This window comes from Falco peregrinus, chromosome 3, assembly GCF_023634155.1.
Source record: "Falco peregrinus isolate bFalPer1 chromosome 3, bFalPer1.pri, whole genome shotgun sequence".
In the NCBI taxonomy this organism is placed as follows: Eukaryota; Metazoa; Chordata; class Aves; order Falconiformes; family Falconidae; genus Falco; species Falco peregrinus.
In genome coordinates this window covers 119994719-120134987 of record NC_073723.1, presented here as the reverse complement: position 1 = coordinate 120134987, position 140269 = coordinate 119994719, and the positions used below count along the sequence as shown (strand labels likewise).

Sequence of the window (140269 nt, the reverse complement as noted above, 5' to 3'; positions counted from 1 at the left end):
AGTGCAGCAAGTTCTGCCTTCCGTGTGTGGAACAGTCCATGAAGGATGCAACAGCCACAGTCCTGTCCCCGTGCTGCTGGGGCAAACTGCAGGAAAGCAAAGAGGAACCAAGGCTGTTGGGTCCAAGGTCCAGAGTTACCTGCCAGGAAGCTGCAGCCCAAAGCTGAGATGAGGTGTCTAGGATGGGAAGAAAAAGTCTTTGCTGTAAAAATTGTTCAAGCATGAGCAAGCAGCCGCAGGCCCCAGAGACAGGGATGTTCTACAGGGATAGATCCCTTAAAAACACATCTAAACTGGGTGGTCAGGAAACCTGCTATAGCTCTGTTACGTTCTTTACTTGTTTCTTTGCACAATGCAAACGGATCCTCAGGCAGACCCCCTACCTTTCTCGGGCTTCTCAGCCCACACTTCTCCACAGAATTGCTGTCCTCTGCCTTCCCAGCGCAGGCTGCTGTCAGATCCCCTGGGTGCCTGCAGTGCCTGCCCTTGAGGAGCAATTGGCAGGATAATGAACCCTTGGCTGTCCCTTAGCCTGGGGCAAGAGCTGGAGCAGTGGCTGGGAGCTGGCAGCTCTGGCTGCAGCGGGAAAAGGCACAGACCTGCCAGGAGAGAGAAGGGGGAGTGCTGCATTTTGTTTTTAAAACAGGAAATCAGTGGTTTAATTTAAAAACAGCAGAACCTTTGCGGTGCCTCAAAAGATGGGTGCTTAGCAAGGTGTTTTTTATGAGAGATGGGCTATTTGCAGTGGAGTAGGGGACAAAGGTTTTGGTGGTAAAATCTTGAGAGAATTAATAGCAAATGACCATGCTTCTCTAGTGACCTTGAGTTTTCTTGTCACTGTTGTGAAAGAACATATCGTCCTTGCCATAAACTTCAGCAGGAGGGAGCCTGCTGCTCTGTAGTCAGATCTGTAGCTCAGCGGAATTATCTTTAGGAACTTGGCTGAAACATCTGGGGGACTACTGTGTGTCTGTGAGCGGCCTCTTCTGCCAGGGACTCGTTTCCCAAGCTTTCAAAGAGTTGTTGAGGATTTAAGTTTGGGGTTTGTTTTTTCTTTTGCCTTTCCCTAGGGTTGTGCATATGTGCCAAAATCTGACCAAACTGAGAAGAACCTCTTTTCGCACATTGAAGTTTTGACTTAGATATCATCACTGTAGGCATAGATCTTGGGTGTGTTAATGGACCCCACTTCTCAGCATACCTGGAAAAAAGGAGAGGTTTGAAATTGTTAGGTCCAACCGTCTGCAGAACTATGAAATTTCACTGAAATCTCTGAAGATTTTCTGCTGTACGTTTCAACAGGAACGTTGGCTTTCCGGTGTGAAGGTGGACACAGAAAGTGCTTAGTCCATGCCAGAGAAAATGCTGGGGGTTTGCTTCCTGATGTTTTCAAATTGAACATGTGAATGTAAAGGAAAAGTGGGGGAAAAACCGCATTCAAATGCAGTCAGCAAGTGGCTTGCTTGGTGTTGGTGCACAGTAAATGGATATTTTTTTTGGTGTGTGGGGGCTGTTGTTTGGTTTCGCTTTTGTTTTGGTTTTTTAACCAGAGTATGAACTCACAAAGACTAAGTATGCTGATCTATGAATATGTGACCAGCAATTAAGTATATCTACAGCAGGCTTGCGTTGATATGTGCAGCTGTGGGAAAGAAAGATTCTAACACGGTCGCATGTACAGAACTTCTCAGGTGAGCCTCCTGCTCTACCTCTTGCCTGCCCTACCTCTTCCTCCTGTGCCTGGGAAAGAAAAGCCCACAGCTTGTGCTCCTGTTCCAACTACTGACTTGTGCATTCCCATTTTCTTTTCTTTTCATTGCAAGCTCTGTTTGTAGTTATATAGTCAGGTCTCCACAGAGTAATTTACTGGCAGAATCTCTCCCAGAATCCAGCTTGAAACCAAGCTGTAAAAACAGCTGAGAGTGTAAATAATTCATGCAGACAATATGACTTTTTTATGTAAATTCGGTGCATTAACCCTCTATTATAATGATGGACGACAGATATGGGCGACGTTGCCTTGGTAAGAGCTAATGGATGGCCGCCATAAATTCACTGCACATTTTATTGTGTTGCTGGAAATTGTGCCTTCAGGCAATGCTGTTTACTTTTATGTAAAACTCAGGGTTCCCTAAATATTACAAATATTTTACATCCGACTCCTCAGCATTTGGGCACAGCACACAAATCAAGCTTTCTTCATCTGAGTTGTAATTAAAGGTTTGGGTTTTTTCAGGGACAATTATCTAAAACTATAAAGAGAAATATTTTTCCCCCTTTAGATGTTCAGTTGTTGATGTATTAGCAAAACCTTTGAAGAAAGATATTAAATAACTGCAACATATAACTTTGCATTAGGCTATATGTTGTATGCATACATAACAAATTTGGAAATAGTTTCTTGTTGCTGGTTTTTATTTTTGACCATTTCTTGTGCTTAGTTACACATAAAATATTCTTTTTTCCCCGCGCATATGCTTCTCTCTATAATTCAAATCTATTTTATCAGGGTAATTCTCTGAACCGTGTCCTTGAGGAATTCTGTCTCTCAGTAAACACGGAAACTTCAGTTCATTTCAGGGAATTTTAAATAAAGAATTTTTGGTCACTTTTTGGTTTCTTGTTACTGTTTCACACAGACCTTAAGTAAATTGGGACGACACAGGTGATTTTTCTCACACAAAATGGTTTCAGTGAAACAGACATACCGAAGTATATCTATTCTCTATAGGGTTTTTCATATATAATTATCATAAGAAGTATACAATTAATTCACCTTAATCAAACCTTCAATTCAATCTCGTAGTACACTGCAGCTTTGGAAAAAGAAAACAAGAAAAGAGCAGTCATACGTAGAAAAGGATACTACTGCTTCCAACAGTGTGAGCTGAAGCCCATTTGTAACAAAGGTAGTTAACGCTGGGGACAATGGCACATTGGTCCCTTTGCATGTTTGCCAAACACCAGTTGGCCAGAGGACCCTAATGACTAAAACAGTCTCTGGGGAAGCACCTGTGTGGGAATTTATTGAAAGCTCTATTGGAATTTCCGAGGGAAATCTTGTAAATTAGTTGTGATAAAGACATGTTCTCTCAGTCTCCTTCTCTCAGTGGAATACGCCACTTCTTGGCAGTTTTGGTTTGATATCTGTATGAAAAAATGCGGCAAAAAGTTGACTATGAGTGATTTCAACTGAGCTAGCTCAAGTAGAATTGCATTACACCTTCGAAAAGACTCTAATTTCCTGAGGACTGAATAGAAGGCACATGGTAAGAGAGGTAAAAACTGCTGAATAAAAGAGGAATGCAACAACTAGGGGTGGGGGAGGGAGGAAAGCTAATGAAATCAGTCTTGTGAATCACATGTAGTATTAAGCAAAGACTAACAGTTTAATTGCACATAAACCTATTTAATAATTGGATTTATTTTGTGTGCTGGATCTGCATGCTGCTTTCAACTGTATTAGGAATGTCACAAGATAAAAGTGCATAAGCTATAACCAAGGGCATTGACTTATTTTTTTGGTCTTTAATATTGACTGAGATTCCTAAATTTGGACTTTCAGATTTTGCACCTTATTCTTCTGACGTGCTTTACTGCCCTGAAGCCACTTTGCAAAATTCATAGCGGCTTTCACATGCTCTGATGCTTCTTGGGACCAATTCAATCTTGAACAATAGATGTGTGTGCAGTAGAGCCAGGAAATGTTACACAGGAGATCATGGGCTTATTCCCCAATAACATTTTGATTTGTAAAGTATTCCACTACACAAAACACACACAGGAGACAACATTAAAAAACATTAGAGACCATAGCCAGCAAGACAGAAAGGTGGCTTAAAATACAGATTGACAGCATGGCCTGGGATGTAGGCAGGACACACTAAATAATCAGTGGAAATGTTACAGAAAGTGTTTTCAATATTTTACACTATTCAGCCATTTAACAAATCTCTCCTGGGACACCATTTTTCCTTTAAAAAAAAAAAAATCACCAGTATCCAGACTTTTTTTTTTTTCCTATTGTTTAAAATAAATGTATTTTCTATAATTCACATATTCAGAGAAGGCCAGTTTTCAATCTTGTTCCTTGACCAGTATGTTTCTATGTGGAGCAGACACAGGTGTGGAACACTGGGAGGGGATACAGGGCAGGTTTGCTTTTTCTGCCCCACCAGTCTGATATGATTGAAAGAGGTATTGTCTATAATCCAGGACGTATAAATGTTCAACAGGATCCTGTTCCTCTGTTCCTTATGTAGAGATGAGTATTCCTGGATGATCATGGGTCAGTACCATGCTCTGGTTAATGACATGCAGAGCACAAGGCATCATTCTGTCCAGGTATGCAATTTAAAGGTCAAATGTTCTGAACTCTTGAATATTAATATATGGCTGTCACCCTGTCTTGGAGAATTTGCTTTTATGTAATTCATTACAAGCATTAGAAGACTTTGGCTGCACTGAGGAAAACAGCACTTTCCTCCCGGTGTAGCAGCAGTGACAGTGTGTATCCCAGAGGTGATAAAAGGGAAGGAGGATAGATTCCGAGGTGGAAGGAAGGCTTGAAAGCAGACAGGCTGCTTTGTAGGATCGTGAAGGGAACAATTCTTTCCCCGGTGATGAACACCTCCCTGGATCAGTCCAAATACAACCCGCAGTTATAGATTAATATGAGAAAAGTCCAGATAGGACTCATCTATGGAAATCAAAGATCTTTTCTTAATAATTTGCTCCAGAATAATAATGTTCTTAGATTCTTCACTGGACGTTTATAGGATCATAGAATGGTTTGGGTTGGAAGGGGCCTTTGCAGATCATGTAGTCAAACTCCACTGCCATGGGCAGGAACATCTTTCACTAGACCAGGTTTCTCAAAACCCCATCCAACCTCGCCCTGAACACTTCCAGTGATGCAACATCCACAACTTCTCTGGGCACCCTATTCTAGTGTCTCACCACCCTTACCATAAAAAATATATTGCTTGTGTCCAATCTAAACCTACCCTCTTTCAGCTTAAAAGCATTGTCCCTTGTCCTGTCACTACGGGTAAAAAGTCTCTCTCCATCTTTCTTATAAGTCCTTTTTATAAATTGAAAGGCTGAAATAAGGTCTCCCCGGAGCCTTCTCTTCTCCAGGCTGAACTACCCTAGCTCTCTCAGACTCTCTTCATGGGAGAGTCCTCCAACCCCCTCACTGTTTTCACGTCCCTCCTCTGGGCCCACTGTAACAGCCTGTGTCTGTCCAGTACTGGGGACCCCAGAGCTGGGTGCAGCACTGCAGGTGGGGGCCCACCAGAGCGCAGGCGGAGAATCACGTCCCTTAGCCTGCTGGCCACGCTGCTTTTGATGCAGCCCAGGATATGGTTGGCTTTCTGGGCTGTGAGCACACATTGCCAGCTCATGTCTGGTTTTTCATCTACCAGTATCCCAAGGCCTCCTCTGCAGCACTGCTTTCAATCCGTTCATCCTCCAGTCTGTATGGACACTGTAGATTGCCCCAGCCCAGGTCCAGGAGCTTGCGCTGAAAGCAAGGAACAGAGCTTTAGAGCTACAGCTGCTGTTACAGCAACCATCAGTGGGAACACAAATCTGTGTGGTGAGAAGGTGAGACAGAAAGCTGCAGCAGCGCACCCGAGAGCTCTCAACAGGGCTGTGGGGTCTTCTGAGCTGGGGTGACAGTGGGGCAAGGAATAAGTTCTTGAATGATGCTTTTGTAGTGTTAGTTATACCCATCCTGCAAGAAGTGGCAGAGAACTGATGAACTGGGCCTTCAGCATCAAGCCTCCACCTTCACTGTGAAATCAAAGAAACCTTATGAACCAGGGTGCTGCCTTGCAGATGGCAAGAGTTGTTCCTAATTTTTTAGTTGGGGAGGGACTTGTGTCTGGGCTGTCTAGAGCAAAGCAAGAATTCTGCCCTCCCATTTCCAGTGCAAGCCAGTGGGCACAGTCCCCTCAGGTGCCACTTGCTGCCACACGGGACAGTTGATATCTGGTCGAGGAGTGCAGCCTGTGTCTTTAGGTCACCTGTAGAGCCCCCCTCCTTGCTTGTCTTGCACAGATTTCACTGCTAGTTTGAGGTTGCTTAGTGATCTGATATCAACTGTGAGGAATCTTCAGGTTTTTTGCCTTGTCAGAAAAAGATACAGAATCCATCCCACCCTTTTCCAGTATACAGTCGTCTGGCAAACCTGGAAGGTCTGTCTGACTGCAGATCTAGCTGAGCTCTGTGTCTCCCTTCTTTACATGCATGTGACAGAAGTGAGGACCTTGTGGAATGGTGCTGGGAGAACAGGATGGCCCTACATAACATGTGGAGGGGTTTCACTTTGGTAAATTTAGGGGTCACGAGAAGAATGACACCCAGGCTGGTCCACCCATCTCTCATCTCTAAACGCAGCATTGTCAGTATGGAGTAAAGGGCTTTGCTCACCCTCCTCTCTTTAATACGTTTAAGTACTGCACTCTGCATATGAAGAGTAGTGATGTTATCAGAAAGCATTCAAAAACATATGTTTTAATGAAATGTGTTGACAACTGCTGAAGTAAAGTTTTTGTTAAGTCTCAAGAGTTTAGCCATGACAAGCAGTATTAATGAATTGAATTAATTAAAAAGCATTTCAAGATGAAACAGGGCCTGTTCTATGTAAAATGCTCTATACATTAGACAAGCATTATGGAAATCACTGCTTTGTACTACACTGTAATGCAGCCATTTATAAAAGCTTCTCAAGATCCATGGATAGCAGTAATTTGGGTTTAGCGTGTCTTTGAAATTCATTGAATACAGCATGTGCTATTTAAAAGCATGAAATCTGGATGGTTCCACTGCCATCAAAGTTCGTATGGCTTGGAGAAGGAAGTGGGAGCCTAACATTACTGGAATGAGCAATGGGCATGGGAACAGGGTGACCCGAAGGAGCACCTGGCTGATGTCCTCAGGGAGCAAGCTGTCTGACTAGCAATAACTCAGGTCCCAAAGTAGTCTGAAATGTGACTTATCTTACTAAAAGTAATTTCTTTTGTCTCTGCTGTTCCTCTGCTTGTCTGTCATGAACTCCCCTCCTTCAAGGACAAGGCTTGTTCCTCAGCGTATCTTCTCTTTGTTAGGTTGTTTTTGTGCCCTCTCTGAGAGTAATACCATCTAATCAGTGGCTTTACAAAAAATCTGTATTCCACATCAGATATGCCTGCAATGGGCAGAACAGTCATACAAGTGTGTGCCTGTGTGGGACCTTTCTCTCAGTGCACGATGCTGTCGGTGTGAGCATCTGGCCATGGGCATAAGAAACGAAGCATGGGAAAGGATAGTGCAGGACAGCAGGTCCGAAGAGACAGGCGTCCACTGGCAGCCCAGAGGAAAGGGCAATTCTGCCTCACCTGGCCAAAATCAATCAAAAATGAGAGTTCTTCGGAGGAAGCTTCTCTCAGTGGAAAATGTCTGTCTGTTTGCACGCAGGGAGAAAAGTTACTTGGGTTGAGTTAGGATTGTGACTTGGATTTGGATGGGCAGGGTAACAGCATCAATGCATAACACATTAAAAGAATATATCTTTAAAATATCAATTATCTCACATCTTTATAATAAAAAATATGAAGAACATCATAATAAAATGTTCTTCCTAATAAAAGTATGAAGGGTAAAAGATGAGAAACTGGAAAACAATATGATTCCATACACATTTAGGGAAGGTTGTTTCATTTTATGTGTTTTAGGATTTGGCTGGTAGCAGGTTATTTCAAATGGATGCACCTTTATCTCTCTGTTTTGTAATTTGTCTGGGTCTTAATAAAGGAAAGTACATCCTTCAAGGAGAACTAAGCACAAAACTGTTGGTAGATTTCAAATGTTGTAATACATTCAGAGTGACCATTCGGTCAAGAATATGATTGCTCAGTAGAAAAGAAGAAAAAAAATCCTAAATGCAGTATTACAAGAGTCAGGTTCCTCAAGCAGCATAGACAAGCACTTAAAGGATGTTAATGTTTGCTAAATAGCTGCTGCACATGCTTCTCAAAATTCATTTGAGGTATTGCTTGGAATATCGGTAAATCTGAGAGGCAGCTTAGCTGGTTAGCACAAGGGATAATTCATTTGGCCCTTAGTGTGTCAGAAAAAGTGCTGCCAACGTTGCATCCCAAAATGCTTAGAAAGTTTCATCCCATAAGCAGCTATGATTCTGCTCTGTAGGAAAAAAGTGAGAGCTTGTTCTGCTGCTTCGCTAAAACATGAGCAATATGTTTGCACTTGTCACAGTTAACATTTGCATTTAGTATCTGCGTGGTGAGAACTTCCAAGCTTGCTTATACCGGCTAAACAGGCACAGGTAGCGTTTGTGTCTGACCAAAAGAAGTCTCTCCCCCCTGGCTAGGTGCTCTACTACATGTAGAGCAGTATCTGCCAAAACAAGGTCTAGCACTTTCTATTTCCTTTCAGACTCTCCTCGCTAACAAGACTCTAGAAAGGACCCAAAAGCTTTTTCTGTGCAATCATGCTATTTTTAAGGGCTGAAGCAGCCTGGCCTTGATTAACTGACTAATTACTGCTGAGTCATCCTGGCAGGTGGTACTTGCAAGAGGAAAACAGCTTATAAAGGCAATGGCACCTTTCTCCTAATGTATGATGACTGGGGGGAGGGGGGGGGGGGGGGGGGAGATAGGGGAGTGAACTAGTGCCGAGGGTTTGTGCGGCTGCAGCAGCAGGTTTAGGGTGACTTTGAGACCTTAGCTCTGATTTTTTACTAAGAATTTTTTATTTAGTAGTGCAGGTGGTTTCTATGCAGGGCAAGGTGTGTTATGCTGTGCAAGGCTTCTCTTTTGGTGTAGTAAACAAGAAATGCAGCCATTAGCAGCTGCCATGGCAGGAATAACTGAGTACAGCAGTGGCTGGGAACAACCACCAAGCATCCAAGGTGCTTAGCTTGTCTCTTACTACTGTGCCCTGCATCCCTAAGATGCTCTGTAGGGCCTGGGAAAGCTTCTGCTCAAAACCTAAGTTGTTGTTACAGAGTAGTTACCAAAATAAAATCTCAGTCGTTGCTCCATGTTGTGAAGGCCTGAAGAGCTGGTAAAATACGTGGTCGTGTTGTTGCTCCAACTGAGTATGAAGGAGGGAAACGACCCAGCTGACTGCCTCTGCTCCTGAGATATATCAGTATTTCTTGATGTCAGTTGTCACAAAAGCAGGGTGTTCTGGGGTCACCCTGTCACCAGCCAGGGTGACCAGAGGGAGACAGCAAGTGTGCAGCACGGCGAGGGTGACGGAAATAAAACCTCTAGGCTGCTGGGCCAATGCTTGTTCCGCTGGCTGGTGGTTAGCGTTGAGGTGTCCTGTCGTGGTGCTGGTTTCGGAATAGCTGTACCTTGTACAACTCTATCCGTGGGGGACCTATGGCCCAACTGAACCTGGGCTCCCAGGAGAGATTAATGTTTTAACCAGCTGCTTACACAGCCAAATGGTCATCTCTAGGGTTGCTTCACCCGCTGATCCTAGAAATTACTTGAAGATACAAAGCTTAAGACAAATGCTGACTGATTCTATTACCAGTAATATTTGCTAATTTTTAAATGATTAGTCTGTCTGCATACAGGTGTATGTTTCTTCATTTTTGCTTTTCCACTTTGCAGTCAGAACAGATTAGTTGCTGTCTGGCTCAGTTCTGTGCTCTTGGACCAGCATGTTTAAGTCAAACTATCTAGTTGTTTCCTAATCAAATTGTTACAGCATTTTAAAATCCAAATTGTAACTTATTCTGTGCACAAGTGGGAAAGTAAATAAAATGGGAGAGGCAGATATCTGTGGGAGAAACGGCAGTAAGAAGGGCAGAAATACATGGTGACAGTAAAATAAGAAATACCACTTGTACCATTTCATTGTGGAGAACAACAAACATCTTTAACCCAGCCAAGATCGGCTGTAATCAGAAAGAAGGGAAGAAAATTGGTGTTCAGTGCTTTTCTTCTTGCCAATACTCAAGGTGGAATTGCAGCATCCCTGAGACAGTTGGTCAGACACAATGCCCTGATTTGTCATTTACTTTTAAAGTAGCACAAGGAGCCTTGTCAATGGAGAATTATTTTCTCTGACTCTTGGGAAAGATGGCTAGCTTTGAAACAGTTTCTGAAGCACAAATTGGGGAGCAGTTTTGTAATGCACTTTATTTTTTTTTTCACTTGGTCACAGGTCAGAATACCATCTGTAGTAGTTAAATGAACATGAGCATTAATCACTTCAAATGATGTAACATACCCAGACTATTGAATTATATTTTTCATGGAGTGATACAGTTGCAGTGCATCCTGAAATCCTGGCTGAAATCTGTATCTAATCCCAAATGAAGTAATTTTGTATTCTCAGTTCAGCATACAGTAGAACAGCAATCAGAATTATGATAGTATCACAGAACTGCTTATAAGAAAGTGGAATTTAATGACCATTTAAAAAAAAAAAAATCCTTCTAGTCTTCTCCAAGGAGAAATTGCTGTATACGGTAAGGCAGAAGGTAACACTTAAAGACCTAGGGCACCAGCCAACCTTGCGTGTTTGAGAGAGGGTACGTGGGCTCTAAACAGGCACAGACTCTCTCATACACATGCAATGTACTGCCCGTGAGAAGAGGGAAGCCTGAGCCCTTGCTGAAATAATGACAGGGAAGGTCATTTTGAGTGCTTTTCTGATCTTTAACCTCATGATGATGCTGGATGTTTCTTCAAAAGAGCAAATGAGCAGCCTTGTCCCACCACTTGAAGGTAAAGCACAGTGGAGTTACCAGCTCTAAATAGTTTGCAACTTCACAATAATACAATAGAAGTCTAGTCAACAGCCCCCAAACCCAGGGTGAAGATATTCATCAAATCTGATGAGGTTCCTATTAATTAGGGTTGTTAAGTGGTAGTTACACTTTTGTTAGTATTACCATTTGGAAATTTAACAAACAAACCTAATGGGGCTACTCCTGCAAGATGTTAATTAGATATGGCAATTCCATTTACCCATGCAGCCTCGGCACACAACCATCACACATCAATATTTCATTTAATTACTGATGTTGTGGTGCAAGTCACATCTGATTTAAGAGATAAATATGCTTAATTAATAATGAGATAAAACACATACAGTATGTCACCTTTTGTCATTTGAGCTTTATTAAGTACAGTAATAAAAGACAAAAGTGAACAGTGGAGAGGCCGTGACATGGCGCTCTGCATCTCTGCGTGATCCTTGTCCTTCGAGTTACCTGAGCTCACACTGGATTATAAATAAGACAATCAGAGCTGTAAGTGTGCAGGGCACCATTCTACATAAAGATACACTTGTGTGTTGAGTAATTCATCATTTGCTTCATTGTTTTGCACAATTATAAAAGTGAACATCTTGGATATGTAGCTTCTATAGAAATTCATTTTACCAAGTTTGATCATAATATTCTAATTTGTGTTGATGTGGGCTGGTGCAGAGGCCAGGTGTGCAAGAAACCCTTCTGCAGCAGCATGCTTTGGAAGCTGGCCTTCTTTCCATTGGCACTGGACATTCTCTATTCGAAGCTTCCCACAAGAGGCTGTTAAAAACAGTGTATGTGATTATCATGCCACAATGTAGAGTTCTGGAAAGGTGCATGCGAAAAGATTGCTTCCCACTTTGTAAAGTATGGGGGGGAAAAAGGACAGACAGCTAGGCCTTGAGGCTAATTATGATGATTAACTGTATTTAAAGCAGCCTCCAGCCAGGACTGGATCCCTATTTCATAAGGAGCTTTATAACCTGGAGTGCTGGTCTTAGCCCCAAAGACTTACAGTTAAATACAAAACAAATGAATAAACAGGTACCATACAACCCGTGCACCAGATCTGGTGAAATTAAGGAAACTTCTCATGTTCCTTTTTTTATGGAGAATCAAAGCCTGAGACGGTCCCTCTCTATGCGCAGTGTCCTTTGTAAGCCTGTGCTTCCAGGGGTTCACAAGCTAGTACTAGAAGTTTGTGTGGGTTGAAACTTGCTATGCAAGATCTTCGCCTGGGGGCCATTTGGTTTGATGTGTTTGACAAAATTTTAAGAGCTCCTGAGTTAACTGTGCCAAACAAATAGTTTCCTAGAGGCTGAGAAGGTTTTTGGAACTTCCTTGGGGGAAAATTCCCAATTGGCAGAAAATCTATGAAAGCAAAAGCAACTCATGACATTGTAACCTAGTGAAACGTATACTGTTCTCAGATCCATCTGTAATTGTTTTTTGTATATTGTATATAACACTTCTAGTAGTAACATTGAGATTAACAAGTATAATGGAAACCTGTTGGGCCAAGAAGAATGGTTAGTGGAGACCATTTCGGTATGGCCTGAGAGCTCCTTTCAGAAACAAAAAAAGCCAGCTAACAAATCAAGACTGGGAAAGCCTCCAGCTGTCCAAGCCTGGTTTAATACCCACTCATCCAAAAGAAAACACATGGGAGAATAAGTGGGGGGACACTAATGCACAAAGCATAAGTGGAGCAATAGGCTAGGAATAATGTGCCAGTGCTTTCAGTGAGGAATATTCTTCTTCAAGGATAATAAAATAAAACTATTTTTTCAACTCTGTGACACAGTGTTGTAGGTGGTCACCATGGCTGGCACTGTGATCTGTTGGTATGATGGATATGTTGCAGTTTCCAAAGGGTGTGACTGAGGTATGGAATTCAGCAGTGCTGAGCTCACACCTTCTGTCAGCTGCCAAAAGTGGGAGAGGCATCCTGGGACCTGTTCCCTCTAATTACACTCCCTGGTCTTGACAAGTAAATGCATTCAAAATCAGAGAATGGGGGATGGAGGAACCAGTGGAACCTATAGCTCCACTAGCCAAACCTAACATCGAGGAGTGGTGTATTGGGAACGCTTTCCCTGTGAGACCAGCAGCCTGGCTGACTAGCCAAGAAATGCATGGGAGACAGGAACTAATCCTCTTTGAGAAGAACCTGTAATTTTTCCTCAGGAGAGAAATAGTGCTACAGCTGGAAGGACAGGGTAAAAGCAGCACTGCCTCCAGCTCTGTCTGAACATACTGCAAATCTACAGCTTGCATGGGAACACCGAGGCTGAACATCACCATAATGTACATGACAGTGTGTTCTCATCTGAAGAGAGAGTGGAGGAGGTAATAGTATAGCTCACAGTGATTTGGCTTTGAGACAATATGCAAGTTATACCAATACCATGGGTATGCCCTGGGCAGAGACAGACGATGGTAATTGTACCAGGATCAGTAGCTAAAATAGAGGTGTAGCATAAAACTAAGCACTTGTAATGAAGTTGCACAGGTTGGTGGAGGCTTTGTCCTACTGTGTGGTTAGCAGTTGCATTGATATGTGACACACAAGGGAGTCCCATTCTATCTGCCTCACAGCGCTGCTTTGGCAAACATTTGCCTCCTCCCTTTTATTTCTGAGAGCTTGCAGTCTAATCCTGAGGTAGTCCTCAATGCTCCAGTTTTATATTGTCATGGGGAGAGTTTATAAGTTCTTCTGTGGGTTGTGTGTGCCACAAGGTACACCCGTGAGCTGACGGAGAGTATTTGTAAAACTGGTTGATCCTTCATGAGCCAAAGGCATGCAGTAAAGTGTTAATATTCTTTCTCTCTTCTTTCCTCTTCTTCCTTCCAAATTCCTACCTGTCCTCACTGGGGAAAAGCTGAGCACAGGCTGGCCCAGCCTGATGATTCCAGCGAGCACATGTAATGCCACTAGCACCTACATGTGTGAAATCCCCCTCCTCTTGCTACAGAACTCTTGCAGAAGAGGGCCTGGGGCTGTCCCTCATGGCTCAGGCAGCAGCAGCCACTTAGCACAGGCACTTGTAGCACTTCTCACCTGCCCAGCCTGCCTGACTTTTCCAGGCTTGCTAGTGCCCGTGGGAGATGAACTTGATCCTCCAGCTCTCCTTGCCGTTCACCTGCTTCCTAGAGACTTGCTTTTGTATTAAAGTGCCTGAATCTGGTCTCAGGATTCAGGAAGGCATCATGCCACTAATTATTGCTGATAGCAATTACTGCCAATTAGAGTATACACCCAGATGACATCCAGCAATATGGGCTGAAGCAGGTTAAAGATTAAACAGTCATTTGACAAGGGATTAATAGTCACCCTATCCTTTCAGTAGAGAACCGTTTCTGGCCTCTGCAGTTTAGAGTACCTGCCCGATATTCTCCCTGTTCTGTTCATGTACACTTGGACATGTTTCTGAGAAGACCCCTTTCCCGTGAATGAGTAGTTTAAAATTGTTTCTTCCAACGTTCATTAGTTTGCACTTGTCTATACTAGTAGCTAATGGAGTTGTGTTGCAGAAGACTCACAGCTGGATATGACAGTCAGAACCAGATGTTCACACCCTAGGCCAGACACAGCTGTTTTCTGTAGCTGGCAAGGGATGCAGAACAAGTAAATGCAGAGACAGCAAACCTGAAAAAAATCTAAGGTAATCAGGCTGAATATGCCTGGAGATTTAGGCCATCTGGAAGATTGCCAGAGGGCTATTTATTTTGATGTCTACACCTGCTGAATGGGAATGCTTTGTGTGAACTCAAAGCTTTAAGCGATACTGTCTCTCTCCCTTTTTCAGCACTCCACTCCCTCTAGGCAGTGTTGCTTGCTTGATAAATTGTGCTCTACAACTTAGGTTTGTTTTTAAAAAAAATTAAAAAAAAACCCAAAAACACAAAACTAAAACTTATTTCCTGGCTATTGATGATGGTAGAAAGAAAGTGCTGCAGCAGTGGAGAACAGGAGAACAGTGTCACAGACTGCCCCTTGGAGAGCTGAAGTCATTAGGCAGTGTAATCTCCTAGATGTGCTGTGAGCCACTGGAAAAATTTTCTTTGCCCCATTTATAGTGAATTGGGAGAGAAATTCCCACAAGCTTTTTACCTACTGTTCTGTGCACACTCCACCTTCATGTGCTTAGTGTAACGATTTATCCCACAATGCCCCATCTGCCTCAGCCCTGCTGGCATGCAGTCCCCTCTTTACAGACAGCATGTCCCTGCCTTGCCATCATCTTGAAAGCTCTGGGATTTTTATTTTACAAAAAGTTCTGGTATTGATAGTGGTGATAAGCATGCTCCTACAGTGACGAACACTTGATTAGGATGATTTTTCATTGCCAAGGCAGTTTCTTGGACAAATCAAGAGCATCGGAGATAGAAGGACCACTATCTTAAAGTTGCTTACAGTGTAGCGATCTCTCAGGAAGGTGCTGGTTTCCCCAAGTCCCTGTGCTGCTCCAAGGAAATGAGAACATCTCACAGGTGAGAGAGCAGTTACCTTAAGGAGCAATGTCCACTGCTACAATAGTAATCTCTAACCTAAACACACAAAAATCTGCCTCCTCTTATATTTGATTTTTACCGATACTTCCCTGGTCACTGTTCTGATGCTTTCAGTGCAATTCTCTGAGCAATCTTCTACTCTCACACTCTCCACAGCCGTTAGCAACATAGATTTTGCCATCTCCCCAGCATGTGCTGAGCAGTAACCCTGTTGTAGTTGACATGTAGCATATGCAGCTGCACTGATGGTAATTGTGCCTGCTGCTGTCAGTACCATTCCTGGTTCTCAGATGTGTAGCAAACAGGCATTTCTTTTTTACTCATGCACATGACAGTTCTTCAGATGCTGTTACTGTTCCATACTGGGTTTGGTGGGGATAGAGTTAATTTTCTTCACAGTAGCTCATATGGCGCTGCCTTTGGCATTTGTGATTAAAATAGTGTTGATAACACACTGATGTTTTACTTATTGCCAAACAGTGCTTGAACAGCAAGGCCTTTTTTGCCTCTCACACTGCTCCCCCACCCAGCGAGTAGGCTGGGGGTGGGCGAGAAGCTGGGAGGGGATACAGCTGGGACAGCTGACCCCAACTGATCAAAGAAATACTCCATACCACATGACATCATGCTCGGCAATAAAAGCTGTGGGGAAGGAGGAGGAAGTTGGGGCTGTTCAGAGTTACAGTGTTTTCCCAAGTTTTTCCCAAGTAACCACTATGCATAAGGGAGGCCTGCTTTCCTGGAAATAGTTAAACATCTGCCTGCCAATGGGAAGTAGTGAATGAATTCCTTATTTTGCCTTACTTGCACACGCAGCTTTTTCTTTACATCTTAAACTTCCTTTATCTCAACTCTTGAGTTTTCACACTTTTACTTTTCTGATTCTCTCCCCCATCACACTGGGGGGGAGTGAGCAAGCAGCTGCGTAGTGCAGAGCTGCCTGCCGAGGTTAAATCACGACATGTCCCAAAGGCAATAGTCAATTCAGTGGATTATCTGAAAATGCACCATAATTCTCCTTCAATTTCCCTACCTTTGCCAAAGGATACAGTGGATTTCCTAACCTTGTTCTTATGGAGTATCTGTTTCTTAACCTGACCCAGATAGTGGAAAACATGATGTATTATGCTTTGCCAGAGGAAGAAGATACAGTTTTTCTTTGATTATTTGTTTGGCTTCCATTATCAGATAGGTGAATGACAGAGAGTACTCAAGCTGGCACCTTTGAAGGACACAAGATTTTAAAACAAATAAAAGGAGATCTACTGTGTGTTATAAGCAATAATCAATAATTAAAAGCCTTGTTAAAGCATTGCTGAAGAGTACTTCAGAAGAAAAGTAGTTATACTGCATTTCATGGTTAATTCAATGTCAATTAGCTGATTGTTAACTTCCCTCCAGCTAAATCTTGTTCAGCACAGAGAAGTGAAATCAAAAGCATTCTAGCTTTAACAAGCCTAGTGTTTCAATCATTCATCTCTGCCTGCAGGCTCAAAATCAATGTCAACAGACGTTTCATTGCAATTTTATCAGCCATTTCTGCATGTCACTGTTTTCTTGGCTGCCCTGATTGTCCCTGAAAACCGTCTGTGGGAATCAGGATTCATCTTGAGCAGAAAGCCGAACAGCCTGCGCTGACACTTACCTCACCCGCGGCTGGGCTCCCTGTCACCCAGGTGCCAGTGGCTGCGGGTGTCCCCTTCTGCTGACGGCTCGGTGAGGCTCTCTCCCGCGGCGGCCCGGCGGGAAGGGGTCGGACCGGAGCCGGCGCGGCCCCCGGCCCGGCAGCGTTCAGCACCGCGGACAGCGCCCGCCGGAGCGCTCAGCACCGCGGACAGCGCCCGCCGGAGCGCTCAGCACCGCAGACAGCGCCGCGCCCCGCGCCGCCCTCCTCTCCTCGGGCGCCCTGCAAGGCCGCGGGTCTCTTCAAGCATGAAGAAGTTGAGGGGCACCCAGGCACAAAAAATTTCGACCCGTTTCCTTCGTTGCCTGCAGAAAGTTGTGTCGAAGAGTAACAGGTTACCACACAAAGTTTGTAAGCCCTCACAGACGTTCCCATTTGCTTCACATTGCTTTTTTTTGGTGATGTGACATCGCTAATTGTGAGAGCCACTTCTGTGAAAAGTAGCAGAAACAAGAGCCGGGCTGAAGCCTGGAGTCAGATGTTAGCGATGCTTGGGTCTCCTCTAGCAGTTACAGAACTTGAGCTTGTAACAGGCTGCTTTCTACCTGAAATTAGAGACTCTGCCTGCTGCACTCATAATGCAAACAATGTAGTATGGCATCAGTGCAATGTAGTATGGCATGTCACGCTCAGGAGTGATACGGGAATGGTATTTCATACTTACTGGTTCCAGACCTGGTCTGTGGTGCTTCAGTATCATTCCTGTCTTACAGCAGTGTGAACAATAGATCCACAATAATGTTTTTCATCTTTGACTGATATGGAGATTACCTCATCAAAGAAACCATTGTCTTGGGCTTAGAAATCCATGCCATTTTCATCTTTCAGCTGTACAGTAACAGTGTTCTACATCTGGCATAAAGCAACTAGACTTCTGGAAACTTAAAAAATAATATTGCAGCCTGGGCTACTACAAACACTACATCATTGTCTTCTTTATACTGGTTTTCCATGCTATTAAGGAATGTTGTGCCACAGCCAAGCCCTCAGTCCTACCTTTTAAGTTATTCTACCTAATCTGCAACTCTGGGTTGAGGATGTCTGTTGTCTGCTCTTCAGATCAAACGAAAGCATCCATCACAAGACAGCCACTGTCTTCAGAAAAGATTTTAAGGTTTGGCTCACACTTTTGGACGTTGCTTTCCAGGAGGTACAAACAGATAGCATTTGACTAGGAACTAACTGCACCGTTGTGTCTCCTGTGTTTAGTCTGTGTGGCAGAATACTTTCTGGAGCATTGCATTATGGTTTTGCTCATTTAAATTCTGTCTGAAAAAAACCTGCTGTTGTGACAGCCACAGTATGATGTTCAGTAGGACTGCCTGTTCTCTTGATTAAAAAATGTAATTGACAAAGCCAGTTTGTATCTGTATGAGTCACCTACGTGTCTAGTTGCTATAACTCTTCTGTTCTGTCATTCATGCACTCTGTCATGGCTAATGGTTAGACAGGGTGTTTGTGGATATGTGGATCTCTATGATATGCATGGCACACTGTGCATCAGTTTATTCTAAAAGAAGATCTGTTTGGATTACCAGAACTGGATCTGTATGCGTCTCTTCCCTGTTTTGGGAGGGGGTTGGCTGGAGTTGTGTTTTTGCTGGTTTGTTGTGGGTTTCTTTCTTGAGTGGAGGAGGGGGTGTTCATTTTTTTTTTAAAAAGTAACCTTTCAACTCAGCCATTTTGCCTCTCTTTTTTTCCCTTCCAAAAATAGGATCATGGACAATACCACGGGTATCAGCTTTACTTGTGTGATGTGTTTGAAAAATAAGTTCTAGCAACATTATTATAGATGCTTAAATATGTGAGGCTATGGAATTACTACCCTTGAAATTACCTCTGATTTATGTTCTGGTACAGGTCTGATTCAGTGCTGATTCAGATAATGTTTTAGACTTTAGATTTGTTTCTAACTCACAATGACCCAAAATTAATGTTTAGTTCCAGTTACTCTTGCCCTTGTCGTTATTTTTGTTCACAGGAACCAGCAGTTGGCCATGAAAAAAGGCTATGCTGTACTAGCATTAATACAGTGAATTAATGTGGATTTATAAGAAAGAGAAGCCTTTGTTTTCCCAGCTGACATGTCTTTCTTCCCCATCATTTTATGATTCATTCTGTTCCCCTGCCCCCATGTTCAGTTTGAAACTGTTGTCATCAAACATCTACAAGGCAACCTAGCAAAAGCAGACCAAAGATAGGACTGACCTACTCGTTGCTCAGTTCAGAAATAACTTGGCCATAAAAATCTGTATCAGAAGGTGAGACAGACTTAACCTGAAAAAATAAATTATTGGCCCTCTAGGGTAGACTTTACATACTGTCAGTGTGTATTATACTTACACTTTTGAAAGTACTGCTTCACTTTTGGCGTCTGTGGCTTTCTGCCTCCTTGCTTCAGGAACAGGGTGTGCCAGCCCAGCGCCTGGAGTGGAGTCACCATCACCACCCTTAATATGTGAATTGGTTCTTCAGCTGTTATCCTCATTCACCTTGGACAAAATGACTTAGTGAAACAATGTGATCTAATCTGGTCACCAAGATTAAGAGAAAATTGGCATCTCTCCAGGCAGCATTTGGTCACTGTTGCTACCAAGGTAAAAGGGGGCCAAGCCAACAAAAATGAGGTTATTTCCTCAGCTTAGAGATTTTTGCTAACGCTGACACTGCCTGTGAATCAGAAGTTTTTAAAGCTCGTTCATTTTGATAACAGGCAGGAGGCCCACTCTGTTGCTCCAGTTTGTGTCATGTTGTTGAGGAGGCATAGACAAAGAGGCAAAATAAAGCACAGGTCAAAAGAAGCCCACGCTGTTATACCACTTGTGTCTGAAGAACTGAATTCTATGGTCGATCTTCTAACAGTTTCAAACACATTTGCCTTAATGGCTAGCATTGAATTTCTGATTCTGTTTTTCCAATTTTGCTGCAAGTTTAGTGATCGCTTTTGTGACACATCTGTTTCAGTGGGGCCCCTGATAACAGTGATGGGGGGGAAAAGTCCAGTTCAGGTACCTGCTACTCAGAAGGTTTTTCATAACGGAACTAGTTTTCTGTACTTCTTCCTTTTCTTTTTTTTAAGAGAATAGGTGCTTTCAATCCTGTCACAGTAAGGTAGTAATAAATCTTTGCTTTTGTGCTACTGTTCCATGCTGCCTTTCCTTTGGACATTTTGCTTGACCCCCTTTCAGATGCCCTTGTCTTTTCTTCCCATGTTAGAATCAGAGGTGAGCATGTATCATGAGAATTCCAGAGCAAGGAGGCTGTATGGCTTCATAATGCATAATAGTTAAATTCACACACCAGTGTTTGACTGTTCCAGGGTTGAATGGGAGTTCAGAATGGGAAATACAAGAGAGAGGCTTCTGATTGCTTTGGTTCAAGAAAATCCTTTGATTAGAGCTAAAGCAAAGATTCTGGCTCTTCCCAAGGACCTGCTCTGTTGGATAGCATATTTCTTTTGGGCTACAAAAAGTCAAGTTCATGGGTGGTACTGGGTCTCCAATCACACAATGCATATGAACTAGGCTACTGTCTTTACAATGGCAGGGAGGCGGGGTGGCAAGGAGGATGGCACAGGGTGGCGGTGAATCAGAGGTTGCAATTTCTTCCTTAGATTGAAAGGAAATGCATTACATGGCCCTCTCTCTCTGAAAACATGAATGGACATTGTCAAGGTTGTAGCGGCAACGGTAATGGGACAGGGCTGCAGGGAGGGAGCAGACATGGACTTGACCAAATGCAATTCTTGGGTTTTCTCTTCACAAAACACTGCTACTCACTAGGTCATTTTACAAACGTTCCTTCACTGGGACGGTGTTGCACCTTAGCTCAACCCTGTGAGCTGTGATACTTCCTCTGGGTTTTCTCATATTTGTTTTCCAGTGCAGCATCTCGGTTCAAACTCTGGCTGCGTGTTCTTTGTCAGGAGATGCTCCTAGCGTTTATAGAGCTATGCAGAGCCTAGCAGGTGGGAACCAGATGGCTGGGGCCTACAAGTGCCACCAGAATACCAGCAATACCAGTGAAGGTACCCACGTTTCACTGTCAGAGTTCCGTTTCTCCTTGATTCTGTCTCAGAAACAGCTAAAATCAAAGCTTCTTTCAAGAGCTTATGCTAAGTAAAAGCTGAAAGTGCAAAAAAATTAACACCAAAAGATTCCAAAATTCAAAAATGTTTTTCCTTAGGAAGGTACCTATCTTGCTGGCATTGGTGAAACCACCACTTTGCCCTGAACTTGGTACTGCATCAGCCTCTCTGTGGGCACACATCTATATCTTCGTTGAGATACATCAAAATGAGTATTAGTTTTTCTAGCATAAACTTTTAAAAAGAAAGAACGAGTCCCTTGTGGAAAGACGTTTCATGTGAGCTGACAAGAGCCATCCTCTCTTTTCAGGTTCTAAGAAGTGGTGTGTTCGGTGCAGGAAGGCAATTCTTGTCTCCTAGGATCTCTTTCTCTCGGGGCTGCAGAAACAACAGCCAACTTCTTTTTAGCCTAAATTAGCTGAGAATGAAGAAAGTGAAACACTCTGGGAAAAATTCTGAGGGAAACAGAAAGGATGGAAGAAAAAATTTTCATCTGAAAAAAACCTGAAACTTTTTAGAATAAAATAATGTTCTCCTATTTAGATTTTCCAATTTCTGGGACTTTTAGGCTTAAAAAAAGTGCCTTTTCCTATTAAGAAAATTGGTTTCACTTTCCTGCAATGAACAGAGTTCTGTTTATAATGATGGAAGAAGTTGAGTATAGCTGCTGAGTAGCTGGAGTGGGGATCCGACTATCAATGCGTCACTAGCTAAATGTGATTTGAGATGCAGTTTGCTTTTCTATATCTCAGATCTCGGGGCTAAACCACAAACTGTACATGACACAACTAAATTAATATTTAAAAATAATTACTTGCTGCCTGAAGGTAAACAGAAAAAGGGTAAATAATTGATAGCACTGGGACTGCCACACTGTAAGTCTGCTGAGCGTTTATGATGTGCTGTGAAGGTTCAAAGGGATTGCTCATCTGCTGCCTCTGAAGGAGGGCTTTTGCTAATCATTCCAGGGCTTGTTTTGTCAGCCAGCAATGTTTTCAGAGTTTGAAGCACCAGAATAGAATGCCAGCTTAATTTAGGCGAATCTCTAACTTAATTTACTAACTTTCCTTCCAAGATTTGCATTGTAAATGATAAGGTGATTTTCATATATATAATTTATTATTTTTTTTTAATCCCATCAACATCTGAAGGGAAATTTCATGTGGTCTGCTGCCAAGAATGTAGAGTAACTTGCATTTAAGGAGTGGTTACATAACGTGCCACCCTGTGACAATACCTGTCTGCAGAGCCTGGTGGTGCCTCAATGCCTTGGCAGCTATACACTTCTCACTGGTAAATATCCCTCCTCTTATAGCCCAACATCACAATAACCAGCATTCAAAGTGGCCGATGACCATAAAGGAAGGTCTGTGATTTCAAATTGATTCATTTTCTCCCACAGTCAGAAAACTTCTTGCACTGATTATTGCACTGACAGTTTAAAAAAAAAAAAAAAAAAAAAAAAAAAAAGGAAAAGAAAGAAAAAAGCTTCCTCCACACAGGACTTCACAGTTTTCTGGTGTTAAAGCAAAGGGATAAAAAAATATACTGGGAATATATGTCAATAGCTGTGGGTCTACAGTGTATTTAAATAAGACACCATACACCCCTATAGGGCAGTGATTGTTAGATAAAACTTTTTAAAAGAGAAAACGCCACCTGGGCCACGTGATGATTCCCAAGTGTTATTTGGAATACATATTTTACTCACTGCTAGGGATGGGAACAGAGTTCTGGTCTTTGTGCCCTGTCAGACCTTCAGTAGTGGCAGCTCCCTTACCAGCCAGCACTGCATCACACTTCACTGTCATTGCTTGAAAATGCAATCTAAACTCCTGTTTGGATTTTGCAAAAAAAACAATCGAATATCGTACTAAGGTGTACCAGCATGAGTGTCATTTGAAGACAGGAATTCTTGCACTCCGTTGAGCAGCAGTAAGGACTTAAGTGGAATCTGTGAGACTTTTTCCAGCTGATGTGCATCTGGAAGTGAACAGTAAGAACGACTAAATAGAAAACATGATGCTCAAAGAGTGACTGACAAAAGTATGTTTTGTTCAGTCCAGAGAAGACAAATGGGAAACAGAGAAGCTATCATATACGTAAAATGTTGCCACAAAGAGGAGGGAGCACTCCGTCTCCCCATATGTTTCTTATAATGGCTTCAACTGGGCTCTAGAGGGGGGAAAAAAGGAAATGCTTCTGATGGTAGAGATAGGTCGCTTAGAGCAGATTGCTGGGGGGCTGTGGGATCTCTGTCACTGGAGATCAACAACACATCAAGCGAATATTGTCTGTAAGAGATTATTTTAAGAGTACCTCAGTCCTGTCTCTCTTCCAGCCCTGGCAGTCCAGGGCTAAGTAATTGAGACACAAAGAAGCTGAGCACTGAGTCTCAAGCAGGACATATGGGTCTGCCTATATCGGGCTCAATGTTGATGTGAAACATGTTAGGGAGCGTGAGGTTGCCAGCTTAATATTTTATAACTGCTACTGCAGCATTTGGATATTCCTGTACGTCCCAGCTCTGCAGGCCTGTCCTTACCTGATAATCCCCATTCTCATTGATAAAAATAATAATATTTCTAGTCCTCCTGGTGCCAGAGGAAGGCATAAAAGTGTGGCTGTAGCCAAGAGGCTCAGAAAGAAAGCAGAAGGTGGCCCATCTCTGATACACTTTCAATATTGCTGGTGAGGCAGGGAACTCCAGCTTTTTTGTGCTTGGGGTTCCCAACGCAAGAAAAGGCAAAACAAAAAAAAACCACACACACACACAAAAAAAAAAGAAAGTCTGCTCTGAACTCCATTCCAACATTCAGGTCACCACCCTTCTCCTTTTTTCCCCACACCCAAGACCACACACTTGCACTTGCACCTCCAGGCATGCATGTCTGCCTGCCAACACAGAGGAGGTTACCGATCTCATCGCAGCTCTGGTTATCTTTCAAAGAAGAATGTCCTAAAAGAAACCCCAAGAGCTCAGTGGTGCAACCCCACCCCCTGCCATGGAGCACAGCCACACGGAGCTGCACACGGGCTGGGGAGAGAAGTGCTTTTTTCTTGTTGGGAAAGCGGCCAACAGGTTTTATAGGAAGAAGCAGCTAGAGGCAAGCCATGGTTGTTAAAGTGTTTGCTCCTTTAAGGGAATGTGAAGCACTGGAGCAGACTGGGGCATCTCTGGGCAGTGCAGGAATCATAGGGGGAATTACATTTTTTTTTTCTTTCTCTGACAAATTCTGTTATTTGCAGGAGTGTTTTATGAGACCCAGCCCTTTGTTACATGACCAGCTTGAGGGGTAGGAAAATGGGGATTCTTTCTCACGCACTGCTGTAAGCACAGGACAGACCACAATCAAATCACAGGATCTGCCACAGCCAGATGTCCTCTCAGGTGCCATAGCCCTTCTCTCTGTGAGAGCTTGCTGCTCTGAGTGGGATGTCAAGTTTTTAGCTTATTCACCTTTTCTGTTTGATGTCTTTAGAAGAAAGTAACTAATAGGTCTTCAGAACTGCTACTGAGTCAAACCAGAGGTTCAGTCCACTTTCCCAACAACTGGCCCAGCAAGGTCTGTCTGTGTTTCAAACACCGGTAACACAGACGATGGATGAGGTTTGGCAGGTACTGAACAAGCCAAAGCTTCCCAGGTGCCAGGATACCATTTATATTTATTTCCTAATACGTTTTACCTCCCACATGGGCAGTACCCCCCAGTAAGAGCCACCCCACTGCAGCTGTGTCTTGTAAGTATAGATAGATTCCCTTGAAATGGGGCAAGCAGTTATGGTCTAGATGGGGATGTTTTCTCCTTCTGCTTAGTAGCAATGAGGAATGATTTTCTCAACTGGGCACTTAGTACTTACTGGACAAGACTGATCCTTCCTCAGCAAGTTCCCATCTGATCAGCCTGCACAGATGGTGAAGGAAGAGCCTGGAAGGATCCTGTTATTGTAAGTAGGTCTTGGATACTTTTTATCCAAGTTTCCAAGTCCCTATTTATAAAAAGGGACACTTTTTAACATTTCCATCAACTACTGAAACAATTTCTGCAAAGGATTTCAATCTGACATAGTAAGGTGACATTCTTTTTCTTCTCCAGCTCATAAATATAGATATTTAAAATTCAGCCTTTTCTAAGAACCCACTCCCAACACTTTATTGACGAAGGCCTTTTTTAAAGGACGTGCTCACTCATGGTAAATATTACAGACACAGAGGAAATTATGCTTTTTAAAAATAAACCTATGGGAAATCTGAAGAAAGCATTAGGCTTTAAAAAATGGTCCATTTTGAAGGACTGATAACATTATTTCAGTCAAAAATAAAATCTCTGGGAATTGCTACTGGGCTGAACACTGCATTGGTTTGTCTTTAACTGGGAATAAATCGGCATTTCTACAAACGGTGAATGGTATTGCTAATGCAAATTTTGTTCGACTAGGAGATTTCTGCCAGGGTGATAATTTGGTGTATTATGAAGCTTGTCCTGTAGAAAGAACAATAGTGAAAATAGCTGCTGAGCGTTGATTGAATAAAAAACTAAAAGCTATCACCTTGAAGAGAACTTGCCTTGAAAACACTGAGGCTCTCAGAGGTGTATGCCAGCAGCTGTGAAGCCAGCCATCCCAGTTCAGCTTCCCAAAGACTGCAGTAATACATGCAATAGAGAGATTTTCCTAGTGAAATACCCACTTGTGAACTGTTCATGGGTATAAGAAAAATGGATCTGAGGTCTTGCCACCTGAATTCCCTTCCTCTCCCTCAGTAGGTTATCAGCATGAAAACAGGAAATGAATTGGACACCATTAATAAAACATTAAGCCTTCGTGTTCAGGCTCTGTGCTCTGTTGTTCAAGTGTAGAAGACACTGTGTGAGAGGGAAACAGAGGAGTCAAATCCACAAGTTCATTTACTTTTTTTAACTACACAGCAAACTTTGGCTCAGACTTGGAACTAAACCTTTCTTTTCTTCCCCTGAACTTATTGAAAAGCTCTTAAACCCTCATAAAGAAATCCTGAAGGATTGTTACTGAACTGTGAGTAGTCTTTCAGGTCATAAAAGGTTTTCCTAATAGATTTCACCAATAATTAGATATTGCCAATACTGTTTTTCACTCAAAAGCATCTTTCATTGTGATATAAATTTTTCGACCTTGTTTTTGTGCATTTGCTTTTGGAGCTGTTTACCTGGTGCAGATTTCTTTCACTGTGATAAACACCCTTTTTTTGCCAGTTGCTTATTTTTGTGATTTTAGGAATGTCCCAAGATGCAGAACTTTCTCTCTTTTGGGGGCTCATTTTGCTAGAGGGGAATATGCAATTCACCTATCTCATAAAAATGTTTTCCACCAAAGAACAAAAGATGAGCCTCAAAGAACAGAGGTCTACAAGTAGACTGAAAGACCCCACCACCACCAGCACCGCCACTTTTCCTGTCTGTATTTTAAAACCATCCCATGAAAGCTCATGGTCACAGCAGTATGCAACCCAAGGATGAGAACGCACAAACCTGTTATGAAAAAGTCATGGGAACAAAAGTAGAAGACCCGGTTCAGCCAGACAGAGAGGCCTTCTGCAGCTATAATAAAGGCTTGTTTTGCTCTATGGGGGAGTTTAATTGCAAAATACTTAGCATAGGTGAATCATAAGGAGCCTAACCATAGGAAGAGGTTAACCACAGTTACAGGAAAGATTCATCCGAGGCTACAATAAACAAGTTCTTGGTGGGAAGAAAGCCGAAAGCTCTCCTCAGCTGTGGACAGGCCCACTCCTGAAACTCAAAGGTCGAGTTGCGAATCCAAAGCAGGAATTCTTCTCCTGACCTTAGACAGTTCTTTTAGGAAATAGCCAAGTACAAGGTCAGGTGGAAAGATAAGGTGTTTATCATTAGTGGGAACTTTTGTTAGGCTGCTGTGGCTGAAACCACCAGTTCATCTCCCATGGGAGACAGTGTTTAATACTAAGTTCTAACACAACTGTAAGTGTAACCTGGGGATTATTATGACTTCCATATTTTTGAACAAACTGATACATTCTCACTGTTAAATACATGTGGAAGCACTGCTTCCCTGATCCTGTCAGGGGCAAGAGGCTCCAGCCTCACAGAGATCTTAGGCCAGGTCCAAATTCCTTTAACTGTTTTTGCTTGGTTTCCTTCAAAAGAACCTGTTTGCTAGACGTGCCTGTTGCTTAATTCCTGATATGCAGAAGTAAAACCTCAAACTAAGTCAGAAACCTGGACAGTGAGACAATCCACATTCTGCAAATGTACAAATTCACTGTTATAGTTCAACTCAATTAAACATAATTTTCTTGGCTGCCATCTACAAGTTTGATGATAGGAAATTGGATTTGACTCATTACAATACAGAGGGGCAGTTTGGTAAATGCAACTTTTCAGCCAAAATCATTAGTCAACTAACAGAGTAGAATTATATTTTCATTGAAGCTTACGTTACCATTTGGTTTACTTGTTTTTGCTGTCTGGCTCCATCCATAACAAGTGCAGCCAAGCTCTAATTCTCAACTGTTTGAAGTTATTCAGTCTCATGAGAGATATGCCAGACAAATCATTGGACAATATTCAAAGTATTAGCGAGGTTAATTCTAATTGCATAGAAGGATCTGTATTAACATTTCTATTTCAACACATTTCTTGTTATTTGGGTTTTAGGTCATATAAATTGGTTTTCTACATGATTGCATTTCTGTTGTCAGAATGTCTAAATATGAAACACTAAAATTACTGTACAATCCATTCATACGCCAAAGAACTGATATTCCTTTGGTTGTGTCAGTATATTTTTGGAAAAATTCCGAGCCCTCAGAATGATAATCTGAAAAAGAAACATTGCAACCATTCTTTTCCCTCAGAAGGCTCTGCATGAATACGCCCATTTCCAGCGTTCCCACCTAGCGCCAGCCAGTACTTAGACCGTGGGCCATGGTGGCACTTGAAGAGAACCGAGATGTTCAGGATAGTGCCTGGGGGTGCTGCACACAGCTGGGGTGCTGGAAGCCGTGCAGCAATCCTGCTCCAGCGCTGGGGGTCTGCACAGCCCAAAGGCATCGGGGTTGGGTGAGGGATCTGCAGCAAGGGGGGATCCCCCTGGAAGGGCTCGGGCAGAGCCAAGGGGCCAGGCAGGATCTTCAGAGAAGACCCGGTGAACGGGCCTGTTCTCCCTGCTGGTCCGTGCATGGACCGTCACCATCCCTCGCGTGGCTTCCCCCCGAGCAAAGCCTGGCGCTCGGGGCAGACGCGGCACCTTGCACATGAAGGAAACTGATGAAAAGAGAAATGCTGGAGGCAGAGAAGCGCTGCTCTGGAAAACGTCTTTTGGACAAGTCCTTCCTATCCAGGAACCACCTTCTGTTTGCAGTGAAGGGGTTTGGGAATAGAAACTGGAAAATTCTGTGAACAGTGAAGAACAATGCAGCTGAAGCCTTGCTGTTTGGGATCGGCTGAGTGGAAGTCTGAGGGAACGTGATCAGTTGAGTGCAAGTCTAACGGGATGTGTTCATGGAGAGGTGCTTTAATATGATTGAGGGGATGTGGGATTGAGCATGATTTATTGAGAGTAATTGCATATTCAGTACCGGAGTAGGAACAGGAGTCACTTAACTTATATTAAAATACAACAGCACCTGGTGCTTGCTGCAAATACATTTTTCCTGGAAAAGAGATAGTTAGAAATAGCCTTCATTACCCCTTTAGAGTGTTTTCTAAATAACACATCTCTGTTCTTTTTGAAATATTAGTATGTTAAATGTCCAAATGGTTCGTGCTGAAAATGATGCCTCTGTTAAATTACTGATGTCCACTCATTTTCCAGGCAGAAGTACTAGGTACCAGGGCCATTTGGGAACCACTAGCAGAAGACTGACCGGCAGGCGAGGCTGGGAAAGGCCACTCAGTCCTGCCAAAGGGTCCGAGCCAGGCTCCTTTGCTGCAGTCATTCGGTGCAACTTCCTGCTAACACCACATCTCATTGCTTTGTATTTCCTGCAACTAAGTTTTTAGCCTCTCCTTGTAGAAGTCTGGTTTATGCCAGTCATTTTTTGGAGTTTTGGGGGTTTGGAGGTTTGGGGTTTTTTTTGCATCTAGCCTAAACTTTTCCTTCCCTAACTGAGGTCAGTGCTTCTCATGCTGGTGTCTCCTGTCTCTCCCTCTCCTCGTCCTGCTGCTAATTCACATTAACTGCAAGATAATTAGAGACTCATCCTGTCCACTGAGTCCTTATTTCTCCAGACTATGCCTTAAATCCTAGCGTCCTGCAGCAAACCCCACTGAGATCCTCAGGTCTGGTCCTTTTGGGGCTGCTTTTGCTGTTGTATCTAGCTCTGAGCACAAAATTCTTTGATATTATAATGTTGTAATGGCAGGAGACCCTGGTTAAGCAAAAACAGAACCGCCCCCCCCCCTCCCTCCCTCGGAGGGTTGCGAGTTATTACCAGAGCTTTGCTCAGCTGAGCAACATGGAACCGTCAGGTCTCTGCCCACATTCCTGTCTTGCAGCTTCAAAATTCTCATACCATTTTAAAAAACAGGAACCAGGCAGCTTGCACAGCCCCAGCAGATCCTCATCCTGGCATGGCTGCAGATCTTTTGAAGTCAGAGCTCACAGAACCCTGCTGTCCATCGCTGTTCCCCAAAAGAAACAGGTCTGGAAACTAGATCCTCTGTGGAGTCAGCCTGCACCCCACTCCTGGCGTGGCAGAGGCAGCTCCGAGGGGCAGGCACCCCCTTGATGCCCATGCCCATCAGGGGATCCTTGCTGCAAGCCCAGAGCCCTGCCTGCTTGCCAGCCTCCACCCCTGCTCTGCCCTATGGAGACTTTTCTGCTTTTTTGCTTTTAAAGACCTGTTTTCTTTAAAAGTTCATTATGCAGCATTAAATCAAGTGCTTTATTGGAATGGCAATGGATTCTATTGTCTGCAAAATCAGTGTCTTGAGTGAAGAATTCTTTTGGACTTCCTTGGCACAACCTACTCTTAATAAGCCCCTGCTACACAGCAGTTGTCAGACCTTATTTCCAAGTGTTTCACACTGTTTACTCCACTGTGTTGTGTGGAGCTGACACCAGGTTGAATGGTTTGTCGTTTCTTCTCCCTTTCCTGGTCATCCTGACAAGCAGCAAAGTTGCTTCATGTGCTCACTGCAAACCTTCCAAAACTCATGCTGGACTGTTCCCAGTGCTGGGAATCCTGCCAGAGCTTTGTTGCCATCCTATGCTCTCCTTTTTGGTATGTGGGCTGCTCTGTATGCCCCACCAACAGAAGGCACCAGAACTGTAACACTTCTCAGCCCTGTAGCAGGCACTGGCAGCAGCATCAGAGCCAGGCAAGGAGTCTGGTGCTTTAAAACCAAGTCTTGTTGGTTTGGGATCTTTCCATTTGAAGGCCTCTGGCACATTTAGAGCCCCCCCCCGAGTTTTTCATCCTCTTTCAAGCTGCTGTAATAAACCTCTTTTTCGGTTGGCTCGGCCAGCAGTCTGTGGTGGGTCTCTTGCTTGTGCACATGCGTGCCCTGAGACCTGGACTGAGCATCACCAGACTCATCTTGCGCACACGCTGCAGGGAAGCTGCTGCCCCACGGTGTGCTGCGGAGCTGAGTGGAGCTGGCAACAGCATCTGAATGACTGAAAGTTTCTTATCACGTAAGCAACCTGCCATGCGCCCTGCTCTGCTGGAATTATGGCTCTGCGCAGCACCTAGCATTTGTCTCCAGTACAGCAGGCTGTGCAGTAAGGCTCAGGAGTGCATTTTACATCACGCACAACATAGACTGGGTGCAGTCCAAGACTTCCATATCTGCAGCTGTAGCGTAACCAAGGGAGGAAATCCAGGAGGCTGCATCTCCCTGAACAACAGCACCACTTACAGCCTGGTCTCAGATGCCATCCTGGGGCCGGAGCCACGGAGCAGCAGTCTGCCAGCACCAGGGAGGAGGCTGGTGTCTGCTTTTTCTGTGTGCCTCAGGATTAGTCCACCACAGCTGAGCATGTCCAGATCCCACTCAGCAGCATCCATGGCCTGCACCAGTCTGTGGTCTCTGCTGAGCGGCTCTTCTCGCCTGGGGGGGGGGGCTCAGCTCAGCAGGGTGCCTGTGCCCTGGACAGTCTGAAGAGTGGAGCATAGATCCGAGCTGCTGCTTAGAACCACCTCCTTGGAAAGCTGCTACCTGCTGCAACAAAGAAGAGAACCAGCTGGAGGAAACACCACGGCTCATGACGTGGTTTGCCATAGTCTAGGACAGTGGCCTGCCAGGCAGCTACCTGGGCATAGTTTCTGGCGTGAACTTGAGATAGCTGGAACTGAGGGTCAGACTTCAACCTCTTCCAGACAATCCCAGCAGCAGAAAGTATCTGAAGAATCCCACAGACTCACACCCAATTTTCAAGGCCAGCATTTCTCCCAGCATACACAACCCTGCCCAGGAGGCTAGCAGGGTTACATTATCTGGAGTTTGAATCTGGACATGAGGAGGCAGGTGCTGGAGAAAACAGGCAGGCACATGAGCAGTCAAAGGCAAGAGCAAGCGTTTCAGGTCTGCACACTCAGCACATTGCATCCCATCCAAGCAGAGCTGGGGATGTTGGAGAAGTGAGACAGGGAACAACTGGGGATGTGGTGCAGGCCTTCTGCCAGACCAAGCACCAGGAGTAAGTCAGCATCTGCTCGGTGAGACGGGGGAAGGGAACTGCTTAGAGTGAGATTCAAGGATAGACAGGAAAATTATAATGGAAAAAAAGAAAGCATATTGGGCTGCAGTTCCTGAGGGCTGTGATGAGAGACCCTCTGTTTGCCCCATTGCTGGGGACACAAAAGTCTCAGCAGACTGGTGTGAGGGGGGACAGTGGTACCTGGAGCAGATATCCGTGGGCGGCACTTCTGGGAAGGTTAGGCAGGCAGGGCAGTCCCTCAGCGGGGTTGTTTTTGTGATTGTTGTTGCTCTAATTCATCTGCTTTACGGGAATGCGTAGGGCAAAGCATGAAGACGGAGGCCCACGGTGCCAGCATGCTGATACCAAGAGCTGCCTTGGCTCCCCTCCCCCAGAGCGGTTTAGCATGCCCGGCAGGGGCTGGGGGGAGAGGTGCCCACCCCTCCTGCGGGTCAGTGCCTGCTGGAAAATGCTCCTCACAGGCCCTGGCATCCTTGGGGGGGTCACAGCCACCTGCCAGCCCAGCCACACAGCCGACCCACCACCCTGCCCAGGAAAGAAAAAGCTAAACCCAGACGCGAAGCGACAGAGGAGTGTGCCACTGGGGAGGCAGCAGGGGCTGCAGCCGGCACCGGGGGGCACGCAAGGAGGGGCACCCCACACCGGACTGGGGGTCCCTGTGGGGTCCCCAGCCGCAGCCGGTGCCTGGAGACCTGACACCAGGGTTGGCACTTTTGCTTGTGTAGGAGCGTTAATCCTCCTGATGGAATTTCAGCAAAGAGAAAGTTGATACAACTGAAGTGGAGGGTGTAAGGGCTGCTCTGCCCTGGGAAGGGGCTCAGGCCGTGGCTGCACAAATGTCAGGTGAGCGGCGGTGGCGGCAGCGCGCCAGCACTGGGAAGCGCTGCCAAAGCAAATCTCTTAATAGTCTTTCTGCGAGGCTTTAAAATCAATCAGAGGATTAACTACGTAAAGCTGGTTTTATGAAACATGATCCAGCTTTGCGCACTTGGATCTAACTTTGCTTAGGCCCTTCTTGCTCACGTGTCGCCAGCGGCCCCGGGGCCTGAGGGGAGTGGGGGGGACCCCCCGGGTGGCCTGGAGGAGCCACGGGTCCCACCACCACAGCCGTAACCCATGTCAGGAGAGACACCAGCGAGCAGCACTGCTCATGCAAGCCAGGCGCTTCCCTCCCACTGGTGCCTTAATTCGGTGTTGTTCCTTGCAGGAGCTCTCTGCCAGTGAGCCGCTGACCCCGTCTCACCAGCCACCAGCGACACGTGGCTTCTGTGACACCTTCTTCCAAGGAACAGCTATATGTTGCACTTCCCCTTTGCTCAAAGAGCAGTGGCTCCTGGAGTGGGTCTTTAGGGCTAAGCTGAAGCCCAGGAGCACATGCACCCTTCTCCTGCTAAGCCTCATCCTTAGAAGACCACTTTTGAGACGGCTCCAGCAAGGGAATGACGAGTCTCCCTTAAACACGCACTCAGGCTCCTGGCAGATCAATACTTCAGCTCCTCTGATGACAATTGGAGCAACCCGCCCAGCTGCCACCGGGCAGCATCTCTGTTTCAAGCTGGGTGTAGGAGTGTTTGTTCAGCTTTTGCCAAAGTGGTTTTGCTTTCTCTCAGGCTGAAGTTACACCTAGTGACAACACGCGCGTGGGAGCTCTGACGGAAGCCTGAATCCCCCCAAACACGCTGGGGCTGCACTGCACAGTCACATCTGGAGGTTCCCCCTGTACCTGCTAAGCAGTCATAGTGCCAAAGTGATGTGAGGAATAATGACATATCCCCTCCGGAGCTGAGCGGTCTCGCTTTTCTGGCAAAATTCTCCCCTGCCCCCTGTTTCCAGCCTCACTGCCGCAGTCTGTGGCCAGGCTGGTCCGGTCCAGCAGCGCAGGGGTGGTGATGGCGATGCAACATAACCCAAAGTGATACCTGGCTGCTGAATCCCACTGCTCACCAGTACCAGTGCTGGCTCACGAGCCTCCCAGCTCCAGGCCTGTCAGCCACCAGGAGTCCATCTATGCAAATTCTCTACAAGAAAATGAGGTCTATAAATAATAGATACCTTGGGCCTGCACATCGGTACAAGGTAATCCATTGTCTTGCTTGAAACTTATCCCATTATATTTCATGCTTGTGTGAAAGTTACAGGGAAAGAAAAGTACCCAGGACAAAATCCAACCTTTACTCACGTTCCAACCTAGAAAAAGCATGGAGGGAAAATGTTTCTGAAGTGGCCTGCCAGGAAGCCAGCCCTTAGCCTTCACCTGTGCTGAGGGGTGCTGTGAGAAACACCCCTGCTTCTGCCGCCTTTGCAGTGGTTGCCCCCTGTAGAGGAATGAAGGCAGGTTAATTAACATTGATAACATACAGCTGTGGGCTGGCTTCAGGGTCGGGGCTTGGCTGATGTGGATGAGGTGCAGCTGTGGCTGGTTCTGCTGAGTAGTTAAATAGCTGAGGGGGGAGATGGAAGAGGTGCATGGGAGGAAGAGACCTGAAAGAAGCAGAAGAGAGAGTGCTCTGGATGTTGGAGAGACAAGGAGAAGGATGCAGCAGAGGCAAGAAGCAGGGTGGACTGGCCTGAAGAGGATGAGGAAACAGCACGGGCAGTAAATGAACTGTTGAAACCTCGTGGGGGATTGGTGGCCGTGCCGGGGCAAGGTGTGGGAACTGCTGTTGGAGTTAACCTGGGGTGGGATGGTAAAAGCCTTGTAGCAGCCAGCAAGTTTTGCTGGTGCTGCGACAGCCCCCCTCCCCTCTGTTGTGGGTGTTTTGTTGGTTTCTTTTATTTTCCTCAGAAGAAATGTGAGAAAGCTTATTTACACCATTTGCCCAGTAAAAGGCTACTTTAGATGTCAACAACAGCCAAACTGTTCCAAAGCTGTGCTGCTTTTAAATCTTTCTAAACTGAACACATTCACCTCACAGCAGTCTTGGCTCCTGGGAGGCGCCTCTCTCCTAACAGATGCTTTGGGTGGCCCAGTATTCTCAGGAACACAGGCCATAGAAATCAGGTGAAATTATTTTGTTCTCTTTGCATTCTAGTTGTCAAAGCATCTATACACCTGGAAAATATTCAGAAGTGTGCAACGAGGCTGATCAAGGGTATCAAACAGCCTCCATAGGAGGCACAGCTCCACAGACTGATTCCTCAGCATGGAAAGAGGTGACTGCAGGACAAAATGATAGCAGTCACTGAAATCGTGAGGAGCATGAAGAAGTCACCCAGAGGTGACTTGCTCACTGGCTCTGGTTCTTCAAACAGAAGAAGGTGGTTCTTTGCACAATGTGTCACTAATCTGCAGAAATCTTTGCTGAAGAATGTTGTGGATGCTGAAGGTTTACATAAATTTAAAAAAATAAACTGGACAAAATCATGGAAGGAAACAAAAAACCAACCCTAACAGCTATTGAATATCAAACCTCACTTCTGTCATGGGAAATCTCTGCAAACTGTCAGACTCTGGGACAATATTCTGGAGAGGCATTGCTGCAAGCCTTGTGCTGTTCTGACAGTCTGCCCTACGCCTATGTTGCTGGACAGGGTATCTTTGCTCTGACCTCCTATAAGCATTTGATGTTAACGTTCCTATGCTTCTCCTCCCCCATGATTTCCACTCCCATCACCTTTTTCTAAAACTCACAGATTTAATGTAACAATGAAGTTCTGCACTGAATATATTTTTGCTTTGAGAAGCGTCCAAACAATTCTTTGTGAAAGCACCTTCTGGCTGCCTGTACAGCGTTCTGAAAAGGACAAGCCTTTAGATAGGCTGGCAAGTCATATAAATAGTAAATACATGGTTCGGAGAATTGAAGTTTCCATGGGAAGCTTGAATCTCTAATTCTGTAACAGCTTGGTTATCAAACAGATGATTTAAATCTTATTAGGTATTTCCATCTGTTGATAGAAAAATGCTCTATTACATAATGTTTCCTTTGCTCCTGATTCAGCTCTTGCCATTGCCAGAAGTGGCGTTTGGCCCCCAGACCAGCCTGTTCAAATCTCAGTTGCTTCTTTTCAGTGTATGTAAGTTTGTTTGCTTTTGGTCGAGCTTGTCCGCAGGACAGCACCAGCCTTCGTTGCAGCTGCAGGGAGCTCTGCAGCACACGTGTGGGCAGAGGTTGGCAGATGTTCAGACTTGCAGCCAGTGGAGGGAACGGGCAGTGCATGCAGCCCTGCGTGCCCCTCTGTGCTGCCCTGCTCTGGCGTCCACTCCACTTGGCCGCTCTCCAGGTGGACTGCTGCACTCCTGGGGCTGAATGGAAGAACCAGCAGTGCCAACGGTAATGGTAGTTTGTTGAAACAGATTCGCATCTCTAAGGAACCCCAAGAACTTTAATTACTCCAAAGTATACCAGGATGCCTTGTTCTGTAGCAGGCACTGGGAATGTATTATCTTTACTCGTCAAAGAACCTGGAAACAGTATACAACAGGCAAGCAAAACTGGGAGTATGTTAATCAGCAAAACAAGGGGAGTGTTGAGATGAGTGAAGAGAGGAGGGAAATACTGGGCTCAATGCCTGATTCCTAATCCCTAAACTGTCTTACTGTAGTATTATGAAAGCCAGGAGGAATAAACCTAATACAACAGCTTCTTGCCATCGAGAAACTATGTATTAATACAGTACTGCTAAGGTAATTAACCAAATCAGACTTAGTCCAGTGCTGAAAAGGATTTCTTCCCCCAGGGATAAGCAGATGTCTCAATCTAATTATACAAGTTATTTAATCAGAGCCAGAGGTTGGGTATCTAATGAAAATACTACCTAATGTGGCAGAGAGAGGTGGTAGCTCTGAAGCAGGGCAAGCAGAGGAGGATGCAAGCTTCCAAACTGGTGCAATTTCTAATGCTCTTCTGCCTTGCTTCTATATGGCTTTAGGTAAGGTCCCAGGATAGGAATTTTTGGGAAAAAAAATCACATGTGAAAAGAACACAGTCTAGTAAAAGTTTGTTTCACTGCCTGGTCCTACAAATGTCATCAATGCTTCACCCACCCACAGTGCTGACATAGGAGCAAACAGCTGTGTTTTGTCTGAGGCAGCTGATAGCTCTAAGTGTTACCATTTTGTTAGCCTTGCTTCACTGAGGTAAAAACTGGAACAGATGCCTAAAACCTGCCAGTTGTTCTGTGCGTGTAGCTGGCAGTGGGCGTGCAGCTGTTAACAACTGGAAAGCACGCGTTCTGCAGGCTTGCAGGAAGGGTGCTCAGGGTGCTCTCTGGGACAGGCAGAGACGCTGAACCCACGATTCTTGTGATACACAAGTGTCTGAAAAGCAAGTGGAGAGTCACTCCCGCTGGGCAGGCTGCGTTGCTGGCACCAGGAGCCAGTGCATGAGGTTAAACAGCCAAAGGACGGGGGGGGATGACACATGCCTCAGCCTTGAGAAGCAGAGGAGCTGATTCCTTTAACTGAAAGCAGATACTCCTAACAGTCGTCATAATTTTGCTTGCAGGATCCTTATACAATCAAGGGTATAGAAGAGCATCCATAAGGGTCCTTAATAAGGACCTTTCCCGTGTGCTTGGCTCTTGTTAGGAGCCGTGCAGTCTCCAGGGAGGGGTACAAGGCTTCAGGCAGGATCACCCCTCCCTGTGCTGGCAGTGCTCACTCCAGGCTCCTGCCCATCCCTCTCAGTTTAGTACGTTCCATAGATGAGGCTCTCCTCTCTTGATTCCTTCCCAACAGCTCAGCGCTCTCTCCTTTCCACTGCTGCGGCCCAGCCCCTGGTGCAGCCGCGGCGTGCAGCCCCCCTTGCTGGCTGGCCAGTCCTCTGCGGTGGGGCCAGACTGGCCAGCAGTGCCACGTTGCCTAGTGATGCATTTCTGGCTGTCCCATCTCATTAAGCTGTTCGAGCCGCACGCACCCATGGGGGAGTCGGGAGGGAACGCCGGCCCTGGTGCTTTAATTGGCTCCTTGCATGTGCGCACACATGCGTTGCAGATAGTGCCAAGCCTTCCCGAGTGATCACCGATGGACAAGGAGGTAAAATGTGCGGCTGTGTGGCCACCCGCAAAGCTTGAAAGCTTTGTAACTGGGGGAGCGTGGGCAGCACCCCAAAATTAGGATTCTGCCCTTTTTTTACCTCCAGAACTCTTTCCCCCGCATTCCTTTCCCATCAGTTTGGGCAGACTTGGTCCCACTAACATACAGGTGGGAGGTGGGCACAAGGAGGCTCCTGCCCCCTATCCCAGCCACAGGCTCTTCTCTGGCAGGCAAGAGCCTGGCCGCTCTCCCTCACTGGGGTCCCCCTGGCACCGCGCTCAACCAGAGCCCCTCAGCCTTTGCAGGACTTTCAGGGTGACGCAGACGCCCAGCAATGCCCACAGACATTTGCACTGTGACATAGCCCAGCCTCACCGCACCAAGCTGGGTGGGTGTGAGTCCCCCCGAGTGAGAACAGGGGAGCCTGGGCAGCACCAGCCTGGGAACTCAAGGCAGGAGCTGCCCCCTCCCACAGAGAAAGGGAGAAAACCACCCGCAGTACAGCTGCATATTTTACTTTCAATTAAGTGAAAGTCCAGAACAATCCAAAAGGCATTGGGTTTGCTGACCATCTGTAAGCTTGTCAGGTTGCTGTTGCTTTTATGTTGCCACCTAAAAAATAGTCTTTCTGCCTTTCTGATGCATTAAGAGTTTAAAATAATAGCTTATGATCACATTGGTTAAATGAGGACAGAGGGAAAATGCTGTTCAGCATTCAGATTTCCTTCACTTCTATAAATTTTCATGTATTTTTCTTGATTACTTTCAATGAATCTCAACCTTGTATTTTGCCCAGCTTAAATAAGTTTGTGTTTTCTCTGCTGTGTATACATATGAAGTGACACAGACATCTAGAAAAAACAGACAAACTTCACGCACATTCTTCATTCTGAAGCACAGAGCAGCTGTTTCTAAGCACTGAACTGAAGAAACAGCATTTCTGAACGGGCAGTTGTAGACAAAGGGGTGTGATAGGCTGTGACACTGAATGAAAGAGGGGAGGAAGAAAAGTGCCTAGGCCACTTGAGGTTACACAGGTATCAATTCCATTTTTTTAAGAATGTGCTCCCCAGAGACATGTTTGCAAAGTGCCATTTCTCTTTGTTCACATAGAAATCTGCACACAAAAATGCCTGTGCAAGGACGGTCTCTGTTCTGCTAGCACCTACAAATGGCAAAAGCACAAACTGAGCACAGACCAGGAGCAGCAGGCGGTGCAGCTTAAAATTTTTTCTGTGGGCTTATAGCTGTGCAGAAACAGCTGAAGCTGAGGTGAGGCACTGCAGCCGTTGAAAATTGGACCCTGGATATTAAACCACCCCCCTGTGACATAGTGTTCATCTAGGGGATTTAAACAATTCTGAATTGCCAAACCACAGCGCCCTGAAAGAGAATTTACTACACAATAGAAAAGAGATTGACAGAAAAAGAAATGAAGGTGAAGTGTGATGTCTGATGAACCTATTTTTTCTTCACTTCCATACTCTGCTAGGTATTCTAGCTTCTTTACCCAACCTCTTACCAAGAACTCTTCTCTATTTTTGTCTCCACCTTGAAGGATTGAAGCAGTGCCCGCCGGAGGCTCGCAGGCTCTCCCCCTCGACTGCCCTTTCCTCGGGAAGGAGGGATGCACGCATCAGCGGACAGACCTGCATCCGAGCATTTCCCTGACATGACCACCCCTGCGGACCACCAGAGCATTACTACCTCTGTGGACCACAGCAAAGAGTAAAGTCAGTCCCCTGCGCTGCTGCTAAGAATTGTGTTGATGAGGTTCTAGGAAATGTTGACTGAAATCAGTGAGACCAGGAAGAGAACTGCTCAAAAGAGTAGTATGAGCAAAGAAGTGACACATCATTGCACCGTGACTCCAGAGAAAGACTGGATCCCAAGGGCCTATTGACTGCAGTGGGAGTTTATTGGCCCACAGTGCAGCTGAACAAAATACAAGAAATACAAGCTGTGGCCCAGATCGGAGCTCAGGTGAGACAGTCCTGTAACCAGTCTGAGAAGTGCTGGGCCCTCGCCAGTGAGCTACTTGCAACACAAAAGGAACAAAGAGAAGTCTGACTTTGAATTATGCTGTCCCATATCCAGAAGACCAGTTGCATTTTCATATGCTGTATAAATAATACACTTCTTTTATCACCTTGTACCTATTCTGCACCAAATACCTAAGCAATCTGCCCATGAATAAAAAACCAGCTGCCTATACACTGAAGGCTCTGTGGCACGATGGCATCAGACCCCATGCAAAGACATGTTTGTGGTGTCGCACCAGGTGATGACATTTAACCTGTTCTTGTAGCAATGCTGGGTCCACTCCTGCCTTATCAACTGTGCAGTCCAGTATGACACAGACAACCTGCATTCAGTCCTCTGACTTCTCTGAAACACAAATAGTTTATGAAAAGGAGATTGAGGAACGATTTGCTACGATTTGCTCGCTTAAAACCAGCCTTCTGGAGCTGTGACTTAGTCCCTGCTTGTGAAGATTTCTAGAAGCAAAACTGCAAGTGTTGGGAATGATCTGGAGTCTGTCGTTTCAGATGTGATGGTCACTCTTTGAAAAGCCAATTAATTAAAGTCTGTTCAGCTTGGAAGGTGAAAGGCTCAGGGTTTTTCTTTATAGGGAGCACCAGAATGAATGTTTAAGATACGGGAGCAAGGTTTTGATGGTGACTACAATGTACGGCCAGTGGGAGGGTGGCCACTTGGTCAGACTGGCAGGAATCACTCTCTGCAGACAACAAGCAGGTGCTGACGGGGACGAGGGACTGCGTTTGGAGGCACAGCCGTCCTGGCAGTGGCACTGAGTGTGGCCATGCTCCAGGCTGAAAGCAGACATGGAATTAATGCCTCCTCCCATCCAAGTCTGTGGAGAGCTTTTTACTGGCGTCAGTGGCAACAGGATCAGAGTAGAGTCTTAAGGCTCTTTCCCTGGAGCTTAGAGGAGTTTAATGGAATAAAGTCTAAGTTGTAATTAATTGGCTTCTGCTTCTCCTGCAGGAAAGAGTTAATGAAGGCAAAGCTTGTCTGGCCAAGGGGCTGGTACGGCTCCAGCAGAGCTATGACTCACAGATTGAACATCCTGCCAAAGCACGGAACAGGCTCCTCATCCTCGGCTCCTCCTATCCCAACAGTAACAGTGCAAACTGGTCCAGCAGCGGGGCTGGAAAGGTTTGTCCCTTACAGCACCTGCTCTTCCCGCTCAGTTCAATGCTATTTGTTTGCACAAGAAACTGTTGCCTGCCAGATAAGACCTTACACACCAAGCTGCGTTATGTTGTTTCTATGGTGTGGATGTCCCGGTAATCTCATAAGGGCTCTCCACAGGGCTGAAGGAAGTAGAGGTTAATAGAATAATTTAAATGAGTAAGGAAACAGCCAAAGGGAGGACAGAAAGAGAGAGACTGATGGGAAGAAACACACAAGAAGTCACTGGATGAGTTGGTCAAAGAGAAGTCTTGGAACTGACCAGATGTGATATTTTCATCATTGTGCTTGGCTCAAAAAGAGGAGTGGAGAAATGAAATGTGTTAGTAGCATCATCCTTACGAAACAGCCCACACTTAGTGACACGATGTCCCAGGCATGACCCTCTACTCCAGGGGCTCAGCGCTTCACTCTCTCCAGAGAGACTGAGACCAGTGAAGAGCCACCCGCAGCATCACCTCTTTCTGCTGCTGTCTCAGCCCATGCTGCCAGGTCCCTGGTCCCACCACCAGCCCAGTGGGCAGGGGGCTCGGTGGGTCAGGGGGCAGGCAGGGAGGAGCAGGCATGAGTAGTCTGAAGGCTGATGCCTGACTGCTGCTCTCCAGAAGCAGGTGTTCACCTAATAAGTTAATTTCATTAGAAAGGGATGTTTTCCTTCCTTCTGAACTCTTGTCCTCTGCCTCAGTTAAAACAACAGAGCCGATGACGAGTCACAAAAAGTGAAAACACCTATGACAGAGTGGCAGTGCAGGCAGAAGATAGGGAGGATTCTTGGTCTTGACAATGAGCTGGACTATATCGCTTCAAATCCAGGCTAGCAAAGCATGAATATATGGATTAGCACCAGTATAACAGATCAAAGCCTGAGGTGGAAAGTTTAAACAAGGCATAATTTGTAGTAACAACAAAATTACAGGGATTCATCCCTTCATCTCCCAACCCTCACACTTCGACCTTGCCACAAAGAAAACGTCTGCCTCCCCATTCTTCTACATCTGCACATTTTTCAAAACATCCCATTTTTGGGTAGCCAACCTGGGAAGTGTGACTTGTGAATACTGAAAGACCAGCTCTGGAACAGTGCATCGTTAGAGTAATCAATGTGGAGTGGGGAGAGTGAAAGAACACACATGTCCTACACCAAATCCATTCGGAACTGAAAAAATGAACCATAACTCTGCGCGATTCCCCTTCCTCCGCAATCAGACTTCACAGGTTGCTGTGCTGACTGTAATCACCGCTGGCTGGCTTTGGGGGACAAGCACATGAGAGCTCCTGCATTTGATCAGCTCCAGGTGTGATGATTCCTGAGAGCCTGTTACTGCGCTCCGGAAAAGTAACGGCTGCTTCTCCTCCATGTTCGAGTTGATATTAGATTGACAAGATCAAGTGACAGCACAACCGTAGACACCTTTATCTGCTGTATGCATAATCTTTCTTGCTGAACCCCTGCCAAACTCATCCTCAGGTCTTATCTTTTCCAAAATGAGTATTTATTCATGTGGTTGTTTTATGTAAACTGCAAAGAGCCTCATTAAATGGAAACCTTAACTCAAAAGCTTCATTATTACGTGGAACAGAGCTCGGAACGCACAGAGCAAAATTACCGCTCTCTTGTGTTATTTTGGGAAGAAACGCGCGGTGCCTCAGGCACCCAGTGCAGTCCGCTGCTAAGCCCTTCTGTTGCCCCCAGCCTCACTCAGGGAACGAGTGTGGCTTTAAGGCCGAGAGTTTCACTGGCCGTTAGGCTGGAGAGTTCCCAGGCAGAGGAGAGCCGACCTCCACGGGGGAGGCAGGCAGGGATGCAGGGGTGCAGGGATGCAGGGGTGCCCCAGCCCCTGTGAGAGAGAAACCAAGGGGACGCCGGCCCCTGCCCTACTCTGGCAAACCAGAAAAATCCCACCCGGTGGGAAGGTGGCTTGGGCATGAGCTGCGCTCTGGCCAGTGTCCCCACTGTGGCTTGGTGCTTGGTGCCTGCAGCACCTCGGGAGCTGCTGGCAACCCAGGGGCTGCCGGAAAGGCTGAGCTTTTGCAGACAGAACTCAACATCCCTTGAATGCTGTCATTCCCTGAAGGTAAATACCAACATCTCAGTGCTTTCACATTCTCATCTATTTTATAAATGTTAATGAAAGAGTTTTAAACAAAAGACACACACACGGTTCAGAATGTCCAGGGAGTGAAGACATTTCTCCGAAGCTGGAAATTAATTCTGCCGTATTTTCCTTTTCTTAGTTTGACCGAAGCCAGTACATACTTTACCCAGCCATCAGAATTGTGAAATTGGTGCTTCACCAGGTGAGAGTCATAGCATTTTGTTCCTAAACAGCAGACAATTGCTAAACAGGGTAAAAATAAAGAAGGTAACGAATCAGTATCCAACATTTGCATTTCTTCTGGAGAATCAGGTTTTCAGGGACAGCTTGTTTTCCACAGTAAAGAACAGCTTTTTTTTAATTCAAACCCTTCAGCAACATTAACATGCTTGGTGCAGATCTATACTCTGTCATACTTCTTATCTCAAGGACAGCACCTCCGACAGCAAAATGCCGCATCCATCACATGGGGATATTAGCAAGAGTCCAATCATCTCGAGTAGGAATAAAACGCATGACCCACTGACTTCATGCCAAGTCAGCTGCTTTCTAAAGCTGCTGCGTATGTCCCAAAACATCATTATGGTAGCGGGCATACATGCTTAACCAATATTGTATTTGGGAAAAAGGGCTAGGAAAGCTGGGAGGGACTCGATGCACAGGGGCACTGCGGTACCGTGCACGTGCTCAAAATGATGCTGCGCCACTTGTAGAGTTGTGCACATGCGTGTGTTCACGTCTGTGCGCATGCACAAACACTGCTGGAGGTGGAGGGGGGGGTGAGGAAAGCCAGTGTGGCATCCCTACCTCCTTCTCTGCGTGTTAATCTTAAAGATTGCGGTGTGTGTCTGGGGATGTGTGCATGTGTACATTTTACTTCCCTTTGTTTTGTTTGGTACTTTTAATCCCCTGGTGCATATCTCTGAGCTGAAGAACTTTAGAGCTGATACAGCTTTTTAAAGTGGGGATTATGTAAATGCATATTATGGGGCTTTCATAAATAGGGATTATTTGTCGAATACATTTGAGTGCTTCCTTTGGAGCCATTAAGGTCTGTTGTGTAAATAGGAATTTAGTGACTGCCTAATCTAAATTTCATTGATTCAATAAAAGATTGCAACAGCATTTTTTGCATTCATTTTGGCCCTGTGAGAACACATTTCTGGACAATTTTCAAATAATTACAGGACTGTATATGACTAAAGCTAATCATAGTGAGCACACCTCGTACATCTGTATTAACTGTTCTCCACGATTCACTCTCTCTTCCTCTCTACGGTTATGGTTAAAATCACTGTTGTCCCAGCCACTAACTTGTTAATTGTCACTAAATTAAGAATTCTGCAAGTTTAGATAAGCAAAACAAAAAGAGCATTTTGTCAAAAGACATAGCCATCTAAAAAGTAAAAATTTATTATCTGTGCTCTAGTCCTAGATGAAGGATATTTAGACAAAATGCCAAAACTTTTGGGAAATGCTGCCTCTCCTTAGGGGAGTGTCACACTTGCAGAGTTCAGACCTGGCTTTCGGACACCCCTCAGCTGACAGCTAATGCTGGTAGCTCTCCTTGCCACGGAAATGGTGCAAACCCACCGGGCTGATGTCCGATTGAGTTGTTTCAGCTGGTGTCTGAGATGAGGCCCAGGTGGCTTCACCCCGTGCCGAGCTGCAGGAGACTCAGGTTCGAGGCACAGTTCCAGCATGGCCAGAGGACCGTGGCGCAGTGGCTGCTTCCCTGCAGTGGCCCTCGGGCGATAAGGTCGCTTATCATGCAAACGCTGCAGGGGGAAGAGCAGCTCCCCAAGAGCACCCACAGCATGCTTGGAACTGGGTGACCCCTGAAGAACTGAGCCTAATCCTGTTCAAAGAGGGACTGCAGCCGAAAAGGACCTTCTGTCTTGACTGAAGATTGTCAAGGCAACCACAACCACGTTTTCCCAAACAGGTGGCTTCCAGCATGCACAGCTGTAAGGGTAAGACCCTCTCCCACAACCCTGTTGCTTTGCACTTGCTGTATCTCCTGGACCCAAAGCTCACAGAATCCAGCTCACCTCAAACTGATTTTCTGTCTTCTGTGTGGGAGCCTTGTTGACCTGGAGGTAGAAGCAGCAACGCCTTCGTCGTTTTGCCTTAGAAGAGACAACAGTCCTAACCCCAGGCCAGGGTAAAGCCCCTGCAATGTGTCTGAGTTCCCTGGCTCAGGTGGGATTTGTCCTGTAAGTGAGGACATGACGCTACGTGCTCACCTCACAGGGTGTTAGCAGATACATCATTCTGCAGCGTAACTTAACTCTGGAACAGCCTTCCAGTCAGGACCAGTGCAGAAGAGAAAGCTGGTGCTGTTCAGCCCCGATAAAACTGGAGGCTGGAGGGATTCCCCCCACCCCCAAGCCCCTCCTGCTCCTGGGCATGGATTCTCCTACTACACCTGATGGCACCACAGCGTCAGGTGTTGCAGATGCTTTTGGCATTGCACATAGGAGCTGAACCTAAACTGGGAGGGGAGCGGAGCGGGACCAGTGAAAACTGAGGGGGAGGATTCCTCCAGCTGTGAGACAGGCTTCCAGCTGTGATGTCCTGACATGACACTGCCCCTTAGCGCAGCTCGTCCCCAGGCAACAGCAAGTCCCTGGTACCTGGACCCAGCCAGGGGAGCACAGCACACACTGCGTAGCCAGCATCCCCCTCGCCATGCGCAGTGGTTCCAGCTCTGTTTCCCTACGTGCGGAGATTGCCTTGTTATTTCAGTCCTCCCACCAGCCTCAGATCCAGCTGCATTAGGCAGGTTTTGATGCCGTCACAGTCACACAGAGAATGAATCATATCGAACATTGCCCATGGGGTTGTTTATTCCTTGAAGAGGGAATGGACTGCATGCCAATATTCCTGGTTAGGCATAACAAAGGAACCAGCTTTTGCTAGGAAACCTGGGTGCTCTCCTACAGGGACTTGCTGGATGATATGGCACTGGAAAAGCTATGTAAAAATAATACCTGTAATTGAAGTATTTTTTAAAAAGGAAAGTTACTTCCAACACTGAAGTATTGACAGGGTCTTTCGAACAAGGTCAGCACACCTCTGTCGCACACCTCAGCAGCAACAGCAGCACAAATATGCACATCCATCTCTTGAAATTAGCGCTTGTATGGACAGATCTTAACCCTTCCCATCCACTTCACTTAGGGTCAGCACTCTCCTCTGCTTTTACCTCCTTCCCATTGTTTTACAAAAGTGTTAATTTTGCCACTTTGCTCTCACTTCTGGAGTTGGAGTCGCTGAGGAAGGTGTTAAATGAGAATTTCTCATATTCCTCTGTTCTTTGCTGTTTCGTCTTTAAATTCAACTTTTACAAAGTAAAACAACCCCAGAGCACAATCTGTGCGCAATGCCTTGGTTTGAAAAGATCATTTGATCAAGCATAAACCAATACTGCTGTGCAGTCTGTGATCAGGAGCTAAGTTATCACACACAATGTGTTTCCTCCTTCAGTGACTTCTGAAATACGTATAGATGAAAGTTTGAAATGTGATCCAGTCCTCAGCCTTTGGAAATGATTCATTTCTACTAATGATTTACTGATTTACACACAGCTTATTTTGCATAAAGTTAAAGCTGGGCACATTTATTCATTGTGATTCCCTTAAAAATGGATATAAATATCAAAAGCAATTGGCTACCAAAAATTTGAATATTATGGCACTGCATCATGAAGAGTTGACATGAATATGAGTCTAGGTCAGAAAAAAATATACAGAAATTGCTTAACCAAGTATGATATTTTACAGCATGTCACTGAATCATCTGAAAGGGTTATATTCATTACAAACGTATGCAGTGTTTGCAAAGGATTCCTCAGGAAAAAAAAAGACCATTATTCTCCTAATGAAATATGCTCCATGATCTATGAAACCCATCTCTCCTGCAAAGTCCAGGCTCTTCCTAGCGGTATATACCTGAAAACAGAGACTGGGTTCACACATCATTCCACAGCCAAAAATGCACGTGTTCAATCCCAAACCTGTCGGTTTTGGCAAGGACAGTGTAAAACTGAGCCTGCCAGCAGCAAGGCACATCACTCCTGTAGCTGTTCATTCTGTGATTCAGCAAAATAAGGGCCAGCAGCTCCCCAGGCCCCTGACACGACGCCCGAGCCCCCGCCACGGGCAGGCACGGATCCTGCAGCCGCCGCTTTGGCCCTTGGCTGGCAAAGGGCAGGAGCAGCTCCCGCTGGGCTGGGTGTTGCCAGCCTGCCGGAGGAGACAGCCCTTGCCAGCCTGGCCTGATCCTGCACAGCCAGCAGCGCCGGGGGCTGGGCCAGCCAGGAGAGGGGTCCAGGGGTGACCACCGAGCGTGCACCTTGGTGGCCCTGCCACCCCGCAGCACCGGGACTCAACTCACCACAGCCTGCAGGGCCGGCGTCACACCGGCACAAGGTGGGCAGTGAGCAGCGTACACGCTGGGCAGCCCATGGGTGCGGGGCGTTGCAGCAGCCCCGCTTGGTCCCCCCCAAGCCCAGAAGCCAAGATCAGCTCTTCTGCCTGCTGGCTCCATAGTCCTGGCACAGAGGGCTGGAGTCACCAAAGTCCAAATCAGGGCTTCAGTGCAGCGAAACGGCAAAGTGCCTGCAACGCAGAGGGAAGGGACATGGCACATCTTGTCAGGGAAAGCCTTTTGGGAGGCAGCAGTTAATGTCCTTAACAGTGGAGAGACACTGCCCAGGCGCCTCCGCTCCAGCAGGAGGGAGCAGGGCATCTGTGCACGGCCATTGACATGTTACACTCGTACACGTATTGATCCGGTGGTTCATTGTTCACCTAAGCCCTTGGCAAAGGTCACTGTCTCTGCTTCCATTTGTAAGATGCGAGCACAGAGGCGAAGATTAATTTTCAGAAGTGATTAATGTTCCTGGTGCCCATCCTGATTCACTTTGGGCCTCAAGCCCCAAATGAAGTCTGGAGCTGGGTTAATTAAGGTGTCCCTTGCCCCTCTCCAGCACTGCCAGACACGTCCATTGCTTGTTGTCATTGTTTTTTTCTCACAAACTTCTCCACCCTTTATCCTGTGCCAACCCTCAAACCGGCTCAGAGACTTGCCTCTGAGGCTGCTTCCAAGACCCACATTTCCCGTGACACCCAAACGAGCTCAGATCTTCATCACTTGGCCCTCCCTGCTTTATCCTACGGGGTGTTGAGAAAGGAGCTCTCAACTTCTCAGGGTCCAGGGCCCAAGTTTAATGAAAGGGTAAATCAGGGCTTTCAGCATCCAAGCAGTTCTTGGTTACCCCAGGGTTCGTTGGCCAAGGACCTGTGGCCACCCCTGGGCAACGGGGCAGAGATGCCACCGGAGATCAGCCCAGTGCCCGCGTGCGGGTCTGCACGGCGCAGAGACCGTAGGGCAGGGCCCTGCACTGTCCGGCAGGTTTGCAGTGTGCCGGGCCGCCCCGTGCTGGGTTGCAGTCCCAGGTGGGGCTGTGCCACACCACGCCATGCCATGCCATGCCACTGGGACCATGCAGACCTGTGCCATGCCACCACTGCCAATGCCACCATGTCAGACCATGCCATGCCATGCCACTGGCACCATGCAGACCTGTGCCATGCCACCACTGCCAATGCCACCATGTCAGACCATGTCATGCCGTGCCACTGGCACCATGCAGACCTGTGCCATGCCACTGCTGCCAATGCCACCATGTCATGCCACCACTGTGGCTGCCGCTGTGCCATGCTGCGCCACGGCATGCCACTGGCACTGTGCCGTGCCACCACGGCCAATGCTGCCATGTCAGACCCTGCCATGCCGTGCCAATGGCACGGTGCAGACCCGTTCCGTGCCACCACTGCCCAGGACCGTGCCCTGCCGCGCTGCCGTCGGGGCCCCCGCCGCGCCGACGCACGCGCCCCCGCGCCCCCGCGCCCGGGGCCGGCCCACGCGGCCGCTGGCAGCCCGGCATGAATGAACCGCCCTCCGCCAATCGGCGGCCGCCCCGCCGGCGGGTGCACGCGGGCTCCCCCGCCGAGCGCCTCCGCGGGCCAATCCGCCGGCAGCGGCCGCCAGCCGCCGGCCAATGGTGGCGGGAAGCGCGGGGCGGCGCCCCGTGCCGGCGGCGCCCTATGGCGGAGCGGCGCGGGCCGGCGGCGGCGGCGGGCGGGCCAATGGGGCGCGGGGGCGGGGCCGGCGCGCGGCGGCCGGGCGCCCCGGCGCGCGGCTCTAAAGCGCGGCGCGGCGCGGAGCGGCGCAGACGGCCATGGCCGCCACCGCGCAGTACCTGCCGCGCAGCGCCGCGCTGATGCACCCCGACGGGGACCGGCTGCACCAGGGCACCACGTACCGCGAGGTGCAGAAGATGATGCACCACGAGTACCTGCAGGGGCTGGCCCCCGCCGCCGGGCACGCCGTCGGGCTGGCGCACCACCAGTGGCTGCCCAGCGCCGGCACGGACTGGGGCAGCGGCGGGGGCGGCGGCGGCGCGCACCTCCCGCCCGCCGAGCACGCCAAGGGCGGCCCGCCGGGGCCCCGCGAGGAGCTGTCGGCCGCCGCCGCCGCCTTCCACCACCGCTCGCACCTGGTGCACCAGCCGGCGGCGGGCGGCGCGGCGGGCGGCTGGGCGCAGGGCGGCGCGCACCACCTGCCGCCCATGTCGCCGCCGTCGGGGCAGCCGCTGCTCTACGCGCAGCCCTACGCCGGCCTCAACGGGATGCTGGGCCCGCCGGCGCCCGCGCTGCACCACGGGCTGCGCGACCCGCTGGGCGCCGAGGAGGCCGGTGCCCACGAGCTGGCGGCCTCGCCGCCGCCGCTGGGGCCGCCCGAGCCGTCGGACGAGGACGCGCCCAGCTCCGACGACCTGGAGCAGTTCGCCAAGCAGTTCAAGCAGCGGCGGATCAAGCTGGGCTTCACGCAGGCCGACGTGGGGCTGGCTCTGGGCACCCTCTACGGGAACGTCTTCTCGCAGACGACCATCTGCCGGTTCGAGGCGCTGCAGCTGAGCTTCAAGAACATGTGCAAGCTGAAGCCGCTGCTCAACAAGTGGCTGGAGGAGACGGACTCCAGCACGGGCAGCCCCACCAACCTGGACAAGATCGCGGCGCAGGGCCGGAAGCGCAAGAAGCGCACCTCCATCGAGGTGGGCGTCAAGGGCGCCCTGGAGAACCACTTCCTCAAGTGCCCCAAGCCCTCGGCGCACGAGATCACCTCCCTGGCGGACTCCCTGCAGCTGGAGAAGGAGGTGGTGCGGGTCTGGTTCTGCAACCGGCGGCAGAAGGAGAAGCGCATGACGCCGGCCGGGGTCCCGCATCCGCCCATGGAGGACGTTTACGCACAGGCGGACACGTCGCCGCTGCACCACGCGCTGCCCGGCGCCGTGCAGTGACTGCCGGGCCCCGCCACCGCGGCCCCGACGGCGGCGCAGCGGGCGCGGGCGCGGGGGACGCGCTTTAATTTATTCCTCAGACTGGCCCGGCCGCGCCGCTCCGCGCCCCGCGCTATTTATTCGCCCGCCGCGGGCCCCCCGCGCGCCGGGGCCGCCGCGGCCGCAGCAGCAGTAGCCAAAGGTTTGCGACTCTAATTTATTCCCTTCCTCGCGTGGCCGCCGGGGCGGCGGCGACCCCCGGCCCCGCTCCGCCCGGCCCGGCCCGGGCCCGTCCGGGGGACGCTGCGGCGCCGCTTCCCGGCCCGTTTCTATTTATTTTCTAACCGTGCGCGGAGCTCTCCCCCCACCCCCCCACCCCCCCCCGCTGGTGGGTTCGGTCCGGTCCATCCCCTTGGGTTTCGGTTTTTGTTTGTATCTTTATTGCAAAACCAATGTAGACTGCGAGGGTACGTTTCTATTTATGTTATAGTAAATATTTTATTACTTACATAAACCATTTACCCAGGAACCGGTCTCGTGTCGTCTTTGCGGGCCCGGGCGCGCTCCCTCCCCGGGCCCCCCGCGCCCCCCGCCGCCGCGCTCCGTCCCCGGGGGCAGGCGGGGGCCGCCGGTGCTCCCCCCGCCCCGGGCCGCGCTCCCCGGAGCCGCCGCGCTGCGCAGCCCCTGCGCCCGGGGTAGCGGCCCGGCGCGGCTCCGTGCTGGTGCCGCCGCGTTCTTCCGCGGCTCCGAACCGAACTTTTTGCCGCCCGCAGCGCCAGCAGAAGCGGCTCTGAACGCAGCCGTCCGTCCGCAGTTTGCGCTGTGCGCTGGGCAGCGCGGCCGCGGAGAGGCCCGCATCCCCCAGCCCACCTCCCGGGCCGTCAGGTGGCACCAGGTTTTACCCTTTCCCGCTTCCATGCCCCGATCCTTGGCCGTTTGGCCAAGAAAGGCTGCAGACTTAGGGGCTGCGGTCTTTATTGCTGGGAGCACCCGCGCGCATCTCCACGCTAAACCTCTTCTCTTTCAGCAAAACGTCGAGAAAAGTCGCGTGTCAGGGTTGCGTCCGACCGAGCGGGTCCCTCGCCTCCTGCCGTGCGTTGGGAAAACTTTGGAAACGTGGCCTGTGCAGAGCCCCTGCACTGCCGCAAGGCTTGGGCGAAATCTGGTAGTAAAGCCCCAGATTCTTTCTTTTTCTCTGGCAGATAACTTAACCGTGTTCTGGAGCATCTTGGCGCTCACCGCTTTCCTTCCCTGACTCTTGGTCAGGCTGAAAAGGGGATTTTTCTGGTGATCCCGCTGCATCCTGCACAGGAATGCCTAGAGAATTAATTTTATATATATATATTTATATACAATTTTTTAACGTATCAAATGTGACTTGCACTTGAAAATTTAGACATGAAAATTTTAGTCCTCGCTGAGGTTTGATTTTGTTGCGATCTGTGCCTTTTGGGGGGGTGTATAACTTGCCTAAGCAACAATATATTTGCAATAGACAATGTTACAAATGATCTCATTTGCAATGTCTCTTAAAATGTAGCTTTTCTACATCAGCTAAGACAAAACTAAGTTCTCATTCAAAATTCTAGTAAACTGGATCTTGAGATTTTAAAATAAAGTCACTTTGAGCAGTTATTTCATTAAATACTGTATTTGATGCTCACAAGTATGTAAAGAAATGGTTCGCTTTGTGGTACAAACAAGCTAGCAGATGCTGCAGTTTGGTGTATTAATAACTTTCCTTTGCATGCGGAGCATAATAACAAATCTCACTTAAAGGATTCAGTGAGCATGGTATGTTTTGTCAGCTTTTGTTACGGACTTAGCTTCCTTTGCTGTATTGAGACTGTTTTTTAATAGAAAAGCACAGAATTGTAGGGCTGTTGTAGAGATCCCGAATTCTTAAAAGTTGTGCTATGTTTACCAAGTATTTACTGATTTCTAAGTAACTGAGCATATGCAGTAGCTTAGATGATACACTCCAGTAAGTGAAGGAGCACGGTGATTCAAGGGTTCGAGTCAATGTATCATGAAAGCATTTAAATTAATTTTCAACTCTGAAAATCTTGCCTTAGCTATTCTTTTGTGTGTTGCACACACACATACCATTGTGTAATGTTTGGCAATGCTGTACTCTGCTGCCTTTACTTAGGAATTTCTGTGTGATAGCCAGGCTTTAAAGGAAGAAGAAACAAAATCAGAAACGAACAAAAGAGGTTTTATTTTTTTAAAGAAAACAAAACCTTGTTTGCGTTGAGAGATTAATTGTACTGCTTTTCTGTACCAGGAGCGATTTCAGTAGCCTCTTCGTTGTGAACTAACCTGGCTGGCAAACAGTATTTATGTTGATACTTAGAAGGGAAGGGTCAGTTTTCACATTGCGTTCTCATAATGGATGAGATGTGCTGTGAGTGCTGGGGAGGACGCGCACCCTTGGGTTGTTCGGTTTGTCAGATTGGATCAGGTGCTGGCAGCCCCACTGCATTAGCTCTTTCATGCTGTTGAACAGCAAAAATAAAACACACTTTATATATCTTATTTCTGCAGTGCTGCAGTGCTCAGCCGTTCTAAAAATCAAATGCCCCAAAGGTTTGCCTCTCTTAGAAGAACTTGTTAGTTTTCTTGGTCAGGGATTAAATAGCAATTACTGGAGGGAGGTTTGATATTTTTTTTTTGGCAGTAGTTCTTTCTCACTGAAGTGAAAGTGTGAGCTCATACTACTACATCAGGAGTGAAGCATGCGAAGGTAAGACGGTGATGTTGGTACAGTAAAAGGAAAGCAGATGTACAGGTAGTTATTTAACAATGCACAAACGGAGTAAATAGTAGATATGCAAAGTGGAGAGTGTAGATGAGGAAAAGGAGTTATGCACCTTCTCAGTATCAGGGGGTGGTTATGTCTATACTGATGTGAAAACCTTCCTTGCAGCCCAAGGACAGAGGAAGAGCTCTGCTGTTGGGCAGTGCCTGGCCCCAGCAGATGCTCTTCAGGGCAGCATCGCTTTTGCACTTGCATTCAGTCTCTGGTTAGTCCCTTGGTAGCATCAGGCCGGCTTGCCACGCTTGGGGCAGGCGCTCTCCTGCAGCGTGGTGCCTGGCGGTGACCCGTGTGCCTTGCCCACGCCGGGGCCCGCGTGTGTGGTGCGGAGAGGCTGGTGCAGGGTCTGATCTGAGAGTGGTGGGGTGAGGCCGTAGCCAAGGGGTCGCTGGCCAGCTGGGGCAGTTGGCAGCAGGCAAATGCACCCCTGGGGTGAGCTCAGCCCTTCCCTCGTGCTCGCAGGAGGCACAAGGCTGTGCCGTGCCATGCCGTCTGCGTACTCCATCCTTGCTGGCAGCCGAGCAGCCCGCCTGTGCTCTCCAGGTGCTCGGGAGGGCAGCTGCGCTTTCCAAATGCTGTTGTCCTATAAGTTGCTTATCAGTAATTTTAGGAAATTGCTGTTTTCCGTAAGGCAGACAATATTCAGCGCCGTATCACTTCTTTTATTTTTTTCCTCCTTTTATTTTTAAGAAGGTGGATGGTTGCTGCCCAGCTTCCCTGTGTGCATAGGAAGAGGTGGTGGTGTTCCAGTATCCAACTTTCCTTCCAGATTTCTTGTCTTGGACTATGATTGCTGCCACTTGCAAGAGCAGGGAGTGCTGGCTGTCTAACAATTGCAGAAGTGACTACAGCACAGCAGTTTGCCTGGCTGGGCACAGTCACACGTAATTATTGATGCTGTATTCATCTTAGGTTTTCAACAGAATCCGGTCTCTTCTGCTAACTGCTATCCACTCGAAGCCTGATCCCAGCCAAGTGCCGGCAGTGCGAGCTGTCCCCTAACTAAAGCTGAAGCAGCAGCAGAAAGGCTATCGTCTGTTTTCATGTAAATTTGGAGGATCAGCGTTAACACCTTGGGATCTTATTCCTAACTGCGTCCATCCCTGTTTGCTCTCTCTCCCACAAGGACAGATTTCAGCACCGTCTGCTTGAGCCTATATTTTAATTCTGCGCCGGTGTTGTTTGCATATATTTTAGTTTCATGCGAATGCTACCGTTGTTTTGTTGGAGCTGGATCAGCCCCAGGAAAGCTCGGCGTTGTTATTTCACAGGTATTAGAAACAGGCTTGGGTCACGTCCCCAGGGCAGAAGCCCACAACTGTGGAATTGCTTCTCCTTAGCTGCCTTATATTGTTTCTTACAGTTGGGTTGTTTAAAATTAGCTCATCCTGGCCAACAGACTCCAAGCTGGAGCCTGCAGCTTGTCGCATGTGTTCAGGACAGGAGTGCAGGCTGCAGCGGGGATGCGTGGGGACTGGCCGCCCTCCTGCTGCTCCGGGAGCAGGTCAGCTCCAGGCGGGAGCAAGCTGAGATGGGGGGGACTGGCTTCGTTTTATTTTAAAATGCTAAGTGCTCATAGATGAAAGTGTCTGGCCTTGCTGAGGTTAAGATTGCTGCTTAGAGAGAGACCTGGCCCAGCAGACCCTCCTGAAATGGGCAACTCCAAAGAGCAGGATTTCTCCAGGCTTACACCAGTGAGGGCTCTGATCAGCAGCATCCCTGTTTTACACGTATGTGCATATATAGGGAACGCACCGAGAAGGAGCTCGCTAAGGCTTTCATGTGAACTCCCACTGCGCTTTGCAGAGCTGGTTTATGGGCGTTCAGCATCTCTCCCACTTGTTATTTGTTGGCGAGTGTAACTGCATGTGTGCACAGACAGCTCTCACCTGGGCACAGATGCAGAAATACAGCCAACTGCGCTTCATCAGGTGTTTTCCTTTGTTGTTCATGCAAACTCTACCCACAAAAGTTCCCCCTGGTTCCAGTTTGAGCCAGTAAGATCAAGCTTCTCCATGTAACCTGCCATGCCATGCGTGGGATTTACAAGGTTGCAAAGGCTGCGTTAAAGCATATGATACTGTACACAAGGTATAATGTGCATGTTAGATCAGACCTCATGAATATTTCATGTTTCTTGATATCACATTTTTGGTGTTGGTAAAAATGAGTGTTTTTTCTTGTATGCCTTGCAAAGGTGATTCAGTTACATGGGTGCGCTGGCTCATACACTGCTGAGAGTGCTTGCTGCAGAGGGGCGTGCTGTCCATGCCAAACTTTAAAAACATTTTTAATTGATTTTCCTCTTTACCGCCTTTCCCTTGGAGTGTTTTGCCCAATAAAGGCATCTGTGCAACACCTCCAGCACTCAGGTTGTGTTTCCCTGTGGACACACACTGGCTTCTTGCAGCTGTGCGGGGGGCAATCAGCTTTGCATCGCTTTGTCAGATGATCAGCGGCTGCAGGGGCAAAATGGACAGCAGTCACCAAAGCCAATAGTAGTTCTTTCAGAACGTCTCCAAGCTGGCTTTTCTGTCAACGTGTTCAGGAAAGGCGGATGCCGAGCTGAAGCTGCTCGGCTTCCCACCGCAGGGTCTGTGCCCAAAACAGCCAGGTGCCCTGAAATGAATGAGCAAGTGACAAAAATCTGCAGATGTCACCTATGTGCACAAGAGTGGTCAGATGCTCCGTGGAAGTGCCTGCTCCTCACTAGGGGATCGATAGAAGGTATGAGAAAGCCAGTGGGCATTTTTTCATTTCGCTGAAGTGGGGGTTTTCTTCAGTGGAAATTTGTCCTGTGGTTTTTCATTGCCTCGAGCTCGGTGTGCGTTAGTACCTCTCCCTCACCCTAGAGGCTGTGCGACTTTTGAGATTATGCTGGATCTTAAATTTGTAGCTAGCCAAAACTCTGGGAAATGAATTTGATTTACATGTTTGCATCTTTTGCCGTCATTTGCAGGACTGGTTTTAAAGAGTCAGGCCATTGCATCAGATGTCTTTATGCATATTTTTCAAAATATATAATTAGTTTTAAATTGGAGAAGCTTTTTTCCATCATGTTTAAGACTAACCTGGTTACAGACAAGAAGAAGTTACGGCTTTTCAAATAAATCAGCAGAAGTATGGGCAGTGAGAACTGTAGTACAGAAGCGTGGTTATCAAATTTGCTGCAATGGAGACTTTCCTCTAAAACAGTATTGGAGTTCCTGGATTTTACTCCCAGATCTCCAATTATTTTCCTTGAGGACTATGAGAAATGTTTAGGGATTGTTTTTTTCCCAGTGTTTTTACTTCTCGTGAAGTGATGTAATAAATCTTTCCTTTAGTTGCAAGGGTTAATTTCTATGGATTGCTGAGAGGACCTCAGCGAGAAGAGCTACAGCAGCACGAGGGGCTCCCTGGCTGGTGGTGTGAGCAGTGTGGGTTGCCGATGGCTCGCTCGGTAGCTCTGGTGGAAAGAGCGTTTTTGGGTGCTGGACCCCAAAGTGCAGTGCGGGAAGAGTTGCACTGCAGGGACTTAAGAGCTGCTCTGAATGCCCCTCTCTCTCTCGCTGGTCTGTATGTGGGTATTTTCCTCGTCTGGGCAGAGTGTTCCTGACCTTGCTGCCCCAGGGCTGTGAGAGTAGGACGGACTTGCTGGTGTGTTCTGAGGATGAGTGCTGTGGCAGGGCATCACCCACTGCTGAAATGGTCTCCGTCAGCCCAGGAGCCCCGTGGAGCTCCAGCTCATGATGAGAAGCACAGCCGAGTGCTGTCTCTCCGGCTCCCGGCTGACTTGCATCAGCACAGTGTTATTTTTACTTACATTGCCTGTGGTGTGCATCTGGCAGAGCTGTCTGGAGGAGCCCCAACGTGCCGTGGTGGCTGGCCCTTGTCCCCTGCCCTCTCCCCTAGCCAGGTGGGGGTCAGGGTGCAACTCTGACTTTCTCTTCTTTGAGATCAAGGTCCCCATCCCTTACACCTTCGTGTCCTCTGCAGAGTTCCAGGTGCAGGGAGCTGGATACTTAGTGCTGAGCACAGTTTCAATCACACGTCTCTTTCCATGCCTTAGCACGGTCTCAGGTGTCGGATCATCATTGAGGAGCAAAGGGATGAGAACTGTTGCCAAACCTGACCTGGCATGTTGCTTCCCTTGTCACCCCCCCCAGTGCTCTCCTGAGCGAGTCCATGTGCTCGTGCAGCAGAGACTGGCGGGGTCTGCTCATATGAGGGGGTTCAGGGGTCTGGGGGCTGTGCCTCAGCCCCGGCAGCAGCAAGGGAGAAGCCTGATGGGCCCGCTAAAAGGTGCAGAATTGCACAGCAAAGGTTCTTCCATGCACAGAGGCGTGGGAGTGACCCAACAAACCCGTTGCCACTGAAAAGCCTTGTGTCTTCTGGTTCAGGCTACAGATCACCACAGGACCCGGGTTTTTTTCTGTCTCTCTTTAAACATTATCACTTCAGAGAATGGAACTGGACTTGTCTGCAGCCATCTAGTTGGAGGAAACGGGTTTGCTGAGCGCCATGAGGAAGCCAAGCAGCCCGCTTGGCAGCCAAGCTTTGGCGTGAAGGAAGTTGATTCTTCAGCAAACATGGGCAAGCAGAAAGCAGCAGGCAGCTGTGGCGCTGGATTCGTGCTGTCCTGTACTACTCAGGTATGTGTGAGAATCACGCTGTCATCCATGAGAGGGTTTTGACACAAAGGGGATTTGCTCCCAATAGGAGGATTCTTAGCTCTTTGTTTTCCTAAAAGTACTCCTCAGCAGCAACACGCAATTTTATTTTCAAATGAGAATATAGAACAGCTTAGCTCCGTTGCTAGCAGAGCTTGCCACTTCTGACTGCAGCAAGTCTTTGACGATCTTTCTTCAACAAGTCTCTCACTGGTGTAGCGAAGAAAAGAGTTTTCTCAGCTTCAGAAGTTGCTGGATTGTTCTGCCACTTGCATGGCACCAGCCCCTGGGTGATGGAGACCAGCGCGGGGCCAAGCAGCAGTGCTGTCCCACCTGCCGAGCAGCAGCCCCATCTCCTTGCCTCTGCCGAAGATGCAGCCACTGATAATGTGCTGCTGCAACCCAGAAAATAGCTACACACTCACCAGAAATAAAAAACCCTCGATGGGCCCCAAAGTCACAGAGATGCTTCGGCTTGTCTCATGGCGTGTTTGCCCTAAATACACTTCTAAAGTGAACAACAAATAGGCAGATCTCGGGGGGGTCTGTGAGCGGGGGCTCTGCAGCACGATGGTCTGATGGGTTGCACAATTGATCCGTGCACACTGACAGTCACCTCCCGTTTGCTTTCCCGTCACTGTTCATTTTCAGCTGTTTTTTTCTAGCGTAGATGGCAAAACCAAAGCACTCGGCCATACTTTGCAGAAGGTGTGTGTCATCCGACATGCTCCCCCTCTGTAGGTCACCTCCCAGCGCTGGGCTTGTGGGGAGCTGGCAGTGCTGGGCCCCAGCGAGGGCTGGGGGAGCTGGGCGGGGGAGGGGGGCGGCTGGCACGGTGTGTGTCCATGTCGGGGTGTTCACCTGTCCGGTGTTGCTGCTGGCCCATTTGGACCCTCCCCAGGAGGTGGGGGGTCAGCCTGGCTCTGTCCCCAAGCAGCCTGTGACAGCCAGCACCGCAGGGGTGCCCGTGCCGGGACTGGCTGGCCACAGTGTGTGGTTTAAACGTGTGGCCACGTCTGTGTGCTGGGCTAGCGTCGGCCGGCTTCTCGGGAAGGAAAGTGTTGGACCTGGGAGGTAAAAGCCACCTGTCCCCGAGCCCTCCCGTGCTTCTCCGTGTGCTGCCCACATCTGCCCAGGCAGGGGCTGGCACTGGCTGTGCCCAGGGAGGGGGCTCACCCCCCAGCCCTGGCTGGCACCCAGAGCAGCCTCCTGGGCTGGCCCAGCCTCACTGGTGCTGGGGACAGGTGCAGGTCAGCATCATTAAGAGGGACAGTGCTGAATCAATACCTGGAGTGTTTGATATTCTGCTTAGTGGAACACTTGTTATGTCTTTAATTACTATTTCTAAAAGCACCACGGGATGGAAAGCAAAAGGCAGAAATAAATAGCAAGGGGTGATCAATTGGGCATGAAACCCTTGTTATTGATCACCTTTAACCTCTGCTTAAACTAATGACAGAGCTACCATTTAACTGTCCCCAGGCACAAAGCGCATCAATTGTACAAGTGCCACATAAATCATGGTGGGTTGCAGCGCATTGCCGAGTGGCCCAGCAGCCCGCCTGCCCGGCGGGGAGGGCGAGGGTCCTCTCCTGAGCTGGGGGGCACTGGCCTGTGCTGTGCTGCTGGAGCACCCTCCGCCGGCTTTTTCTGCGAGCTGCTGCTCTCTGAAGCGATATTTCACACAGAAAGGCTCCCGAGAGCAAAGCCGTGTCACAGCTCTGAATGCAGCGCAGGGCTGCAGAAATGACAGTGTTTCCCCTGCCTGCCTCTTTCCCCAAAGCGCTAACAAGAGATTTGTGCTGTTAAAGACCCCATTGATGCCTGCTCCTGACCCCCCAGGTACCACGGCTGGGGGTTGGTTACTGGAGACTGGTGAGTTTGCAGGAGGGAGAGACGGGACTGATGTGAAACAACGGCCCTGTATCTAAGCCAGTATTCAAAGCAGGAGTGTTGAGGAGGGGGTGACCAAGGCTAGGCACAGGCAGGATCACCTTTTCCCGTATGCCTTCAGTTGGCTTCCTGAATCATCAACTGTGCTGGAATTGCCCTTTCTGTTTTGTACAGGGGTTAAAAAAATATAATCAAGATGTGCAATTGGCAGCAGAGTGAAATCAGCACAGCCTTTCCAGGTAACAACAACAATATTCATTAACATTCAATCTACAAATCTGAAACCCCAAATTTGAAACCCTTGAAACCCCAGCCTGGAGATTTGCCAGTTTTCAGCACAAAACAATGTTGTCTGTTGTGTTTCCAGCATGGTAGCATTTCCAAGGTTGTCCCCGACATACGGCATCACAGCGCTGTCAGCTGTACGTCCTGCCATGTACCAGGGTGAGGGGCTGCACCCTGCCTTTTGAAGGGAGTGTTTCCATTTCATTAAAACAGGATGGCCGTTCTGCAAATCCATTTCCCCAAAGAACTGGGAGGTGATCTTTCCCTTGACGTTCCCTCCTCTTAGTTCTGGTGAAAGCAGTAGCCTTTTTCAGCAGCTTTCAAAAAGCTGTTTGTTTCCAGAACTGTTCAGTAAGCTTCCACAGCGAGCCCCGGGCAGGGAAGGTAAGGAAAATTCTCAGCCGCTTGGAAGAGTCCCACTGAGCAGTGTGTCTGTGTGTTCGTCCTTCTCAGGAAGCTCTCAGGATCACTCCTGTCTCCGCAGGTTCAAGGAAAGGGTCCCTTCTTGTCTGCTATTAAACGGGTTGTCCACAGCAGGATGCTGAGCACACACTCTGCCTGTGCCTGGCATCGCTGTGCACATTCCTGGAGGACTTCCTTAGGAGATCCCGATTAATAGATCCTTTGCCTTTGTGCTGCCATTTGGAGGGTTTCTACTGAAGCCTTAAAAATCATTTGGGTGTCCTCATCCATCAGCTATTGGAAACATTATTGATAATACAATCATTCCTCCTTTGGTCCCTCTCTTTCCTTTTTTCTCTGCTGCAGATGCTGTAATTTGTCACTGCTGTCCCCCTGAAACGCTGAAAGATTGGAATCTGCGCAGGTGCAGCATGGGAGCATTGCAAATGCAGGGCAGGGAGGTCTCCTGCATCTCTCACCACCCACATGCGCAAGCAGGGCTGCAGCATGCTTGCCTGCAGCTGAGGGACAGGCTAACGCGGTCCTGGGGAGCATGAGCATCCTCTGCATTGCTCCTGCTCCACACCGGCCAGTCTGGGGCTCTGGTTGGCCTGTGCCAGAGGGACCCTGCTCTGGGGTGTCACAGGTCTGGGTCTCTGAAGTGCCTCATCCCCTCAGCTCTGTGTGTTCCATGGGGACCTGGATGGCGTGCGGGTACCCGGGTACGTCTGCTGACCCTGGCGATGGGGCTGTTGTAGCAGAAGCCTGAGCTAGCAGAGGTCCCACTGGCGTCGAGGAGGGCACTGCTGCGCCCTTGTCCCAGCCCGGCTTTTGGCCAGCGTGGAAGAGCTGATCTGCTTCCTGCAGTGAGCTGCTGACTGCCAGCCACGGGGCTGCTGCATCGTTTCGGGTGGGACAAGCACCGCCCCGGCGCACAGAACTCCGCAGCGTGCTGCTTGGAGGGGCTGGCAGGACCGCTGTGCCACACAGGAGTGCTGGTGCAGCCATCAGCACGTTAGGGAGGAAAGGGAAAGGTCTGCCCTGTGAGCTCTTCCTGCTTCTCCTAAGACAAGTAGGCTTCTCCTAGGGCTTCCCTGGAGCAGTGAGCTCCATGTGCTGCAAGTGCAAAGAACAGGGTCCGGCTCTGCTGTGTCTGCCATGTTCTGCCCTGGGACCACCAGCCCATCCCTGCTGCTCCTGTCATACTCCCACACGGTGAGGGTCCGTGTGGTGCCCTCACAGAACAGCTGCAGGCGAGTCCCTTGACGGGGAGGGCCTCCCGCTGCGCTGCCCTTGCGCCTTAGCAGCCACTTCTCATAGATGTGAGACCGTGGAGGCCCCTTTCCTCAGGTAGTACTTTGCTGTCTGGTTTCCATCAGTCTGAGGCTGGCAGGGTTGGCTTGGAGGGGTCACTGTCCCACTTTGCTCCTGGCCTGGGGCCCAGGGCTCCGTTCAGGTGAGTGCTGCAAGGTCGCCCTGGGTGTTGCTCCGGGTCCCCAGAGGGTTCCCATGTCCTGCCGCTGGGATCCCTACAGACAGCTAGTGACGCAGGCGATGCTGCTGCTCCTCGGAGGGTCAGTGAAAGCGTAAGCCGTAGGTGTCATTAGCTTTAAGCTGGTAGTTAGCTTTCACTCTCTAGGGAATCTGGGAGCGGAGGGACAGCAGAGCCCCCGCTGAGTCTTGCTCCTGGCGCGACGCTGCTGGAGGATGCGCCCCAGGCACCCATGGGTGGCAGATGCTGGCCACGGGGGACCCCGGCGGCTGCAGGCTCTGGGCGGTCAGTGTCTGCTGGTCTGGCGGAGGGACGTCTCAGTGCACAATAAAATCTTCTTACATGTCAGTCCAGAGGGGCAGAGCTCCCCGCTGACAACAGCTGCGCGGGGAGCTTGGCATGGATTTGCATAGATGAAATGATTTCTCCTGCCATTCATTCACTCTTTCTGTCTGCCGGTTTCCCTGCTCCTCTGTGGAATCTGGGGTCCACACAGAGCGCATTCAGCCAGCCGCAAGCTCTTTGCTGCGCGTTGCTTTGCACAGATGTCCCCAAGCAATTCCATGAATTGTTGCTCTATAGTCACTAAGCTGTTTGGGAAAACATTTCAGATAACTGTCCTACGCATTGGGGTGACTGAATTAATGGCATTTGAATGGTCAAAAAGATAGTGTGAACTGGAAACAATGCCGTCCCTGTAACGGGCGGCAGGAGAATTCCAGCTGGTATTTTCATTGTTAATGAGCAAACCCAGGGCGCTGTGTGGCCTTGCTACCTTGGAAGGGGCTGGAGAAACGCACAAACCAGCCCGTCACTTCCCCTTCTGAACTTTTCAAATGCCAGGAATGCTTTTCAAATGGTCTTTTAGAGCTCCGCAAGTGAGACACCCTACCTCGGCAGGGGGGCGGTGCTCATGGTTATGGCTGCCCAGGTGTGCACTGCCTGAGCACTGTGCGGTGCAATGAGCCTCAGCACACACCGAGCCCGGGAGCTTCTCCACCCTTGGGTGCCCAGGTGGCACTCCTGACTGATGATGCCCACGAAGGTGGAAGCAAACTGCAGCACCGTCCCCCTTTGCCCAGTCTCACGCTCCTCCCTGCACCTCTCCTGCTGACTGTTGCTGGAGTTAAGGTATGGGGCAGTGAGGAGACCAGGGCCGGGGGGAAGGAGAAGAGGGAGAACAACGTGAGCTGGCAGGATGCTCTGGGGGGCTGAGACACACCTTCACAACAGCCGTGGCAGAGCCTGTTTCCCCGCAATCTGAGCAGCCGCCTTCCAAAGTAGCACATTGACCACAACCATTATTTTCAAGTACACTGTGCACTCCCAAGCACAGTTTTCACTGCCTGAGATGACTGTCAGTGATGAGAAGTCCCCAGGGTGACAAGAGGTGGCCTTCATGGCAGGAGGAGGGGTGAGCCCACCTGCCGGCAGCCGGTGCATCCCATGCAGTGGCAGGCACCACTCCAAGGAGGGTGCTTGGCAATCAGGAGAGCTTTGTTGCATCTGGGCTTGGCAGAGCACAGCGATCCCAGCCATACATCATCGGGAAGAACGTGCACTTGGGTAACACATTAGAATAATACATTATTAGAGCACTGTTGCTATGGTGATGTATTAGGGCAATATATCATTAGATACCTTCCATTGATGATGTATTACTCCGAACATGGCTCCTGCCAGCACCAGCACAAGGGCCACAGGGGAAGTCTTGTCTTTTTGCAGAAACTCCACCCCTTCCCTAAGGAAAAAACTCCAAGTGCAATGCTTCGTTAAAGGGCTACGGGGCAGTGGCTGGCTGGGGGCACCTCTCCCTTTCTCCTGAGATCCCTTACAGCGAGGCTCGCTCCATGCTGAGCCACTTGCTGTGTTGCCTGGGGACCCCAAACCTGCACTTTGGTGCATCTGGGCAAAAGGACCTGCCTGTGGCTGCCAGGCAGAGGGATGAGATGTGCCCGGGGCCCTGCGTTGAGCTACAGGAGCTGAGGCATTAGTGGGTGCCTCCCCTGGTGCTGTGTGGAGTGTTGCTGGCCACAATGCCTGCCAAGACCCTCCGGTGAGGGGCTGCTCCATGCCCTGTGTTCCCTGCATCTGTCACACTGCGCTCTCAAGCAGGGACCAGATCTGCTTGGGGCTGGGCGCGCTCTGAAGAAGCTCGTCCTCTCCTGGTCCCCAGGTGGCCAGACATGCTGGTGGCATGTGCTGGTGCCCAGGCCTGCAGGGGAGGAGACAGATGGACCCAAAACTTGGAGCCCAGGGCATGGGTGACTGCTGCTGCTCGCCTTCCCATAAGCCGCATTGCTTGCTGTCAGCTGGGCTCATTTCCCTTGGGATCCTTCTTCCCTTGCACACGCCGCTGGGTGAATTGCACCTTGCTGGGCCAGGTCTCTCCCTGGGTACAGGACACAGGCAGATGCTACCATTCGCTGGCCCAAGGCAAGAGCGATATGAGCTGCAGACAGCATGCCATTTGTGGTCCTCCTAGGGCACAGGTTTGTCACCTGGTGGAGGAAGGAGCTGATGGCAAAGTTGTGAGGTGCTGTGACACCAGCAGCAGCTGTCTGCTCCATGCAGCAACACGCACCGCCATGCCTAGGAAGCAGCACGTTGCACTCACAAGGCCGTGTCCCATTCAAAGCATATAAAAAACTGCTCAGTGCCAGAGGGTGTGCAAGGAGGCCCCTGATACAGCACACTGAGGCTCATGAGTACCCACCCTCCTCCTCTCTCTGCTGTGCCCCCCAGGTCCTGTAGGGAAGGCACCTCCTGGGGCTGTGGGGCAGCTGGAAGTTCAGCATTGGCACCCCACAGGTGGGAGGCACAGCTGGAGTTCTGCATGGGCATCTCATGGATGATCTCACGGCCCTTCACAGCCTCCACTAACACCAGCCATCACCTCCCCCAGCTGCTGGGCAGCCTCCCCTCCCTGCCAGCTTGAAGTGAGGCCACACCAATGTGCTTCCCCTCAGCCCTGGGGGACCCTGGCCCCAGCCTGGCCTGAGCCCAAAGAGCTGAGCCCAGGAGAGGCTCCAGCCAGCTGAATCCCCGGGCACCCTGTGGTCTCTGCAGGGCTGCACTTTTTTCAGCTCAGCGGGCTAAATAAATTGCTTCAGCAACAAAGGCTCCAGAGAGCAGAATGGGAAAGCAGGCTGCCTTTGCTGCAAAGTATGCAGTGTGCATCAGATATAATTTGATTTTAATTAGTGAAGAAGAAAGTAGCAGTGTTAATAAAGTATGTGCTGCCTTTTGCAGGAACGTCAGTGCTGAATGCCTGAAAAATGCAACCAGATCAAAGACGAGCGCAAGGTGAGCAAAGGCTGACCATGCCTGGGCAGTGGCACTGTAAACAGAGTGCCAGGAGAGGTTCCCCAGCCTCTGTGATGTCCCACAGTCAGGCTCACTGCAAAGAAGCAGTTCACAGGGCATGTGCTCTTGGTGTGGAGATGCCCCAGCTCCACAGCCCCGGTCAGTGTTGTGTGGCAGCTGCACTCAGGGGCTTTTCAAGTGGCTGCTGACAAAGTGCTGCCTCCCCTGCCCGGCTCTCATCTCCCCATGACCATGCAAAGCAAAGGCTGCTGCTGAGGATGTGCAGGTGCCCGTTGCCTCCCTCCCCATCTTTTCCCCATGCGGGGCAGGACCTCAGTGTCTGCCCCCCTTCGCTCACAGGGGACAGTTGTGGCAGGGCTGCTCCTGGATCTCCCCCTCTCCAGCACTGCTTAGGGGACACAAGCTCACAAGGGACCCTGGATGCAGCTCCTCATACACACAGACTTGTGTTTGGGCAGCAAGTCCTCTGGGCTGGCTCTGTTCCCAGCAGTGTGGGCTAGTGGTTAGACCACTTAAGAGCCAGGCTGCCCCCACATCGCCCTGCAGATGCACACTTCCTTCCCTTGAAATCTCTGTGGGAGCATAGTCTGCCCACCAAGGGCACAAGGGGCAAGAATAAGAGGTTGTTTGTGCAGACTTGAAGTATTATAAATAATATTCCCCTGGAACTGCCCTGCTGCTGCTGGTTCCCGTTCATAATAATGATGATGATGAGTGAAACATTTTAGGAGAGCAAGACTGTGTCTGCCCTTGATGCCAATGCTTTTAAGGGTTCAGCATGTTGCCCTGCTCCCAGGCACCATCTGCAATGCTCTAAGCCAGGGCTGCTTTTAGCTTCTCAATCAATTGGATTCAATTAAGTGATAACGTGAGCCTGTGGGTGGAGAAGTGATTGCTTATCCCTTAATCAGCAAATTCTCCCCAGGTAGGGGCAGAGTGGTTTGCCACCCAGTGTCCACGCAGTTTTAGTGCAGGCATCCCCTGGATGGGAGCTGGGGGTGAGAGCTCCTGGCTCAGCCTCCCGGAGCCCTGACCTCCTGCCGGTGCCTCCTGTCCAGGCTACCAAGCCGGAGGTGGGAGCGGGGGGCATCGTGCCACCGGGGGCTCGGCTGTCTCTGCCCTCCGAGGACAGTGCCTTTGCCAAGGGGGTTGCTGCCCCATGCTCCCTGGGAGAGAAGACCAGCAGCACAGAGCCGAGGCTGGGGATGTTCCTCACTGCCTGCACAGACAGCAGCACTCGCCTCAGGAAGCAGAAGGTACATTCATTTCCAGCACTTGCTGTTTTTTACTCTGTCCTCAATGCCACGTTTCCACTGGGAGACGGTGCCAGCATCCACCCTGACACGTCTGGGAGCGTGTGTGTTAGGCAGGCTGTGGGCATCCTGGTGAAGCGGAGCTGGCTCTGCCCCTCTCCCCACGCCTGCTCCGTGGCCCCGGGATGCGTGGGGCACCTCAGCTATGTGAGGCCAGACCTGGCTGTAAGGGATTTCAGACATCAATAAACATCAGTGTCAAAAAGGACAGGAAAAGGTTATTTATCAGAAAACAGGCTAAGAAGCAGGATTGCAGCAGGGGTGACATGTGCTCCGGCCACGCTGCCAGGGCCGCATCCTGTGGCAGCTCAGAGGGCTCTGAGCCCTCTGCTCGCCTCCCACACCAGCTGATAACCGTGGCTCGGCCCTGCAGCCCTCGTGCTGTGCCTGGGGCCAGGCTGTTCCCACCAGCCATGACAGCATCCCATATTTCTCTCGCTTCCTCCAGTGTAATTAGGGCTCTGTAGGAGTGACAGTCTCCTCAGAGCAAGTCAGCCTTGGGGGGGGCTGAGGTTTCAGAGCGAGCTGTGCTGCCCCGCAGTGCTCTCCTGGCTGCTGGGCTCGCCGGCCCCGGGGAGCTGTTGTTCCTGCACAGGGACCAGGGAACTGCAGAAAACTGTTTGTGGATGCGCACACGCAAGTGTGCGTGTGTGCAACGTGGTAGAGATTTAAGGGAGCAATGTTGTACAAAACAAGAGTAAAGAGGTTATTAATTTTCAAGATAACACTGATGAGAGGAGAATACTGAGTTGCTGTTGAATTGTTGATTGTTTCTTTACAAGGAAAGACCCTCGTGTGCCATGTGGCCTCATGTTTCTCCTCTGCCACCACAGGGGACACATGGGCTGTGCTGGTGCTGTGTGGGGGGCTGACTACAGCCCCATTGACTCCAGCTGGGTGAAGCCCCAGTGGTGGTGGGGAAGGGTCTCCTGGAGTCCCCATGCCACCGGCCTTGGCTCAGGAGCGGCGCAGCGGATGGGCACAGGATGACTGGTGGTAGTCCTGCTGCCGGGGCTGTTCCGCAGGGGCACATAATGCACGGGGGCCTCAGGGATGTCATCAGCACATCCCTGGCATGGCTGGGAGGTTCTGCATCCTTCAAACCTGTCCTGACGCCACAGTTCAAGGTACAGCTCCAGTGCCGTACCCTCCCTCCACCCCACCACCTACCTCTGATTAGAGCCCTCAGAACAAACCTGCTAATGCCTTTCCCAAGCTCTCGCCCCCACACTTTTGCCATATAAATCACTGTAATTAAAGTGTTTGGAAAATGCTTTGGGAGCCTAGACAAGCATCCCCACATGCTACACACCCAGCTCTGCAAGCCTGACTTCCTGCTGCACCCACCCCGCTGCCCCAGGCGCTGCATCCCTTCCCTCCCAGAACACCCAGCAGGACAGGCGAGAGGGAGAGGACCGTTCCCAGTTCCCAGGCTGCGCTCGCCCCGGGCAGCGGGCCTGCCTTCCACCCTGCTCCTGGCCACGGTTGCGTGCCCAGCAGCCTCCACCGGCAGAAAGAAGCTCGAGGGACGGGGCAGGACCCCCGCGGGACCCTGGCACCGCGAGCAAAGCCTGGACAAGGCAGCGCATGAGGGAAGACAAGGGTGCTGGGGCTGCCGGGGGCATCGCCGCTGCTCACGGCTGTTACCAGCTCAGAGAACCAGTGCTCGCTGCTGGCTGCTGGCACCAGGGTGCGGAGGAGCCTGGGGAGATGGCCCCGTCGAGAGGGCACGGAGGGCATGGCGTGCTCCACCCTGCACCGGCCCTTCTGCTAATTACAGGGGAACGAGCCCCAGCACCCATCTGGGGCCCCTTTCTTGCCGATGTGGAGGAGGCAGCAGAGGTGAGCCCCGGGGCTGCGGGCATGGCTGGCGGGGGCCACCGAGTGCTGCAGCCCGAGCAGAGAGGGCAGGGCTGCTCCAGGGACTGGCAGAGCCTGCCAGGACAGCCTGCGCACGGTGGCATGGCCACAGCACCCCCGCCTTCAGCACAGCTGTGTGGGGCAGGAGCAGGTCCCATCCTGCCCTGAACCAAAACATGAGGAGCCCAAGAGGTTTTGTCCCCATCTGTTTAACTCAGAGCAGAATAGTCCTTCAGGAATTGGTGTGAGCCACTACCTGGGGGAGAAAAGCCATTTTTCAAGCCATGGGCAGCAACATCCATGAAACATTAATTTTTAACAGTGAGCCCCTGGAGTGAAGATCAAAGCAATTATGTGAGGAGGCAAAGGGAAGAAACAGAGCAGCAGGCAAGGAGACAAGAGCTGCCTGGGTGGGAGCAGCACGGGTGTGCAGCAGCTCCCCAGGAGCCCCCAGAGTGGGGCTGAACACGGATGGGCTCCCCCACTGCCCAGGGCAGCCCCTGGCAGGAGCTGAGCCTCTCGGGACACTGGTGTCCCCGCACAGGGAGGTGGTTTTCTGGGCTCGACTGAGTACAGTAACTGCACATGTGTCAGCATCCCTGCTGGTGGAAGAAGCTCTGGCCGTTGGCCATGAGGAATCAGGACTGGAGCTAGCCATCGGTGCCCAGCTAGGAACCAGCGTTTGCCAGGGCAGTGGGGGGCATCTGCCAGCAGGAAAGTCCCTGACCCTGGGGCAGAGCACAGCATCCCAGGAACCGTTTGCTTGCTGAGCCCATTTGCAGCGGGCTGTGGCGCAGGCTCGCTGGCCGTGCTGGGCTGCGGGGGGCTGTGGGCACAGCTGAGCAGTTGAAGTCCCTCTGTCCTCATGCAATGCCCTTTTCTTCTTGCCTTGTGAAACAGGAACAACTGCAGCTCCTGTTCTCGCTGCCCCTGAACCCGCCATGGCTTGGCAGCCTGGCTCCCTCCTGGCCTTCCCCTGTGATTCCCCCAGACCACTTTCGACAGGCATTCCCAGGTCCCTTATCCCCGCTCCCGAGCCCCGTGGTCTGTGCCCAGACTCCTCCAGCAGGTCCTTGCCCGCTTGTCCTCCTCTCTCAGGCTATGCTCGGCTGGCACCGGTTGTGCCCCGTGCCAGGAATCTTTGAGTCACCCGGACTTTCCTGTTCTGTTCCCAAGAGCCCTGCTGCTCCCCGGGTGCCAGCACTGCTGGCCCTGCCACTGCAGCCCAGGTGCAACCCACAGCAAAGGCACCTTCCCATCCAGCACCCCGGCCGCTGCGGCTGGTGGCAAGGGCGGGGGAGCCAAACACCCAGCCTTCTCCCCTGGGCTCAGTGGCAGAAATGGGGGGGCGATTTCCTTCCACCCCTGTTTGCTGACTGGCAACAGCTGGCAGACACGCTGCTGGCAGCACCTCCTAGGCTAGCAGATGCTCTCTGTGCGGTCCAGTCCCAGGCAGAGCATGACTGTCCCCATGCCCACCTGTTCCAGGATGGTTGCGCACGGGCACTCCTGTATCCCCTTCACCTTGACACTCCTCCTCAGCTTTTCCAGTCACCCGACAAGACTGAGACCCACATGTGAGGGTCTGCAGGCTGCCTTGAACAGTAGGCATCGGGGGTGTATTTCACAGGTTGACTGGGTCCGTGACCACATGAAGGTCTGTCTTTTGTTGCCACTTTTCTTTCCCCAGCAGGAAGGGTTCAGCAGCCCTGCTCTCCATGCAGACTGAGCTCAGCCCTGCTCTCAGCTCCTGCTCAGCGTGTATTTTTCACCTTTTAATGAAAGCAACTGAACTGTCTGAAGTTGCCTCTCAACTCTTCTCTGGGGCTTGGATTGCCAAGAAATGATTGACGCATTTAATAGAGGCAGTGGGTGCAGAGGAATTTGGCAGCAGTCCAGCCTCGTGATACACAAAGGACACTGTCGTTCCTGCTCAGGTTTTCTGGGCTCTTGCTCTCTTGGAACAAGCTGTCCTATGCGGGGATATTTCACGCTTTCTGGATAGCTCTGTGAGCTCCAGAGCAGCCCTGGGAATGGGGCAGAGCCTATGCCGTGGGGCTGGTGGGATATAGCCATGCATGTGCAAGTGTTTGGGGCAGGCAGGAGTTTGCAGGGGCTGCAGTGTGCAGCACTGAGCACAGGCTGCAGCAGCCAAGCCTCTCTCAGTGCCTCTTTTTTTCACCACTGCTTTGAGAGGTAGGCAGTCTTGTACCCATACTGAGTGTGAACGCGTATGGCAATACTTGCGTGTTGTTGCATATACATGCTCCTGTGTGAACCTGCATGTGAGGGGGGTTTTTTCTTACATTTCCTAGAGAGAAACCCCCCTGCCATGCATAGACAAGTTTGGGAGCAGCCCGCACAGATTGCACTCGGCATACGTCCCTCTGCACATGTGCTCCTAAACACACTTGCATGCACCCTTCTGTGCTCACGCAGGTGTTCGCCCTGCACCACCACACCCCACGGACTGAGCGGCTGGCGTATTCTGCCTGGCACTGGCATGCAATGCAAGTGTCAGTCTGAGCTAACCCATTACTGAACAGTAAATAACAGTCATTACTTGACTTGGACAGCCTCCCCTTAGCAAAGGAACACTTTGTCAGCCAACTCCAAGGTTTAGGCCAGTACAATCTGAAGGCTTTCATTTCTCCAGCCTTCCTGGGAGGTATCAGAGGGTGACCCTTTGCTGTTTCTTAAGCTCGGGAGCAGAGTTAGGAACAAAGCCCCCTGTCAGTGCCTGACCACAGTATCTGACCTCAGCTTAGCTTTATCCCATTGAAAGGCACCATGCAGCCAGCGTGGCTATTACTAATACCTCGCTACAGCAGAGGGAGCTCCCTTGGGTATTTTCAGAGGGGCGCCCATTTTAGATATCCCTGGAGAGCAACTTCCAGGAGCGGACAAGATAATGGGTTTCTCATGCATCCGATGTGTACATTGCTTATCCCCTGGAGCTTCCCATCTCCTACAGATATAAAGCGCAATCTGTGAAGTTTACACAGGCTTATTAAAATATCATTGTGAAAGGGTGACATAAGTACCTGAACAAAAAAGAATAGAAAAAAATTGTCACATTAACCAGAAACTTATAAGTTTTGTTTCCCCTTCCTTGTGTGTTCTTCCCATAGAAGCGTAACAGTCATTTATTATCATGCCTGGAAAAAAAAAAAAAGCCTTCACTCTTAGGAGGATGTGCTGGTTTCTTGCAGGAGAGCAAAGCCACTGTATCTGACTTGTGATCTGACGCAGGCAGGCAGGCTGGCGAAGTGAGCTGAGCGTGCCTGGTGCTCAGATGCCTGGCACATTCTTTCAAATAATGCCAAATGAGCGGCATTATCCTGAAAGCAGTGCAGCCTGAACCTCGTTTGTGTGGCCATGGCAAGTGTGGGCTGGAATACAGCTTGGGCTATTATCATGTAATGAACACAACAATTACTCTGTAAGGGGGGAGAAATGGCTAGGGCCAGAGAGAGTCTTAAGAATAAAGGCTTGTTTGGGACAATTATTCACTGGGTCCCTGCTGTAGGTGGACGGCAGCAGATTAGAAGGAAACATTATCTCTCAGGGCAAGTTCAGAAGGACAAATGAAGCCAAACTGGCACGGGCTGAGAGTCTCAATACATTATTCTCTTTGCTCTACAAATCTGTGAGAACAAAGTGCTCAGTGTAAATGCTCACCAGGGCCTTTTTTGCCCCTGTAGGACCACAAAAGTTCAGCATGAGACGAAGGGCCACGTGTTGGCTATTAGTCCACTACAAAGAGCATTTGAGTTTAGAATTTAGAGTCTCATAAAAACATTATTGTCTGCATCCTGGGACATTTGTTTGTTAGGGCAACATGGACTGAAAAAATGTGCCCCTCTGCGCAGCTGTGTGCCTCACCGCTCTTGTCATTGCCAGCCCACCTAAGGGGCTACCTCAGGCCAGCCCCCCCCCGGCTGGCTTCACCCTGCAGACACCCTGCTGCCCCAGCCCTTGGCACAAGCCCCACACCCAGGGAGCCTCGCCACCGGCCATGCACGTCCTGGCCTTCCCATCCCGGGGCTCCTCTTCGCCAGCCTGTCTCTGTCACAGGACTGCTCTAGCTCAGCTCCATGGCGAGCCCCGAGGCGCCACAGTCCCGCTGGCACGGGCAGCTGAGTGGCTGGTGCTCTGTGCTGTGGGGAGCCAGAGGGACCATCAGCGAGGAGCAGCTCCCTGGACTAGGGGGACCCCAGCCACTGGAGCAGCTTCAGCAGAGACTGAGCTCGTCCTTTCTTGGACTCCTGAAACACCTCTGACACCTGCTTCTGGGAGAGATGCAATGGGAGAGCTGACCAGACTCGAAGCGGTCATTACCGGGCCAGGGACCCCTGGTTGTCCACCACCATGTTAGAAGGGAACAGGGAGATCTGCGTCGCCCTCAGCAGGCAGGTAACACTTGCAGCTTACACAGGCTTGTAATCACATCTCCTGCTCTGAGGCTGTGTCCTGTTACCTCTGAAGGTGAAGAAGGATTTTTGCCCTAATGAACAGTTGGCCTGATGGGTTTTGTTGGGGCAGGAGGTTGCACCTTACCCAGGGGCCTTTCACACTATGTGGAGTGAGGCACAGGACATGCGCTATGGAACGGTACCCTGAAGCCTCCGTTGACATTTCTCATTATGCTCTGCTCACGTGTATCTGTGGTTTATATGTTCACCAGGTTTGAGGTGATGAAGAAGTTTACATCCAAGTGAAAATGCCAAGGACTGTAGAGGTCTTGCCTTCCTCTGCCTCAGGGGTCCCGATTTTTCTCTCAGGAACACCCAGGCATCTTTCCCCTCAGCACTTCTCTGCCATCACCAAAGCCCTGGGCAGGGGTGAATCTCCTGCTTGAGGCTGCTGTGGCTCAGCCTCCTCAGGACTGAAATGCCAAAACCCAGCTGGAGCTGCTGTGCTCAGTTTGGGCTCTCTGAGTGAAATGCAGTGGATGGCAGCATGCAAGCCATCAGAACACAGGATCTGACAATCCCTCCTGGACTTGCAGTCTGGAATCAACAAAATTATGGATAAACATTTGCAAGTACATCTATGACACTTCTGGGTTGTAAGCTGCTTGCTGCCTTCGTGGTTTAGAACGATTTTGACAAAAGCCTCTGTATGATTTTGATATAGTTAAGCCCATGGCCAGGCTTTATAAGAAGCTTGGCAATCTATGGGACAGATTTTAGAAGCATTTTGTTTTGCATTTGGATTGTCTTCCAACTAACAAGATGATCAGCTTTGGGCTTAGTCAGTACTGGGAGGAAGGTTTTAAGGACTGTCTCTCTTTTGCAGCAGGAGACATGGGACCCAGCAGGGCCACCCCAGGTCTGCGGCTGTCGCGGTATGCTGCCGGCTGGTGCCGTGAGCCACAGGCAGGCCAGTGCAGTTCAGAGCAATCTGCATTCCCCCCCAGATCTGTCTGTCCTCCCAGCCTGCCAAGGCAGCCTGCACGCAGCAGCCACTGCTTCCTCCAACTGCGCTACGAGAAGGAGCATGTGCTTTTAAAAGGCTAAAAAAAAGGTGGAATATATTATCTGTTCACAAAGTCAGTGTAAATATTAAAGAGCCTGTGAGGAGAAATGTCTCTGATGATGTCTTTTCAGGAGTGTGGGAGAAAAATCCATCCAAAGGCGCTATTGATGGGTATGGCCAAAAGGCAAGCAATGCTTTGAACTTGTTCAAAGCCACAGGTCAGCAGTCTTTCTGGGACTGCAATGGGAAGCATCTGCCCACCTCTCCTCGGAGTCAGCTAAAAGGTCACTTCAGCAAATCCACAATTTAAATAAAAGAAAGTGAATCCCAGAGAGAGCCATTTGAAAATGAAAGGCATCAAATGTGAAGATAGACGCAGTACGTCTGGGTGGCAGAGGACCTGGAGAGCTCTGGCTTAAGAGCGTGAGTGTCTGTGCAGTGCAGGGAGAGGACAGGAAGACAGGTACCCTGGGTGCTTCCAACTGGTGCCCCAGTGAGCACCTGCCCTGCAGGGATGAAAAAGGAGACTCCATCCCCTATCCGTGGGGCGCAGAGCAGCGTGGGCCCTGGGAGACCCTCCTGCCCTGCCCCACCAGTGCACTCAGGCTGGGGAAGCTCGTCCCTGTCGTCACAGGCCAGAATCACAGCTGGGATGAGAGGCGTCTGCATAGAGACTGAGCTGAGAGAAGAGTCGTGGGTTTGGGGGACACATCTCCTGTGCTCCCAAGCTGTACCAGGGAAGAAGGACAGCAGATCATTAAAAACACCAAGGAGATACTTTGATAAAGGCAAGCAAAACAGTCCACGGTGTTATGTAATGCAGCTCTGTTGAAACAGTGCAGGAAAGTTGCCTTGTGCCAATAAATCAGGCGGCGGCCACGGAGGAGCAGATGTGAATCACACCTTGCTTCACATGCCCTGCAGTGTTTTCACTTATTGTTCCAGTTTTAAAGATTAATGGCACTCACAGATGAGTATCATCTACACTTCCATTTCATACTCGTTATCAGAAGGGCTTTTTGCAGCGTAATTAGCATGGATCAAATTTTCCAAGTGGCTCGGCAGACTTTCTGCTGTACCTTGACTGCTCCAGGGCAGCGGGACATCACACTCCTGCTGCCGGACGCACTGGAACCTGACTCCCCCCACCACCCTGACCCCACGCCGAAAGGAAAGCCAGGGCTGGGGCCCCCAACCAGGGTGTGGGGGAGCATCCCCCCCAACCCACGCTGCTTCCTCGCTCACTGCTCCAGGACACACACCCTCATTGGAGGGGCAATAAGGCAGGGCAGGGCAGTTAATGGCATGTGGTCTCTGCCCTCCTGGTGAAGCCGAGCATCTGGGGCCTGCAGTGCCGGCAGCGAAGCGACAGCTCCCAGGGAAGGCTGCAGCAGCCCTGCTGGTGCTGGCCGCGGGGAACCAGGCTGCCCGCACCCTGCATCCCATTCCCAAAGCCAGGCAGCTGTGGTGGGTGCACAGCACGCTCTGCCCTGCCTGCCCGTGCCTCTCTGGAGCTCTATGGCCCCTGCAAGCCCACAGCTCCAGCTGACCCAGCACTGGGCTGCAGCGGCAGCTGATGTGGACACAGCTCCGGCCCTGTGCCAGGACATCCCTGTGGGTCTTGGGGGATGAGGGCTGGTGGCACATCATGCCTTGGGTCTGAACAGGTTTTGTAGCCTTTAAACATAGAAAGAGAAAGGCCTCTGACATCTCTGTCACACAGAGCTGCAGCAGCCCAGAAACAAGGGTTTCCTGACCTGGGCTGCCAGGAACCCCCACGCTCTGACACAGCACCCCCACGGAGCACAGAACTGCAAGGGGCTGATGGCCTCTCTGTTTTTGAACAAGAAAAGATTGTCACTGTGGTGGACGACCAGGGGCAGGTGCTGGTACTCACCCAGCCTCTGGCCAGCCCAATCGGCCAGGGCAGCAGAAGCCACGAAGCCCCTGTCAGGGCTGCTGGGGGGCAGCTCTCCACTGCAGGCTGCTTTTTGTTACCTGGGCACTGGTGCCTAAGCGCTCAGCAGGCGATTAGGGCATGGAGTACTTGATGCCTGGAAGGGTAATGGAGCCCAGGCTGGCTATGGGGCAGGAGGGCTGGGAGAGGGCAGAGGTGGAGTGGGAGGGCTGGAGGAGGTGGTGGCTGGCGAAGGGAAGCCTGCTGGCATCTTCCACCTGGCTTATCTGGGACTGCCAGCGCATGGTTAGGGCTCGTGCGTGCTGTCTGCTGTGTCTCACAGGTGGGTGTATGAGGGATGCAGGGGGGTGAGTTGGTGTGTGCAGTGTCTGCCCGCCTGTGGAGGGGTTGGTGCATTGGGTGGGTTGGTGGGGAGCAGCCAGGCTGTGGGGTGCTTGTGTGGGGCTGCCACTGGGCTAGAGAAGCCCAGGGAGCACAGTGCTGAGCTCCCTGCTACATACAATCAAGCCGTGATCGTTTCTATCATGAAGATAAACTGGCCATTGTTGCCAAAAATAAATGTTAGTGTTCCAAATCCACACTTCAATAGCACCAGCTCATTAGAGATGCATATCATTTGGCTCCAGTCCCACACCTTCCAGCTTGTTATAAATATGCAGTTGCTGCTGGCTCTACCCCAATCATCTCTGCAATCAGAGCTTTTAATTAGGTTAATTAAATTGTATCAAACCTCGCAGGGACGCAGTTCACTGATGCTGATGAGGCAGCCAAAACAGACCTTAACTCTAGCTCTAATGAAGGCCCTGCTGCAGCTAATGACAATGCATAATAAATTAGAGCTTCCCTAGAAAGGTGCATCAGGGCTCGTGCTTCAGTAAATGATGATCTATATGCACTAACTTACTATTTCAGTCTTTAGGTCTGCCAAGCCAGGGACATCCTGGGAATATGTTCTCACTAAATAATGGGCTCCAACCTGCTCAAAGCAATGCTGCTCACCTTGCTTCTCTCAAGGCACTAAAAGCTTTGGGTATGTGACCGTAGAGACGGGAAAGCAAGTATTTGCTGCTTTCACCTTGCACAGCACTTGGTCTGCTCTGATGGCTGGCTTCTCCCAACAGAGGCAGCAGCAGGTTATTTATTTATTTGAAACCCTCTGTAACGGAATTTGGGCAGGAATGTTCAGTTTGGAGGGAAATGAGGGGCTGTGTCATGAGTGTGTGGCAATGGGAATGGGGACAACAGCCTGTGCCCAGGCTGTCCGTGGCTGTGGGAAGCCCCTGCGCTGCTCCCAGCCAGGTGGTGGAAGGTCTGGGCAGCCAAGGAGCCTGTGGAAAAGAAAGGTTTAGGGCAGCCATGTTGAGCAGCAATTAGTCATTCCTGATTTACATCCTGCTCTTTCAACTCCTTGCTGTGAAGCTGCTCAGGCTTGAGAGAAGGAACTCAACCGCCCTTTTCTCCTTAATGCCCTTGGGCAAGTCACCTTAGCTGAACCTTGCCATAAGGACTGCAGGGTCTTGGTGACCAGCAGAGCCAGGGCAGCCAGCCCCGCCAGCTGGAGACCACCCTTCTGCAGGCGACCCCAGGACAGCAGCAGCTGGATGGTGAGCAGGAGCTGCTGGGACTGCGGGCTGCCCGACTGCAGGGCTCACAGCGAGCGGACTCGTAACGTGTGGTACAGCACCTATGGGCACCGGTGGTGGGATGGCTGGGATCAAAGCCTCCCTGCTCCGCTCTGCTGAAAGGGAACAGTGAGGAGGGCTCTGGGGTTTCCGAGTGTCCCTCCGGCTGCCGCAGCACACAGCAGGCCCAGCAGCAGCTGCTCATGGCGAGCTCCGGAGCTCCCTGGCATGTCAGCTTCTGTTGCTGTGCCCCAGGGACAGGGCGCGAGATCCCACTGTGCTGGTCTCCAGTCTGGTTCAAGCTCAGAAAATGGGGCCTACAGGAAACCACCCATGAAGCCTAAGGGCTGGCAATGGTTCTCCTGCTAGTAATATATTGTTGCAGTTGCCTAGAGATAATCCTGCAAGTATTTTAATGTAGCCTGCTATTAGCTTTTATAGTCAGTCATTATCAATTGAGTTCTCCAGCTTGAACAAGGAATTACATGAAATTATTATACGGCACAATATTATTCTGAGTCACCTGAAACCTGAGCTGTGAATCTGTGGGTTATTTTGATATCTGTATCTCGCAAGCTGCAGGGAATCTCCTTGATAAAGAACCTGTTGGTTCAGCCTCTGATACTATAATTACCACAAGCAGAAAATAGCTGTGGGCTGTTTCTCTCTGTCCTTCCCCACAAGGGCCCGGCTAGAGGATGGCAGATCCCACCAATGTCTTGCTTCAGATCTTGCACTGCGGTTGAGCGAGCTGTGTGTTTTGTTCAGTTATAAGGTGTTGACTCTTCCCAGACCGCTGCAGAAACATTTCAGTGCTTTAGGATGAGGAAACTAAGCTGAGGGCTTTGGGAGTCAAACCAAGAGCAAGGTCTGCGGATGAACCGAAGGGAAGGGCTTGGCCCTGCGTGATGTGCCCTGGGGAGCTGTTGTGTCCAGTGACTGACCCACAGGGGTGCTGCCCTGCACCAGAGGTGGCTACTGCCATACGATAGCAACCGTGTCCTATAACCCTGGACACAATCTCTTAGAGATCGAGGCTTTTCCAGAACCTTCTGGAAAACATGATTTCCAGCGCAAATTTGTTCCTGCGCAGTTCATACACAGTTGCATCTGTGCCAGCACTTTTCTCTGCTATAAGTACTTCCATGCTGCCTGTTTGTAAACTTTCTAAGGCACTTGTACCGCCTGTATCTTGCTAGGCTGAGGGAGCCAAGACCTACGCCTGTTTGTAAGACACTATCAATTCCCTTCTGCATCTCAGAAGCTCATTCATCTGTCCTGTCATGAGCTAAACTTTCTTGAATCTTGGTGACCTGTGTATGGTGTTCCAGATGAAGTCTCATGACTCTCTTATAAGATACTTCCAGTATTGCCTCCCTGATATATTGGCTTTTTAACTCTGGCAGCCTGAAGTCACTTTGTGATTGCACCCACAAATTTTGTCTTTTCTTTTTTTAAAGTGGAATTAGCATTAACAAGGATTTGTGCACGTGCACACAGATAGCTGCTATATGAATAAGCACTCAACTTTCCTATTAAAAGGTTAATTGTGAAGCTGAGGGGAAGAGTCCAGTGCTCTCCATAAACCCCTCCTTGTCCTTGTTTATTGCCTCAGATCTTTGTTTCGGAGTGCAATGTTGGATGTGGAAAGCTGTTCTCGGATAGCTCCTGTACAGTTTCTTTCAAGACATGAAATGGGACTGGGGATCTTCCCAAGAAATGGTCGAACAGAATCTGAGCACCATTTTTGCTCCTCCCCCTTTTAAAAATGCACAGGCTTGTCTGCCAAAGAAAATTAAAACAGGTTCTCCCTTCCAGCAGGCAGGCCACTTCCCATTCACCAGTGCTGCAGCGAGTCGGGGCTTGGCACCAAAAGATAGCGAGTGATCTGTGATGACATTTTCAGCACTAACTGCCTGCATGTTTCTCTGGACACAGAGCCATAGCAATAACACAAAAATGGATGTTGGTCAGATAAAAGAACTTTGATTTTGCTCTTTGAGGTGGTGCAATCGTTTTGCTGGGAGCTGTTGGGAGCTCTGCAGGGCAGGAGGTATGAGTCAGCCCTGTCTGCTAAGGTGGAAGTTCAATGATCAGCACCCACCAAAACCTTGAACATTGCAGGCAGGGGTAGGTGAAACATGTCTGCGCACCAGAGCTGGCACATCCTTTCAGTCTATTGTGGCCACAAGATGATAAACCACCCCACAGCCCACTGCATCTGTACCTAGGCTTTTGTGGTCAGAGTCAAGCAAGAAGTCTGCTTAACGTGACACCAGGGATGTAACAGCGCTCTCGCTCTGGTTTCTCTTTGTGAAGACCTTTGTGGTTTCCCAGGGAAAAGTAACTTGGAACAGGCCACTTTTTCTCCTCAAATCCTGTCCAGCAAACATGAAACTGCCATGCCTCCCCTAAAAGCTTGCAGCTCCTGCACGCCTGCAGACAGATGAGAACTACCAGCGGGGGAATAAGTGGTCTGGCACTTGACCTGTAATCTTCCACTGACCGCTCAAAGCCTTGCAGCTACCTGCTGCATCCCATAATACCTTGCTCCTTTACTGGGAAGAGATGGCTGTCTTCCAGGGATTAGGTCATTTGCGCCCATTACAACACTTGATCCACCAATGGGATCGACGGCACACCAGGCATTTCGAGCATCAGGCTAATTAGCTGCTCTTGTTCAGGTTGTTACGTTTAAGCTCCTGCCAGACAGTAATTCCTTTAGGGTCTTCCAGCGGAATTGCTAGTTTTCTTTCCCATCCTTTCCAGTAACTCTCTCGATGCAGGTACAATTAATCAGGGAAAAGGATCAAATATTGATCCATTTAAATCTCAATCTAAAGGAGATTTCACTTCAAAGACACCCAGCCAGCGCAGAGGGACCTTGATGTACGTTTTAAAGACGCTTAAAAAGCCCCCAGAAACAGAGGTGAGCTAGGCAATTTTCATAACATCTAGCGTGCGCTCCCTTCCTCTTGCTTTTTGTTTCCCTGAATGTTGCCAACTTAAGCTTTCCAAGTCAATGAATTAAGCATATAAAATCTTCAGTTTCTGTTACAAACCACCGCGAAGGAAACGAAAGCTGCCCTCCCGGCCGGGCTCCACGGCCCGGGGCCAGAGCGCGGGCAGCAGCGGGAACCGGGCCCGCCGCCATACCCCGGGCGGCCGAGCGGCGCCGGCTGCAGCGCAGGGCCCGCTGCCCTCAGCTCCGCTGCCGCTGCCCCCGGCCCCGCTCCCGCTGCCCCCGGCCCCGCTGCCCCCGGCCCCGCTGCCCCAGGCCCTGCCGCCCTCAGCCCCGCTGCCGCTGCCCCCGGCCCCGCTGCCCCCGGCCCTCAGCCCCGCTGCCCTCAGCCCCGCTCTCGCTGCCCTCAGCCCCGCTGCCGCTGCCCCCGGCCCCGCTGCCCTCGGCCCCGCTGCCGCTCCCCTCAGCCCCGCTGCCGCTGCCCCCCCGGCCCCGCTGCCCTCGGCCCCGCTGCCCCCGGCCCTGCCGCCCTCAGCCCCGCTCCCGCTGCCCCCGGCCCTGCTGCCCCCGACCCCGCTGCCCCCGGCCCTCAGCCCCGCTGCCGCTGCCCCCGGCCCCGCTGCCCCCGGCCGTCAGCCCCGCTCCCCTCAGCCCCGCTGCCGCTGCCCCCGGCCCCGCTGCCCCCGGCCCCGCTCCCGCTGCCCTCGGCCCGGGTCTCGCCGAGCCCGGCCTGACGGCACCGGCCCCGCGCGGCGCGCTGCTGCCCCCTGCCGACCACGCCCTCGCGGAGGACCGCGGGAGGGGGAGGGTCTCGCCAGCGCCTCCCGCCGTTTCTGCCGGCGGCGGGGAGGGGGCTGCCACGGGAAAGGGGCTGCCACGGGAAAAGCGTCGGAACCGTGAGCCGCGCGTGCTTGCCGGCGAGGAAGGCGAAGGAGAAGCGCTCCCCGCACCGGGGGTCTCGCCCCGGGCTGGGTGGCTCAGGGCGTGCGGCAGCAGCGAGGCCACCGACCCCCTCCCCCACCAGCACCTCGCTTCTGAGAGCAAAGCACAGCGGCCCCCGTAACCCTCCCCAGAAAAAAACCCAGCCCACAGCTGTTGCCAACACGGGAATGTTTGCAATGGCAGAAACAACGTCTGTGGCTGCAGCTGAGCACGTAGGAAAGTCACATTTCATCTACCAGAGGCCAGGAAAACTCCCGCAGCAGGAAGGGCTTGACAAGAGCATCTTTTTTTTTTTTTTTTTTTTTTTAACCATCTTGCATGGGCATGTGCTTAATATTGGCAGGCATCATACAAGTGAGAAAGATAAGAAAAGGCATGTTTGTGCCCAAGCTCTCTTAACTTGCCTGAACTGCTCCAGGACACTCAATGATGCATCTTCATTGTTTCCAGTTGAAAGCCCCTTCCAACCACCAGCGCACCAGCACAGTGCAGAGGACAAGCCTGTCCCACACTTGGCTTCTGTATCGCCTCTCCCCAGACGTGAATTGCAGCATCGCCTCTGCTCAACCCTGGCAGGCAACCCCGGGCATTCAACACCGCATGGGTGCTACTCTGTTGTACGGCAGAAGACAGAGCAAGCACAAACGGCTCCTCAGCTATGGAAATTATACATAAAGGTCGAGTTTTTCTTCCCTTCTGTACAGTGGAAGAAACAATTCCTCACTTCCAGCACCATTCTAGAAGAGTCTTTGCCTACTATGGCACCTGAGTTGAGAGGTGCACCTTTAGCAATGCCTTTCACCTCTTTATATTTTCAAGTTAAAATATTTTGTACCGGTCAAGCAGAATGGGAAAATTAGAGGGACTTGGGAGGAGGAGTGATTAGAAAGACAATTCAATTTAAACCTGCTTGAAAAGACAGCTAAAAAAGCTGGTTTGAAATCTCTTCTGCTTTTGGATGCGCCACAGGCACTGGCCACAGCACTGCTCATTACAGTCCCGGAGAACCTTTCCCGTCTGCGTGCTCCTTGCAACCCATCTCTCAATTCTGACCTTGAGTTTTCAAGGGTGGTTTATGGTGCGTATTACTAGGACATGCAGGCACCTCTTGTGGCTTCGCACTGTAAATACCAAGAGAACAAACTCTCTGATTTATTAATCAATTAATTAGATACAATATATTTATGGCTACGGCAGGCCCACTGTAATTCGTTTTAACAAAGTGCTAGGCTGCAGCAGAAAACAAACACACAGTGCATCAGTCCTCCTCCAAAAGGAGGATCCTCCTTCTTTCTAAGCAAAGCCAGTAACAATCATTTAACAGAATTATTAACGTTTCCGCTGAAATTTGAATTTGTAAATAGCTGGACCACTTGTTGTCTCTTTCTTCACCTTTACTTTATGAGTTTTGTCCTGGAAAAAAGAACAAGAAAAAAATATTTGCTGGCATGCAAAAAGGAAGAAGAAAAACAACAAAAAAAGCCAACCCACCCTCATAAATAAGAAAGTCCCTGTCTGGGACTGACAAGACATTAGTGAAAAATGGTTGCCTTTCATTGTTTAGGTGGGAATTGTATTTCCATCCACTCTTCCCACCTTTAGGTTGTTGGGCACAATCTATTTTGTTCACAAGCACCAGCGAGTGGTGAGTCCCACTGAGACAATTTTTTTGGTCATTGGGATTTTTAAGATCTCATAACCTACAGAAATGGTTCCTTTCCTCTGCTACTTGAAAGTATTGATTTAGTACTTGAGAGATGGCAACAGTATTTTAGAAAATTCTTGTGAGCACCACTTCAAAGGTGAGTCTTTGTCCTTGCTCACATGGTAAAACTTGGACTAGCACATATAGCCATGGTACAACTGAAATGCTTCATCTCCTCGCTTTTTCCCTACTAAAAGGATTAGTTATTTTTAGGAGTTGCCTGGAAGTGTCAGTATAAAATCAGAGTGAAGAAACACATATATACAAAACTAGATCTAATGACCTTAACAAAACAGATTCAAAGAACCAGAACTAAATCTCTCACCAAAAGATCTTTACGTGTCTGGATTTTCTGTGCAATAACAAACATGGCCTTTTCTCTTTCAATGCGCTGCTTCAGCAGGTCATACTGATTCTTCCTTTGCTGGGCTAATTTCTGGAAGAAGAAAAAGAAGCTGCTTTACGACAGAGAGCAACAAGATGCTATGGTCTGTAACCAACCTGTTCTGAGGCACTAGGACCACACAAACATTTTTTACATTTTAAAATCATATTAAATAATATTATTTAAATTCTGTGGCTGGATTCCAGAACAATTTTAACCCCTAGTATGAGAACCAAGATGTTTTCTAGTTAGGACTTAATTCCTAAATCCAAACACAAAAATCCAAACCTCTTCCAATTTGGTTTAGATGCTGTGCAACCTTGTTCAGTAAGTGGCTGGAATTTAATTTTTCTAAATCCTCTGAATTTCAATGCTGAGTGCAAGAGAATATCTAACTCCTTAACAAAAACCCAGTTTATCCAGAGGAGAAAAAAAAAAAAAAAAAAGACCAGAGACCAATTCCTGAAGTGCTTAGAAATTGCACAGAGGCCTCTCATAATGCAACTTGTTTGGTCACGTTTACCTACTAAGAACGGATGGCTTTCCCAGCACAAAAATGGTATTACTGCAGGTGTGATTTAGGTAATTAAATTAAGAAGAACAGATCCCAACATGTTTAAAGTATGACTCAGATGTTTAGAGGATAAAATTGTCGGTCTACGACTTGTCCAACTACTTTACTGACAAGCCAAACTGAGAAAGCTGGCAAGAAGAAAGGGACCACAGGGTGTTTGTTATCTGACATCTGATTTGGAAAAAAAACAAGTTACAAATTTACCAATCGGCATTTTAGACAACTTTAATTTTACCTTACACATACCAACTCAAACTTACAGGACTGCCCAATATATCTAAACTAATTAAGTGGTATTTACAGTGTTAAAGCCAAGTGTAGCTACTTCTAGGACAAAAGCACTGTGATACTAAATCATCAGAATCAAAGTTGATTGCGTAAGCAACTCATCCTGAAGAATCACAGAATACTTTAAATAGGAAAGCCAGGAATTAAGATTATAGCTGAAATGTCTCTAAGAAGGGGGGAGACAAATCCTGAACTTCAAGCCACATCAGGCTCAGAACCTAAATGAAAAATACTGCAAGATCAGAAACCCAAGAACAGATACATCTATTTTGGAATAAGTTTCTTCACATCCCTATTCAGGGGTGCAAGGGTTTTTGGGGAGCTTTGAAGTGAGACTTAACAGTGGATGCTGCAAAAATCACACTTAAAACACATAAAATCTAATGAAAAGATAGTCACATAGGTGTACGTTGTGTAACAGAGGAGAAATACATGAATTTTGCCAAGGAAACTGCCTAATCAGATCTATAACATTCTGTTCCAGCCTATATGTCACAACTCTCTTATTTATAAACCACAGCGGACTGGGATTCTCTCTCGGTCAGTCCAGGGGAAGATTTCACTGTAGGCTCCAGGCACTTGATAATTAAGTGACATTCACTACAGCCTTATATCACCAATAAAAGTTTTAAGACAACAGAAGAACTTTGTTCTCCACAACCGTCCAACAAATCCTTTCTAGTGCTTATTATATGAAATGTGTAAACCATTAAGAAAACTGTAAGACAAATAGCGGGAGTACCTTTAAGTGGGCAGGATCAGTAGCTCCCTTCAGCGTTTCTTTCTGCAATGTTGCAATGGTCGGTCGGTTGTACACTCTATCTACGAGCTCTGGAACGGTATCCAGATGAGTTGCAATATCAAACTCCTGAACTATAAATAAAAAGAAATTTAGTAATTAACTCACATGGACTTCTTTGACTAATGCTCAGCAAACCTTCCAAACATGTAGCTTAAGTACAACCAGCAACGGAAGCCCCAGCAACATAGCTCCTGCAGAACTGAGGTCTTACCTAGTAACCAAAAGAGATTTCTAGAGCACCTGAATTATTATTCCTGGGGGAAAAAAATACCTTTTTTTTTATGACAGTGGCATAAAGAAAGCACGATGCTATTTTAAACAGCATACAAAAAAGCATCACAGAACAAGTTTTCTGATAAAGCCTATTTAAATCTTACCTTCTTTTTTGGTATCAAAAAAGAACACATGCTGGTTGGGGTTCTTCCCCTCGGCATCCAGGAGATGGAGCTCTGACTTCAGCCGCTCGATTTTCTGCCGGGAAAAAAAATTACAGTTTTGCCACACAAGGTAAATAACTCCATGAAGTCAATTCCAGTTTGTTTCTCAAATGTACAAGCATCTGAACTCTTCCTTCTTTTTTAATCTTTGAAAATACATCTAGTGTATATTTATGTCACGTCTTCATAACCTTTTTGAGTAGAGGTTAACAGTAATTTCTGGTATTTCCCAGCCAAATACATAGAGATCAATTTTCAAAACAGTAAGTATCAATATGGCAGACAAAGTAGGAACGATTACCATGAAATCACAAGCAAAAGCATGAAGGAAAATTCAAGGCTGACTTTATAATTTTTCACCTGTGGTGATGGTGTGTGAATCAACATCAGAGCATGAAACATTTTCATAAATGGGTCACATTTCTGTTGACTGACTGCCTGCCATACCCAAACAACCCACTGCAGTAGCAGTACTCCTCAATTCTTAATAAATATGAGAAGCAACACTATGTGTTTATAATGTCTGAAATTTACATAAGAAATTGCCATGTTTTATAATAATGCACAGTAGTTTTTATTATTCAGTATACCTTTAGGTTCTGTATACAGAGCTCCACTGACATTTCCGTCTGTCACTTCCACTATCACACAAATCAGATTTCACTAAACATAAAGCACAACAGACAACAACAACAAAACCCCACACTAAAAAGCACAATTCTGAGCAAACCGGAAAACACTAAAAAAGTGAAGTATTACCTTGGCTTCTGCCACTCTTTTCATTTCCACATATTTAATATCCTGCGTCCTCATCAATTTCACCTGTTCAGGGGTCACTTCATCCTTTGGCTGCTTTATTTTATGAACTCCATCCTAAAACCAGATGGAACATAGCACTTGCAGACAGATACCATTCCAGCTATAGTGTACTACGGGTCCTAATAATAAAAGCAAAAGAACCTTTTTGCCCTTTGTCCCTCATTTTCTTCAAAGCCTTCCACTGGCACCAAACCAAGCCTACTAATTTATTTACTGATTTATAAATTAAAACTAAAACAAGGTAAAAAGAAATTATGTTGCTTACAAGTAACAGAGTGCAACCCTGCTTGAAGGCAATTTACTTTCTCACCTGGAGCTCTGTACGTATCATTTTAAAATAGAACTCATCAGGATTCTTGTCCAGAGCTTTCTTCTGAAGTGCTCTGAGGGCATTCTGCTTCTTGTGATAGTCACTGCGGGTGAAAAAAAGAATAAAACCAAAGTTGTTCAGCAGTTTCTCCACATTCACGCTCCCCAACAAGATGCTGAGTCCTTAAAAGTGATGCTCTGAGCCTTGAGACCTCACACAAGACTCCACATATAGAGCTGGCCACCCGAATTACTTTAGCTTTAGTTTATCCTTTAACAAAGCTGGAAACAAATAGTGTCCAACAGTAAGGGTCAGAGGAGTAAAGGAAACATGTTCACCCATTCTGCAAAGCTTAGACAGCTGCTCAGGACTCCCTAGATCTTCTACAAAGTCAGCCGTTAAAGATGGAAGATAATGCTTCTAAGTCCTGGATTGATCATAATAACAACGATTTTGTGAGGCCTTGGTCCTACACGTCGCCCTCCCCCGCCTCAGGCACAGGGATACGGAACGGTCCGCACAGCAGCCTGGCAGGTGGGATCGGACACAGCGGTTCCGGTGCGCTGGAGAGCGCAGGCTCCTCACGCCGCCTCTGCAGTGCGCGGCATCTCGGCGCAGGCACCGCTGCGGCCACAGGCAACGCGCTGGAGCCCAGTAACACTCGTGAGCGCCGCCGGGCCGAGCCCCCGACCCCGACCCCGGCGCTGAGGCCGCACGTCGCGCCCAGCCCGGGCCATCCCCCCGCTTCGCAGCGGCCCGACTCACTCAGCGCGGAGCCTGTAGTCCTTCTTCTTTTCTAGCAGGCCCAGCTTCCTCCGGGCGGCGGGCTAGGAGGGAAGGTATAGACAGCATAGGCGGCCGCCGCGGCCCGCACCAGAACGGCCCGGCCCGGAGCAGCCCGGCTGAGGCGGGGGAGGCGGCGCGGCCCAGCGCACTGACCTGTGCCCGCTCGCGGTGCGGGCGCTGCCCCGACTTGGCGGCTTTCCTGAAGGCGGACGACATGGCGGCGGCGGGAGCAGTAGCCTCCGCTCGCCTCACTCAGGCCTCCCCACCGCCGCAGTGCCCCGGTGCGGCCTAGTCCCGCGCAGCCCGCTGCCGCCGCCACGCCGTAGAACACCGGGCGCTGGGCGGTGGCAGGAAGGGGCGTGGCCTCGTAGGTGAAGGGTCGCGCTATGCTTGCCGGGAAGTGGCGCCATCTCCATGGCGACGGCGGGGCCCGGTGCCTCAGCGCTGCCCCTGCCCGGCCGGGCCCCGCGGCGGGAGGCCGAGCGCGGCCCCGTCAGCTGCTGCGCGGGTGGGAGCCTGGGCCCGCCCCGACCGCCTCCGGGCCGGGGGCGTCTCTGCCGGTGTGCGGCCTTGAGAGCCCGGCCGGAGCGCGGGCACCCGCGCCCTTTCCGGTGCCGCTCGGCGGCAGGGCCCGCTCGGGAGACTCGGCCCCGGTGGGAGGGGAGTCTGGCGACTGCGGGTGGCCTGAGTCCCGGAGCGGAGCCCCGCCGCTGCTGGGTCCCCCGGGCTCCGGCTCGCCCTGCGCGGCCCCTGTCCGCGCCCTGCCGGGGTGCGCAGGCCGGGCTCCGAGCGGCAGCCTCGGTGACCGGCGCGGGGAGGCGGCCGGGCACGCCCAGCCCCACGCGTGTTTGAGCCGCGGGGCGCGCTGCGAGCGCAGGGCGGCGCGGCGAGGGAGCGGCGGCTCCAGGAGGGGGAGCCGCAGGGCCGGCGGTGGGGAGCGCTCCGCGGGGCCGCCTAGTGTCCAGCACCCGCAGCCCGAGCTGGGACTGCCCCGTGGGGCGGGAGCCGGCGTGTCTCTCCGCTGCCCCTGCCGGGCCCGCGGCCGGCGGCTCTCCCGCAGCCCGCCGCAGCCCTCCCGCCACAGCCCCACGCCTGCCCAGCTGAGTAGCGGGGAAGCGCGGGGCGGGCTCTGGGGTGGGCCGCTCTGAAGCGAACGGGGAGGCGAAGGACCGGTGCTGGGCCGGCTGTCTCGGGAGGGCGGCACCGGGGAGCATCCCGCGGGGACCGGGGCCGCGCCGCCCCGCTGCTGCAGCGTCTGCGCGCTCCCACCGCCGGCGCGGCCCCCTCCTGGCTCCGGCGGCGGGTGCTTGTGCGGGGCGGGTACAGGGCGGCCGAGCCCGCCGCCCCCGGAGCGGCCCGGCCCAGCCCGCCGCGCCTGAGCTCCGCCCCGGGCCGGGCTCCTCGCCGTGGGGCTGGGGAGCCGCGCCGAGCCTGGCCAGCGCCGGGCGAGCAGCGAGTGGGGGCGCGCCCCGGGACACCGACCAGGTGGGTCGGGCCGGGCCGGGCGGCGGGAGGCGGCGGGGGCCGGGGCCGGTGGTGGGAGCTGCCGCCCGCCTTGGCCCCGGGGTGCGGGGGGCTGGGGGAAGGCGCCTCGGTGGCGGCCGTCCCCGGCACTGGCGGGGGACGGGGCATCCCCGGGGACCCCGGCCGGGTTTGCTGTGTCGTTACCCGGGATGTCGCTCTCCCGGAGAGCCCCGCTCTGGTGTGTGCCGCCGAGCGCGGCTCGCTCGCTTCCTAAACAAAAACGAACAAAAACCTTTCGGCCTCGTCTCTTTCCCAGACCGCGAAGTTGCAATGTTTAACCTGTGTTTTATTAAGAAAGCTCTGAAACTTTATCCAGCCAATAAACCCTGAACTAAACTTAAACCAAATGCCCAAACGTAGTACAGGGAATTTTTCAACACATCCTAAACGGTTGCTATGTTTCCAGAGAATCGCCGGGTAGCTATGGGGGAAGACTGCTCGCAGCCTTGCTTTTTTTGTGTGTGTGTGCTAAACAAAGACTCAAGTCACAGTTTGAATTTTGCTATTAAAAAACAGCTCAGCATCTTTTCAAAGTGTTTTTTTACTAGACACGGGTTTGTTTCCGTTTTTTACATTTTCTTACGGGTAATGTTTTCTTTTTTGGTTTCCAGTTTTGTCAGTATTTTGTACTTGTGGTTACATTAATCGCTTTGACTCTTTCATGAGAATTCATGGAAATGTGGATGTACTTTATAGTTAGCTTGGGTGAAGACGTTAGTAGGAATTACCTTCCACTGACTCAAAGCTGAAATGGATGGTGTACGGCAGTGGTTACTTACTTTCACGGTGCAGGCTTTGTGGTCTCTATGCTTAGATTTTAATTTAATACATTCGCTGTTCCTCAGTTTTGAAAACCATAAAGAAACCTTTCCACAGTGGAGAGCCTGTGGCAGGAGCACAGGGAAGGCTGGCCAGGACCAAGCCAAGGGTCTGATGGATGCAGTGTCCTGCTGGTGAATGCCTGGGAAAGGCTGTGGGCACGTTTCTTTCACTTTTCTGACTTCTCAACCAAGCATTAGAAATCTGTGGCTCTTTTGGCTGCTATGAATGTGTGATTGTCAAATATTCCTTTACTGTTAATTTTGAGAAGCGTTTTCTTGGGTATTTCCTTAGGAGACTCTTGTATTTAAGTATCTTCCATAAGTAATATTTTTCTGGTGTTCAAAGGTGTGGAAGCTGTCTTGTTTCCCTAATTAGCTTTGTCAAAATGTGGTTTAACTTCCTGAGAGACAGGCCGTCGGCAGGACAGCAGGAAAGAAGTCTGTCATTTCTCCTGTCTTATTTTTGTGCTGTGTTCTTTCCTTTTCCTAGGATGGAGACTGTATGGGTTCTCTTGCGTCTCTTGCTGGCTGCTTCCTTAGAGGCAATAGTTGCGTTAGTGTAATTCTTACCCAGCGAGGTCTGTAATTTTGTATACTTTAAAGATTGGTTGCATGGCATAGGAGACAAAAATACAGGCAATATAGTTAGTTGCGGGCACTAATTATAGTGGATGCTCTACAGCAAAAAGTATGTTTTGGAATAAGAACTTAAACCTGCACATAGGGAGTGGTGGGAACACACTGAAGGCGGCAGGGTGTTGTTTGGAAATATCCAGAATTCCCTAGCAGAAAGCCCTGTGAACAGTTGCATGGTCCCAACTTCTGGAGCACCACTGTCTCTCCATGTTGGATGTTTTTGAGGCCCCTGTTGGGGGAAAATCTGTCCATCTCCCCTGGCTGCAGAACAGCATCCAGTGAGCGGTGACTGTTGTGCTGAAGCTGAGGCTGGTTCCTTGGTGTGGGGAGGTGGGTAGGACGCTGCCGTTCCCTCTGCAGGACTTGCAGCCATCTGCGGCATGTCTGCTGTCAGCTCGGCTTCCTGTTTACACTGCAGTTCGTTTCAGAGCAGACTTTGGAACAGCTGTGCTTTTCGAGGACACCACCAGCCGCGGGTGGCTCAGCTCCCCGAGATCATCGTGGGGAAGAAAGGCAGGAGCCTCCTTCCTGGCCCGTGTTATTGTGGTCACCCTCATGACACGCACTGGTTATTTTCTGTGGAGCACCAGCCTCGTGTGGCTATAGCTGGTGGTGTTCGCTGGTCAGTAGATTCCTGAGGGGTGTAAGCTCAGTGACGTTCTTCTAGGTTTTGGACCTAGCAGCTTTAAGACAGAGGTGAACCCTTGACTGATGGAGCCAGGAAGAGCTCTGCCGGCAGGTTACTGAAATTCCCAGTCCACCAACTCTGGAAGCACTTGGTTCTGTTCACAGCCACGACTCGCTCGCTCTGTGAGGTTAGTCGCTTTCTTCAGGGTTCTTAATTGTGCTGAGCTGATGCTGTTACATGGCCTGCTGTTTTTTTAAGTGCCAGCAGGAAAATAGAATAAACTGGTAACTCGTAGTGCTCAAGTGACTCCCACCCCCTCTCCCTGGAAGAGGACTTTTATGGTAATCACAGCACTGATGCACAAGATTTTCATGGTAGCCTGCTGAGGTCCTCATTCATGCCTGTGGAGTTTTTGCTGTCCTTCACTTGCATGAGGTCATGCTTGAAGAGCCCTAATTGCAGCAGTAGCCTGGGGATGGAGACATGAGTGTAAACCTTTCTGCTTCTGCCTCACCTTTTGTGTGAGAAAGTTTCCATAGACAAAGAAGGTGTTTATGGAAAACTGAGGGCTGGCTGGTCTGAATAAAAGCCAAGCTTCTTAACTGGTCAGACAACTTTGTAATTTCTTTTAACTGCTCAAGTAAGGAAAAAGTTTCTCCTCTGGTGGTCAGTATTCAGTATCCCTGGTCGACATCTGCTGTTCTTGGGTTGCTTGTGCCCACCGTGGAGCGCCCAGCTTGGTCCGGCAGGAAGGTTGGTGCAAATGACGTTTGCAGTTTTGCTCAGCATTCGTCTCCAGAGCACAAGCTGCTACACCTCCTTCCTCAGGGGGCTTTGACTATTTCTGTGAAATAGGTGCAATTTCAATCGCCAGAGTGGAAAAATTCAGAGAGAACCTGAAAATGTTTTGCCTGGTGATGTCATGAAAACCAGTGTAAATGATGGGGGTTTGCTTTTGTTTTTTTAAAGACAGCTATAACAATAGACACCACTTGCATCTAGGAAAAGGAAAAGACCAGTTGTTAGGGGGCAGAGAAACCAGTGTTATTTGATCTTCAGATTACCACCAAGAGTTTAGGATCACTTTTAAAGGATAGGACATCCAAGTATGAGGGCTCAGTTTGCAAGCAGAGAGGTTCAGCTGCACATGCTTTGTTGGTTTCAATGGGACTGGGGTCCCACAGCCGGCCCTAACGGCTCTGATTGCTCCCTACGAAGCTGCTGCAGCATTTTCCATTCTGCAGTCATTGCGCAGCGAGGAGGTGGCATTTCCCATGAAAGCGGTTGTGTTGTTCCAAGGATTTGTCCATTAAGAAGTGGTGGGTCTTTAGCTGCAGTTGGAAAGACAAATGCTTCGTTCTGCGGAGATGTAGTTGCTGAGAAAAGTCCTTGCTCTTTGTTTCTTCTCTTCCTTCTGTTTTGCACTGGTTTTGCCAGGTGTAAAATACAATTGTCAGCAGTTTACAGGGAGGAGGGGTGTCAGTTTTCCTGTTGAAGAAAATATCAAGGGTCTGATTGTGAAAGGAAAGGGGAAATGGAAGAATGCCACATGGCTTCCACCTTCCTGTATTTCATCCTAGCAGAATTGCCTCTGCTGAGTGACTCACTTTGTGTCTGTTGATATTTGCTAAATGGAGAACAGTTTTAACAAATGGTTCTGTCCTTACTCAACAGGAGCCCACTGAGAGGATAATATTACTCTGGGAGGAATCGGAAAGACAGGTCCGTTAGAGCAAAGTTAATAGTTAATCAAGAGTTATTTAGAAATGTCTCAACACAGAATCCAAATAGCAATGGAATGAAAATGCTGAAATTTATGTTTTTGTTCTCAGTGCAGTCTCACTTTGGCTTTATTTGGCCTGTGGTCATCTGACAACATTAACTTGTATAATTTTTTTATTTGCCTCTGAATATATTACTGTAGAATGTCCTAGGCTTGCAAGCTGCATAGTTCTTTTATGTAAAGTATTTTGAACTTTTCAAATAGGAAATTTTTTTTTTCCTTAAAATCAGCACCATGGATAAATATTAACTCCAGACCCTTTTGATTGTTGTCATCGCTGGATGAAAGTTTGTTGATGCTTATGCCCAACCTGCCCAGTGCCAGTTCAGGAGTATAAATTATCTTCCAGCACCAACCTGGCAGCTGGTGCCAAGGACGTAATCCTAACTGCTTCCTAATTTAGCTTTGAACATCTGAGCTGTAAGCCAGAGGAATGTGCTGTATCTAACCTGGAGCTGTTAGCAGCCTCAAATGTCATAAATTCAGTGAGCGGAGAAGCCAGTGTGCAGGTGACCGGACAGCTGGAGCTGTTTTCTCTACACACAAGGGGGAAAGGGACCTCTGAATAGCTCAAGGAAATGCTCGGTGTTGTTGGAACGGCCGCAGATCTGCTTCCCTAGTGCTTCCTTCAGCACATGTTACACTTGACCCTGCCAGTACTAAGCGCCAATAGGAGTCAAGACATTGTCCCCAGTGGCAGATTAAACTGCTCGGCCATTGTTGGGAGTCCAAGATTTTCCTCTCTCGCCCTGTTTAAATGACTGCTTGGATGTGCAGCCAAAGTAAACATGAGCTAATAAAAAAAATGTAGAGATAACAGATACAGAGTAGCTGTTGTGGACTAAACAGACATGCTGTAGCACAAAGATGTGTGACTTCTGCTTGCATCTTTGCTTTAGTTTTGAAGCTCTGTTACCTGAAAAAGAGGTGGTAGCAGTCAACTATAACTTCCTTTCTGTTGGGATAGGGGAGCTGTATTTATGTGTATCCTTTGAATAAGAAAGGCATCTGTTAGGCTGCTGAGGACCTCGTGCCTGCCTTGCAAGGTACAGTGCGCAAACCCCAGCCTAGCACTTCCTCACTTGAGAGCTGCAAGTGCCACAGCAGCCCATGCAGCTTCAAAATACTTTCCTGTAGTTCCCCACATTCTGTTTCCTTGTTGGCAATTAATGCATTTTCAATTGACTTTTTCATTGACTCAGTACGCAGCCTGTGGAGGCCACTGCTGTAAGATAACATTGAGATCAGTAGTCTGCATGGGGCTTGTAAGGAGGTGAGAGATCTACATGGCTACCAGGAGTGCCTAAACTTAGGGTGAAGGAAAGAATGAGACTGGGAAGGAATCAAAAATGTTTCCATGTGTGAAGCCACTGTGGAGTGCTGGGGGATGGACTGTCCCTGTGATGCAGTGCTGTTGAGTCCTGTGTTCCCTTATAAAAGGTGCTGAAGTGAATAGCTGGAGAGGTACAGCAACTGCTTGGATAGAACTGTTTTAAGTGCTTGTATGCTGCTAGCATATGTAATTGCTGTGTGTCTGAAGATGGCTGACCTGCTGTAGTCCTTTTGCAGTGGCTTTCTTTGCTTCCCTCTCCCTGCGGCCTGGGGTGGCAAGCCTTGGCTCCGTGGGATAGTGTGGTCTTGCTCTCTGTCCTCCAGCCTCTTCTGTAGCATATGTAGAATGGTAAGCAGCAATCAAAAGGTTATAGAGAAACTAAGGGCTGAGAGCGTGATAGGACATTAAAGGATTAAAGGCTGCTGGGCAATAATTACCATAAACGATGCAGACAAGTCCAGATCTAGGAACAGTTTTTTCTCTTTCATCCCAAGCCAGTCATGGCTCATGCTGACAGCACACCTGGAAATGAGGTAACTGAATACTCTGCCCACATTGTTCAGATTTGCCAGGGCTTGGGCACAGACGTAGCATGTGTTTTCTCTGCTCCTGGGCAACCTTTGTTCTCCTTCAGCCAGAAAGTCTTACTGATGAAATGAGACAAGACAGGGTGCACTTCTTCTTTTCTCGCTCCTGAGACACCTGCGGTGTAACTTTCCTGAGAAATACCCTTTCCAGATGTGGAGATCTTGCTGCTATTGAAGTATGAGGCGGAAATACTTCCAGCACTGCCTGAACATGTTATTTAGGTCAATTGCAAGGAAGATGGCAACATGAATCAGAAAAGGAGTTGGAAGAGGAGGAAAGTCATTAGACAGCATCTTGATATTCCCTGCCAATGCAGGACTTTTCTCTGCCAGCACAGAAGCACATTTATTGCCTTCTGTGCACTCTGTACACTCCTGTAACTACGAGTAGCTGGACTGGAAATGAAAGAGGGCTGCAAACAAAAGCCTTGCCTTTATCATTCTGCATCAGTGTACCTGTTTCCTGGTGTATTAACTACTCTCTGAAACAGAGGGATAGAGCAAGGTCTCCTCCTCACCCCTCTGGAAAACAAGATCCATCAGAATAATTGCTCTGACTGCATCCATTTTGGGTGAATGAGTCTCCAAAAGATGCTTTTGTGGAGGCACAGTCATCGCATTTTTGTGGCAGCTGCTGGCTTGGTGGAGCGCTGCCCGAAATAGCTGGGATGGTTTTCCCACCAGGTAGCGGTGCGCTGTGCTAGGTGCGCGGGGCAGCACCGAGGAGCAGCACCGAGGGGCGGTAGGGCTGCAGGGGGGAAGCAGAGCCCAGAGCCTGAGTGCGCTGGGCCGGGCGTTGGGCTGAAGAAGGGATGTCAGCGGTGGTGGGAAACCTAAAAAGGTCCCGTTGGGCAGGGCTCTGCCAAGCACTCTGTTTCCCTTCCCAGAGGAAGCAGCCTTAATTTACCCCTTGCTCTGTAGAGACCTGTAGGCTAAAACAAATTATTCTTACGCAGTAGAAAACATTGGGACCAGCTTTAACTTATGAAGCAATTTGCCAGCTTTTAGCCTCAGGGTCCCTAGTCCCTGAGGGCTTTCCAGCGTAATGACTTGGGTTGGTTTCCCAGAAAGATTCTCTTGGATATGAGCTGTTGGCAATACTCTGGCTCGTTACTGGCCATTTTATTTTTCCAAGAGCCAGCTCTTGTTAGCTTCGTTCTCACAGTATTGTTTTCTTTCTAGAAGTTTTTGCTGGCTCTCCTAAACTATCACATGGGAATTGCTTACTAGCTTAGATTTATTTTTTTTTTGTTTTGACCCAAAGCTGCGCTTTGCTCCCCTCTGTAACACTGCCAATATAATTTCCAGTCTCTTTTAAGCGTATGTTTTGCAATAATATCTAAACTGTTGGCTCCAAGTAACTGCCTTACAGAGAGATTAGTATCTTTTAACAAGGAACTGAGAAGCAAATAGTGAGAACAAAAGCAGTATCTTGAGACCCTGTAAGACTATCCTGACCTTTCCCAAAGGCCTTGGCCTAGACTTCAGCATTTAACTAGCAGATGGCAGAGATCAGGGTGGACTTTAGCTTGCATAGTCCTCTGCCCAGTCACTCTGTTTGCTGGAAATGTGCTCTGCACATTGTTGCCATCTGGGCTTGACTGTACTATTCTTATAATCTCCAGGGAGCCCTCTCTAGCAGAGCTCATCTCTGATGGAAGTCCTCTTTGGCTGACCTTGCGGTGAGGCTAGTATTAGCAGCGTGGATTTCTGAGATTTGACAGCAGCATTCTTCACAGGAAGAAAACTGGCTTGGGAAATGTTTTGCCCTGGCTGGGGAAGAAGGTATGCCCCTTACCAGTTGTGTTCTCCAGGTATCCAGCTGGGTACGTGGTATTAAGAGAGTGGGGAGGTCAATATTGAAGTTTTCAAAACTTCAGGAGAAAGTACTGCAGGAATGCGAGGGCCTTCAGAAAACCAGATGAAAAATTGCCTTTGCTTTAGATGAGAGAACTAGATGTAGAGGTGGGAAATTGTGTGAGACCATTCAGGAAACTGGCAGTAGTGGTGGGAGCACACCCCGCATCTTCCGATGTGAAAAAGCTCCTCCTCTGTTTGCAGCAGTGCATGTGTGGGAGGCTGTGTCTGATCTGCAGAAATAAAGATTGATGGTTAGAGAACTGGCATATTTGGAAGGGAAACGTCTCTCCTAATTAGCACGCTGCTCTGTTTGAGTTGCAGGTGAGTGGCATTCCAGTTGCTCCATGTATTTTTCTGAGTTGTTGCTGCTTAGTGCATATGACTGTATGTGAGTGCACAGATTTCAGCATCTCCCTAGGACTAAATAGCACCAGGGTTAAATGTACCTGCTTTTGATGAGTCTTTAGCTACCAAGTTTTGTGGCAGAATAGAAGTGTGTAAAGCTGGTGCCCTGGTGAATGTTAAATGGGGCTAGCTACACTGACATTTCTATCCTCATTCATTCTTCCTTTGTAGTGCACTAGTGTCTGGAGGTTGCGAATTTCAATTAAATTTGTGCAAAATGGCTTTGGGGCAGTTTCTGTTTGGCAATCTTTGTCGTTGTAAATGTAAAACCTGATGGACCAGACTAAAATAACACAATTGGAATGGATTTTCTAGAAATGTCTTTTAATCCCTCTGAATTGTGATTCTTAAAATTTATATTCAAATGTCTTTTGCTGCATAGGGAGAATGAGGGCTCCAAATGGTGTGAATAACTGCTCTTGGCAGCACTATTTACCAAAGTAGTAACTAAGGTGGATCCTCTATGTTCTGACCTGCCCAAGTCACAGGTCGTCCATTTGCACAGTTGCTGCGATGTCCCAGCGAATTTCCTGCATTGCTTTTTAAAGATTTATATATGCAGTGACAAAAAATAGTCCAGAAGACCCACATACACCATGAAGATCCTTTCCTGATGTTATGTGCTGTGTAGCTACCTTTTCCTCCAAGCTCTTCCCAGCTGGCCTCATCTCTCCATGCGATTCCAAGGTTTTTACCTTTATTTGCATGAGTGAGCCTGGGGTTGTGGTGTTCCCTTTTGCTTATCCTGTCGTAGGGCAGGCAGCTGAGATGTGTTGAACCTGAGGCTGAGCCTCAGAATTATGAGGGAGCTGACTAATAACTGGCTGCTTACGGAGGGGAATGCGAGTCAGCTGCAGGGGGTCCTGCCAGCAGGTAGAATCTTCATCTGAATCTGAATGAGCAATCTGCTTTTCAGAGGAACTGAGCTGGCTTTGCCTGGGATCAACAGAATGGATAGGTGCTCGGCATCCCTGGAATTGAGACACCAAAATACAGGCTGCCAAAACCAAAAACAAGGCAAGAACAAAACCAAAAGCCCTCCCAGGCTCTGTTCAGGAGGCTGTGACTGCTCTGGCTTAGACACATGACATTTCAGGTGTGGAGGGGGACATCCCAGCTTGAGTGGCCAGTCCCACGGGCTGTACCGTCCTGGGAGCAGGACATCTGTGTTCCCGTTTGCATCGTGCAGCATGTGCTCGCAGACCTGTCTTCACTTTTAAATCCCACTGCTCTGTACTGGTGACATTTTGCTGATGGACAGCTGAATGCTCAACCTGTGGCATCCATTTGTCTTGTGCTTCCTCCTGCCAATCCCAGTTCGTCCTTAGTGAAAAGTTTCCCTCTTCCCTCGGCCTTTTGCGCTTTCTAGCTGTGCACTGGTTGGAGCTTGCTCGAGGCTACTTTTGATACAAACTCCCAGGAGGATTTGTGCAGTGGTCTCAAAGAGGCTCCTCTCCGTGCCTGTCCTGTTGCAGCTTTGTTCCTTTGTTTCCCAGGCATCAGGACAACTGCCTTTCCTCCTGCCTTTCCTGCCTTTCCTCCTGCCTTTCGCAGCCTCTTGGCTCAGCTGGCTGCCCGCCTTCAGCCATGCTCTTGAGAAATCTTAGTGGAGAGTTAGACCTGGCAGATGGAGGCTGTTACCTCATTCCACAAAAATGCTTTGTTATTGAGAAAATGGAAACTGTCTGAGGTTTGGGAGCTGAATAGAGTCATTGGTGTCTGTTTTAACCGCAGTTTGGTGGTGGCTGCAGAAAGTTCCCCTCTCTGAGCGTTCCCTTTTCCTACACCCATAATCTTCAAGTCATCGGAGAGCTGCAGTGATTTAACTCATTAGCTGAGCAAATGCTGAATACTGTTGCATACTCTGCAGAAACTTTGCTAAAACCTCAGCATCTTCCAGCAAAAGAAAAATGGCTAGCCAATAAATAACCCTTTGCAAACTCTTGGCCAGAAAAGTGATCCCTGTGGATACCAAGCCAAATTCAACGCTTGCTTTTTTTTTTTTTTTTTTTTTTTTCAAAATCTCAGCTGTGCCTCTTGTTTACTTGGTTTTTAAAAAGCTGTATTAAGATTATGCAGGAAATTCTTGGAGAGAAAAGGCTTGCATGGAGGCTTACCTTCTGTAATTCTTTAACACAGGTATCTGAATCCCAGTTCTGAAGAGAAATTTCTTTGCATTGGTGATTTTTAAAAATAGATTTCAGCGCTAGGGATTTGGGAGCATGGGAGAAAGAATAAAACGAGTGATTGAACTATTTGCAAGCTGGTTTTCATACTGCTGTGAATAATCACTTGAGTTAGTACAGAAAAGCATTAATCTAAATACAAGACTTGTTTTAGTTAACAGATATTTGTATGCATTTGTGAAACTGCGGCATCTGATATCTCCTGCTGAGAATGTTGCATAAGCATTATTCATCAGGCACCCTAACAGAGCTGAAAGCAGCAGTGTTAGCTTTTGGGAAATAAAATGAACACTTTATTTGTGTATTTTTAAACTAATGAATCTTAGCAGGCCAAGTGAATGTCTTCCAGATGGTTTTTACATGACTAAATATTTTGGTCCATAGAAAAACCTAGAATACTGGAACCAGAAGAGAGTAAATAATTAGATATTACCCTGGAATATAAATATGACCTTGATATTTTGAATTTGTTTACCCGCATTTCAAGTGTTCACTTAGAAATTAATAAATTCATATGGTTCAGATCTTGTTATCTGGGAAGAAGAGTGCCTAATCAGCATCTTCTCCAAATTTATTTAAATATCACAGTGGGTTTCAGTAACAGGAATTTGCTTAACTGAAGAAATAATCCCAGCTGTTTCAGGCAGAACCCAGGATCAGTGTTTTAGCTGCAATGAACTGTTCCCGTTCTAGATCCCTGCTTTCTGTGGCTTTACAGCATAACTCTAAAAATCCTTTCCAGGCTGAGCTCTGCCTCCTGAGGTCTTTGGGAGAGTTTTTTAATATAAAATGCAAATTGTAAAAACAATTCACAGTTGATTTTCAGACTGGATCTTAACAGTTTAGAGTCCATTCTGGACATGTGTTGTTCCTGTAACTGTACAGCAGCCTTATTTCTTGAATGATCCAAGCCCACAGGATTTCCCTCCTGCGAGTGTGTCAGAGATCAGGTAATTTCTGTTGTAGTTCAGATCCGTGTGGCTGCAGATCGTGCAGTTTCCCACTAAAACAGTGTGTATAGCAACTCAGTACTGCTGGTGAAAAAAATGTCTTTTTTTAAGGCTTTTCTAATGAAGCGAAAGAAATTTAATAATATAAAATGTCTATCTGGAAGGCCTAACTTCAGCGTGGTTGAAGATGAAAGTTCCTCTCTCAGGTCCACATCTGATGGTAGTATTCCTGGATATTGCTTAGGATGTATGTGAAGATGGTGAAGAAAGAACAGCAAGGAAAAAAGAGGATCCTGAACGGTCTCTGAGTGCAAGGACTACTTTTGTCAGCATCGTGACCCCACGTACTAACCTAAACTGTTGGCTTTGGCCAGCCGGGCTTTTGACCTCACCCTGGAATTCTGCTACCCTCATTTAAGGGAAACGTGGCTTTTTCTGTTCTTAAGAACTAACATAGTTTGAACTGGTGCATGACTCCTGGCGCTGCACTACTCCAGTGCCGCCTTTCAGCTGCATGTGGTCACTTCCAAAGCCCAAAGTTTAAATAGTAGGAGCGAGTAGCGAAGGCCCGGCGTTACTTGGTCAAAAGATCTGGAGTCTGGATTAACTGTACTCTGCAACTGCACAGTACTGTGTCCATGTGTCATGGAATGGTTTGGGTGGGAAAGGGACCTTAAAGATCGTGTTGTTCTCTTCCTTCCATTTTCTCTTGCTTCTCACAAAGAGTTCAGTTTGTGGAATCTGTTTGGACACAGGTCTATAAATGTATTAGTGGGTGTCCGTGATTTCCAGGCTGACGGGGATATGTGCTGCATCTCAGGAGAAGAAAGATAGACGAGGACTTGGATCTTGGTTCCATTTTTAGTTCTACCAGGCTTGCCTTGTGCCAAAAGCCTGTGAGGTGCAAATCCCAGGAGGGAGATAAAATAACTCCCTGCCCTGCAGGTATTATAAGGGTAAATAATGTTTTTGCTTGCGACAGCTGTTAGGGAATTGAGGAAGCAACAGTCCCATGAGAGGTACGGGATGTCAGATCTGTGGAAACTGAGCAGTCTTGCATTTATGGTCTTGCACTGGTTCATCATATGTTATTTCCAGTGGGGCGCCTGGGAGCTAAACTACTTTCCAAGTAAAGAAACTTTTCTTTAGTTTGTGGCCTTAAATGTGGATTAGTTATTATCATCTGCCTCTCTTTCTCAGCACATGGAAATTTTGAAATAGAAAAGTCAGTGTTTAAATTTTAAGATGTTTCAGTGGCTACCTTTAATTCAGTGAACACTTCATACCAAGAAAATTGCTGTGATGCCTAGCAGAGCTTTCTGGAATATGTAGAGTCATAGTGGTACTTACTAAAGAGTCATTAATAGCAAGAAGTACGCGGTGTGTTGCATGGAACTCAGCCAAGAGCAGTTTTATTTCTAGTATTTCTCAACCCTGTGCAAACATCATATTAACTCACAGGAAGATTAAATCTGGCCCGTTGCGCTTGTATGGAAGCCTTGGATGTGTTGCTTTTGGAGAGCCTGAAGAGCTGCGTGTGGAAAGTCGCAAGCGCAGTTCAGGTTGGTGAAGGTGTTGGACCATGGGCACAGACTGTATCACGCTTCGTGCTCTGTGAAACAATGAGTCAGCTAAGGAATGATGAAATAAGTGCTTTCAAATCCCTGATAGCTTTGAGATTTAATTTTAGAAGAAGATGCAAAGCAGAACTTTGGATTGCCCTCTTTCACTCTTATTCAGAGGTTTTTGAATCACTGAGCCGAAAGTAGAGCATGCTGTTTGAATCACATGGAGCCTTTCCAGTGGAAATTGATGAGTTCCGCTGCTCACCTCGTTAGCACCTGACTTGGTTAGGTTAATAACAATGTTCATTAGCTTTGCACTTCCTGATAGTTTTGCTAGAGAGAACAATCTTCTTTTCTTTTTCTATCATTGTGACATGGAGAAATAGAAAGGGTTTGAAAGTGAAATCTATCTACACAGAACTGGAATTCTTAGGTCTCTTGTGAAAATCTAGAGTAACTTGAATTGTAAGTGTCTAATTTCCAGTCACAAGTAATGACATTTAAACCTCTGTAGGAAACGCAATCCCTGTGCTGATGTCACCCTCTGGTTTACGATGTGACTGCTTTTGTTTCTGGGCAAACACTCCAGTGTTTTGCTAGTGAAGCGACGATTTACTAGCGAGAGCCTCTTGCCGGTCGCACCTGCTCTCGCTGCCTGCAGTGTGAGTCCTCCAGGCTGCTGGGCTTTACGCTGCTCCATCCCATTCCACGATGCAAGGTAATGGAGAACTGGTCTGAGGTTTTGTTTCCAGAGCTTTGCTGATTTGGGACAAAGAGCTTGTAAATTGCCCATCCCTGTTGTGGTGGGTTAGGAGAGGGAGGGAGGGTTATTAGGGCGTTGGTGGTGTATTCCTGCGGCGAAGGCCACAACGTGCCTGACTGTGCCTACAGCTTCGGAAGGATCTTTCAGCCTAGTCGGAGAGCAGGCTGCTGTTGCGTCCTTCAGGGAACGAGTCTGGAGTGTCCTCTCTGCAGCAAAGAAATGGGGCGTTGCTCCATATCTGCTGCTTCAGGGGCTGAAACATCAACTCTTCTTGGTCTTTACCTGAAAGTCATCATGAGAGGAGCCTGCATTAGTTAAAATTCTGACCTTTCAGTTCCTTTTTAACCTGTGACAAAGCTGTTGCATGTACGTTTCCTTGTAAATCTCAGATTTGAATGCGAGAATTAGGTCCTGTAAATGAGCTGCAGGCTAGATCAGCGGCTCTCAGATATTGGGGTTTTTTTTCTGTTAATGTGCGTTGTTTCTGTAAAGAAGCAGTGTTCCTCTCTGTACGAATGTTTAGTTACAGTCAGCACGTGTGCTTCACCATGCCCCCCGTCAGCAGCAGTTGTTCCGTGCTGCTGGTGTGGTGGGCAGCAGCACTAGTTCAGGACCCGACACATCCAGCAGGCAGGGGCATAGATGTTGGAAACTCAATGCGTGCCTGCGTGATAGAAAGGCGTTTATAAATTTTGTGAGCATTTGCACCCCTCACAACAGCTGTTTCCACTTAGCCTTTTGGATGTGGCACCACTTTTCCCTTTCGTGGGTACTACCACAGACCCTGTCTCAAAGCATGGCAGCACAGCATGGCAGAAATTGGAAAGCACGTTGCATCCTGCAGATTTCTTTTTAGTGCTTGCAAGGAGTTATTTCTCAGATCTTACGTAAAATATGTGACAATTACAACTGATGGCTTCTCTTATTTAAAATGTGCAGTACTTGAGTAATTTTTAAAGGTGCCAAATGTGACAAATGCTTTAAGGAGGAGACCGATTTGAAGATAACCAGCTCTGTATAGTAAAAGGAAATTACACCTGAGGACCAGATCACCTAGCAGAGAAATCTTCAGGCACAGGAGGATACTCCTTTCACTTCTATGTTGGCAAGGCAGTGGCTGAAAGAAGAGGTTATCTTCCTCTCGCAGTGACCCTGTCCATCCCAGTTCTGTACCTCCCTGTGCCTTGGGGGCCCTGTCCTTCCAGAGCACTCCCTACCTTTTTTCGGGAGGGTTGCAGCTGGCACCTATAGCATCTCCCAGGCAACAAACGCTCTTAGTTTTGTTTCGGACCACAGGCAAGCAGCTCTCGGGCTGGTAACCCGAGACAGTTTGTCTTTGCCAGGATTCGGTCCTTCCCCAGATTTAGAAGCTGCTCACATGCTGCACTACCGAGCTGTAATTGCCTTCGCTTGCAAGGGACACCAGCAGCTGTAAAAAGTGCTTTAGATGGAGAGTGTCCTTACTTCTCGTGCAAACAGCCAGCGCAGGTGGGGAGGCCCACGGGTAGTGGCTGGCAGGGTGGGAGAGCGGCTGCTGGGCAAGAGCTTGCATGGCACGTGAGCCCCATCACCCTCCTGGCCTTCTCTTCGCTCTGCTGGTATTGCATGTGGGTGCAGAGAGCCCCAAAAGGCACAGAACCGCCAGGGTCACAGCGCAGGTTACCCCTCTCGGTATATCTGCTTATATGCAAGAAGCCAACTACAAATGCTCATGTTTGGGAGACAAAGAATCAAATCGGAAACAGGAATATTTTGACCTAATTTGGTGAAAAAATTCACTTTGTCCTTTAAGTAATAGGCATACATTAAATAAAACATGTCTGGTTTATATGTCTTTCCCTGCTACTGTAAGTCAAAGTTGCTTTGTTTGTTAAAAAAAACCCTGAAGCTGAGCAGAGGCTTAATCAGCAAAAGAGCTGCCAGGCTTTCCGGGGAAGGCAGTTAAGGGATGGAGCTCAGACCAGGCAGGTTTGCTTTTCAGCATGTGAGCACTGTGACTGCACCCATCCCCTGCAGCCTGTCCACAAGCTCAGGTGGGGGCTTGAAGCAGCCTCTTGATTGCCTTCATGTGCAAAACAGGCGTATAATCTCCTAAGTACCTTTTAATCGGGGACTACAAAAAGCTTTGTAAACACTAACTTAAATTATACAGTTGGACTTAATGATCTTAAGGGCCTTTTCCAACCTAAATGGCTCTGTGATTCTGTCACCTCAGAAATAAGAATGGCTTCATCCTCAATTTAAGAAACAGCTGACCCTAAGGGAAAGAAAAGTGAACACGGCAGCATAGGGCTAGGCTTACAAGAGAACTTTAGGGAAATAGAGCGGAATTCCATTATTTTGCAGTGATATCTGTACTCAGACACACAGACCCAAGAACTAGCAGTCAGAGCGGTCAGATTCTTTTTTCTACATATAGGCTGTGATGTCTGTTTGAATTGCAAGATTCTTGTGTGCTGAGCAGATCTAAGATGAAGGTAAATTGGCCTCAGTGTGCAGTTAGTCATTTCCTGTCATGCTTTAATGTTTGAATTCTAGTGTACTGGATATGACCTTTATTTTGTGGGGCAAAGAGATTTTGAAACACTACTGCTGGAGCCCTGGGTTTGTGCGGTTGGATAAGCAGTAAGGCATTTGTATGGCTATGGGCCAGCTTTGCTGGGTTACACGGGCATAAATCAATTCAGTCCAAAATTAAACTTTCTTTACTAGATTATAATCCTCACAACATGCTTATTCTTCGGGAGTCCCTTTTTCTTTCTGTAATAGTCAGGGCATTATAAAGTTCTCTCTGGGATTCTGCATTTGGAAGATTTAGACCACCCAAGGCTCTGTGCAAGACTTCTGTCTTTTGAGTTTGGGGCATGGATGCGTTTGATCTTTGTGCTCATATGTTTGTTTCTGGAGAATACTGACTTCATGTGGGGGGCTCTGTACCTCATGTGAGGTTGTAGTTGCAGTGATGTGTGATGTTAAGAGGCTGTAGCAAACAGAACAAGAAAACATGTGCTACAACAGGCAGGTAACGTGAAGCACCTTATCTACTAATTTGTAGTTTCATGTACATTTATATATACTTATACTCTCTTCGTGACTTTCTTGACAAAACTTCATCCAGTTATGGTCCCTTCCCACCACCTCTTCTTGTTCATCACTTCATAATGACACGGGCAAAGAAGGTTCACAGGTAAACTACACCATTTAGAAGCAGCGAGTGTTTTACCCTGCAAATTAACCTCTGCCTAGACCTGGTGTGAAACCTGGGGCCTGGAGGCCAGCCAGCGCCCATTAAGCTGTTTTTTATGGTTGATGACTATCTTCAGGGTTTGCATTGTGTTCTTGCATTACTGTTTGTTGCCAGTATGACGATGGTTAATGTATAGTCTGCTCAATATGTCTGAAAGGTCTATTCAGCCCTTCGGGAGCAACAAGTTCCTTGTTCTTGCCCAATTTTCTAGTTGAAAGAGGAAAACTAAGAGAATTTGTGGATTTGACGTTGGCAGACCCTCGTGATGAGATTTGTCAAGCACCCACTAGCTGATGGCAGATTCGCCAGGGCTGTTGAGGCTGAGACACCACGAGCAGGTGTGAATCGTGTGTGTTGCCCTAGTGGGGATGTCGTGTGAGCTGGTGGTGCAGTCCGGCGCTGGCAGCGCTGCCCGGGCTGGTGTTACACCTACTGCCTGTCACAAGCGAGGAAAGCCCGGAGGTTGTGTGTACTGGCAGCGTGCACGCCAGTGTTTTTGATATCAGTGTTCCCGTAATTGAACGGGAATGTGTCCTTCTCTCTAGTCACCCCACTAACGTGCTTGAGAGGAGCAGGAGTTCAGAAAGCGATTGCACGCCTGTTCCTTGTTCCTTTTTAAGAATTGATACGAGCAGCCGTTTCCCTGGACTGTGACTCCCGCTCCTCCGATCGCGCTGAAGTTCCTGCGATCAGTCATGCTCCCTGAAACTTGGCTCCAGCATCTTTCTTCCTATTATGGTCACCTTGGCCATGCCAGCAGCTGCTGCCCTGCAGCCGGTTCGACGCTTTGGTAGCAGGCTGGCGTGGTGCAAGCCGCTGCCAGCAGGCTCCTGCGTGGTCAGCCCCGCACGTGGCAGGGGAAGGTACCTGCGACCTAGAGCTTGGGCCAGGCTGTCTCTGTCTTCTCCCAGACCTCTTCAGAAACCAGCCAGAATCTCCTCTGGCACATTTGTAAGCCACAGGTTTCTTAACCGTCTGGTGAAAGTGACTTGATTTGGCTGGAGAGAAGTTTCTGGTGTGTTTGTATCTTACTCCTCTGCTCTTGGACTTCCTCCTTCAGTTAAATGGTCTGTTTGAACCGTGACAGGTCCAAACTGCCCAAGTGGTTTTAATTCCTGACTTCCTGTTGAGTGTGCAAAATTTGCTTACTTTGTGTATATCTTATGCAAAAGATTAACAGCTGATCTCTTGAGCAAACATTCAGTTTTAATGTCAGCAGAATGACACAGGCTGCTTGTTCTGTATGCGTTGCAACAGTTCCACTGCTGTTATCTGTGCCCTCCATCCAAGCTGCCCTCTGCAGAGGGAGGGTTTTGTTCAGAACCTGAAACAGTTAATTAACCCTTACAGGTGTGCAGTAATAATTTTTTAACTCTAAAATCGTTCTCTTCTTTCCTCCTGGGCAGAGTTTTTCGTGTTATGGCTGTGCAGTAGGGACTCTTAAGCTTCTTTCTCTGTCAATTAACTGTCCCTAAAGAAAGCAAGCCTAGAGCAAGGGCTGAACTGGCTGTTGCCTTTCTCCTTGTCAGCCTGCACTCTGCTGTCCCTCTGCTGGGGCTTTGGAAGGTAGGTAGGCACAGTGGAGACGGGCACCCACGGGAAGCCTGGCATTTCTCACTGGTGGTGTTGGACTAGATCTTCTGTTTGTCTTCCTCCAAACCCCATATCTTCACGCTCACCATGTGGATGGTTCAGCTCACAGCTGGATTCAGGAGGCCTGTTCAGATAAGAAGGATATGGGGAGGAAAGGGACAGAAGTAGCTGAAAACCAAATGCAAAGGAAGGTCTTTGCCACAAGAAATTACAGTTCAAATCTCAGATGGGTAAACCTGCCTGGTTTTCCACTGTAACACGGAAAATCAGATTCCCCTGCAACTGCAGCCTCATTAAAAAGCGATTCTTTCTTTAAAGGGTAGAGAAGGGACAAAAGTCCCAGTGTGCACAAATACTGGCTTAGAGCTGTGTCCTGTTACCTTGTATGGGGATGCTGCCTTGTGAGAGCTGGACTTAGTAGCAGCACGTTTTCCTTTCACATTGGAAAAGTTTTATCTTTCCTTATGTAGGAGAAAGAATGAAGAATTTAGTACTAGAGGAAGGAAGGCCTATGAACTCGCTAGGGTTCTGAAACCAGAGCAGCATTTTGGAGCTCCTTAGGACCCTGAACTTCCCGACAGCCCCACATCCCCAGTCCACAGGCAGGACCACTCATGGCCAGGGGGTGCTGAGGTGTCTTGCAGACCGAGCCATGTCTACTGGTGAGTCTGCAGGACGAAGCTATTTCCGTGTGTGGAGAGCTGACTCTGTGTACTGTCTCTCTAGGGTTTGTTGGCTTGCCTGAGAAACCTGGCCAATGATTCATGGTAATTCAGAAAATTTGAATTAAACTTTAAAAAAATCATTGCTGCTTTCCAGATCTTTTGAATATATCTAGTCTGGCTGAATTCAGCAGGTACTTAAGACCGGGCAGCAGAGGTCATTTTCCTCCCAAAATCAGCATTGCTGGTGTTTACAAGAAAGCATGAAAGTGAGCCTGGCCTCCTGGAGATGCATCCCATCACCACCTCCTCTGTAGAATAGTGCTGATATAGAAAATAAGTATTAGTGTACACATTGTGCCATGTCACTAATGTTTAAAGTGATAAAGATGCTTCCTGTCTCTCATCCTGTGTGTGAGGCAAGGGCACCTCTTACGGCACTTGCAGAGTTGGGCTTTGTCTCTGTTAGGTCCTCCAGTGCTCTCATTGCACTTGTAACCTCACTCTTCAGCCTCTTCTCTCTGTGGGAAGCTGCTTTTGGGTAGGACTGGGTTCCTTGTACCTGCCCTCAGCAGCACCCTCCTGGAACCCTTTTGCTCCATGCAGGCAGTGCTGTGTGCGAAGGCACTGCTCGCCTTTGGCATGCCTGTGACTCTGCCTGCACTGCCAGGACCTCATGTGAGCTCAGCCCAGCAGTGGTGGCCGTGCCCTGCACTGCAGCCATTTGCCATTGCTCACCTTGGACCAGGTGTGATGTCTGTGTCACAGATGTACAAACAGTGCAGGGCACCTCTGGGCAGGTTATGGGCTGGCATCAGCTGAGATTTTCTGAATTTAAGGGTAAGATTGGACATCTGTGGGACACTTGTGCTTTTAGGACTATCTTGATCTATATGCAGAGCTGTCAGGAGGAGTCCATGCAATGTGGTTTCATTCTTTGGACTGAGGGCACCTCAGAGATCCCTTCTGAACATTAGGAAACCCTTAAATTGCCATTCTAAGACTATTAAAGTCGTGCAACGATCCAGGTCTACCTTGTGATTTGTCAGATGCTTTAACAGTTTCTGCTACTTCTTCCTTCAAAAGTTGTGGCCATTTGCAGGAAGCTGCCTACTTTGCTGAGCAAGGGTGATTCTGACAGCACTTACTTCACTTGAAATGCAGGGTGTTTCCTTACAACTGTGCCAACCATTTTGCTAAATGTGTCGCAGAGCCCAGAGCAGCCCATGACTGCTCTGGGCAGGAGGATGATCTGCCCGTGCTTGGGGATATGACTGCAGTGCAGCTTCTCAGGACGTGCACAGGTGTAAGCGCAATGTCCCAGTGCTGCAGGTGGGGGCTGCGTGGCTGTACACCCAGCTGATTCACTTGCCTCCTGCCTCCGAGGCTGACTGTAAGAACCAGATTTCCCCTGCGTGTTCAAGGAATGACCTGCAGCATCCTCCCGTTGTGCTGGTGAGGGGGGAGCTGCCAGGTGAGCTCTGTGGCTGAGCTGATGGGCCCAGTGAGGACCTTCATACTGGAGGCTGCTGAGCTGTCGGTGGGGAGGCTGGGGCAGGACGGCGGCTCGGAGGTGAGCTCCCTGGGCAGGAAGTGACTCAGTGGTGCTGGGAGCAGGCGGGTGCTTGATGCAACACAGCTCCTGAGGGTGCTGGGTGCAGGCTGGGTCTGGTTGGGTTACCCTGATGAAACACTCAGCCCCTTTCTGGAAAGCTGCCTCCAGCCTCTGGCCCCAAAGCAGGATCTCCTTTAACAACAGATGGAGGATGTTCCCACTGTGCCAGGTCTGCAGCCGCGCTCGTGGCTTTGGGAGCAGAGCGAGAGGGTGCAGGCAGGGGCAGTGGTGTGAGGAGGTGCAGAGAAACCCGCATTGTCCCCAGGGAGCTGGCTGCTCTGCCCCCGGAGAGCCCAGGCTGGCCATGCCATGCAGGGACCCTGGGCGCATCCGCAGATGCTGGTCAGGAAATATGGACTGAAAATGCTCCCAGAGTAACGGAGGAGCTGGAGCTGCTCCTCAGAGCAAGCAGCTGGTTTCCCTTTTTAGGGTTGGTAGCAGGCAGAAACAATTTCATGCAGATTCCAGGACCCATAATGGTTCTGGAAAGCCAACAGGAACAAAAAGCGTTCTTCTCCTCTTCTGACTGGGAAGCACGTTGAGGATGGTCTTCCAGCCCCTTGTCCCTGGGTGGTTTCATCCTTACATGGGGAAAGCTCACCTCTCCCGGCGAGGCTGTGCTTGCTTTTCTACGTTTCTGTTTAGGTGTGAACTGCAACTGCCACAAGCGTGCTCAGAGCAGCCCAGGGAAGGTGAGAATAGGCAGGAACCTGACAGACCATCAAAGGCAGGTCTATTCCTGTGTCCTGGAAAGATTAAGTGTTTCCCTAGGAATAGCCATATGGGTTGCTCTAGGATCACTTCGTGGAGCAGCTGGTTGTGAGCTGACAACGAAAAACAAACTGGTGTGAAGTTACACGGGGTTATAGGTTCACCATATACATGAGACCTCTCGCTGAAGCAGTTCCTTGTAGCAGGAGTCGTCTCAAGAGGCTGGTTAAGCTCTGAAGTGCTTGTGTGCAGCAGAAAGCCGGGCTGTGGACAGTCTGTGCTGCCTCCTTTGCGTAATAGGTCCCCAGTTTATCAACACTAGAATTAATGTAATAATCTCCTGGGCTGTTGCTAAGCCATCTGCTGCAGTTGCTGTGGACAATGACACCGGGGTGGTGTTAGGTGCATGTTACTCTCTAATTAGAAAGTGGACTCTGCTGTGTGTCCTTGACAAATTGCTGACCTTTCTTATACATGAAGCTATTCTGAGCTCAGTTCCAGACTGATCAGATTTGCATCCTGGAGCACTTTAAATGTTGTTTGCAAGAGAAGCTCTTGTTCCCAAAACTGTTTGTTCATGGGTACAGGAGAGGAACTGAACTTCCCTTCCTCCCTGAGCACAACTATCGGTCGAAGGGAAAGGGTCGGCAGCTGGCAGGCATAGATCTGTTGTTTGTTTTTGCCCTCAGACAGCCAGAGAGACAGCTGAGAGAACACCCCACATCCAGCTCCACCGTCCCCACGGACAAGGGACCTGCCTCAGTGAGCCTTGTCCCACAGGGACCGCAGCCACCTGGTAATGGGCAAGCAAACACTCGCTTTGCAACTGGAATCCCATCATTTTAGGGCAACACCTTGTTTAGGATTTGAAGGCATTACTTACATCAGCCTAGCGCGCACCTAATGTTTACAGGGTGGTGCAGTCTGCAGAGTATGAGCACGTGCTAATTAGCACGCATAGTGACTGCCTATATTGTGCCTTCTAAATCTGAGCCTCAATTAAAGGGTTTTTTTTAACGCATTTTAAAACTTCACCTCCTTTCTTCAAGAACAGAGGCAATTTCCAGGTTCCCCATTACAAAGACAGCAATAATTGTGGGCTTTTGTACGATTTAGTTTACTCTGTTTCTTTTGTCTCATCTTCCTTTTCTCCATGAACTTGGTCTCCAGCAGTGCCATACCCTCAGGGACGAAGATGCAGAATTTACTTTGGCGTTGCACAGGGCTCTGCCACCCCTCCCCAGCACTGCCTGTGAGACCAGAACAAAGCGAGCAAACAGCTTATCTAATGCAAATAATCCTGAGCAAACTTCCTGGGCCCGTTCTTTTTTCTGTGGAAGAGGCAGCGCAGCCTGATCCCGTATGCTGTCATAGCAGCCTGGGCTGCGTGATGCTCCTGGGACTTGCTCCGCCTGTCTGGCTGCTAGCCCGCTCCGGCTGGCAGAGAGCAGGAGCCTGGCTGGCCCAGCAGGCACAGGAGGACTTTGGGGAGAACCTACTGAAAGCGGAGGCAAGCGCGGCACGCTGCTTTAGGGTCTTCCTGGGTCCATCATTTTCAGAGGGTTTATATGGTTTTCATTTCCCCTTCGGTGGTTGCTGCGTGACGCGCACCTGGGGTGCAAGCAGCGCTGCACAGCACCCACGGCCCGCAGCTCCAGCCGGGGCGAGCCCGGTGGGCTCAGGAGTGGGAGAGGAGGGCTGGCACTGCCAGGGGCCTGGGTGGCAAACACCAGCTGGGATTGAAATGTTCCTGTTGCTTAATTATTTTTTTTTTTTAATCCCTCTTTCGGTCATGGTGATAGCTCAGCTGCCCCAGGGGAGCAGGGCTTGCTCTGGCCCCGAGCGCTCGCTGTGGCGCTGGTGCTCGCACCCCGTAGCTCTGTGGTTTGCTGGCACTGGGTCCTGAGGGGACACGTGGGGCCGGGGCACAGCGCACACTCCGGGCAGCAGCACCTGCCCTGTTGGGGTGCCTTGTGGTTGAGGGGGGTGAGAGCCCCCAGCAGTCTGTGGTGGGTTGATCCTGCCCACCTCCTGCCCCTACGACACGGCAAAATGCTGCCCCTTGTTTTGAGTTTGGGGACCGGGGCTCACAGAGGGGCAGGGGCAGCAGCGCTCGAGAGGCTGAGTCCATGTCACCAGTAAAACCCAAAGCTTCTCCATTCCAGTTGTTTTTCCTTCCCTCGCGTTTTCTGATGTCCTCTGACCCCGGTTACAGGACCCCAGAGATAAAGTGCAGCCCATTGAGCAAACATGGCAGCTCCCTGCTCTGGCGGTATCGTGCTCCCAGGGCAGGAGTGCTAATTAGAGGCCCTTTTATTACAGACACACCTTGGAAAGTTCCCTTCAACAGGGCTGGGAGGAGGAGGGTTATTAATTTGATTTTTCATTCTTTGCCAGAGAGAAAGGTCCCGGGTGGCTTCAGAGAGCGAAGGCGTGTGGGGTGGCAGAGGAGGAGGTGGTGGGTGAGCAGCGGCCAGGAGCCGTGCGGGGTGCTGGGGGCATGGGAGCTGCTGTCCAGTCGGGTGAGCACCTCGTGGGGTGCCCCAGAGGAAGGGGGTGCTGGGGGGCCAGCCCAGGCTGGGGGCAGAGCTGTGGCGGCGGGCTCAGTTTGGCACCCTGGCACCCATCCAGCCTGCCTGTGCCAGCCACCCCGAGCGCCTGCCTCGTCTCCAGTAACAGACTGGAAATTGCCTGGCCCAGCCCGCAGCCGGTCTGGGGCTGCTGGCTGGGGCTCCAGAGGCCAGGCTGAGCAGAGCGGTGGCCCCAAGGCCGTGCTGCTCGCAGGGACACGCCACAGAGCCGCAGCCGCACGCACCAGCCTGCCGTGCTGGAGGGCACAGAGCGGTCAGCAGAGCAGGCAACGGCTGGGGTGGCAGCTGGGTAACGAGAGTGTCTGAAAAGGGACTTTGTTCCCCCTCTGTGGGTCACGTAGCCATGTGGGAACACTGGATTTATTCACCGGCAACCCTATCGGCACATACCAGGCTTGACAACAGCTGGGAGCTGTGTGGCTTGACCAAGAATAGCCCTGGGAAGCTCACTGCCCTGAGTCAGAGCTGTCTGGATCCGCTCCTGCCCTGGAGGCTGCCTTCGGCATACGGGAGGCACTGGGGGGGGGGGGCACAGGGGCTGGGGGGAGCCCCTGCCCCACGAAGTGCTAAACTGTCGGTTGAGCCATAAGAGCGCTTTCTGGAGTGGGTGGGTTCATTAAGAAAACTGCAGCGTGCCACACTCCACAGCTGACTGCTGAGATGTAATTCCATGGGCTTGTCCACACTTGATAGCGACCCGTATTAAAAAAGGGTGTGATTCCGCAAGTGGAAAACTCCATATTTAGGAATAACCAGGTTAAACCAAACAGGAGGAGGATACTCTTGTTCTGGAGTTAGTGCTCCAAAGAAAGGGAAATAGTTCCACAAACCTCTCATCTGAGAGAGAGACGAGGGGCAACAAGAGATGTCTGATCTGCGTGCAAATCCCTGACCCCTCTGTTCCTTGTAAAACCCCCACCCTCACCAGCGCTTTCTCCCTGCAGAGTGTTTGCAGTTAGAGCAACATGTGCAGAAGGGTTTGCTGGGCTGTGGCTGCGCAGCGAGGCACAGCACGGGGTGCCTGATTCCTGCTTCCCTGTGGAGCAGCTGCTTTAAAGCTCTGGAGAGGTTCCAGAATCTGGAACGCTGAGAGCCCTATCAGGCAGAGCATCAGCTCAGAGGCCATCAGGAGGGATCTTGCCGTGGGTCCAGGGCCATGCTGGTGGCTGAGCGTGGGTCTCTGAAGGGCTGCTTGGTAGACGGGTCTCCCTCAAGGTGGCTGGCGCTCTGATGTGACAGGGGATGTGCACCCACAGTGTGTGCATGGTCCTGCTTTCGGTGCCAAATCAAAACTTTTCATGCAAAAAAATTCTTTTGGTCATCATAAATGCTTTGCTTCCTGGCAGGGAGGCAGGCAGGGAGAAGCTCAACTGCGTGCTTACGTGCCTAGTTTCTCAGAGTGGTGCCTGAGTGCTCCAACTGTTGAACCTGAGTGTAAACCTGAAGGAAGACTCGTCCCAGGCCCTGAACGTGCGCAGCTGTTCTGGCAGCGCGTACAGGCACAGAGCAGGCGCCGCAGCTCAGGTCTGTGTCCTTCCCTGAGAGCGGCTGTTTGTTGGCTCAGCGCAGGGATTCGCGGTCCCTGCCGTCTGGAGGCGGCCGGGCTGTGCGGGGACATCGCAGGCAGCGTAAGCTGATACTGACCCAGCATCTCCGCTGATCTCGTAGCAGGTGAAGGAGGCCCTCAGACTGGCACCATGACAGAGTGCTTTGACTGCGACAACTGCAAGGAGTCCTTGTATGGGCGCAAGTACATCCAGATGGACAATGGCCCGTACTGCATCCCCTGCTACGATGCCCACTTTGCCAACACCTGTGATGAGTGCAAAGAGCTGATCAGCCACGACTGCAGAGTGAGTACGGGACCCCGCGGCCGGGCAGGGTGGTTCCCTGGGGTGATCAGTCCACTCCTCATCTTGGCTGTTCTCCCCAGGAGCTGTACTACGAGGATCGCCATTACCACGAGCACTGCTTTCGTTGCTTCCGCTGTGACCGTTCTCTGGCCGACGAGCCGTTCACCTGCCAAGGCGAGGAGCTGCTGTGCAATGACTGCTACTGCAGCGAGTTCTCCTCCAAATGCATTGCCTGTGAGAAGACAGTCATGCCAGGTAGGAACAGGCAGACTTGAGCACTGCAGTTCGTTCCGGGTCCCAGCACCGTCAGCCAGGGCTGCAGGGTCCAGCACTAGGGCAGCAAGGAAGAGAACTGAATTTCTGCCCTCCTGCCCCTCTGTCACTGTACAGAGTGGACTGGACACTGTGCTTGGCTGGCGAGGCAGCAGGATCCCCAGCTGCAATCACCACAGCAGCCCTGTCTTTCTGTTCCCCTTTTTCACGGGGAAGTGAGCTGGGGAGGAGATAACAAAGGGTTTCCTGGGCATTTTCTGGTGTGTGCTGACAAGGAGAGAAGGAATGACTGAAGGTGTGTGAGCGTCTCTGGAGATGGCCTGAGGCAAAGGCGTGTCTTTGCTTGGCCATTCTGGCACCATCTTCAGATGTAGGTTACAACAGGCATCTCTGCCATGGCCTGTGTGCCAGTGCTGGGAACATGTTCCTGCAGCCCTCCTCTGGCAGCTGTGGGGTGGGCCTGGGGCCCCTCTCCAGCTGCTCACAGCCCTGCACTGCCACGGGGAGGGCAGGGACAGTGCCAAGTGTGCAGGGCTGCAGTTTATCCTGCACAGCCTCCTGTGTCCCCTGCGTGTGCATGTGCTGCTCCCTCCCATCACTGTGAAGGGCTCTCTCTGCAGGATCCCGTAAGCTGGAGTACAACGGACAAACCTGGCATGAGCATTGCTTCATATGCAGCAGCTGCCAGCAGCCCATCGGGTCACGATCCTTCATCCCAGACAAGAAGGATTATTACTGTGTCCCCTGTTATGAGAGCAAGTTCGCTCCTCGCTGCACTCGTTGCAAAAAGGTACGTCTGGCCTGACAGCCCGAAGCCCCTGAGTTCTGTGACCTCAGTCCCGTCTGAGCCCCACCAGAGAAGGGGTCAGGCAGCAGCACCCCAGCCAGCTGCTGGTCATGCGCTGCAGCCCCTTTCCCCATGCCTGTGTGTCACCAGTGTGGGGTCTCTTCCTGCAGACCCTGACCAAGGGAGGAGTGACTTACCGGGATGAGCCATGGCACAAGGAGTGTTTCGTCTGCACAGGCTGCAAGACGCCCCTGGCTGGCCAGCAGTTCACCTCCCAGGATGACAACCCATACTGTATCAAGTGCTTTGGGAACCTCTATGCCAAGAAGTGCAGCGCCTGCACAAAGCCCATCACAGGTGAGCGGAACGGCCCTGGTTATAGGGCGCTTCTGCAGGGCAAGGCATGACCTACGCCCTCTGCTTCCAGACATGCAGTGACTTCTCCGGGGGAGGTTGCCCTCATGTGACCCAGGCCCATATGATGCTCGATGCTCGTACACATCCCCACCATACAGGCTTGCTCAAGTGTCTCCAGGCACTTCAGGCCTCCCGGGGACAAATGCTGGGGAGTGCAAGGTGCCCTCAGGCATGTCCCCTGCAGAAACAACTGCGGCTGCTTTCCAAGGAACCCCCTGAGGGAGGATCTCTTTGTTGCGGTGGTCCTAGGGCCACTTCTGTCCCTTCGCCTGCATCTTTCAAAGCAGTGAACTGCGCCCCTTGGGAGGAGTTCCCTCTGCCTAGGGGTAAAGGCTCCCAAAACAACCCCTCACAGCATGATCTCATGTCTCTAGCTTGCCGTGAGGCTGGTTGCCGGGTCCCGCGGAAAGATTGCTCACAGACTGGGAAAGCCAGAGACTTCCAGCCACAGCGGAAGCAGCTGCTGCTGCAGGGGAGTCTGGACCTGTCGTACCTGCCTAAGACAGGGGAAGCAGGGGGTCCTTTTCTGCAGAAACCCTTGAGAGGGTCTTCCCTCCTTGTCCTCCCCCACTTGACCTTTCCATTTGCAACTTGTGTCTTGCTGCTGGGAAGGCAGGCAAAGCCGTGAATCAGCTGGTGACTCAGAGGATGACTCTGGCTGAGGACAGGGCAGCTCATGGGCACCCTGCTTCCCGTCTGCTCCTTATCAGTTTGGCGCAGTCCCGGGGAGAAGCGGGTCACAGCCCACAAGTCCAGCCACTGCCGGCAGAGGAAGGAAGCTGCCCGTGGAGCCTCTGCAGGAGCCTGGGCTGGTGGCAGGACGGCTCTTCCCAGGATTTCACTAGCACTGTCCTTTGGAAGAGCTGCTCCTGGCAGCCCCCTCATTCGCTGTGACGGTGCAGCTCCACTCCCTGCTTCCCTCTGGGGGGAAAATGGTGATTCTGGTCCGAGAATCTCAACCCTGCAAAATCTGAAATTTTTTTGAAATCATTTTGGTCCTCTTCTCCCCACAAGAGTGGAGATTGGTATTTCACATGTATTTGATGCTGGGGGGGGGTCTGGGTGCCACGGTGCAGCGCTGCGTCTGAAGACCTGACTTGGAGATGAGCAGGCAAAGACTCGGTCTGTGCGGGAGGCTCGTCCCAGTTTCCCCAGGGGTTCTAATGCTGCACTCTGTCCCTCCTGTAGGCTTTGGCGGTGGTAAATACGTCTCCTTTGAGGACCGTCACTGGCACCATAATTGCTTTAACTGTGCCCGCTGCAACACCTCGCTGGTCGGGAAAGGCTTCATCCCTGACAACGATGAGATCCTGTGCCGCGACTGCAGCAGCGACCTATGAGCCTCTAAGGACACCGTGGGGCAGGGGCTTTCTCTATTCTTCAGGGTCTTTGTGCCAGACACCCCAACAACATCTCAGGGCAGGGCACGAGGCACAGGAGATGGGGGCTGACCCCAAACCACGGTGTGTGCAGGGGATTCCTGTGCCCCTCCCTGAAGGCTAGAGTACGCTATGCTATGGCTCTGTGCAGAGTCAAAGCTAAATAAAGTTGAAAAAGGAGCTTCAAGACCCCCCATAATTTACTCTTTCCTTTTGCTTCCTGCCTGACCAGGCATGAGCTAAGCCCAGGGCCCCAGCCAAGCAAAGGGCAGTCGCAGCAGCTTCAGCATTGGGCTGCTGGACCTGCACGCTGGCAGCATGTATTTGCTCCCCCTGGCACAGTGCTGACTTTTCTTTTTTGCCCATGTGCTTCCCTTGCTCTGTGTGATACAAGGCAGCAGCAGCTCCTGGTGCGTGCAGCTTGGCCGTGCTGGCCTGTGTAGCGGCTGGCTTTGCAGCACAGCCTTTCCGTACGTGCGGCTGGTCTGTGGTGACCTGGGCATGAAGGGCTCTCTGCCCCTTTTGGGGACACCAGGCTGGAGTGTGGCCAAGAAGAGCGTATGTCCTGCCTGATGGGATCCACCTCTGGATTTCTGTAGCCACGTCACTGTTTGTGGGCCAGACCCTTTGCTCTGCACATCTCCGTAGAGGTGCTCTCACTCAGATGTGGATGAGGAGCTCAAATCACTCGCAGGTACGGGGCGTTCTGTCCCCATGCTCCCCAACTCCCTGGCCCGTTCTTGTCCATCTGTGCTCCCATCTCCCACAGCTGCCCCTGTGTGTCTGAGCTGGAGCCCGGTGGCTGTCGGCCCACTGGTGGTCCCCCCTGTGATGTGCCTGGCTGAGGCCCAGAGAAGGGTGTGCTGAAGGCTGAGAGCACCGAGGGCTTTGTTCCTGCTCCGTCCCTCCCACGGGGAGCCGTGGGACAGGAGCTGCCTTCCCGAGGCGGTCGGAAGACCCTCCATTAGTTCGGGGAGTGCTGCCCACAGGAAGGGAGGGTCTGCGGGAGCACAGGAGGTCAGCCGAGGGGGACGTTCAGGGTGTCCACAACTTGCTCCTGCCAAGGCCGTCCCCTGCCACTGCGGTGGGCAGGGGGTGGCGGCTCCCCCCAGCCACGCTCCTGCCTCGCTGTGTCCCAGCAAAGCAGAGGTGGCACCTGGGCTGCCCTGAGGAGGGGCTTTGCATCTCCCAAGTCCCTGTGCGGGCAAAATAGAACGTCTTGAGCCACCCCAGACTCACGCGAGGGCTGGAGCCGTCCTTGCCCGGGGGCTGAGCCAGCCCTGGGCCCTGCCCGGGCCCCCCCTGCCCTGGCTCTACATGCCTTTCGCTCACCTTGCTGGGGCACTTCTGCTGACCCTGCTTTCCTGCTTAGATGGCCACGTGCTTTTCTGAAAGCATCTTCTTGTGTGTTTTTGGTTTTTTTTTTCCTTTTGTACTCTTTTGTCATGATATCTGTCATTTTGTAACCAACCGCAGGATGAAGGGGCTAGCCCCCCCCGCCCCCCCCCCCCCCAGCTTTACTTAGGAACAGAAAATGTTATGCATGTTGAAGTGTTTTTAACTCTGTATTCAGATCCTTGTTGAACCGTTGTTTGAAAGCTTTGATGCAGGAAAATCAGAGTTTGTGTGTTTGCTATTCTGAGGAGCTTGGAGCAGTCTCTAGAAGGAAGTGTCCTAAACCTCAGCCTCCTGTGTATTTCCTACGGCTTTATATAATAAACCGTTTTAGTGATGCTTGCTCTCATGTGTTTCTCGAACAGCAGGCACAGGGCAGAGTGCTGGCTGAATCGGTGTTGCTGCTCCACTCATCAGACTTGTCCTGGCTCCTAAACCTGCACTGGGGGCGGCCGATCCCCACCGCGCTCGTGCCTCCCCCTCCCCAAGCCACATGCCCAGCATCAGCTGTACCAGCCCCGTGCAGGATGGCAGGGAGCAGCCGCTGCCTCTTGCTGTGGGGCTGCAGCGGGTGCCTGGTGCCAGGGCTGCCTGTCTGTCCGTGCCCGCTGTCTGCCTGGGCTGTCCTGCAGCACGGGGCTGAGCAGGGGCCACACGGGAGCCATGCCGCCGGGCTCAGCAGTAGCCAGGATGCTGCGCTGCTGCGGGAGCTGGTCTGGATCGCTGCGATACTGAATCGTATCCCACTGTGCGGATGAGCTTCCTTCCCCTGCGATACGCACTGCCCAGTCCGCGCACGTAGGCTCTGGGGAGGAGGGTTAGTGGGGCAGTTGCTGTAGTCTGGAGTCGGGGTAGCAGCACTCTCCTGGCAGCCTTCCCCAAAGCCGTGCGTGCTCGTTACTCACTTTTATCAGCTGGGGAGCCATTTATTCCCCTAACATCTGAAACTATTTTCCACAGATTCCTTTACATTTACTAACAGCTGCCACGACTTCCCCTGGGCTCGCCTGCCCCGGCCCCCAGCGCCCCTTCGTGCCCCACATGGCGGCTCGGCTCCCGTGGGTGCTGCAGCGGTGGCACCACCGGCACAGCCCACGTGGCACCATGGCACCGGCTCTGTGTGTGCACGTTCCTGGCTCCATCGCAGGCTCCTGCTCTGGCAGCTGACGGGGTTTTTCAAGTGAGATTTTTGTTGCTGTTGCTGCCCTGTGACCTGGGCTCTGGTTTTGCTGCCGCTCTGGCCCTGGAGGTTTCCAGCCAAGCCCGTCCTGCAGCAGAAGCACCACAAACCCTTGTTCCTGCTGCGCTGTTTCCAGGGATTAACCACAGAAGGATTCTGTACAAAGGGCCCCCGGGCTCCTCTTGCAGCCAGCCTCCAGAGCCTCACGTTTTTAGCCAAAAAAGGAAACGACCCAGCTGCACGTAGTGCTGGAACATCTGGATTTTATCCCTGTCATGAATGGGTCATGGCTGTGCATGGCCCAGTGCCTGATTTACAGGAGGGGGAGGGTGATGTCATGCACAACCATCCCCCTGAGACTCCCAGAGTGGATCTAAAGCAGTCATGAAAATATTGTTAAGTACAGGCAAACTGGGGGTGGGGGGGGTGGGGGGCAGGGCTGGGCTGCTGCTTGGGGTGAGGTGGGAGCAGGAGAACCGGCTAGGGGGCCAGGGCAGCGCTGGGGGTGTAGAAACAGGCCCCAGCAATAACCACACATGCCCGAGCCGTGCTCGCCTGCTCCACCAGGGTGGGATCGGGAGCTGGATCTGCGGCCCCCACGGGCAGAGCCTGCACTGGCCCCGGCGAGGTGTCCCCAAGGGGCTGCTTGCCCTGCACCAGGGGAAGTGCTGGGCTGGGAGCGGGGCCCTGCCGTGGGCTTGCTGGTGCAGGGATGGGGACAGGGACCCGATGCTCCCTGGTGCCTGGAAGCAGCCTTGTGTCCCAGCCCAGGCCACCAGAAGCATTAGCTCAGCGGTGACGATGGCTGCTCGCTGCCAGCCGTGCAGCGGTGCCTGCGCCGGGTGCTTCCCTGCTGGGGACCGACGTGGCTGCCCCTGGCTCAGGCTCACCGCAGGCAGCAGCTTGGCTCCCAGGGGTTTGTTCTCTTTCCAGCCAGAGGTTCCCCTGGAGGAAAGCTGAGCCACTGGTGCGTCGGGTACAGCTGTGTGCCGGTGGCCCAGAGTTGACGGGAGCTGCCGGGCTCTGCCTGCTGCTGCCTGCGGCCAGGCGGGAGGGAAGAGCTAACTTAGCTCCCAGCTGGCTGCCGGCACTGGCCCCTTTTCCAGCTGTGGCTGCACACGGGTTCAGGCAGCGCTCAGGTTGCTGTGCCGGTGATGTCCAGCTCCCCAAACCAGGCAGGGACCTGCCCAGGCTGCTCCTGCGTCCCCCTGGGTGACCAGTGGGGAGGCTCAGGCAGGTCCCAGGGCGAGTGGGAGAGCCGGTGCCGAAGGGTGAACAGCTCTCCCTTGTCCCAGGATCAGGAGGTAGGGATGCAGTTATAGGCAGGCTGAACCCTGCAGGCATCCCGTGAATGCTCCCCCGGGCCTTTTTTCATTGTCCCTTTGTCCCCACCCAGCCAGGGCAGCACCTAGTGAAGGTCACAGGGAGGAGGGGAAGGTGCGGTAGCTCAGCACAAGTATTTTTCCTCCCATAATCCCACTTTTCCTTCCAGAAAAATCACGAGAAATCCCACAGCCACCAGCACAAAGGCTGCTGCTGCAGCAGGAGGCACCGAGGGGCTGCAGGGGCTGCCCCGGCATGGAGCATCGCCTCCCGGAGCAAGCTTCTCCCACCGGAGCAAGCTTCTCCCACCGGAGCAAGCTTCTCCCGGGTGTGCTGCCATTCCTGGGGTGAGGAGGAGGGAGGCCACGCTCTGGCTGGTCTTGACCCACCTCAACCCTGCTAATGCCAGCGGCCCAAAATAAAGAGGCCATGCGGCTGGATGGGACACTGCTAGGTTTCAACTCTTTCCCTTTCCAGGGATGAAGTTTCATGCAAGGGGAAATGGAAGAACACTAAGTTCAGAATCTTATCTCCGTTTTTATTTTTAGACAGGCATTCATGAGGAAGAAATGACGTACTTTGGGGCAGCCTGTAGTGCAAGAGAGTAATTAAAGACAATATTCTTACCTTCAGTATCATTCTTTCCTCCGTGAATTGGCTTTTCCCAGGGCAGGATCATGTTTGTCTGCCATAATTAGGCCAAATTTTTTTGTTGTTGCTTTTGGCTTAAATAATTTATCATGCTTGGTAGAAAAATATGAATAATTTATTTGCAAGTTAAAATTTAATTATAGCTTTGCACTTGGCAAAGTGGGGGCAAGGCACTGGCATGATCCCTCCTTGGCATTTAGGGTGGATCTGAAGAAGGCAATTAAAATCCAAGTGAAAGTGGAAGGTTGCAGCCACAGTTTCTGTGGGAGGACTTCCACCAGGATCGTGTCACTCAAGCACAGTCATGTTGTTGAAAGCCTGTCAGGCCACAAACGTCTGCACTTCCCAGGTACCAAGGGCAACAGCTCTGAGCCGGGAGAGGCAGCGAGGGTGCGCGCCCAATCCTACAGGCTTGTTTCCTTCAGGCATGTTCCAGTTTGGACTCTGATTCATGATGGGATGAAGCTGCTGGAGCCTGTCACTCCGCCAGCCGCTGGCATGCCACCTGCATGGGCTGGGGAAGGCTTTGTCCCCTGGCTGCAGGGGCACAGGGGCTTCTACCGGGGTGGGTGCAGGGTGCTGGCCATGGGGCTGCGATTGGCGCAGGTGACAGGGACACCCCGCGGTGCCAAGCCTGGGCGGTCCCTCCCTGCCCTGCATCCAGCCCTCCCCTCAGGCCCAGCTGTAGGTGATGTTACAAGCCACATGCTGTGGATAACAACTGTGTCAGGGCTAAGCGAGCCTGCCTGCGAGCTCTGTCCGGCTCCCTGGGGCTCCGGAGGTTCCTCAGGAAGCCACGGTGGCGGCAGGCCTGCAGGTAGCTCAGAGTCACGGCACCCTCTGCCTCGGCGCCCAGCGCCCGGTGCTGCATGGGCTGGATGTGCGTGCTGCCCGCCCTGTCCCCAGGCAAGCCCTGCAGAGCGGCGCTCCCCGAAAGGCCGGCCTGCTGGGGCCCTGATGAGGACTGCCTTCTGCTTCCAGACGGGTCCTAGAACGTGCAGCGTGAATGTTTACGTAAGCAAGCTCATAACCATTTTGATAAGGCTAATTAAAGCCATGACACAGACTTCTAAGTGCACCTTCCTGCTTTCCCTGCCCTTGCTGCGTACGCTGGGCAGCGATGCGGTGGCAGAGGGGAAGGGCGCAGGTCTGCGGGGGCAGCATGTGGGTGCATGGCTGAGGGGTGCTGTGCGGGCTGGAGGTGTTGGTGGGGGTGTTGTCTACATGCCCCACGCTTGCACGCAGCGTAGGAGTGAGTTTCGGAGCAGCGGTCCATGGGTAGGTGGGCTTCAGGCACTCGTGCTGCCAGGCTGAACGCTGTGCTGAGTTTCCCGGAGATGCCAAGGCTGCTTCAGAGTGCACACACGATACTACGGAAAGCAGCCGCTCTAGCAGTGTTCAAAACAGGACTTTTGGATATCTATTTGACTTTTTCCTCTTCCATTCCCCCCTCTCCCACCTTCTGACACCAGCCCAGCCCCTTTCCTACTCCTCGATCGCCCCGAGGCTGCTGTCTGCAGAGATGGGAATGGCTTCAAAAGTGCCTCTTGCCTTCAACTTTGCCTTCACTTTGCTGTTGCTTCTGGGCAGTCGTTGTGCCTCCAAGGCTGGGGCCAGACCTGATCCCAAACCCAGCACCAGCATCTTGGGGCAGCCTGTGCCACCAGGTACGGTCAGTGCTGGGGAGAGCTGCGGGCAGGCCTGGAGGGGCTTGGAAGGCAGCCGCCAGCAGGGCTCCTGCCTGCAGACCCCCCCCCACCAGCGGGGCCAGGGTGGGCTGCTGTGGTGCCAGAGTCCAGCCGCTGCCACAGGGGGACAGGCAGGACTGCTGGCAGGCAGGCTGGGCTGTGCGGTGTCACAGCTCTCCCGGGCAAGAGGCTTCCCCTCCTTTCCCGGCAGCAACTGCTGCTCACCCACCCCAGCTCTCTGCCGGCCTGGGCAGCGCGGAGCCCAGCTGCTTTCATTAAACAGCATTTTCTTGGTGACTGCTAACTACGCGAGTATAATTTAAGCTAATGGCCTCATACAACACGACTCTCTCCTTCACTCGGATTTAGACTAGGAAGCGTAAGCAGTTGCCACAGTGGCAACCCTTTTCTCTGCTGAAAGATGTCTGCAGAGGGCCCTGTGCCTGCAGCCAGCCCCGTGCGCGGGGATCCAGCCCTGCTCCTGCCCACAGGGGTCTGCCTGCCCCTTGCTGGGGTCCTCTCTCCAGCCCCTTTTCTCTCTTGACTATCAGACTCGTGTCCCCTCCTGCAGAGTGGACAAACGACTCCAGGGCCTGGCCCTGTGTTGGAGAGCAAGGGGCACCTGTGAGGCAAGGGGGGTCCTGAGCACTGCTGCTACCAGTCCCCTATGCCCGGGCTGACACACACAGGCTCCCAGTGAGACACCCTCTCCCCTGGCCACTGCCCCCGGGAGCCACGCTCTGTGGCGGAGGAGTCCAGCAGCAGAGCGGAGGACGGTCCATGCACACCCACCTGGATGGGGCTCCAGGGTCCCGGCCAGCATGGCCCTGTGGCCTCAGCAGCAAGGGGCACAGGGTGTGCTGCCAGAGCTAGGCCACAGCAGGACACTGAGCCTGTTAATAACAGCACTTGTGGAAATGGTGGGAAAAGGGGTGCTGGGGAGCTTTGCAAGACCCTCTGCGGCTCCAGTGCCCAGATTCTGTCCAGGTCATGCTGTCAGCACCTTTGGTTTTGTTGTTGCTTTTCCAGCACTTACACAATGATCTGTCTCTCCCTGGCAACAGAAAGACTAGCCACTTGCAGCTGAGGCCACAGAAATGCCAGGGACGTGCTTCAGGGGCCTCCAGCTCCTCAGGCCTCCTCTGATGTGGGCTTTGGCCAGAGCCCTGCCTTCCTACCCTCCTCTGGCCCTGCCGCCATGGCTGCAGCGGGCTGGGTGGCTACCACTGTGGTCTTCAGGCCTGTCATGTCCTCCAGCAGCTGCTCTTGCACTGAGATCCCTCTCCTGCTGGCCTCAGTCCCACTGCTGTTTTCTTCAGCGGGCAGATGGGACAGTAAAAATCGAGCTGCTCCTTTGGGTGCACCGTCAGGCTGCAGCCTGAGCCGTGACGCTGTGCCCAAAGCTGCAGTGCAGGTTATTTGTGTGAGGGGGGAGATGCTGGCGGCAGAACCCCCTTCTCTCCAGCTCCCCATCTGCAGAGAGGCTGCTTTCAGATCTCCGCGGGCCCCTCTGCAGCCATGTGGCATCTGTGCAGAGGTGGCACATGCCACCACCATGGCTGAGTGCAGCAGGGCCATGCCAGGGCCACCAGCCGTCACCTCATGCTGCGGCTCTGCCTGGGCAGCTCCCGGTGGCACCGGGCCGGTTTGTCAGAGCCAGGTGGATGCCCCCAGTCTCCGGAGGGTTCCGCTCGGAGCCGCGGGGCTGGCGGGGCCTGGGGGCCGAGCCGGCAGCACGGCGCCGCCGCGCAGCGAGCCAGGCCCGTGCCGGGCCCTGACGCCCGGGGCTCGTCCTGAGGGTGCCCGGCGGGACCGAGAGGAGCCTGAGGCGGCTCCGGGCCGCACGAGCACGGCCAGGCCACAGCCGCCTCCTGCCGGCGGCCCCTTGGCGGCTCCGGCCGAGCCGCTGCCAGCCCCGGTCGTGACACCTCCACCCCGGCACCGGGCACGGCACCGGGCACCGGGCACCGGGCCTGGCCCCTCCGTCCCGGCATCGGGCACTGGGCACCGGGCCTGGTAACTCCGCTCCGCAGCCGAGCGCCGCCGCCGGGCCGGAACCTCCGCGCCGGGCCGCGGGCCGGGCCGGAACCTTCTGGCGGGACACGAGCCGGGCAGGGGCCTTCCGGCGGGGCGCAGGCAGGACCGGAAGCGGGCGGCGGGCAACGGCAGCGGCGGCGGGCGGGAGGATGGAGACGATCCTGGAGCAGCAGCGGCGTTATCACGAGGAGCGGGAGCGGCTCATGGACGTGATGGTGAAGGAGATGCTCACCAAGAAGTCTACGGTGCGTCCGGGGCCGCGGGGAGGGCGTGCGTGCGTGCGTCTGGGCGCCGGGCCTGCGCCAACCCCGGGCCTGCGCCAGCCCCGCTCCGCGCCGCCCCCGCTCCGCGCTAATCCCGCTCCACGCTAATCCCGTTCCCCTTCTCCCTCCCTCCCCCCCGTCCCCCGCTCCTCTCCCCACAGCTCCGCGACCAGATCAACTCGGACCACCGGACACGGGCCATGCAGGACGTGAGTGCAGGGGGCCGGGGGAGCGGGGTGGGCCTGGCCTCTGCCCGGTGCTGCCGGAGCCAGCGGGTCTCACCGCGGTAACGTCCCTGGGCGTCTGGGGCTCTTTTCTGTTCTTCAGAGGTACATGGAGGTGAGCGGCAACCTGAGAGACCTGTACGACGACAAGGATGGGTAAGTGCTGACACAAACACCCCGTCCGGTGTGTGCAGCGGAGCATCTGCTGGGCACCTTCTGCGGACAAAGGACTTGGCGGGCTTTTTTAAGTCAGCTGTAAATATATGGGCAGTAACACTGGCGTGCAACACCAGAAATCAAATTTTGGAGACTAAACATGCTAGAGCAGGAGCCATGTTGCATGTTGGACACGTACATGCTATGTATACACCTTTTGTTCTTTTTTTTTTTTTGTAAGTCCTGGGGGGAGGGCCTGAGTTGCCTTGAAGGTTTCTAAGTGGAGGCTACGGTGTGTTCAGTGGGAGATGTGACCCTCAGCCTCCAACCGTAAACCAGGCAGACTGTGAGATCTGATGTGACCTTGTGAGGTTTGCAGCCAGTCTTACTGGAGCTTTGTGTGACCAAAACGCAGCCAACGTGTTTTCCTTTCCACTTCTAATCTGTCTGTTTTCTTGAACGCACAGCTTACGGAAGGAAGAACTCAGTGCCATTTCAGGGCCAAATGAATTTGCAGAATTCTACAACAGATTGAAACAAATTAAGGAATTTCACCGGAAGCACCCAAATGAGGTGAGTAGTTATCTGCTTGGTAAGAATAAGTGGTTTGTGGTCTGTTTGGCCTCATCCCTATAATAGACTGGGGTTTTTCCCCCCCAGTTTAATTGCCGTAATATACCAGTATTAAGTACACTAAAATGTCACTTGAGAACAGAAGGTGTTGGAGGTTAGGTGGTGCTTCAGAGACGGGCTCCTGTGAGAGTCGTGTGAATAGGGGAAGATGCAAGATGCTGACCATGCTCTCTGCTTGTTGTGTGTTAGCTCAGTGTTCTGCTGCTGCGCTGGCCTTTGGTCTTGCCTATTTCATGCTGGCTAAAATCAGACTTTTTTTGTTGGTGCATGGTGAAGAAGTGCTTTGGATACCTTTCAGTTAGCAGTTTTCTTGATGCAACCTATTGTGATTTGATATTAATTATTCTAGGACATTAGCTGAAGTAACCATTTTTTCTATAACTTTTGTCTGTACTTGAAGATCTGTGTTCCGATGTCAGTGGAGTTTGAGGAACTGTTGAAGGCCAGAGATAACCCGAGTGAAGAAGCTCAAAGTAAGTTTGTAGGTTTTTTTCTGAGGCTAGTCAGTTTAAGTGAAAACATGGTGCTTGCTTGAGGTATTATTTAATGAGTTATTTGATCTGTTTTGCACATTTCAGAGTTCCACCTCCCTTTTACTAAATGACTTCTGAAAATTGTTCCTTTTGTCATTTAAATTCTGAACTGCAGCCCCTGGAATATTGCACAGTAGTGGTGCTCCTTTTGAGGAACATTCTACTGTGCCTACGGAGAGAAGCTCTCAGTTGCCTGGTCACTGAATATCTCACTTGCATTGTCAGCATCTTCCTGAAGCATAGATTAGTCCACAGTTAATCCTTTCCAAGTTCTAAAGCATATGTATAACAAATAGAGGAGATTAAGCTCATAGTAAAGCTCTTCGTGATCTTTCCTGCAGATCTGGTGGAGTTCACAGACGAAGAAGGATATGGACGATACTTAGATCTGCATGACTGTTACCTCAAGTACATTAATCTAAAATCGTCAGAGGTAAATGGCTGTATGTGTCTGGGCAGCTTCAGTGCTTAAGGCCAGGGTTTTTCTTTGGTTGGTTCATGGTTATTTGGGGGTGGGGGTCCTCACATAGGTAAATTTATTTCCAAGTAGCAGTGTTGAAGTCACTTTGTTGCACATACTGCTTGACAGCATCTGAATTCTGAATGCTGTGTCTCAACTCTCCTCTTTTGCTCTCTTGAGTTGATCGCTCTGTCATTAATGTGATGAGGGCCTTGTAAAAAGCCACTGTTTGCTGCTGCCGAGGACTAATAGGTGTCTGAGGCAACGTGTTAGTGTACGGAGGACCCCAGGCCTCTGCAGTCCAGAATAATGGCAAGAGCTAGTGCTTTTCTTCTGGTCTGATAGTGGGAAACTAGATGTTAATTTGGCTGCATGTGTATAAAGCTTGACTCAAAACTTTTTTTGTCCCTAGAAATTGGATTATATCACTTACTTATCCACATTTGACCAACTCTTTGATATTCCCAAGGAGAGAAAAAATGCTGAATATAAGAGGTGAGCCTTTTTGCCTGCCTGCTGCTTTTATGACAGTTGATGGGAAGGAATTTGCTTCTTACATGTGCAGCTGCTAAGAATATAATTAACAGTCAAACTCAACTCATGCAAGCCTGGTCACTGAGCTATAGTAACTCAGTCATGTGTCTGAGCCCTGAGAAAACACACAGCACACCAAAAATGTGGGAAGTTGCATTCTACTCTGGAAAGACCTTTTAAGTTATCCTTGTAGCTGCTGCATCTAGAAATTGTGCGTTGAAAACTCGTAATCTTGATGACTTCCCTTTGGAGTACTAGAGGGAAAATACTTTCCAAAGATGTGCTTAGAGAAATATGTTAGAGGCTGATACTGAACTACCTGTGCTTGTGATTACTGTGCCAGGTACCTTGAAATGCTTCTTGAGTACCTGCAGGATTACACCGATCGTGTGAAACCGTTACTGGACCAGAATGAACTTTTTGGGAAAATTCAAACTGAGTTTGAGAAGAAGTGGGAAAACGGAACGTTCCCTGGCTGGCCGGTGAGCAGTTGTTAATGCCGTGTGAATGCTGCTGTATTTGTGATAGGTTTTCTGTGAATCATTTGTGTAAAGTCATCACTGACGTTACATCTTATAGCGAGGTGTGTAGCTGTGTATCACAAAGATGCAATTTAATGCTAACTTGAATTTGAAAACCAACATAACCCCTTTGAAACAAACCTTTTTTTAAGGGTTGCTGATTTTGTATCTTTTCTGTTGTTCCATTGGTCATTTTAGTGAGAGAATTTTTCTGTCAAATGAACTGCTTTTCTCGAGGGCAGAATATTGCATTGCATGAAGTGTTGTAGGATGTCACCAAGATCTTGCATTTGTTTTTTCTTGGCAGAAAGAGACCAGCAGTGCTCTCACTCACGCTGGAGCCCACCTGGACCTCTCAGCATTTTCCTCTTGGGAGGTATGTTTTCAGTCCTCTGTGTTTAGTGCTAAATTTTGAGCAGGTGGAAGCTTAGTCATTTTGTTTCTTTTCATAATTTTACTTGCTGTGCTTTTGTCTCTGGCTCTGTGCTTTCTAGATAAAACTTTTGATTATGCTAATGACTTAATTTCTCCCATTAGGGGGATGTAACCTGAAAGATCTGGTTACGCTTGTCACATTCCTCATTTTTCAGTAAGAAACGACGCACCCTTGACAGACCTTTCTTGAATGCTATTCCTTGGGGTTTTTTTCTTTTTTAATGAGTTAAAATGGACATACAATAAAAATGTATTTGTTTAATAGCTCCTCTTATTGCCATTTACTTTAATTGATCAGGAATTGGCCTCCCTGGGACTGGACAGGTTAAAATCAGCTTTACTGGCCCTGGGACTAAAATGTGGCGGGTAAGATGCTGTCTTTTTATGGTTCCTTTTCAGTTTTTGAGGTCTTCCTGTCTTGCATTACTTTATGGGATACTTGTTTTGTTGTCTCTATTGTACAAGAATTACCTTAATGGTGTTTGAAAGACAGAACATTGAGAACCAGTCAGGGGATACTGTGAATCTACCGTTTTGGGAAGTGTCCTGTACTGAAGTCTTTTGTATAGAAGAGTTTGGCGTAAGGAATGAAGACAAAGATAATAGGAAAACTCATGATCTCTTAAAAGCTAAATTTAGAATTTTGTTGCCTAAATTCAGATAGTTCTTGGGAAACGTAAAACTATGGTTTGGACTCATCTTCTCCCTGTTTCTCCACAGTACTCTGGAAGAGCGTGCTCAGAGACTTTTTAGCACTAAAGGCAAATCCCTAGAAGCACTTGATCCTTCCTTGTTTGCTAAGAATCCAAAGACAAAAGGAAGCAAAAGGTGAATTCTTAAAGGTCATTCTGTGGTTGGTGGTTTTCTCTTCACTTGGATGAGAAGTATTCTGTAGATGTCGTGACAGAGAGATTCTTGGAGTATTAGAAGCTTTTTATGTTGGACCAAATGGTCCCGAACCAAATGGAAGATATCAGAGCTGAATTTGTGCGTTTGTGCGCAGAGCTGTTTGGTACTTGTTTCTGTTTTCTTGCTGTGTACAAGTCAAATTTCTCTTTAGAAGTTCAGTGTATACGTGATGTTTGCAGTTCTGGAATGGACTTCATAAAGTTTCTTTATCTATTTCCAGAGACACTGAAAGAAATAAAGATCTTGCATTCCTGGAAGCTCAGATTTATGAGTATGTAGAAGTTCTTGGGGTAAGGATTTTATTTTGTCTTTCAGCTTTTTATTTCAGGACCATCAAATAGTGACTGGAAGGTTACCCATATCTGTACCCAACGCTTTTGTGGACAGCATGCCCAGAAAAGTTATTTTCACATCCAGAGTTGCAATGTTTTAAAGTGCATGTTAGCAGATAGCTTTTTTCTGTCATTAGGTAGGATATGGTGGATTACATTTGTATTTCCATTAGGTAATTACTTGGCAGGCTTTTGTGAACAGGTGTATCTTGTGTCAGTCCCAGACCGAGGTAGAGAGGTGACATGTTCCCTTGGGGAGGCCTGTCTTTTTCCTTTTTTTTTTTTTTTTTTTTTCCCCCTTCTTCTAGGTGGCACATCAATGTAGATAATTTCTATTTTATGGCTAACTCTCAGGGTATTGCAAACCTTCACTTGTTCTGTCTTGATGCTTGCCTTAATTCCTTGCTTCATTTTGGGGTGAGAGCTTTCAGCAGGGTGGCTGTTGCCGTTAGCTTGTCATCTTGGAAGTGCTAGTGGTAGTACAAGATTTTCATGCATTTTAAGTAGGAAATGTTATACTAAAAACTTAAGCTGTTGGGCTGAGTAAAATGAGAGTTCTCTGTTTCGTACCAGTCTTCCATTCTCCTCCCTCTGTACATTGAAAAAGTGTTTCACACTGCAAGATTTTGCCCGCCCTTTGTTGCTGTCATGTTGTGTGAACAGTTCCTTCTGTTTTTTTTCATGCTATAGGAACAGAGACACCTTACTCACGAGAACGTGCAGCGTAAGCAAGCACGGACAGGGGAAGAGCGGGAGGAGGAGGAAGAAGAGCAGATCAGTGAGAGTGAGAGTGAAGATGAAGAAAATGAAATAATTTATAATCCTAAAAACCTGCCTCTTGGTTGGGATGGCAAGGTAACTGAGATTGTCAGGTCTGGAAAAGCGGGAGATCTCACTGACTCCACACTGCTCTTCCATTTGAACCTGCCTTGCCACATGTCCTCATCTTGGTTTTTCTTTGCTTGACAGCCAATCCCATACTGGTTGTATAAATTACATGGTTTAAACATCAACTACAATTGTGAGATTTGTGGTAACTACACCTACCGAGGGCCCAAAGCTTTCCAGCGTCACTTTGCAGTAAGTAACATTTTGCTACAAAAACATCAGTACTGTGTTCAGATAATCTTTATAGTAAGTAGCTGAGTCACTGGAGTACCCGTGTGGCACTTCTTCAGCTTCTAATGTATGGTCTGGGATGATGCTGCAGGGCTATGCAACTGGAACTATACATTTTGTAGGGCATATTAAGATCTCTTCTGCCAGTTTTTGTGCAGTCCTTTCTTGTTTGAACACTAATTGCAGTATCCAGGTCTGATTGGTGCAGAGTGCCTCTTGACTGCCAGTGTATTGACACTGTGTAAAATACAGAAAAAATATTTGTATGGAAGTTCTTAGGACTGGTAGATTTGTATTTTGATTCCTACATTGTTTCAATATGTCCAGATTTTAATATGCCGTGTAGTTTTTGGCATTGTGGATGAAGTGGCATTCCCTCTCATGCACTGACCTCTTACCTCTTCTCCCCAGGAGTGGCGACACGCTCACGGAATGAGATGCCTGGGCATTCCCAACACTGCGCATTTTGCCAACGTCACACAGATTGAGGATGCAGTGTCCTGTAAGTAGTGACGGCAGAATGAGGAATGTGGCATAAGAACGCCCATATTGGCTCTGACCAAAAATTTGTCTTGTTCTGTGACCAGAGACTAGTTTCAGGATAGAGGGTAAGAAACCCTGTGCATGTGGGATAATCCTTCCTTCGATCATCCCTCCCAGCTCTGAAAAGGAGAGTGTCTTCTTGGTTGGATACCTGCAGGAGTAGATGCTTGCTGGGGTTGCCAGCGAAGTGTTCATTTGTTGGCAGTTATTTGTCTGTGATGCTTTGCGTATGAAATCTCAGCCAAGTGCAGTGGGCCACCATTTCTTCAGGCAGAGTGTGGGTACATCATCCCATGTAACTTACTCATTTGATGTTTGTTAACAAGTTCATGGGGAAGCCAGAAAAAAAACTTCAGAAATGGTAGAGCGGATTTTGAAAGCCTTAACAGGACTCGGGACTTAACAGTGATTATAAGTTAAAGCGGCTAAACTGTGCCAATGTTTTGAGAGGCTACCTCTTGCAGAGGCTGTTTCTTGAATCTGCCCCACTCAGGTTAGCAGATAAAGGTTGTGGTTTCCTGGCAGTAAATTAATTCTTGCCTAGAAGAAACCAAACAAGTAAAGCCTTGATTTCCCAAAAACTGTTGTTCCTTTGGAGCTGCATCTCTGAAGTAATGTTTCTGGACCTTTGTCTCTTGTGTCCCATCCTGGATAATCACTTTAAAGCCTTGTTTGCTTTAGTTCTGTGCCTTTCAGTAAACCATACAGAGGGATGAGAAATTTGTAATGGATATTAGATATATTCCTGGGTTGCTGAAGTGACGGTATTTTAAAAGGGGGAAAAAAACCCCATCATGTGTATATTTTACTAGATTAAAAAATAGTATCTCATTGGAAATGGCCTCAGATCCTGTATGACTTTTTATCTACAGTGTGGGCAAAACTGAAACAACAGAAGGCTTCGGAGAGATGGCAGCCTGATACAGAGGTGAGATGTTGGAGGTATTTGGATGTCTCTAGCCCTGTGTACATGGGAAACCCCCCAATTACCTTGCGTGACCTGTCTGGCTCTGTCATGAGAGTGTCTAAGAGGGTCCTCTGCATGCTGGAGAGATAAGCGGGAGCCTACACTGCTGGTTGCACGGCTCCTGTTAGTGGTGATGTATGAAAAGCGCTTCTTGTGCCGTGCTGGAGGGTAATTCTGATGGGATGGACTCAGCCCTCTGTGTAAGAATCTTTTAATACCCTGGCTTGCAGTACCAATGTCATCTTTGTTGTGTGAGAAGAAAAAGAAACTGTTGTGAGAAGTGTGGTCACTCGTACTAATGCTTTTTCTTAAACTTCTGTCTCAAAACAATTTTTCAACAGTACGCAGGTACCTGTGGGACATAACAGCCTGTAGTGTAGCTTGTAATTATTCTGACTCTGGCTGAGCTCTTCTCATGGAGCCCGCTGGTAGATGTGGTGCGTGCCTCCATGTAGAGAGGTTCTTGGCAGGGTGGTTGTGTTCAGCGGGTGGTGCTGGAGATAAGATTGAAATGCTGTAGTACAGCCTGAGGCAGGCTGTGTCCGTGTGTCTCTAAACTGTTAGTTCCATTCCAGGAGGAATACGAGGATTCCAGTGGGAACGTCGTGAATAAGAAGACCTATGAAGACCTGAAACGTCAAGGGTTGCTGTAGCTTTTCCCAAGTGAACAATTTCACCCTCTGGAAAGCAAGTGGAGATGTGGCAGCAGCCCTGATTCTTCTTCAGTTTCTGGATTTTTGTATGTGCATGAATATAGATTTCAAGGATACTTTATAGAATCTCTTTCTAGTAAGCCCCTTGTGAAAAGCAGACTTGTGATGTTATTTTATATTAAAAAAAACCCTGGAAAATAAACCAGTTTTAATTTAGGAAGTGCTGAGAAACTTGTCTCCTTTTGTATGCTGGAAGGAAGAGATTGATTACAGTCGTTAAAATGCTTTTTACAGAGTTTCAATTGTCAGAAATGATTGATTCTTATTCCCATTTTGATGGAAATTTTTATGATGAGGATTGACTTTCTGTAAAGCACACATGAACATTGCGGGCTGACAGCAAGTAACAGTCCTATACTGTATTTTGCTGTAAGCATGTGGCTTTCTTTGGCCTTCTGTGCAAAACAAACTTGCTTGGCTTAACACTGCTGCTTTTTTTCCTCCCTGTGGAGCTGGGGCCACTGGGACTTTTTTCAGGGAATTAATAATGGAGCTTGGTTTAGGTTGGGCTGCGTGGGCAGTTTGTGGTAATTTCTCCAGCACTGTTGTTGACTTGAAAGACCTGGTAGGCTGTAGTGCAGGTCCTTTCTTTGGTGACTCTCTTGAGCTGTGGTGCAGGAGGATTGAGACAGGAATGCGTGATGTGTTTAGATGTGACTGTTGTGACTTCAGGAGCGTTCTGGGTGCTCCTTGATGCCATGCTCAGAGATATCTGTACATACATACCCCATGATATTCATGCTGCCACGTGAATTGCAGGTCCAGTGAGGAGAAAAGAGGCATTGTGCGGAGGCCACATGCATGATATGTGGCAGTCCTGCCCCCTCCAGCCCCTCAGGTGGGGTCAGAGTCGCTTGTGTGATGCCTACAGCCTCAAACAGACAGTTTCTCTGTTGTCGCTGCACAGGGCCGTTTGTGTCTGCAGATGCTGCGGAGCAGAAGGTAACCAGCGCTTCCCCTGGGCCATGGTTTGCGCAGGGGTGGTTGGCAGGGGTGGGGCTGGTTGCTGACACCGGCTGCGCACCTGCGGGGCCAGTACCCGGTACCGCAGCTGCTGCCGGTGCTCCAGGCACGCCACCACCAGCAGTGGCTACGGGCTTTTGCTGGTGCGCTGGGGTTCAGGGAGCCGACGGACAGGGTGAGTCAGTGCTGTGGGCTCTCTCCTTTCCCTGCCCCCGGGGAAGGGTTGTTCTCCTTGGGATGAGGTGGTGTTGGGTAGGCGTTGGTTCCTAGCCTGCCCTGGAGCTGGGCTGGGCTGCGCTGGCATGGCACCCTGCTCGGTGAGGTTGTCCAAACCCAGTCCGGCTGGTGGCTGCCCTGGTTTGGAAGGCGAGCGAGACGCCAGCCTGCATTGTTTTCTCTTTTGCTCTGAGTGAACAGCCTCGGTGATCGCTGTGCAAGCTCTCAGGGAATGGTAACTGGGCCTAACTCATAAACAGTTCTTGGATAACTTGGCCTGGGGAGCCTGTTTGGAGTCACATCTCCACCGTTTCCTCAGTGATACAGACTTTGAAGGAGAGCAGAGAGATTCCTGCAAGGGAGAGCTGGGTGTCACGGGGAGCACCAAAGCAGGTAGAACTTCCTAGAGCATGGGGGTGAGTGCAGGGCGCGGGGCTGGGCAGTGCCTCAGGGGCTTCAGGACTCCGCAGCAGTTTGGAGGCACAGGCAAGGATGTAACCAGGAGCTGTGCAGCCAAAAACCTCTGTCCAGTGAACTTGGCTCTGTCATGGAGCATAGTCACTGTTGGGAGAGGTCCGCTCGCCCTGCTGTGAAGTGGTGGCAGCTCCTGTGCCCCCCCTCAGGAGGCAGCTGCCCCGATGGCAGACCTGCCTCCCGCCCCACCTGGCCGGCCTGGATTGCTTTCCCAGAGGTGCTGCCTGCTTTTCTCGCTGGCTCTGGGTAGCGAGCTGCTCACAGCCCGAGGGCAGGTGGGAAATCCTGTGGGAAAGGCGTGTATGCCGCTGTCCTGGGCTGGGGGGCTGCAGGGTGGGTTGGCAGGGAGGGGAGGCACACGCAGAGATGGACAGGTGAGAAGGATGTGCCTGTTTGTTGTGAGCTAACCAGAAATATTTGAGCGTTGGCAGTAAAATGGCTCTTTATGATCCAGAGCATTTCCTCCCCTCGCTGGAGGTGTTGCTGCTGTGTGCCAGAGCTAACAGGCCCGTGTTTTGCTCTTTGCCAGGTCCTGGAGGCCTGTTGCATGCGTATGTCTGGAAATCGGCATTTTTCACACCAAACTTTCTTTGTCCACCCACAGCAGGAACTGCCATGGAGGGTCTCTTGCTGCCCTGAGCTCTAGGGGCTGGTGAGCGGGGTGGGGGTGCTCCTGTGATGGGTGCTGCTGCTGCCAGGGGTTCACATCTTCTTCTGTAACAGCATCAGCGAGCTGCTGCGCGGTGCCAAACGTCACCCGTACCTACCCTGCTGTGCTCCTGGCAGCCGCCTGCCGCTCTGTGCGTTGCCGTTGCCGGTGAGCACTGGCGGAGGGTTACCACACCAACGGGAGCACGTGGCTCCCCGGGGGGCTCTGGCTGCGCCCCTGGGCCCTGTCAGTGGCAGGCGGCTGTGGCAGCCTCCGTGGTTTTGGAGAGTCTCTTGGGAGGGAGCGACTGGACGTCTTGGGGCCGAGCCTGCGCGGCTGAGCGCTGTGCTGCGGCCCGGGGGCTTGTGCTGGAGGTAGGACGCAGACCTGCACTGGGGGTCTGCTGGGGGTCTGCCCTGCACCTCTGGGGGGCAGCTCCCTGCACCCTCCAGTAGCCGACCGTCGTGCTCGGCAGCAATGCAGGCAGGAGCCGGGCGAGCCCCCAGCAGCTGCCTTCTCCCCCCAGAGCTGCTTGCAGCCAGTGTCCATGGGTGCCCTGGGCCACACACACAGCCCCGGCACAAAGACCCGGGGAAAGCCGTGCTGCCGCTCGGCGGGGCGGCTGTGCCCGGTGCTGGCTGCGCTGCTGCTGGCACAGGAGCTGGGGCTGGAGCCCGTGCTGGGCTGAGCCGCAGGGCAGAGGCTGTTGCCCCGCGGGACCAGGCACCCGGCGCTGCTGGGATGTGCTGGGGTGCGTGGCCGTGCTGGCCGGCACCGCACAGGCGGCTCGGGGGATTCACTCCGGGGAAGGCAGCTCCCCCGTCCCCTCTGCACTTGTTCTATTCCCTTCTGCTGCGGCTGCAAGGGCCTGGCTGTCGCTCCCTGGAGTCCAGGCAAGCACCGGCGTGGTGTGCTGTGATGAGTGTGCTGAATTATTTGGCTATTTATACGTTCGATGATTTCTGGGCTGAAAGCCTGTTGTGACAGCCTGGATGTTGGTGGGTGGTGTTATTGCTGGACTCATTCCTGCCTGAAAAGCATGTCCTGCCACTGCAGGGACCAGAAAAGGAGGGCTGAACAACCTGCATCCTTCTGGTGTCCCATGGTGTCCGGAATAAAGGCTGTAGAATTTCTAGGAGGATGGTTTCTTCGAAAAAAAAAAACCTCAACAGGGAAAGTCTCTTCTATGTAACTTGTCCTGATCCTGTTTCTGCCACCTTGTCCCAAGCCACGCGCTGGGCAGTCACTGGGAGCACGTGCTGCTGTGACTGTGTCAGCACCTGCTGGACCGTCCCCTCCTGCTGCCCAGCTCTGACTGTGCCCCTTCCTGCCAGGTCCCGGCTGAAGCTGCTGGTGGATGAAGATGGCAGGTCACCGGTGGCTCGGCCCCCCTGTTCAAGGTAATGGGGACTTTGCCGCAGCTCGGGGAGCAGTGTCCGGCCCGGTGTGCCCAGGGCACCTGTCCCGGTGGTGGCTGTCGGCGGCTGTGCCAGTGGCCTCCCTGGGAAAGGGTGGCTGCGGTCGCCTGGGGCTCTGGGGGGTGGTGGGGGTATTTCTGCAGCAGGGCTGGCTCCCTGGGGCCAGCGTGGGGGGGTGCCTGGCCTCAGGTGTGTCTGTGGGGCTCCCCACCACCTGCCCGAGGGGAGCCGGAGGGGGCTGGAATTGGTGTTTCGAGGGGGAGCTGCCTGTGCTGCTGGGGAGGCTCCTTGAGCTGTGGGTAAAGCAGGTGGCAGATATGGTGGTCTCAATCATCCCCACTCCGTTCCAGGCCTACTGCTCTGCATCTTGGCTCTGCACCTCTGCGCCCAGGACCCTTTTGCCACAGCAGGTGAGCTCTGCACCCCAAGGTAAACCTGGCGGTCCTGTGGGGAACAGGGCAAAGGCAATGTGGTGCAACAAGAACTTTGCCCCTGTGCCCTCCAGGATGTGTTCTGTAGGATGGAGCTGTACTGAGGAACCTTTTCTCAAGGTTTTGACCCCAGAAAAGCCTGTTCTTCATAGGCGGCGTGGCTGGAAGGGAGAGGGGGAAGCTGTTGTAGCATCTGTCCGTAGTGCTGTTGCAGTGGCCTGTTGTATCCACCTGCTTGTTGGGCTGTCGGGCTGCTGGCTGCAAATGGACCTTGTTTGAGGTATCCTGTCACTGACTGCCATCCACATCCCAGCTGCAATGTGACTGATGCTTCCCACAGATCCCTTGGACCATGCCATGGCTCAGGAAGGGATGGAGGGCTCGCTGAGCGCAAGGTGGTGGTTTCCTTCACCAAGAGGGCATTTTTTGTCTTGCAGAGAACACCACAATCGCCAACGCCTCGGTGGCCGCCAACGCCTCGGTGGCCGCCAACGCCTCGGTGGCCGCCAACGCCTCGGTGGCCGCCAACGCCTCGGTGGCCGCCAACGCCTCGGTGGCCGCCAACGCCTCGGTGGCCGCCAACGCCTCTGTGAACAGTACAGATGAAACACTGGTAAGGAAAGGGATGGAAAGAGGGCCATTGGCTAGGCCGTTACAGCCCTATGGACGGGGTCTTTAGCGCAGATTATCTCTGTGAGGGCCGCGAGTCCCATGAGAGCATCTCCTGGGGCGGAAGGGGAACACCTGGGGCATGGTGGGCAGGCGGGTGTGCATAGGCAGCCCCTCCACACAGTGAGGCCATGGCTGGGGACAGCACCGCGGTGCCATGTGAGGAGACTTTGCTGCCTGTGACACCCTGGTGTGTTCTCCCTCCAGCTCACTTGCCAGAGCTTTCAGTGCTCTGGGGAGAGGTGTTACCAAGATGGAGCCCATGCCAACAAAACTGTGACCTGCCATAATGAGACTTACTGTGAGGTATGGAGCTCGCTGAGATGGAGGCACAGGGGGGCTGTGATGGGGAAAGTCTCTTTTCCCTTCCTTTATATTGGGAATCCACAGTACTCTCTCAAGCCTGTGTCACCATCCTGTTTCCCTTCCCTTTGTGGTGGTCTGTCAGTTATTGTTGCTCCTTTTTAATGGCATCTCTTCATACTCCTAGCATTTTGTTCCTTTGGCTTTGCTATTGCAGCTTTATCGTTCCTCCAGCACAAACTACACAGCCAGGTGCAGCAGCTCGTGCAGCACAGAGATGTGCAGGACCAACAACAGCGTGAGCACACAGCAGTGCGCCCTGGATTGCTGTGCCTCCTCCCTCTGCCTGCAGCTCAACGCCAGCTCCTATGGTAACGGCCCATAGGGTCCCTGGCAGCGGTCTGAGGTTAATGCTGCTGCACAGGAGGGGGACGGGTGGGCAGAGCCCATTGCAAAGAGCTGGCTGTGGCTGCATCGCTGCGTCTCCTCCACCCTGGGGCTCGCTCTCCCCTTAGGAGCTTGGTGAGGAGACAGGGTGGCCCAGCAGCTGTGGCCGCAGCATGAGCCATGCTGGTGCCTCCGCCCATGTGTGGCTGTGGAGGGCTCCATGCATGTTGGGTGCTGGGTGCCACCTCACAGGGCTCCTTGTCTGTCTGCAGGTGACCTGCCAGCTGCCACTGTGCTGCCCGCCACCACCACGGCCACCACACCCCGAGCTCCCCCCAGAAACGTAGGTACCAGCCGGGCAGATGCTGCTGCAGCCAGGGGCTCTCCTGGGGGCTGCGGCTGCCGGTGCGGCTGAGCTCCCACCTGAGTGGGGTGAGAGGGAAGGTTCCCCTGCACCCGCTTTACGGGGACGAAAGCTGCCTCTGGAAGGCAAGAAAACACTTAGCGAGGTTTGAAAG

General features: G+C 50.3%; 4 protein-coding genes across 7 annotated transcripts; 3 read left to right on the top strand and 1 right to left on the bottom strand.

Annotated features, from left to right (window-relative positions):
• Positions 1 to 49267: 49267 nt before the first annotated feature.
• On the top strand, positions 49268 to 50902 carry POU3F1 (POU class 3 homeobox 1). Its single transcript, XM_055800927.1, has one exon. The coding sequence runs from the start codon at positions 49283 to 49285 to the stop codon at positions 50402 to 50404; it is 1122 nt and encodes a 373-aa protein (XP_055656902.1). The 5' UTR covers positions 49268 to 49282; the 3' UTR covers positions 50405 to 50902.
• A 31570-nt stretch (positions 50903 to 82472) lies between these two features.
• UTP11 (UTP11 small subunit processome component) lies at positions 82473 to 87821 on the bottom strand. Its single transcript, XM_055799471.1, has 8 exons — positions 87610 to 87821; positions 87436 to 87497; positions 86671 to 86773; positions 86301 to 86414; positions 85482 to 85575; positions 85045 to 85175; positions 83381 to 83491; positions 82473 to 82763 (listed from the first exon to the last, which is right to left on the bottom strand). The coding sequence occupies exons 1-8, from the start codon at positions 87670 to 87672 to the stop codon at positions 82680 to 82682; spliced, it is 762 nt and encodes a 253-aa protein (XP_055655446.1). The 5' UTR covers positions 87673 to 87821; the 3' UTR covers positions 82473 to 82679.
• A 576-nt stretch (positions 87822 to 88397) lies between these two features.
• Positions 88398 to 119359, top strand: FHL3 (four and a half LIM domains 3). Of its 4 annotated transcripts, none has more exons than XM_055799470.1 (6): positions 88398 to 88555; positions 114588 to 114769; positions 114850 to 115024; positions 115663 to 115832; positions 116000 to 116186; positions 117435 to 119359. In XM_055799470.1, the coding sequence occupies exons 2-6, from the start codon at positions 114614 to 114616 to the stop codon at positions 117584 to 117586; spliced, it is 840 nt and encodes a 279-aa protein (XP_055655445.1). In that variant the 5' UTR covers positions 88398 to 88555; positions 114588 to 114613; the 3' UTR covers positions 117587 to 119359. The 4 variants fall into 4 exon arrangements, with proteins under 4 accessions (XP_055655445.1, XP_055655443.1, XP_055655442.1 ...); XM_055799468.1 differs by lacking the exon at positions 88398 to 88555 and adding an exon at positions 88607 to 88941; XM_055799467.1 differs by lacking the exon at positions 88398 to 88555 and adding an exon at positions 88609 to 88941 and having other exon boundaries at positions 114585 to 114769.
• Positions 119360 to 125985: 6626 nt separating this feature from the next.
• Positions 125986 to 134397, top strand: SF3A3 (splicing factor 3a subunit 3). The gene is made up of 17 exons (XM_055800357.1): positions 125986 to 126144; positions 126324 to 126371; positions 126490 to 126542; positions 127010 to 127115; positions 127576 to 127648; positions 128050 to 128141; positions 128581 to 128663; positions 129046 to 129184; positions 129531 to 129599; positions 129957 to 130024; positions 130379 to 130486; positions 130788 to 130857; positions 131590 to 131754; positions 131869 to 131979; positions 132430 to 132520; positions 133434 to 133489; positions 134104 to 134397. The coding sequence occupies exons 1-17, from the start codon at positions 126049 to 126051 to the stop codon at positions 134179 to 134181; spliced, it is 1506 nt and encodes a 501-aa protein (XP_055656332.1). The 5' UTR covers positions 125986 to 126048; the 3' UTR covers positions 134182 to 134397.
• Positions 134398 to 140269: the final 5872 nt, after the last annotated feature.

Bases quoted from the DNA above. Each gene is read 5' to 3' on its own strand.
- FHL3 (XM_055799470.1), top strand. From the start codon at position 114,614: ATGACAGAGTGCTTTGACTGCGACAACTGCAAGGAGTCCTTGTATGGG. The intron at 115,025-115,662 runs GTAGGAACAGGC...CTCTCTCTGCAG, and splicing joins TGAGAAGACAGTCATGCCAG to GATCCCGTAAGCTGGAGTAC. The intron at 116,187-117,434 runs GTGAGCGGAACG...TCCCTCCTGTAG, and splicing joins CTGCACAAAGCCCATCACAG to GCTTTGGCGGTGGTAAATAC.
- SF3A3 (XM_055800357.1), top strand. From the start codon at position 126,049: ATGGAGACGATCCTGGAGCAGCAGCGGCGTTATCACGAGGAGCGGGAG. The intron at 127,649-128,049 runs GTAAGTTTGTAG...TCTTTCCTGCAG, and splicing joins CCCGAGTGAAGAAGCTCAAA to ATCTGGTGGAGTTCACAGAC. The intron at 128,664-129,045 runs GTGAGCCTTTTT...TTACTGTGCCAG, and splicing joins AAAAATGCTGAATATAAGAG to GTACCTTGAAATGCTTCTTG.
- POU3F1 (XM_055800927.1), top strand. From the start codon at position 49,283: ATGGCCGCCACCGCGCAGTACCTGCCGCGCAGCGCCGCGCTGATGCAC.
- UTP11 (XM_055799471.1), bottom strand. From the start codon at position 87,672: ATGTCGTCCGCCTTCAGGAAAGCCGCCAAGTCGGGGCAGCGCCCGCAC. The intron at 87,498-87,609 runs GTCAGTGCGCTG...CTTCCCTCCTAG, and splicing joins CGCACCGCGAGCGGGCACAG to CCCGCCGCCCGGAGGAAGCT. The intron at 82,764-83,380 runs GTGAGAGATTTA...TCTTTTTTCCAG, and splicing joins AGACACGTAAAGATCTTTTG to GACAAAACTCATAAAGTAAA.